This window comes from Schistocerca nitens, chromosome 4 (genome assembly GCF_023898315.1).
Source record: "Schistocerca nitens isolate TAMUIC-IGC-003100 chromosome 4, iqSchNite1.1, whole genome shotgun sequence".
Lineage (NCBI taxonomy): Eukaryota > Metazoa > Arthropoda > Insecta > Orthoptera > Acrididae > Schistocerca > Schistocerca nitens.
Window position 1 is genome coordinate 122,198,447 of NC_064617.1, and position 144,179 is coordinate 122,342,625.

A 144,179-nucleotide genomic window follows, 5' to 3' on the forward strand; every position below is an offset into this window, starting at 1 on the left:
GGTGGACAGTGGTACTCCTAGGCGGGAGTAGGAAGTGAGCAGGATGGAGAGCTTTTTGAGGTGGCATTGTGCATGTTGCTCAAGTTCCTGCAGGTCAAGAGTTTCAATGCGTGTTATGGGTTCCAGGAATTTCAGGTTACATAGTATGAGAGTTTTGTGGATGGAGAGAAGGTACTGCAAGGAGGATTGGGCTTGGTTGATATGGTTTTTGCAGGACTATGTTGGTGAGGGCTAAGGATTGGCAGAATCTGAACAGGTGGAGGTCATTGTGGAAGGAGGGGTGGCAACCAGAGATGGGTAATTTGATGGTAAGGCCATTAGGGGGGATTTCATGAGCCAAGCAACAACGCAGTAACAGTATGTGGGACTGGGATCTGGCTAGGGATAAGGAAACTTTTCTGCATTGACGCAGATGGAAGGAGCAAGGATCCATGGCAGTGCAAAAAATGCGTAACAATATGTAAGAAAGTAGAATTATGTCCAAAAAATTATACAAAATACACCCAAACACGTGTGAAAACCCCTGCTCCCAATCACTTGCCTCATGGCTCATACCCCTGTAATAGACCTAGATGCAAGACCTGTACTATACATCTTCCTACCACCACCTACTCCAGTCCGGTCACTAACATTACCTATCACATCAAAGGCAGGGCTACCTATGAAACCAGTCATGTGATCTACAAGCTAAGCTGCAATCACTGTACTGCATTTTATGTAGGTATGACAACCAACAAGCTGTCTGTCCGCATGAATGGCCACCGACAAACTGTGGCCAAAAAGCAAGTGGACCAAAAAGCAAGTGCCAAACATGACACCCCTCATCTCAATGACTGCTTCACAGCCTGTGCCATACAGATCCTTCCCACCAACATCAGCTTTTCTGATTTGCACAGGTGGGAACTTTCCCTGCAATACATCCTACATTCCCGTAACCCTCCTGGCTTCAACCTTCGTTAGTCACTGTCCTCACCCATCCAGCCCCCTCCCTGTTCCCATTCCAGCACTACACAGCCGTCATTTCACCATTCACCGCCACACCCAGTCTTTTAATTTCTTATTGTTATTTCTCTCGTTTCCGCTACTTACTCCCCCCCCTCCCCCTCCCCCTCCGCGCCTTCTCTTCTACCCTCCGTCCAAACTGCAACACTTCACTGTCCGCCAATCCCACCATACTATCCCTCCCGCTCCCCGCCCCAGCCTCCGCCTTACCCCCACCCAGTCACCACTCCCATTATGCATTGGCGCTGCTGCTCGCAGTGTAGTTTCAACTCTGAGACTGCAGACATGTGTGCAAGTTGCACCTGCGCGCGCGGGTGTGTGTGTGTGTGTGTGTGTGCGTGTGCGTGTGCGTGTGCGCGTGCGTGTGCGCGTGCATGTGCGTGTGCGCGTGCATGTGCGCGTGCGTGTGCGCGTGCGTGTGTGCTGTGAACAAAGGCCTTAATGGCCGAAAGCTATGATTGTGTGAATCTCTTTATTGTGCCTATCGCGATTCAGCATCTCTGCTATATGGTGAGTAACTACTTTCCTTCTCTCATACATTTAAGTCAAATATTTTCCCCTGCTTCCTCTATTTAAACACAACTTATTTCATCTTTATTGACACAGAATTACAGGTATTCATCAGTACTTTTGAGGTTACAGAACACAACTGCATGAAAACAAGACATACACAAAAATGAAATCTTTCAGCGGATAGAGTATCTCTCCAAGTTTTGATTTGTAATATCCGCCTTGGCATAGTTGCAGAGTGCATCAATAAGGATGAGGCAATTCAGAACGTGCAGTCAAATCGTCCACTCCGCATTATTGCATCAGATTAGTTTGTGCTGCCACTTCACCTACCCAGGCACATGAGCAGCGACTTCAACATACAACATCCAAGTACTGATGTTTGCTGTTTCATAGTCTGTGCCTCACATGTAATGTGAGTTGAAAACATTGAGAGATGCTCTATCCACTGATGTGTGGGTATTTTCTAGACATCTTTTAGTTTTCACAGTGTCTTCTGAAACTCTGGAGATATTTATGAATAATTAGTTTTCTATACAAATTGTACTATGTGCCACAACATCCAGTTTTAAAGGATGCTCACCCTTTTTCAGCAGATGAGCAGATACCACTTTTATCTTTATTTATTCATACACAATGAAGTAACTCGGCATCTGTTGGCTGGTTTTGCTCCGTTCAAATGACTGCATTGTCTGTTCCTTTTGCTCTGGCCAGCCTCCAACTTGATCATGACCTCCTACAACAGTACTTGAGATAAACAGAGGAAACACACTAATTGGAAACTTTTCTTCTTTGGTGAACCAAATCTCCTGATCAGCTCTACTTTGTAATGAGCAAGACACGAAAATTTAGTTCATCTTTCCCATCATGTCATCCTTGCTATGGTTGAAGATTTTATTGAACTGAAATATGTTTCTCAACTGCTTATATGTTTAATATGAACTTGGGTTTTGATGGGTGTCAGAAACTAGAAGACTTCCCCATCCTTGAACAATTTTATCTTTCCCCCCGAAATCTTTTCAGCACCGAGATTCGAGATTGCCAACATCCACTTTATTATTATTATTATTATTATTATTATTACTATACTTCATTGGAGGAATAGGTATATCAGCTGCCAGCTCTCTTCATATAGTAGTGGTGCAGTAATTTATCATTTTTGGGTTGATTATTTTTGCTTGGTGCAGGGCTGTGTCTGACATAGTAACGTACAGCACCAACAAATCAAATATATGCCAAAAGAAAAGAAACAATTATTACACTTGAGATGAGTGTAGACAGGTAGGAGAAATTTTATGAACGAGTGCTTGAATCATGAAAACTGATATAAAATGACAGAAAATCCAGGGAAAACTAATGACAGGTACATTAGATAGATGACTATACCTCACTAAGTAAACACAGCGATGTAGTCTTCCAGTTGTCATAGAATGTGGGCTGTAGCACGGTATGTATGGAAGTATGTGGATTAAGTCATCTTAGTGTATTAAAGTAGGAACTACAGAGCAGGCTATGTAGGACACACACACACACACACACACACACACACACACACACACACACACACACACACACGTGCGCAGTCCCAACATACTAATTTTTTCATTCTAAATGTACAATTTAAACAAATAAATCTTTGAGTATTAGTTATTTATTCACAGATAGTAGGATATCTACAACATTTACAAGCAGTCAATAAAACCCACTTCCAAGCGATTCAATAGAATGGGTATATGACTAACAGTCTCATACAAAAACATGAAGCTTTAAGGATGAGAAAAGAAAATACACCAATAATACTGTTCACAGTATCAGCTAGGAAAAAGTCACATCTAAAAAATGTAAAGCAAAATATTAAAAACTATGTCACTAAAAAATTTTACCTTTACCGGGAAAATTCTCTGACTTAATTGTATATAATCTTCACAATAATTTGAAGTGACTTAGGGACTCTGTAACAAGTCACAATTATTCTGCTATCTATATGCATATTACACAAATTTAACAACAGAGCAATTCTAGACTGTTCTTCACTGACGTGTTCCACATTATGAAACGTAACATTTGACTTAATGCAAAACGTATATTGTTAAAGATAAACTAGAATTCAAGATAATGCTGTCAATTTTGAGTGCATCTTTTTGAGCTTCTGTGAACAATACTCAAAAATGTGCTTCCAATTCTTACCCTATTGTAAAGTTTCATACTCTGGATCCTATCTTTCTTGTTTACTGTTGTGTATACTTTCTGTAACTACTCTCAAAATTCTGTTTGATACATTATCCAAGGAATTTATTCAACATGATAATGTGCACAAAATGAAAGAAGAATATTGCCTGAAGCAGTGACAAAATCACACAAAATGCACTGTTCATTAGGAAGTACACCAATTTTTTTTCCTTCTTTATATAGAGCTAGTTTGAACAAATGTGTTTAAGACTTTTCCACCACAAAGAAAGAGAGCATCACGACACACTCGTCACTTGAAATAACTCTGATAATAGAGTGTTTTCAAGTTTCCTTATATTTACACATTATTCATGTTTCTGCAGGAACTTCTCGTGGAAGGCCTTGAATTTGTCCATCATGCTCTTCAGTTTATCAGGCTGTGGCAAAATAGTAGTTCTGAAAAAGAGAAAGCCCTGGTTATCCTTTCAACAATTTCTGAGGAGGGGGGGGGGGGGGGTCGCGCGCGCGCGCGCGCGCGTGCGCGCACACACGCACACACGCACAGAGAGAGAGAGAATGAATTTCATGCAATAAGCTGCAAATTCAGCCAGACAGGTGCAACTGACTTAAATAGTCTGATAGAAATTGTCAAATGCTTAAAGCTGTATTTCATTCATTAAGCACGTTCCGCCGATTCCATCAATGAGAATCTTCAGGGATATGCAACAAGTTAAGGTACACATTATCGAAAGACAAAGACCTCATAGAAACTTAGTTTATTGTAAATACAGTACACACACTATCATTACACCACTTATTGCTATTCTTGATTATGCCATGAATTTAATCGAATAAATTAATAAGAAAGCTGCTATTTTGAAAAAGGTTACTACCACCTCTGTTTTACTGTGTAACTGCTGTTTACCTGCTTTTACTAGCTAATTACTTACTTTATTACAATGGTATTTTCCAATTTTTCTTTCTTACATCTCTCAATACAATGCCTATTTACAGAACATTATTATTTGTCATACAGCTATACTAAAACCATTGTTACTTGGCATGTGACTAATAGGCCATTCAGATAATTTGTAGGAAGAGTGGCTATGGACATATGTTTTTAATTTTCTTTTGGATTGGTTGAGATTCCAAATTTCTTGCTTTATGTTAGACAAGATCTTATTTGTTGTACATTTTAACACCACAACAACAAAAAAATCCCAGGTTTATCCCGGATCTCCCAGTTAAAAATACACTTTCTCCCAGGTGAAAATACACTTTTTCAGCTTTAATTGACAGTATACTTTCCCTCAGAACTGTAAAATTTGTCAATCATTTGATTAATTATGGTTTTATACAGCGGCTTATTATTTCCCGGCACTTTAGAAAACGAAACACAGGGGAAAAAACATGTTTTGGAATGTTCTCTGATGTGCAGCAACATGTACACTGCATATTTTCGTATTATGAAAGTATAAAGTTGCACTTCACTGAACACCACATGTTACTTTCAGAAGCACTGAAATCTACATTGCGGTGCGATTTTGTAAGCCAATCATAGCTCACATCATGTGATCTTGCCAGCCAATAACAGCAGATATTCAGAGCACAGGACAAGTGATGTAGTCAGTCAATAGCAACATCACTGTTAAGTAGCGCAAACACATGAACAGGAAAAGTTAATGGTTTAAATTAATATACATGGAGTTGCTACAAGAAAAGTAAAGCTTTCATACATAATATTTGTCTTAAGATTAATAAGCTAAAAGAGAAGTTGATCTTTCACATATAATGTTTATCTTTTTTTGCGTGTTTTACACTTTTAAGATACATACACAAATGTGCCAGTAAAATGTTTAACACTGACATAAATCTCTGAACTTCTGGGCTTGAAATTCTTCTGAATGGCTTGTAACCAAAGAGATGACTTTTAAATGAGAGTCATACACTCTATGACTTGAGAAATTCATCGTACATTATTGCACATAGTTCATCTTGCGCAAAAAGGAAATTTTACTTCTAAAGTAACACTTTTCAAACCACAATTCGTAATATTTTCCCACAATCTGTTAGGAACAGATTTGTTCCAGCAGTTGCCAGAAAGCGCGAGATAAAAGGCATCACCGCGCTTGCACAGCTACAATGACATAGGAAGCCTGTATGTTCCTATATGTAAAACATTAAACAATCTAAAATTATCTCATAAAAGAAACAAGACATCAGAGGATACAACAAGAGCGTCTGAATTTCTCGAACCATACTGAAATGAATAATTCGCCTTAAAGTGCACATTCGTATATCCAGACTCCCAACGAAGTAGGCCTCGATGTTAAGCTTTTCAGTGAGGTTTAAGGGATATAAATTTTCTTGGAGAACCAGTACTGTATCACCTCATGTTTGTTTCTTTATTATGGCATAATGCCATACATGTTAGAAGACGAAAATGTGCACTTGAAATGCGGCAAACAGTTGAAACTAGCCAACAGTGTGGAATTAAACACTTTGTTTCAAAAAAATTGGCTGCCTCAGCGGAAAAGATAAATAAGAGTCTAATTTCTTTAGCAAAGCGACAAAAGTAACTTCATTGTTTAGCAAGGCAATTAATGCTTGACTGCCATGGAAATAAAATGAAATCTGAAAATAATTATGTGAATGTATTTTAATTCACTTGGTAGCTCCTAACAACAGAAATCACTTTCTTCATTTGACATGAAAGCAGTAAACTAAGAGGAAACAGCAAAATCACTAAATGTAAACACGGATCACGTGGAGACTACACCCCCCCCCCTCCCCACTATAACTCTGACTGCTCTGCACAACAGCTCTGGATCTACGATATTTTCAACCAGGGCAGCATCCCCCCCTTCGCCCACCTCCCTAAAGCGTTAGAGGTAACACACACACACAAAAAAGACTTTTCAAAAATTTGTTCAGTTTGTAGTGCACATCTTTCTCAAGATGTCTGAAGCATAAAACATATAACTTTGAGGAAATGTAAGAAGCATTATTTGGTCTTATGTGTGACAAAGTGCAGTGCCACATCTCTTCACACAGCATTCTTCTACAGCACGTCACTGTATTTCACACTGTGGAACTCAAATGTGTATATTTTGTAATGGATGCCATCAAACTATATTCAGGATAGTGGAAATTAAAATGTCTTGTGGTGCCTCTCCTGCTCCCAGTTGGCCGGTTTGACATCCTGCCCATTTTCTCTCTCTCTCTCTCTCTCTCTCTCTCTCTCTCTCTCTCTCTCTCTCTCTCTCTCTCTCTCTATTTTTGATGGGATTATTTGTAACCAGAAGAACAAGAACTCCAGAAAATTTGGACACACTATTGCCTATTAGCTAATAACTTGCTGTTCTGTGTGACATACAATTAAATATAGGATACATAAAACCAGTATCGACAATAGACAAGCCAAACAGTACACATTTACTCAGTCCTTAGCTCCTAGCATTTTTTTCTGTCCAATCTTGCTACAGTTTCACATGGGCTGCTTCCTTTCTGCGGAAGCAGCCTCAAACGTTTTGCAACATGAAAAACTGAAATGTCGTTGTCTAATACTGAAAAAGCTGTTAATACAAATAGTACCCAAGACTGGTGTGGTTTCTTGATCTGATTATTTTGTCACTGTCTACTAGATAAAAGAAAATAGGCCTTATTGATTGGCATAACTTTGTGCTTTGTGCTATGTGCACAATGACTATATGATAAATTAGAAGGAAGGTCAGCGTTGTCCGTAATTTTTATTATTTATTAACAGCAAAATCGATTTTTGATCACATAATGATGATCTTCAGTGCTTTAGTGTACAAGTTAAAGCTCATAAGCACTGGTGTCTGGTTATTATCAGTAACAGAAGCTATGAAATGATGCAATTGTTTCATAGCTTCTGTTACTGATAATAACTAGACACGAGCTTTAACTTGTACGCTGAAGCACTGAAGATCATCATTATGTGATCAAAAATCAAGTTTGCTGTTAATAAATCTTAAAAATTATGGCCAAAGCTGACCTTCCTTCTAAAATAGGCCTTTCTAATATTGCAGTGATTGTACACACACCAAATAATTCAGACTGTTTTGGTAATAATGGTCATTTTTACAATATGACAGAATATAATTCGCCAAGTACCTATATGAAATGCCTATTTAGCCTACTACAAGCAAAAAGGTTTATGATAGGAAATAGTTTCACATTTCATTCATATGCTCCAGTTTCTCAAGCATCAGATCGAAAAGTAATAGTACGAAATTTTTGAATAAATTTGGAATAGTCATATTCCTCCATAATTTGTGTGATGTCTCCATTTATTCTCCTTCCTCATTCTAAAAAAACAATATTATCATTAATTCTGTAACTATTCCTATCACTGACAAAACTCATTCTCCTGTTAACTCTACTACACCTGACATAATCACCAATTCAGTTATCCTGCGATTATTCTCCGATTAGGCGTTATTACGTGTTTGTACAAAGCGTTTTCCGTGCTACTCCCAGAATAGACTTAAGTGGCTGCTAGCCAGCGACTGTACAACTTGCCCTTTCTAGGTAGCGAACTGGCCAAAAATTTTCTGTAAAATTTCATTTTCTTGGGTACACTGAGAAGATAATATGTAATCTTTCTTGCCTGTTATTCGTTTATTTCCACTCTGTTAGTTTGAGTCTATAGACTTAACTACTAATTATAACAATGCTGATAATGATCAGCATTGTTATAATTAGTAGTGAAGTATACCCAAGTATACCCAATCAATCACAAACAACCAGCAGTTGGCATTCACCTGTTCGGCTTTATTCCGCCCAGCTCCGCTTTGTGAAACAAGGTTTTTTCCTCACTGTTCCACCGGATGTATAACATTATCTTTTGTGGAAGCACGCACGTTTTTGTACGGGGAGTGCTGCCTTGTTTGGGAGTCAACCATTCATTTGTTTTTCTTATTTAACATGAAGACACCATTTCTTGTCACCAGTACTCATACAGGTTAGGACTGGTCAGTGTTGTTCACGACCAATTGATGACTAGCAAGCAGAGATTTACATTTGGCCATCTGTTGATTTTTGTGATTTTGGCTTAGAGCATGTTGTACAAATACACCCAAGTTTTGAAACTTCCCCCACTGCATGCAAATACAGCATGATGGTGAAATGATCGCAGTTCATCACATCTGCCAGTTCTTGAGTACATAAATATGGATCATTGTGGATTAATGCATTTAAATGATCTTCATCAAACCCTGAAGGTTTTCCTGAACACGGAGAGTAACTAATGTCAAAACAATCATCCTTAAAATGATAAAACCATTTCCTTGCTGCACTCTGTCCAATGGCATTACTTCCATACACAGTGCGAATGTTTCAAACTGCCTCTGCTGCCATCATCCCTCTACTGAGCTCAAACACAAGAATAGGTTGGAAGTGTTCTGATTTCTCCACTTGACACTCCATTTTCTAGCCTCCAAGCTCCACTCACTATCTCCAAATGACAATATGCAATCTCAAGTAGGAACAGTGAACAGTAAAAAGTGATAATCTATCAATAAACGCATAGCAACTGAAACACCAACACTTTTTCTCATATTTGCAGGAGCCAAAATTTACACCTTAAGGCTGCATTCTTTGTAACATGTGCACTGACTGAAGAAAATAATTGATCATGTTGGCACTTTAATGGACACAGCAAGACAAATTTGCTGTGATTAATATAGCAGGTAAGCTTTATAAAACAAAATAAATAAATAAAAATAAAAGTTTCCAAAATTTGAACATCCTCAGGCAATAAGTACAGACAAAATGCTTTTCTGCCTCTAGTGGTTGTTATTCAACCAATCATTTAACTGAAATATTAGTGAGGAAACACCTGTAATCCCACCAGACGTACTGATGGCTCAACAGATACAATTACGCACACGTTCAGCAAGGTCACTATGTGCAGCACGAAGCAATACATATGCTGGCACCAGGTCGCATGGTTAAACGAGAATGGCAAATTAAATGACTGCTGTGTACCGTCTGGCCTCACTTGTCTCAGCTCACCAAAATGTAAATACATGCACTCCTGTGGACTTGTTTATGACAACTTGGTGATACATAGCTATTTTATGGCCACTGATTTGGACACACTTATTCCTACTGCCACTTATCAGTTCTCCATTCCAACGGGCACATATGTTTTGTGAGCGAACTGATTGCATGCAATTACGCACACGTTCAGCAAGGTCACTATGTGCAGCACGAAGCAAGAGAGTGGTTTGTATTCGAGTGGACCCCAACACAGGTACCCTGATAGCGTTCTCTAGCTCTAAAATTTTGAGTATTTCAATAAATCTGCTGAGTACTTTAATGGATAAGAGGTATCAATCTCCCGAAGTCTTTGATTCAGTTTAGTTTAAGAAGAGTTAGGATCTGTTATACTGAGTGACTTATTTGTACTTAATTGCTCAATAAAACCTGTATAACTGAAGAGGAGTTGCATTAAAAACCCTGGGTTTCAGAAGTTCACACTCGAAAGAATCGAAGTTTAAATTCATTGCTATTACCCCATCCCAGATTTTGCATTGTTCAGTATGTCATGACTTACACAAGTTTTGATCCAATAGATACAAAGAGCAAGTTTAAAGTTTATGTAAAGTTTTTAGGCCCAAGTTTTCAAGCCGAATTTATCTGTCTGACACATGAAGTACTGTCAGTCAGCTTGTATACATGAATATATAAATGTGTGAATCGCAAGGCTTTCATACTTAGCTATTTTTGTGATACCTTTCACACTGGCAGATGAACACTGTAGTGTCATTATATTTCGCAAAAATTGTGGTAAATGTGAAGGGTAATAATGTAAGTCTTCTGCTTTAGGCAGCTACCAATGACATTGGTCAGTACTATTTCTGCTTCAGTCCACAGATGAATAAACAAAAGGTTGAGAGAGAGAAAGGGGGGGGGAGGGGGTGGAACAGGGGGAGGGGGCAGAACAGGGGGAGCGGTTGGTGTGCCCAAAGAGGTTAAGTTGAGAACGATGTCAGATGTATGGAAGTTTGCAGTTCAGAATCTAGGATCAGGCAAGAGGATCTATATAGCCTGTATGGTCTGGTAGGAGCAGTTTTTTGTGCTGGTTCATTCTCTCAGTCAGTTTACTGGTGTATGAACGTCATAAAAAAACCTATTTGTTCATGACCTACATGTGGTTCTTGAAGTTTCTCTGTTCTTGATATTTTGGGATTTACCAGTGCTAGGGTTGGAACAGGTGGTAATGGAAAGGTGCATGCAGCAAGCTTTATACTGGAAATGATTGCAAAAGTAGGAATCTTGGGGTACCACTCTTCCTCCCCCTTCAACTTCGCTGGCAGAAGAAGGATCTATTGGCTCCGAAAGCTTGCAAATTTCTTTTTACGTGTGTTCTCCTGCTGCCAGGTGGCGAGTAGATATTTTTTATCTATGCAATTATATTAGGTGTCATTTCTGGATTATACAGCGAGATAAGAGCTGACCTGTTTTTGTACTACACTGGAAGTCCTGCACCATTTCTTAACACTATTGTGTTCATACTTCACAAAATGAAACTGCTAGAAAATGAAAAGATTTTATTTATGCGTAACAAAACTATCACCACAACAAAAAACAGCCACTCACCTCAGATATAGTATAAGCTAAATATAATTGCAAATGTGAACATACATACAACAATGACCGGGTCATTTCACAACTGATAATGGTGCTACTCGTTCCTAATAAATAGCATTAATAATAGTGGCTGTTACCAACTTTACTCTTTCATTTTAATTAACTAATACTTTCACAGGAAGTAAATTTCTGGCAAAATACTATCTCTTAATTATCTGTAGCCACTTTCACAAATCTCACTCCAGTTCCAGACCTGTCACTTCCAAGGGCATATGGGAAGTATTGATTTCACATGTACTATTATACTACTTATTTAATAGCTGTTTGCATCAGTAAATCCACTACATTTCTAATGATTTGTAACAGTCAACATACAGAGGTTCACATTTTTTAATCCCAGTGTCCAATGTGTCAGTGCTTCCTAGCATAATGAACACAGAAGAGTACAGGTACCAGACATTTTCAATGTATAAGCCAATATATGAGATTATTAACAACAAACATGACAAAGCAACTTAAGTTTTATGTGTTCTATAAATGGCTTCGAAGACATACACAGCAGTGTGTTCACAAGACAATGATCAAGACAATGAAGTCTCTTCTAAATCGAGTCTTCTTCATAGTTTCTTATTGACTGGCAACAAACACCTTACGTAATTAGTTCCATGAACCACTATTTCCAGCAAATACTCTCATTTCAAAGTGCAGTTTAAAAATATTTAGATTAAATTACAATAGTTTTACATCAATTTTTATCTACCAATTGTCATTAATGAAATGTGATGACAGCATCAAACAATCTCTCTCTATAAAGCCACACCCTATATGTCAGTACCTACTAAGGTCAGCATCTCTCTACCTATATACTTTTATAATGTTACCTTTAGTGTGACTTGACACTGTCTTAGGATGTTGTGAATCATTTGTGATTTGTTTAGAAGGGACCGGAAAATGTAGCGTCTACTTTTGGCAAAATTCGCATCTATTTTTTTCTTTTTGCTTGTAAATGATTGGATGCTCTAATGTAAAAGGTTGTCATGCTACATGAGTGAGGGCAAACAAAGCCCTAGTTCTTGGCAATTGACTGTTAAAGTGCTGATTGGGAACTTTTTGACTTGATTATTTGCTTTTGCAAAAACTTCAATATCTTTTTGTTGTGAAACACCCTTCGTTTTCTTCATTTGGCAGTATTTAAGCTTTCGGGAATGATTGTTCTGATGAAAAGCAGCAGGTTTTTCCCTGCCAGTGAACTGAATGCGTCACTGAATTAAGCTGTTCCTGGACATTACTTGTCTTTTCCCGTCCAATTTGATGATTACAATATCTGCAGAGTATGAATTTTGACCTCTCATGGGCATTCATAGCTGTGTGTTTCTTGCATGACAATGCTACAGATTGAATGACAAGGTACTTAGCATAGAAGTAGAACCAAACATACAATAACTATTTTTACGATAGGAAAAAGATTTCGGCACAGTTAAAAGATTTAGTTTTCCAGTTGCCACAGTGTAGAATGCGGGCACTGCAGGTTGTAGTGGCACATGGTCGTGAGCGTAAACAAACTAGAATTTTGATCACCAGATGGGAGAGGAGTGGTGCAGGCAAACAAGTGCTGCTACCCTTTAGCAGGGCAGCAACGTACAGCAGAACTGACGTGCTGTTACAGGGATTGTCGATCTCTTCTGGTGTTCTAAGACTGATAATTTAAATCCATGATGGGCAAGGATTAGTCAGTCACCTCATTTATTTCAAAATAATAAAAGAAAACAATGAACAACACTCAACACATGACATTCGGGGACAGCTACCGAGCAATCACTAGTTGAGGTTAGCAGAGTATTGTTAACAATATAGTTCAGCCTGACCTCTAGCAGTATTCGATGCAGCCACACATCAAAGCACCTTCCAGCTAATTTGCAATGTTAAAAGTGTTCGCATTATACCATCTTTTGAGCTTTAGCTAACAAAAAAGTACTCTTTTCTTTATTGTAAAATGCTAGGTCCCACACCTGAAAACTACTATATTGCATTATGCAGCGTATATCTCAGAGAGATCATTCAACTGTCCAGAGTTGACATGGTGCCAGATCACTGAGCTAACTGATATATCATTGCATTCATACACTTCATTTTGCAAACAAGTTCTTAAGCAGATTATCTTTCCAAATTGGATTTCACCAGATGATGTACAACTGAACTATAACTGAAAACTGGTTAAATTTTTGATAGTTATATGCAGAAAATTAACTACATTAAGTTATCTCTGATAAAATAGTTCATATGGATACAATTCGTTACAAAATAGCGTCTTAAGTAATTTTGCATTTTGAGGCAGAATTTGCATCATTTCATACTCTTCACAAAATGCAAAATTTACATACATAGATGGAGGCTTAACAGGAACACTGATCTTGCAATACATCATTCAGCTAGACACTAGGGTCTACATTCAAGATATAATATTCCTCTAATACTGTATGTTAATAAGCCTGCATTCATGTGAATAAATTTAAGTGATTGGTTGGATATTATACCAGAAAAATTGTCAGTAATTCACCAAACCATACGACAATATTACATCACATCAAAAAATAATGTTACAAAAATATGAACACATGGAGATGCTGACATTAAGAGGTACTGGCATAGGAGACATGCCTTAGAGAGAAAAAGACCACCAATTAACATTACAATTGTAGTATGAAGATTATGAACTCTTTACAGATATTACAAGAAACAGTAGATCATTTATTACTATGTGGGTATTATCTCTCATCAGAGCTTAATATACATTTTTGCAGCTCTCTTGCAGTGTGATATTGCCCCCAAATGTTAGCTTTTCAAAAGTAATGCACTGCGCAGGTCATTTAACCAGTCTGTGGGGTTCCACAAATTTGTTATTTCTGTATTTTATCCACTCAAATTTTCACCAGCAATGTTTGAGTACAATTCATTGTGGCCTATGTGCCGAGGAAGACTGTCACCTCAGCAGAAGTTGTTCACTGAATCACAAGCCCCTATGCCTCACTTTTTGAGTAGTCAACAAGGAGCGTGGGAGAAAAATCATGTTGGCTGAATAACACAGCTGGCACATTTGTCCAAGAAAGGACACACTGGTTCTGGCCTGTAACTATACATGATGTGTACCATCTCCTGTCTCTCTATATTTATCCAGACATTGTTCCAACTTTAAAAACTACCAACTCGGCTAACCATCTTGACTAATGGGTCTAGCATTCTCACTTGGATGTGCCCAATTCTATTCCTTCAGGATAAGAATAGTTTCAAACTCTTTCGTTTATTTTAATGAGCCCCTTTACATGCCCACATGCCCAATGGCCCTGACCGAGACCTACTGACATAAATTTTAGGCATTTTTGAGGCAATGTTTGGCACGAGCAAGACATCACAAGTTAAGAGTCATGTTGGGAAGATGTCTGAAAATGTTACTACACTTTTGTAGAATATTGTGATTTTGGCTAACTGTGTTCTTGGGCCAACAGGTTCCTGTTGCATGTCACACACCTGAAGTTAACTGGATATGCAAGATCCTATGCAGATTTTGTAGAATCACTGCACGACACCAGCACTTTTGATTGACTAGTGCAGGTGGTTAGCTGAATAAAATTCTGCCAGAAAAGGAGTGATATTTCCTACTGGGGCAAGATGTCCACCTCCGTCAGTGGACAACCAGGAAAGATTTTAAGAGTTTTGCCGAGCACGTTGGCTCAGTTTTGTGCTATCCCTATGTCCTAGTGTCAGACAAGAAGAGGAATGAAGTGCCCCTTGAGAAGGTAGAGGCCAGAGTTGTGAGTGTGTTTATCAAGAAAATAAAAACACAAGTCAGCAGAAATAAAATCTACAAAACCCTCAGCTTTACAAGAGGCTGGAGCAGCTTGCTGTGCAGAGAGAGAGGGCTAAGCATCTTTTCCCATTTTCTTCTCATAGGAATGATCCATATCACGTATTCACTCTGGATACAAATTGTAGGCATTGCAAGCACCACAGACATATGGCCATTAGTAGTTGGGGCTCCTGCTGATCACAATGTAGAGAGATCAGTCACTCCGAGTGTCGACTGTAGTCTTTTTGCTGGACAGGAAAAGTAGAGACTGCAGAAGATTTCTAGGGTATGAAGGTAACAAAAGGGAACACGGGCTAGTGTAGGTGCCTCTCCAAGCTTCCAATAAAACCTGTTAATTCCGGCAGTTATTGAAGGTTAACTGAGGTGGCAACTGGCAAAGGGAGGTTGGTCAAGATTTTAATATACATGGGCACTCATGTGAGCTTTTTAGTTTTACAACTGTCACCCTGGTCACGTAATAAGCAGGCATTATTGAAGCTGTCTTGCTGTCACATTAGTGCATTGGGCAATGGCAATTACTAGCCTTTTGGGAACATGCCAAGTTGATTGAGAGACCAGTGAAGGAAAATAATATTCTGATTTAGAGGTGCTTAGGAAAAAGACGTGATTTTAATATTTTTTTATTTTTTTATTTTTTTTTTTTATTGTAATGACTTCCTTCCTCACTTTCAAGGAATGAGTAGCTTAGAGCAGAAGACCTATTACTCGTGCTGCACAAATCGCTTGTTAGCGCACACCTCTGAAACCATTTTTGATGGAATGGGAAAGTTTTCAGCATAACAGACAAAATCCAAGAGGCTGCAGGAACTATTTTTCTGGTTAATCCATTCAGTGTCACACCGCCTCAAAGTATATGGGAAAAGAATCATCTGCTGACCCAGAAGCATTAAAGGAGAAATGTGTGTTTCAGTACACTTAGATGACATTGGAAAACAGGACATCATAATTCCATGCGAAACAGTTCTGGCCAGTGTACATGACTAGAGTCTCAGGAAATTTCGAGAATTCACGATTGTATGAGCAGACATGGAAAATAGTCTGATGAGGCAAATTTTGCCAAACCGAAAAGTGTACACAATCTTGCCACCTATAAATACACGTATTGCGAGCTCCATCCCCGCTCCTTACACATGATCTTTTGATGACATGCTTTTAAATGATATCTGTTAGCAGACAGGCCGCGCTCTCATAGTGCGCCACTGTCTAGCACATCTCATCTCCTTCAGATCAGCAAACAACAAATAAATTTCACTGCCATGCCTCCACTCTTGTGTTCATCGCTGACTGCACCAGTTTTGAGTTTTGTTTTACATAAATGAGGGTAGTAGAAACGGTTTTACATCCTTCCACGGGGGTGAGGGGGGGGGGGTGGGGCGGGAAGAAGGAGGGGCTCCCCTCATGGATGCCACCAATCTAGTTAGTATCTTTCACGAATGTGGTGAACTTCATACTAAAGTTTTGACCCTAAACTTGTACTTAACAATTAGTATTTAAGACAATCTTAAGCTGGCCAAAAACACCTGTTCAATTTCGCGTTTGCTCCAGGTTGTTTAATTACTTTTATGTGAATCTTTCTATTCTGCCATATTATAGTAGAAAATTTATTCCTTAGATTCTACATGACCATTCCAATTGAATCATAGCGTGAAGTGTACAGCATTTTATCATCAAGCTTTCAGTAATCCATGACAATCTTGATTTGTTTGTGACTTCATAATTCTAATGCCTATAGAATGCATCCAATAACTACATGAAAACCACTAACAGCTGTGGCAGTTTCATAGCTATCATGCTGCTACATGTAATTTTCTATTTTAAAAGAAACTACCAGGTGATCAAAAAGTCAGTGTAAATTTGAAAATTTAATAAACCACTGAATAATGTAGATGGATAGGTAGAAATTGACACAGGTGCTTGGAATGACATGGGGTTTTATTAGGAAAAAAAAAAAATATTGCTAGATGCGTGAAAGATCTCTTGCACGCGACGTTTGGTGATGATCGTGTGCTCAGCCGCCACTTTCATCAAGCTTGGCCTCCCAGGTCCCCAGACCTCAGTCCGTGCGATTATTGGCTTTGGGGTTACCTGAAGTTTCAAGTGTATCATGATCAATCTACATCTCTAGGGATGCTGTAAGACAACATCTGACGCCAATGCCTCACCATAACTCCGGACATGCTTTACAGTGCTGTTCACAACGTTATTCCTCGACTACAGCTATTGTTGAGGAATGATGGTGGACATATTGAGAATTTCCTGAAAAGAACATCATCTTTGCTTTGTCTTACTTTGTTATGCTAATTATTGCTATTCTGGTCAGATGAAGCGCCATCTGTCAGACATTTTTTGAAATTTTTTTATTTGTTATTTTTTTGTTCTAATAAAACCCCATGTCATTCCATGCATGTGTGTCAATTTGTATCTCTCTATCTACATTATTCTATGATTTATTCAGTTTTCAAATTTATACTGACTTTTTGATCACCCGGTACATGCTATCTGCCACATAGCATGTTAAGTTTTGCTTAAGGGGGGTAGGATGTCAAACGGGCCAACTTTGAGGAGGAGAGGCACCACAGGACATTATCATTTCCACTGTTTATCCTTTTACAAAAAATTCACAAGACTTTGTCAGCATGACCAGGAAGGATTCAGGATTCACACTCATAGCAGCAGAAGTTCAAAAACGTAACAAAATAATTTTTTTACATGTAAAATTTCATCATTTTTTCACTTACCATTGGCTGCATTTATTGCTATAGGTACACTTTTCTTCATAAATAAGAGCGATTCTCCAATTAATTTTGCACAGCATGCAAACCGTACTTACAGATGTATGACACTCTAGAATTTATTTAATTTATGAAAAAAATGAATGAGCTGTTACATTTTAAAGTTTATACTTACAAAAAGCTCAAATCTCAAGTTTTACCGCAGTTATAATAGATTTGTAAAATCTTAGTTTCATACACCTTTAAGCATGGTTTCTATGCTGTGCAAAATTCACTGAAGAATCTCTTAGTTATAAAGAAAAGTGTACCTGTAGCAACAAATGCAGCCAATAGTAAGTCAAAAAATGATGAAATTTCACAGTTAAAAAAATTTATTTTGTTATGTTTTTGAAGTTCCACTGCTATGAATGTGAATCCTGAATCCTTCCTGGTCACACTCACATAGTTTTATGAATTTATTTGTGAAAGTATAGACAGTGGAAATTAAAATGTCCTGTGGTGCCTCTCCTGCTCCAAGTCAGCCCATTTGATGTCCTACCACCCTTAAGTCGTTTAATGAGCATCAATTATTTTCAAGGGATAATTTATCCCTAGGTTATCAGTTCTATTTAGTTGCCACAACTTAAAAGTAACAATACTTACATTATGACTAATTTTTACACTCACTCTGGGGCACTTATCTTAGATTTTTATGTTTTACAATCATTGTCCAATTGCTACTGTTTCAGTGCATTTTAATTAGCTTCATAAAAAGGATTTTGAATTTTTATTGGTTGCCACGAAAATCTTATCACCTATGGTTATTTATACTAAGACTAACATGAAGTCACTATAGCCATGATTATGGATTTTACTTGCCTTTTTTTTAATAATCTTGTTCACTGTGTTTAATGTGCACTCTAGTTAGAGTCATTTTTGTTCATTAGAGGCCCAGGAATGAATTGTGATTTTATTTTATTAACAAATGGACTAAATAAGCTGTTTTCAGGAAGCCATGTTTAAATAACTTAACAAGACTCAAACTACTGCTGTAGGTATGTGGCACTGTAGTTAGGATTTTACTGTGCACTATTACTGTTCTCCATTATAATAAACTCATTCTGAACGAAAGGGTTTTTTTTTTGTTTGTTTTTTTGTTTCGCTATCAGTATGTTACTATCTGTTACTTAGCCAAGCTTTTGTCACTCGGCCAAGGTTTTGGATTATTGTGTGGACTGGATACTTTATACTTGGTGTAATAAACAGAAAACTATAACTAGACTGTACCATTTTATTCTGTTCTATGGACCTGGCACAAATTACTCAGTCACAGAAACCTTGTAAGTGCTCATTTTTTCTTACGTTACTACTTCCAACAGTAACATGTGGTATTTGCTGAAAAATAATCTAGATGGCCAATACTTTTCATTAAGGTTTCACTAATTACTTTTCCATATTACATGTTGAGTGTTAGAAGCACCACTGAAAACTAAGATTGTGAATTACAAGCAATATTGGAAATTCACAAGATGTTTAATACATCGGTGGATGTCCCAACAGCCACCAACATTTCAACAAAATTGCACCAAGTAAAGCAAGTGGCTTATCTATAAACTTTACGGTCCACTCGCACATTGCCCATGTGCTGTGTTAGTGTAACGATAATTTTAAACATACATTAGGATGCTGAGCAACTAACTACATTACTGCTTTTGCATCTTTGGTAGTTCACTAAATATACACCTATCTGCTACAGATAAATTACTTTTACAAATGCTAGGAATATTTGTGTCATACCTGAAATGATAAGTTCCTGGTTTTTGCCCAAATCCAGATCCAGGCACAATACAGATTCCTGTATTTTCCAATAACTCAAATGCATAGAACGCATCTGGTGGTAAGTTCTTTTGTTTGGCTGCCTGTATTGCTTTTTCTGGAAGTTTTAACTGAAACAAGTGTTATACAGGTCATGTAACAAAACAGAACTAGTAACACTTCAACTAGTAACGCTTCCCAACAAAAAAACAGCAGTTAACATAATTGTTTATCCCTGAATCATGAAGAAACAGTGTTCAACATTATTAACAAAATCAAATTACATTATTATCATGCTACAATTATATGATCCACAGTAAATTGTTCTGTAGAATTTTATGTTTCTGATATACACGAATGACCATCAAGAAATGGAGTCAGGTACTGCAATAATCAAGCATTTTAACTCTTATGCTACATCAAGACTGAGCAATTTTTGTCTTTCTTCTACACACCTTGTTTACATGGATTATGTGAGAGTAGAAGCAAAAAGTTACAATTTATTCAGATATAAAATTATGCATGGAAGTAAAACTATTTACAAAGCACTGAAGATTTTTTACAAATTATATATTGTCGTCTCTTTAGAACCATTATGTTTGAGGGAACATCATTTCCTTATTCGCTCTATTAAAAAATAACCAACGTAATAACAAAGTACACTGAAGGGGACATGTAAGTTGGTTGACATGCCTCTAATGGTGCAGAAATTAAACTCATAGTTCATTTTTATGAAAATACTCCTGGCTTTTTTCTAGGTATCTACCTACTACAGCATACAATATACACGAACAGATGATAACTAAAACCAATCACAGAAAATATTACTGGGTTGACAGTATATATCTTACAATTTCAATATAAAAGCTATGAAATACTAAGTTGAACACACTGTACAGAACCTGCTATATTAGCGGCAGGTGGGAGACTTTCCGGCTCATGTCCATACCTTGCACCTACCTAAAGTGAATAAAAATAAGATATTTCAGTTACTATACAAGATGAAATTGAGACTTAAGAACTGACTCATCTGGCAGTGAAGGGTGTCAGTGCAGTCAAGAAAGAATTCATCTCTAGGCATGCATGGCAGTGAATGTACACCAAAGTGGTTGGTGTGGGACTGGTAAAGTAGTTCACCTGTTTTCACTTCACACATTTAGAAATCCTGTGCTGATACTGGAGGACTAACTGGGAGTCTGGCATCAGAATTTTCAAGAACCGTGAGAATCTTCAGAGAAAACGAGACTCAGGAACAGCTCTTGGGAGATGTGGTAGAATATCTTTCTTTCACTACGCTGCAAGAAACTATGGTAACTGATTCTGAATCTGAAGCTTTACTGATAAAGCAAACTCTGGTGAGGCACAGTAGCTAAATGCCTCATCAGAGCAGGAGCAAAAGACTGGGGCACAACTGTGAAGAGTATGGAGATCAAAGAGCTACCCGCAGCAGAAGTTACCAGCTTGGGTGCTGGAGAAAGGCAGGGTACACTAGCTGGCATGAGCTTTTTATATGCTGCCAATGTATGGCAAGTGCAGCACATCATATGCGGCTGTCAAAGGAGGTGAACAAATGAAGTTTGCACACAGTTTCCCCTTTCCAGAAGGTCGACAGAGCAGAGAGGTGCTCGAATTTGGTAGAGGATGCCTGTTTTGAAAGCATCTCAATTAGAGCTGAGTGAGGCAAGGCAGCTGTGGGGTGGTGTGGTGTGATGTTGACAACTGTCCGGGTGCATCATCACGACATCAGTGCTGCCAGGAACACACAGAATAGCTGGCGCGAGTCAAAGAACTCACACGCTAAGAGGTGCCAGCACAGGTTTCCATTGCTGCACTAGTACGAGTTCTTTTCCAACTGTTGAGAGGATGGGCACTGCCAGTTCCTGTGTGTGCTGCTGTGAATGCATAAAATATCAACACTGCTTCAACAGAGTGCGCAGCAGCTCATGTCAGGCAGGAGGTGGAAAATGGGCTGCATGGCAGTGGAGAGGGGTCCGAGGCACTGTGACGCATGTCAGTTAGGCAGTCGACTGGCGACTGGTTTGGAGTGGCATCAGTGGGCGGAGCATTGGAAGCAGCTTCAGAGGAAGTCAGCCAGTGGCACATTGGGTACATCACTGATTGGCATCGCACTGGAAGCAGCTTCGGAGGCACTGTCCGTGGCACTGTGACCAGGCTAGTTATAGACGGAGCAAACTACAGCTCAGCGGTGCTGCGCTCACTAGTCAAGGGTAGCTACACGACAGACAGGCTCAAGCAGGCCTAAAAGGACAGTAGTTTAGACCCTATTCGGATAAATGGAGAACGTCTTGTCCCTACATTGTAACACCAGGTATTGTCCCAAGTACGGCGGGTGAAACGGTGATGACTGTTCGAAGCTTGACACAGATGCATGCTGCGAAGTCAAGTGCATTGCTCACAATGATATCGCAGATGAGCGATATCTTGGAGCTGTTGCATGAAGCCTGGGATGACGCCAAACTCTTCTACCGTGCCATTAGCAGCAAGGAGATAGCTGGTACTACAATGGGTACTAGAGCAGCAAGTGTGCCGAAGTATGGAGGTGAACTGGCACCTGTGATCTGAAGTGATGTGGCTGTGATATCTACAGTACCTCTATACTCTGCAAACCATTGTGAGGTGCATGGCAGAGGGTATGTTCAATTGTACCAGTTATTACGATTACCTACTGTTCCATTTACATTTAGAGTGCAGGAAGAATGGTTGGTTGAATGACTCTGCACATGCAGTAATTATTTTAATCTTATTCTCAAAATCCCTATGTGAGCGATACGTAGGACGTTGTATATTCCTGGAGTAATCATTTAAAGCCGGTTTTTGAAACTTCGTTAATAGTCTTCCTCAGGATAGTTTACATCTATATTCAGGAGTCTTCCAGTTCAGTTCCTTCAGTATCTCTGTGACACTATCCCATACATTAAACAAACCTGTGACTATTTGTATTGCCCTTCTCTGTGTATCTTCAATACCCCTGTTAGTCCTATTTGGTATGGGTCCCACACATTTGAGCAATATTCTAGAACTGGTCACACAAGTGATTTGTAAGCAATCTTCTTTGTAGACTCACTGCACTTCTCCAGTATTCTACCAATAAACAAAACTCCAACACCTGCTGTAACCACAACTGAACCTATGTTATCATTCCATTTCATATCCCTACAAAGTGTTACACACCTATGTATTTTGTACGAGTTGGCCAATTCCAACAGTGATTCACCTTAAGTTAATGTTTGTCATTCATCTAATTACACCTCCTTCTACGTGACAATATTATAGTCATAGTGTCGCGAATAGTAGAAGATAGAATTAAAATCATGTAGGCTGTAGGCTGGAAAATTATTGCTACACGTCAAGCGAGGCGGACGTGACCAGACTATCTCATGTGTAATGTGTACTCGACTAACAAGAGCGGAGTATGCAGTATCACGAGGCTCAAGCACAGTTAGTGGCAACCCTTGGACACAGCAAACAGTGGAGAATGGCTAGTTCATCACGTAGGCATCACATGCTGCCGCGTGACTAGCCTACTCAGGGCTCAAAGTTCGGGGGTGCTAGAACCTTCTAGAACAAGTGGTGCCGGGTGCACTACCCCCTATAAAATCGGATAGCCGCTAGATCGAAGGACAGTGATGGAGTGAGGTACTTAGGACGCCGGTCCACGTTAGTCTGCGTCGGGATGCTGCAAGAGTTGCAGGAGAGTATTGAGCACAGCAACAAGTAGGGACTTAGGCTGAATCGACACAGCTGACACTTAGTCTGGTGCGCTCGCCTCTGCTGTATTAGGACTTAGGTTTGGGAAGTTAGGGATGGCAACTGCATAGCCAGATGGACAATCATTGGAGACTGTATATAGAATCTTATTTAAATCACAAGTGCCAGGGGTACTTCCAGTATAATCGTTCTATACATTGAGTGTTCATAAATGAAAGCTTCCCTAAGATCCTATCCGAGTTCCGTACTCTAGCTCACCTTGCAGCCTTCTCTACTATGGAGCAGTGAGGAGTTGGCGGCCCACATTACCGAGACCTCGTACCAAGTAAGTTCTCTGACGCGCACCAACGCAGTCCTTCCACTCCCTCTCAGGACACGTCAGTGGGACACGACAATAGGATACTACATCTTTTTTTTTCGTTCTGTGAAGTGCAAAATTTTACGTTTCTGAACATTTAAAGTAAGTTCCAATCTCTGCACCACAATGAAATCGTATCAAGATCTGACTGAATATCAGCTTCTTTCAGATAGTACTTGATTATAGACAATTGCATCATTTGCAAAAAGCCCGATGTTACTATCAATATTGTCTACAAGGTCATTGATATATATGTGAACATGAACAGCAAGGGTCCCAACACACCTGCCTGGGGTGAACCAGAAGTTACTCCATCTGACGATTGCTCTCCATCCAAGATAACACGTTTCCTTCCTACCAAGAAGTCCTCAATGCAGTCACAAATTTCACTTGATGCCCCCATATGATAGTACTTTTGACAATAAGTGTAGGTGCATTACTGGGTCAAATGCTTTTCAGACCTCAAGAAGTAGTGCATCTACCTGATTGCCTTGATCCGTAGCCTTCAGTGTGTCATGTGAGAAAAGTGCAAGTTGGATTTCACATGATTGATGTTTTCAAACTCCCTGCTGGTTGGCACTGAGGAGGTCGCCTCATTATGTTTGAGCTCATAATATATTCTAAGATTCTAAAACAAATCAATATCAAGGATATTGGATGGCAGTTTTGTGGATCACTTCTGCTACCCTCCTTGTAGATGGGTATGACCTGTGCCTTCCTTCAAGTACTGGGCACAGTTTTTTGTTCGAGGGATCTACGATAGATTATAGCTGGAAGAGAGGCCAACTTGGCCGTAAATTCAGTATAGAATCTGATAGATTCCGTTGAGCCCTGGAGCATTGTTCAATTTTAATGATCTGAGCTATTTCTCAACACCACTGACACTAATACTTACACAAAGTGATCAAAAGTATCCGGACACCTGGCTGAAAATGACGCAATTTCATGGTGCCCTCCATCAGTAATGCTGGAATTCAATATGGTGTTGGCCCACCTTTAGCCTTTATGACAGCTTCCATTCTCGTAGGCGTACTTTCAATCAGGTGCTGGAAGGTTTCTTGGGGAATAGCAGCCCATTCTTTACAGAGTGCTGCACTGAGGAGAGGTATTGATGCCTGTCGGTGAGGCCTGGTACAAAGTCAGGGTATATTATTGTTGTGTAACCACTCCGCCATAGGCCACGCATTATGAAGAGGTGCTCTATTATGTTGAAAGATGCAATTGCCATCTACTATTTATCTAGCCTTTTGATGTACACTTAAATATCTCCCAAAAATCTCACTGTTAGCAGTTTCAAGTTTCAACCAGTTCTCTGCACCTAGTGTTATGTGACCTTCACTGTGTTTCATGGGCGCTTAAACTCTTGACACTTTGTTGCAAATGCTTCGACAGTTTACCATTAGGATTTTAATACTCTCACCTACGGAGGCATTTCTTTTGATCTTACGTTGATACTTCTGGGTTTCCTACAGCTTTTGCTATCTGGATTGGATGGAGAATCACCTAATCTAAAAACCCCTTGTGTGCATCCTACACAGTCAGCTACCAGAGTAGCAGAGTGCAGAGACAGGATCTGATTTAAAATATTTCCTACAAACTCCACTGATGAGGAGGCAGTAAGCAACAAAGATTGTAAAGATTCGTCCCTTAACTGAATATCAAATACCAAATGGCTTTGTAGTCTGTGAGGAGCTTGCAGTCTTAGGCAAACTCAGTTGCACTGTGCACCAGAAAGATCTGACGAAGAGAAAGTGAGCAGCTGCCAGACATTGTGCACTTGTTGCTCGAGGAAGGCTCCGATAGCGGTTTGGTTTGAGTCTGCAACAATTGTGGTGGTGGTGGTGCCGAATGTGCTCTGTTGGCGAAGTCCAATTTAGTGTTTTCAAAGCTCTCTATCATGGCCTGGGTATAAGGGATCTGTTTGTTGCCACTAAGTTCAGCAGTAATAGATTCTCGAGTGGCAGCAGCGTCCTTAAAATGGTCTCGGAAGAACATGACCATGCCGATGAAACACCCAAGTCCTTGAAAGTGGTAGGATGTGGAATATCCTCAACTGCCTGCACCTTCCCAGGGAGTGTGCGTAAATCAGCATCAGAGACTACGTGCCTAAGGAATTCAACCTCCCTTGCCTCAAAAACACATTTTGTGGTGTTGGAGATAACCCCTGCTTTCTGTAGGCAGAAGTAGTCTTCTCAAACATGTTGGCTGTGTTCACGGGGTCTCTGGAGAAGTAGAACATGTCATAAATACAGGCAAAACAACCTTATGCACCTCTGAAGATAACTTCTAAAAATTGCTGCCATATCTGTGCAGCATTGCTAGGACTGAAAGTTATCAGACAGACAAAGGCAGGATTGTGGCTGTTTTATGACATCCTCTGAGGGCGACCAGGATTTGGGTATCAACTTTTGCACAGTCTATCTACTTGAAGGTAGTTGCTTGTTAGATGGCATCAATGTAGGTGCTTAGGAGTGGGACAGGGCAACCGTTAGGAATTGTGCAAGCACTGATCTTACGGTAAGTGTTACACAGACACCAGAACCGTCCTCCTTGGGCACAAGGGGAAGAACTGGGGCCAAATGGCTTTAGAAAAGGCAAATTATGCTAGTGGTGAGCAGCTCATCAACATCATTCTGTGCCATATTGCACTTAGCAGAGGGGTAGAGGGCAGAGGGGCGGGGGAAGGTGGGAGGGGGGGCTGGGATGGTGACAATGTAATACACAGAGTTGTACTGAATGTTCTGAGGAGAGTGGGGATGGGGTTGGAAAGGGGTAATGGATGGTCGTGGAGAAGGGGAAATTTTCATATGGGTCTGAATACAAAAGCTGTTTCATGGTAAAACATGGAGTGGTAGCTGCTGTGGATGGACCTGCCGGAGTCACTGTCAACTAAACGACACAGTGCTATGACACCCAGTAGATGTTGATGGCTGGAAAACAAAAAAAAAAAAATCGGCACCCAGAACGGGGTCGGAGGCATTTGCGGCCGAGAAGGTCCACGGGAGTTCACAATGAAAGCCTAAGTTGAGCAACTGGGTACATATCCCGCAAGTAACAATGGCTGAGTAGTTGTTGTTGTTGATGATGATGATGATGATGATGATGATCAGGAGAGGAGAGGTGGGGTGTGGGTTTATAAGTAGTTTGCGGGGAAATATGGGTAGGTAGGGACTGGTGTTGAAGTTCTGAATGAATAGGCACTGTGAAATGACACAGTTACAGGGTGCAACTACTTTTGGTGGCTGTTGGGGTTTGGGGACCAGAAGCAAGGGGATCTAAGATTTGTAGCGATCTCATCAAACCTCTAGTGATACCAGCAAACTGAAGTAGTTACGCGGCAATCTATCACAAAGGTTGCTAAAACCGTGCCATGTAGGGGGAGGGAGGGGGCAAGAGGGGGCGGAGGTGGGTGGCTTCTCTTGCCTGGGCTGGCAACACAGGAATAGGGTGGTCAGTACCCTGCTGAGAGAGGGGTAAGTGAAGGAGGCAATTCTGGCAGTCATTGTCATCTTGGAACTCAGGTACTTTAGAATCTGATAGAGGTCAGGGGCCTGCGCACTGGATGGAAAGTTGCTAGTGGTGGGACGCAATTACATCAGGTGCAAGCAGGTGGTGAGTAGAGTGGGAGGTGCGGGTTTGTAGTTGTCACATTGGTGGCTCCTGGAATGTATTGCAGCTGCGGGCAGGGAAGATTTTAGAATCTCAAACAATTTATCAGGCAAAAAATTTGCATTGCCTACTGTTAAACCCACATGAAAGGCTAGTGCAGTGTCGGTGGGGAAGTACATGTGGTTTAGCAATTGCCTGCAACAGAGAGGTGTAATGCCACTGCACTGCCCTGAGGGTAAGATATCTCATGCTCACTTAACCTTCAAAGGTGCAAAACTGGACTCCTTTAGCTCCGTGTAGCTGCCAGATGGAGGTGGAGGGGGGAGGGAGGTGACATAACATCCCGGACTTGGGTGGCATTTGTTGGGTCAAGGTGACAACGACCATCCTAAACTTCACTACATCACACATGATAGATCATCATTTGAAAGTGGCCTTGATGGAAGAAAGCGCATGTGTGGCACCCTCAAGTTGAAGGGTGGTGGGGGTGGTGGGGGAGGGGGGGCATATGGGCTGCAGTGTGATATGTGGGGGCAAGGGAAAGTCCTGCATGATTGGCTGTGGCTCTACCGGTGGCCCCATTGGTTAGCTGGGCCCAACGGTTCTGTAGTTCTGAAACTGCCCTACTATTCATGGATATTTGGGCAGAAGAATGACTGAAGACTGCTGGTTGGAGGGCTTATCTGCCTTTGACACAGTAGTAGTGGGGACTTGTGGCAGAGGCACTGTGAGACTAATGAAAAAAATATTCCAGAAAAGAGTGTGGGAAGGACACAAACAGCGCTGAGCACGCAGTGAAATATCCACTGTGTGATGCTGCGGAAAGGAGGTATTCCAGTACGCCGCATGATAAAACAGTGACTGATCCAAGTATGTGGCACCAGAATGTGTAGGGACTGACTGGGACACATTCAGAGCTGGGAGTGGGGGCGGGGGTGTTAAAAGAGGAGATGGCAGGGGAGCAGTGAGTGGGGGAATAAAAAGATGGTGGGGCATGTGAGCAGAGGGTGGCGAGTAGGTGGGGGACAGCCACAAGCAGAATGCATCCTGCCAAACTATCAGAAACTAACTGCAACTGCAGCCAAGTAGAGCATACCAAACGAATGAAGTAAAGACCAGCACATTATGGTAATGATACAGGATGCCTTTTTAGAGGATGTCCTCTGTGAAGGAACACAATTTCCTTCTTTAATCTAACAAGAAAATAAGTAACATAATAACAAAGTACACTGAGCAGGACACTTAAGTTGGTTGGTACGTCTCCACGAGCATAGAAAAACTGGTTGAATTTTACACAAGTAACCACGACTTTTTCTGGGGATCTAGCTACCACAACATAAATGAACAGATACAAACTGAAACAACCACAAAAGATATAGCTGTGCCAACAACCAATATCTTACACTTCCAAAGAAAAAGCTATCAAATATTTAGGTTGAACTCAGTGTATGGGACCTGCTATACCAAGGGGCAGTTGGGAGGCTCACTGGCTACTGTCTGTACCTCATGTTTACCCAAAGAAAACAAAAGCAATAAATCTGAGTTACTACACAAGATGAAGAAGAGACTGAAGAAGAGACTGAAGAAGAGACTGAAGAAGAGACTGAAGAAGAGACTGAAGAAGAGACTGAAGAAGAGACTGAAGAAGAGACTGAAGAAGAGACTGAAGAAGAGACTGAAGAAGAGACTGAAGAAGAGACTGAAGAAGAGACTGAAGAAGAGACTGAAGAAGAGACTGAAGAAGAGACTGAAGAAGAGACTGAAGAAGAGACTGAAGAAGAGACTGAAGAAGAGACTGAAGAAGAGACTGAAGAAGAGACTGAAGAAGAGACTGAAGAAGAGACTGAAGAAGAGACTGAAGAAGAGACTGAAGAAGAGACTGAAGAAGAGACTGAAGAAGAGACTGAAGAAGAGACTGAAGAAGAGACTGAAGAAGAGACTGAAGAAGAGACTGAAGAAGAGACTGAAGAAGAGACTGAAGAAGAGACTGAAGAAGAGACTGAAGAAGAGACTGAAGAAGAGACTGAAGAAGAGACTGAAGAAGAGACTGAAGAAGAGACTGAAGAAGAGACTGAAGAAGAGACTGAAGAAGAGACTGAAGAAGAGACTGAAGAAGAGACTGAAGAAGAGACTGAAGAAGAGACTGAAGAAGAGACTGAAGAAGAGACTGAAGAAGAGACTGAAGAAGAGACTGAAGAAGAGACTGAAGAAGAGACTGAAGAAGAGACTGAAGAAGAGACTGAAGAAGAGACTGAAGAAGAGACTGAAGAAGAGACTGAAGAAGAGACTGAAGAAGAGACTGAAGAAGAGACTGAAGAAGAGACTGAAGAAGAGACTGAAGAAGAGACTGAAGAAGAGACTGAAGAAGAGACTGAAGAAGAGACTGAAGAAGAGACTGAAGAAGAGACTGAAGAAGAGACTGAAGAAGAGACTGAAGAAGAGACTGAAGAAGAGACTGAAGAAGAGACTGAAGAAGAGACTGAAGAAGAGACTGAAGAAGAGACTGAAGAAGAGACTGAAGAAGAGACTGAAGAAGAGACTGAAGAAGAGACTGAAGAAGAGACTGAAGAAGAGACTGAAGAAGAGACTGAAGAAGAGACTGAAGAAGAGACTGAAGAAGAGACTGAAGAAGAGACTGAAGAAGAGACTGAAGAAGAGACTGAAGAAGAGACTGAAGAAGAGACTGAAGAAGAGACTGAAGAAGAGACTGAAGAAGAGACTGAAGAAGAGACTGAAGAAGAGACTGAAGAAGAGACTGAAGAAGAGACTGAAGAAGAGACTGAAGAAGAGACTGAAGAAGAGACTGAAGAAGAGACTGAAGAAGAGACTGAAGAAGAGACTGAAGAAGAGACTGAAGAAGAGACTGAAGAAGAGACTGAAGAAGAGACTGAAGAAGAGACTGAAGAAGAGACTGAAGAAGAGACTGAAGAAGAGACTGAAGAAGAGACTGAAGAAGAGACTGAAGAAGAGACTGAAGAAGAGACTGAAGAAGAGACTGAAGAAGAGACTGAAGAAGAGACTGAAGAAGAGACTGAAGAAGAGACTGAAGAAGAGACTGAAGAAGAGACTGAAGAAGAGACTGAAGAAGAGACTGAAGAAGAGACTGAAGAAGAGACTGAAGAAGAGACTGAAGAAGAGACTGAAGAAGAGACTGAAGAAGAGACTGAAGAAGAGACTGAAGAAGAGACTGAAGAAGAGACTGAAGAAGAGACTGAAGAAGAGACTGAAGAAGAGACTGAAGAAGAGACTGAAGAAGAGACTGAAGAAGAGACTGAAGAAGAGACTGAAGAAGAGACTGAAGAAGAGACTGAAGAAGAGACTGAAGAAGAGACTGAAGAAGAGACTGAAGAAGAGACTGAAGAAGAGACTGAAGAAGAGACTGAAGAAGAGACTGAAGAAGAGACTGAAGAAGAGACTGAAGAAGAGACTGAAGAAGAGACTGAAGAAGAGACTGAAGAAGAGACTGAAGAAGAGACTGAAGAAGAGACTGAAGAAGAGACTGAAGAAGAGACTGAAGAAGAGACTGAAGAAGAGACTGAAGAAGAGACTGAAGAAGAGACTGAAGAAGAGACTGAAGAAGAGACTGAAGAAGAGACTGAAGAAGAGACTGAAGAAGAGACTGAAGAAGAGACTGAAGAAGAGACTGAAGAAGAGACTGAAGAAGAGACTGAAGAAGAGACTGAAGAAGAGACTGAAGAAGAGACTGAAGAAGAGACTGAAGAAGAGACTGAAGAAGAGACTGAAGAAGAGACTGAAGAAGAGACTGAAGAAGAGACTGAAGAAGAGACTGAAGAAGAGACTGAAGAAGAGACTGAAGAAGAGACTGAAGAAGAGACTGAAGAAGAGACTGAAGAAGAGACTGAAGAAGAGACTGAAGAAGAGACTGAAGAAGAGACTGAAGAAGAGACTGAAGAAGAGACTGAAGAAGAGACTGAAGAAGAGACTGAAGAAGAGACTGAAGAAGAGACTGAAGAAGAGACTGAAGAAGAGACTGAAGAAGAGACTGAAGAAGAGACTGAAGAAGAGACTGAAGAAGAGACTGAAGAAGAGACTGAAGAAGAGACTGAAGAAGAGACTGAAGAAGAGACTGAAGAAGAGACTGAAGAAGAGACTGAAGAAGAGACTGAAGAAGAGACTGAAGAAGAGACTGAAGAAGAGACTGAAGAAGAGACTGAAGAAGAGACTGAAGAAGAGACTGAAGAAGAGACTTGTCTGGCAGTGAAGGGAGCCAGCACAGTTTGGGAGGAGCTGCTCTTTGGGCACACTTGGCAGTAAAGGGGTGCTGTGTGTGAGACAGGTGGGAAATGTAGTAGAATATCTATTGCTCATCAAGCTGCCAGAAACTAAGACAACTGACTGTAATATGAAGCTTCACTTTTAAACTCTGGTGAGGCCAGTAGCTCAATATAAAAATCAGCTGGTACTGAGCGAGTTGAGCTTTTGAGGGGGCAGCCCAGAGATGTTGCCTTGTTTGGGCAGGAGCAAAGACTGGAGCATGACAGTTAAGAGTGTGTGGCTTCTGGAAAGTGTGTATGACAATGTGCTAGCTGTGGCAGAAATTACCTGCATCATTGCTGGAGAAAAGTCATAGTACACTAGCTGATGAGAGCTTCTCTGGCCACTGATGTTTGGCAAGGGCAGTGCGGCGTCTGCTGCTGTCAGTGAGAGCGAACAAAGGAATTTGTTGTGTGTTGTTTGACAACAGCATGTTGATACAACCATTTGCTAATGAAATTTTCAGTTAGTGTGCTGTATGACAACCCATGTACACTACGATTTTAGTCATTTGATGCATAGTGCTATCATTTGATGCATAGCGTTACATCTGTCACTTGCTGTTTTGGTTAATCTCTTTGTCCTCCTGCCTACTGCCTGTCTCCTACGACTTAGCTATGCATGTGTCAAGTACTTAAAAACAACAGAAGCAGCTAGCACTGTCCTCTCTGACGACACATTATTTGTATGATAATGTTTGGCACCATCTCATACAAAAAATGAACTTGGCAATAGTTTTGCACAGATATGATAAATCATGATTTAACACTAACCAGCTTCTTTCTTTACACCATTTTGAACAAGCACAGATGCAGTTATTTTTCAACAGATCACAGAGTGACGGAACAGGCAAGGGAGTTGGAAAACGAAGGGGGAAGGGAGTAATCAACATAACAAGCCTTATATGATCACATAATTATTAATAGATATATAAATTTAAAGTGCACCAAAGTTGTACCTGTGGGAATGCATACATGGCACCCTGTACTGTGTTGCAAGACATCCCTTTTACACTGTTGAATGTTTCCTCAACCATTTTGGCTCTCACAGCAAGTGATTCTAAGATACATTTCTTTTCTGCTGCATACTGCTCGTATGACGAGTCTCCTGGCTGAGGCGGTTTCACTATGCAGTCTATCACAGTCTGCACATAAATTAAATACATATACAAAGCATCTTTATGTAGTTACTACAGGTACACAATAATTCAACATGACATCAAATTACTCATAAAATACGACCAATGCTTAACTAAAACAATACAGTTTACCACAATGAGTCACAAATAATGTAATTGGTGATTGTCAGTATTCAGTATAAAAACTACCAGTACAATTGCATATGTCCTCTGGAGCTAGATAAGCTCTGAACTGGGTAAATAATCGCTGCTCGTTACAAGGAACGGAAGTGAAACATCCACACTCTATAAAGAGTTGTTTACTGTAATATGTACAGAATTTTATAAACATTTATATAAATCACCAACTACTTTACTGAAATCCATGTTTCATGATCAGCCAGGAAGCCAAATCTTGTTGGCTCTTTCTCCCCATACAAGGCAGTTACCTTTTAGCTTGGTTCTGAGTCACCTGCCTCTCATCCCCTCCCAAGCAATAAGCACCTACCTTCCACACAGTGTGATCTATGGGGTTCCAGATGCTACGATAACTATTGCCAATTTTTTTTTGTGTTTCTACTGTCTGCACCAGGAGGCAGACCACCTGAAGGTAACTAATAATTTTATCTTCCTTTCTCATTAAATGATCCAAGCTCTTTCTTTATAATTTTTTTCATTTATATTCATTTCTGTACTTTTAGGTTCCTTTCCTCACAAATGTTTTAAGCTCATGCTATTCCAACTTTAGTCCGTACAGACACACTTCAAGTCATTTCTATGGCAAGTAACACGATTTCTTAGGAGATTTACAACAATAACAAATTCCATCAATTCTTCATGAAAAGAAACCAGAAGAAAAATATCTGAAAAGCAACGGCAGAGTAAAAGACCGTTATGCAACCAATAATCCAGTGACACTGCCATTCGTCATTTTGGTCTTCAGTCCAAAAACTGGTTTGATGAATTTCTCCATTAGCCTATCTCGTGCATACCTCTTCATCTCTGAATAGCTACTGTAACCCATATCTATTAGAACCCACTTATTGTCTTCATCTCTTGGTCTCCCTCTACAATCCCTCCCTCCACTCCACTCACCTCCATTACTGAAATGGTGACTCCTCTATCTTTCAGAATGTGTCAATCAACAGATCTCTTGTTTTAGTCAAGTTATGCCACAAATTTTGTTTCTTGCCAATTCTATTCATACCTTCTCATTAGTTAGCCAATCTAACCATCCAGTCTTCAGCATTCTTCCATAACACCACATTTTAAAAGCTTCTATTCCGTTCTTGTCTAAACTGCTTATCATCCATGTTTCACTTCTGCTTTATTTGGAATTCGTATTCTATTATTCTTGGAGTCTTAGTATCTTTCATGTATCTCATGTACCTTACAGACAAGATAGGTTTGTCACTGGATTTCCCAAGGGTATCAGTAGTTTTGAGGGAATGTCGTCTACTCCAGGGGCATTTTTTTTCTTTTTCTTTTTTTTTTGACAAGTCTTAATGCTCCGTTACATTCTTCTCACAATACCATATCTCCCATTTCATCATCATCTACTTCCTCTGCTTTTTCTATAATATTGTCTTCAAGATCATTTCCGTTTTATAGCTCGCAATATATTCCTTCATGTTTCAACTCTCTTCTTTTCTTAGTACTGGTTTTCCATTTGTGCTCTTGATACACGTGCAGCTCTCTTTGATTTTCCCCTAATTGTACAGGCTTCTATAGCCCTGGATTTATCTTCTAGGCATTCCTGCTTAGCCATATTTAACTTTTAGTGAATTCCAGACTTTGGATGTTTGTATTCCCTTCCCCTTACCTGCTTCATTTCCTGCATTTTTATATTTTATCCTTTCAACAGTTAAATTCTTTATCTCCTGTGGTACTGAAGGATTTTTACTAGGCCTTTTTACCCACTTGTAATTAAAAATGTATGAAGTATTTTGAGACACCTGCTATTTTCTTATTTCAAATTCAAATAAAGCCAACATTTTGATGTTTCATGATAGGATACTTCAATCAACTGCTTAATAATAAATATAAATCCAATATCAACAAAGCCACTACTATATAGTGACAAGTACTATCAAAATGTATCAGTTGAAGAATTCACAGATTTATAGTCAAAGATTTTACCTGTCCAAGGACAGTAGGACATAATCCAGCACTAATGCTTTTTAAATACATTGCTTTCACTTCTGGGTCAAGGTTAATCAGTTCACAGTAACCTCCTCTAAGACCACACTCCCCCATGTACCCTGTAATCAGCAAAACACAGCATAATAATAGAAATACCATTAAACAATAAACTTACACTTAGATATTGGTTGACTTCACACCAGAATTACTAAAGCTTCAGTAATAGAATTAGCAGAGCTACCAAAATTACACAAAACCTGTGTTACCTTTTGATGCAGACATGAAAGAAGCCAGCTCCATTTCACAATAAGGTGGTCCCATTTGCATCATAACCTTCTTAAATGAATGAAATTTGCTCCCCTTTGCATATACGTTGTCCTGGTACACCTACACAAACAATTCCAATTGAAACTGTAGAACAACATAATCTGCTTTTTATATAGACATCCATGATGATGAATGAAATTTACTGTCAATGTTTTGATTAATCATTATTACCATTATCCAAATACAAATAAAAGTTACTTATAGTTTATTTCATTTTTACCATTTAATGATTTCACCAACTGAGAAAGAGAAGCTTACTGTATTCTCAATTTGTTTTCTATCAAGGTTAAAACCATATTGCCAGTAAATTTCTGTGATCTTCCACTCACAATAAAATTCCTGAGAATGACCCTAACTGATCCACAATTTTATATTCTGAGCTTACGTATAAATTATTTCAGAGTAGTGTATCCTATAACAATATAAATTTTCTCACAAATAAAAATACTTTGATCCAATTAATATTTGTTAATATGAACTGATGTGAAATAAAAGCCTCATTAACACACAGTACACAACATAGCTTTTCCCTTCCACATAACTGACAGTAATTTTAAGTAATAGTATGGACTAGTGACTTTACATCATTGTGATACTTGAAAATAGAAACGTGTAAAACTTACCTCATCAGCAAAAACAAATAATCCCTCCTGGTGTGCAAACTTGATTATTTCTTCAATATTTTCTCTTGAAAGAACCTGGCCTGTAACAAATAAGTAACAAGGAAATAAATATTTTGTACAGAGTTCCCCTAGGCTAGTGATGTGGGCAGGATAAATGCCCAAGTGGGCATGACATTTATAAATGGACATTTGCCTTGGAATTTGCACAAAGCAGTTTTAAATGCCTAAAATCTGCACATTTATAAAAGAAATAACTTCTTGAAGTACTTAATCCTGGAATATATAATTTAGCAATTAAAATAATGGATGGGATAATATTTCCAACAGTAAAAATCAGTAAACATTTGCACAGAAACCTATGTATATCACTATTGCCTTAATAAATAAGAATGAAAGGAAAGAAGAGAGATTTTGTTAAAGACAAAAGAAAAAAAAAATTAACCTGCTGTACTAAGGAAAGGCGCATAATGCTAACAGCTGCTTATCATTTATAATGTCCTTTTTCTATTTATCAATTCTAGTCTTCACTCTCCGATGCACATAAGTGTCAGAGTGAAGAATACAACTTACAAATAGAAAAAGAATATTATAAATGATTAACATTTTAAAGACTGATGAGCAGTGCTTTTGCAACACTACTTCATTAGTGGATGGGTAACCAAGTTGAAAAAGCTGCTTGAGAATTAGACGTGAGTTATCAGGCAAAATAAATTGGACTGTACACATAACTGTTTATATCTTTAATGAGATCAATTCTTGGGGTAGCACTTAATTAAAAAAGAAGAGAAACACTCAAATCTGAAAGGATTTTTTTGAAGTTTAGTTTATATTAAGCAGCTGGCCTGTAGGAAGTATTTTAATGCATACCATAAAACTGAAGGAAAAACAAAAATAAAAAAAAAATAAAAAAATTGTTTTCTTGATCTTCCTAAGTTGAAGGAGAACCATGGAGCTCTGGCCCTGAGGCAGATTCTCCTGAATCTGATTCCTCGTTGACTACCGGGTTCCTATCCATTTTGTCTTTGCTTGGACTGTTCAGTACGGGTTTTCCTTGGCGTCAACAGGATTACGTCGTCTTTCTGAGGATGCGGACCCACTCCTTCCCACACACTGTGTGGACCAAATTCCTTGTTTGTCCCTATAATCAGTCAAATAGTCTCTAACCTGAATAACATTTAGTCTAGCGTTCTTCACTGTGTCAAAGTGTATTGCATCAGCATCTTGGTAGGCTTCAGGTTACTACCTTGCACTGCTGGATCAAGATGATCAGCTCCAAGATGGATAGAAGACACAATGAATTTTTTCCTAGCTTGAAATTTAGATGAGCCAGACTTTTCTTCTGCAGATTGCAGTGGAGAGGACGGTAGTGTCTCAATGAGAACTTCGACCGATTTACTGAACTTTGTGGCTATTTTGTGAACTAGAGACTTAATTCTACAGCTGTAATCAAATGAATGATTGGGTTCACGAGATCTATCGTTTTCTCAACTCTCATCTTTTTTATTTCAGGCTGAAGTTATGACTGTAGCTGTTTGTTTAGAACTAAGGTTTGTAAGACAACTGTCTTTGATTGCAAACTTCCAAGACAAAAAAATATGGCTTCCCAATCTTGTCTTTTCTAGAAATTTCAGTGAAATCTAATCTTTGATTGATTTATTTATTTTTCCAGCTGATATTTCATCAAACACTGCTTGTAAAATGTGGCTGTGTTTTTCTGTTTTGACAACCTCTACTGAATTTACATGAAAGTTTTGATTATCTGGCAGCCTAATCTGACAACAACAAGTTTAGTAGGTGAGCTAGGCATTAAAGTAGAACAATGGGAGGGAACTTATCCTTTACCACATTCAATGCAGTGTTTTGGGTGTAAATTCTTTGTTATTAAATCTTTTATGTTAGTGTTCTCATTTCATCTTCACAGCAATGCAATGATAAAAAAAGTAGTTCATGAAAGGAGCAAATCAGAAAACTATGGTCTTTATCACATCTGACAAAGCTCCCCCCCCCCTCCCCACCATGGAAAATGGGATAAAATTTAAGAATACATCATAAGGAAACACATGCCAGCTGTTTAATCCATTCAGTAATAATTTTGCTATCAACAATCTTTCTTCAATAATATTCAGAGATATGACATGGGTTATAAAGAGTGTTACATTACAAATCCACAACGTGAGGACAATATTCTTTTATACTGGCTTCTCCGGTTGATAGATGCTCAGAGAGAGAGAGAGAGAGAGAGAGAGAGAGAGAGAGAGAGAGAGAGAGAGAGGGGGGGGGGGGTTATGAATTTTGGGCATTTGCTGAGCCATTTATCCTGGGCATTTGTGCACTTACAAATGCCCAGGCATTTTAGACCACTACCCGAACTATCAATAATATTGTGCAGTATTACTAAATGTCTGTGGATGTGACTGAAGAATAGGCAATATATTGACCAATATACTGAAATTAGATTTTTGTTAAAAAAACTGGTTTGACTGTATAGTCTCTGGCTAATATATGATCTTTGTCACCTCAGTCCGAATGTCAAACTGTTTATATTGTACTATTCACTGTGTTGCATAAACTGAATTGTGGAATAACTTGAATCTGCAGTATGTACATTCTTTTTAGACTTATGGGAAATCTATAGGGGTTTATCAGCCTTATAGCATATAAAACTGTACGAGTGTTATAACCATCATCAGAAGAAAATCAAGCAATACAATCAGATGTCGAAATACATATGGAAATGCATTGGAAACAGAGAAGCTACAATTCGTAAAGAAGTTAAATACAATGCAGAGTAACTATAGAAACTGCAACGAGAATGGAACTGGACACTATGATTCACTGGAGCCAAAGCTTTGGTACTTTTAATACCAGGAGCCTTTTGCAACGCAAGAAATTCCTTCCGATTTGTATGTAACCACAATGTCACCACTAAATACATATGCAGAACTTTCCTTGTTGCAGCAACAGCATCTCACAAATAAGATTTAGTTTTCTTAATTATAGGTGTAACTACTTGCAACAGTACATCTAATGAGCTAGTGTCCACTCTCAAAGTTTCAATAATCACTTAGATCATTTATCCTCACTAGCTCACTTATCCTCACTTTCACATGTCGGTCTTCTGTTCTTCTTATACCATCCCTTCACCCATTTATATTTCCTCTTCATTCCACAACAGCAAAGCCAGCCCAAATGCAACAACAGCTGGTGTCTACATCCCCATGTTTGCACCTCCAAGATTTGGTATTAAGTTTATGCAATATCACTTCGCTCTCTGGAGACAGCTGGCAACATACTCCACAATAATATCGCTTACTATTACTGACAGTCTAACAGTCAAGAATAACAATCACTGATCATAAACAAATCTGAACCCTACTCACGAATGCAAACCGATGTAGAAATGCCATCCAACTTTTAAAAACTTTTTATTTTGTGATTAACAATGAAATTTTACTAGTACCTTTGTGCCAAATCAAACCACCTCTACTAGGACCTTGCTTAGTACGGCGGTGCAGGTTCCCCACATCACCCTCTACGCTCCTCAGAGTATGGGACACCACCACCACCACCACCACCACGCCAAATGAAAATGTAAAAATCTCCCATTTCAAACAAGAGATTTTTAAGCAGATTTTGTAATAAAAAATGTTAATGCAAGTATCATGACATACTTAGCACTAAGATACTAATATGCATCAGTTAGCTATATAAACTATATTTAAAAACTTACATGCTGTGGATCTTATAAAGCCTAGGATCTACTTACCAAAAGTTATCAGTGATCAGGGGCAGTTGCGGCAACAACGATTACAAAAATTTACATCTGCAGTATGAGAATATGATAAAGAGGAACTCATGATATTTACATTTGGGCACAAGCTTTTAGAAGAACTGTGGCTCAGCAGTAAAAGAATCTTTTACCATGCACTGCATAAGTACAACAGTTCATGATGGATGGGTCACTACATGGTATACAGCCACTGTAAAGAAATTCCTACAGAAACAGATACTACTGCATTATAGTTGTAAAATGAAGTATAAGGCTATAGATAGGAATATGTTAAATGAGACATCTTTGGCTCTCATGAGGGCAAAGCATGAAGCCTTCAGTGAATCATCATAAGATCTTTCACAAAAACAAAGAAATTCTGGCCCTAGGGAAAGGCTGTCTGAGCAATGCCACCTAGGAACAAGGCCTCATATCATGAGTCTAAGGAGCCTGTGACGTCATGGGTAGGGGTCTGAGAACCTAGGTACCGACACACGTGATTCGAAGCGTTTTCATATTGTACTTTGTGATGATCGTGAGTGGTTATTTGATCTATACTCGGTTACAATGCCCCGAAGGTGTTGTATGCCGAATTGCAGGGGCAATTACGATAATGGACCTAAAGTCAGTGTATTTTATTTTCCATCTGACGAGAATTTAAGACGAAAATGGTTATCAGCTGTTCACAGACAAGACTGGACTCCGAGTAAGCACTCTTATCAGTGTGTTTGTTTGGTTAGTGTGTTTGTTTGGTTAGTGTGTTTGTTTGGTTAGTGTGTTTGTTTGGTTAGTGTGTTTGTTTGGTTAGTGTGTTTGTTTGGTTAGTGTGTTTGTTTGGTTAGTGTGTTTGTTTGGTTAGTGTGTTTGTTTGGTTAGTGTGTTTGTTTGGTTAGTGTGTTTGTTTGGTTAGTGTGTTTGTTTGGTTAGTGTGTTTGTTTGGTTAGTGTGTTTGTTTGGTTAGTGTGTTTGTTTGGTTAGTGTGTTTGTTTGGTTAGTGTGTTTGTTTGGTTAGTGTGTTTGTTTGGTTAGTGTGTTTGTTTGGTTAGTGTGTTTGTTTGGTTAGTGTGTTTGTTTGGTTAGTGTGTTTGTTTGGTTAGTGTGTTTGTTTGGTTAGTGTGTTTGTTTGGTTAGTGTGTTTGTTTGGTTAGTGTGTTTGTTTGGTTAGTGTGTTTGTTTGGTTAGTGTGTTTGTTTGGTTAGTGTGTTTGTTTGGTTAGTGTGTTTGTTTGGTTAGTGTGTTTGTTTGGTTAGTGTGTTTGTTTGGTTAGTGTGTTTGTTTGGTTAGTGTGTTTGTTTGGTTAGTGTGTTTGTTTGGTTAGTGTGTTTGTTTGGTTAGTGTGTTTGTTTGGTTAGTGTGTTTGTTTGGTTAGTGTGTTTGTTTGGTTAGTGTGTTTGTTTGGTTAGTGTGTTTGTTTGGTTAGTGTGTTTGTTTGGTTAGTGTGTTTGTTTGGTTAGTGTGTTTGTTTGGTTAGTGTGTTTGTTTGGTTAGTGTGTTTGTTTGGTTAGTGTGTTTGTTTGGTTAGTGTGTTTGTTTGGTTAGTGTGTTTGTTTGGTTAGTGTGTTTGTTTGGTTAGTGTGTTTGTTTGGTTAGTGTGTTTGTTTGGTTAGTGTGTTTGTTTGGTTAGTGTGTTTGTTTGGTTAGTGTGTTTGTTTGGTTAGTGTGTTTGTTTGGTTAGTGTGTTTGTTTGGTTAGTGTGTTTGTTTGGTTAGTGTGTTTGTTTGGTTAGTGTGTTTGTTTGGTTAGTGTGTTTGTTTGGTTAGTGTGTTTGTTTGGTTAGTGTGTTTGTTTGGTTAGTGTGTTTGTTTGGTTAGTGTGTTTGTTTGGTTAGTGTGTTTGTTTGGTTAGTGTGTTTGTTTGGTTAGTGTGTTTGTTTGGTTAGTGTGTTTGTTTGGTTAGTGTGTTTGTTTGGTTAGTGTGTTTGTTTGGTTAGTGTGTTTGTTTGGTTAGTGTGTTTGTTTGGTTAGTGTGTTTGTTTGGTTAGTGTGTTTGTTTGGTTAGTGTGTTTGTTTGGTTAGTGTGTTTGTTTGGTTAGTGTGTTTGTTTGGTTAGTGTGTTTGTTTGGTTAGTGTGTTTGTTTGGTTAGTGTGTTTGTTTGGTTAGTGTGTTTGTTTGGTTAGTGTGTTTGTTTGGTTAGTGTGTTTGTTTGGTTAGTGTGTTTGTTTGGTTAGTGTGTTTGTTTGGTTAGTGTGTTTGTTTGGTTAGTGTGTTTGTTTGGTTAGTGTGTTTGTTTGGTTAGTGTGTTTGTTTGGTTAGTGTGTTTGTTTGGTTAGTGTGTTTGTTTGGTTAGTGTGTTTGTTTGGTTAGTGTGTTTGTTTGGTTAGTGTGTTTGTTTGGTTAGTGTGTTTGTTTGGTTAGTGTGTTTGTTTGGTTAGTGTGTTTGTTTGGTTAGTGTGTTTGTTTGGTTAGTGTGTTTGTTTGGTTAGTGTGTTTGTTTGGTTAGTGTGTTTGTTTGGTTAGTGTGTTTGTTTGGTTAGTGTGTTTGTTTGGTTAGTGTGTTTGTTTGGTTAGTGTGTTTGTTTGGTTAGTGTGTTTGTTTGGTTAGTGTGTTTGTTTGGTTAGTGTGTTTGTTTGGTTAGTGTGTTTGTTTGGTTAGTGTGTTTGTTTGGTTAGTGTGTTTGTTTGGTTAGTGTGTTTGTTTGGTTAGTGTGTTTGTTTGGTTAGTGTGTTTGTTTGGTTAGTGTGTTTGTTTGGTTAGTGTGTTTGTTTGGTTAGTGTGTTTGTTTGGTTAGTGTGTTTGTTTGGTTAGTGTGTTTGTTTGGTTAGTGTGTTTGTTTGGTTAGTGTGTTTGTTTGGTTAGTGTGTTTGTTTGGTTAGTGTGTTTGTTTGGTTAGTGTGTTTGTTTGGTTAGTGTGTTTGTTTGGTTAGTGTGTTTGTTTGGTTAGTGTGTTTGTTTGGTTAGTGTGTTTGTTTGGTTAGTGTGTTGTAGTTACTTGAAATGTAGTCCAGCTGAACAAAATACAGTAAACAGAAGAATGTATTTATAATCTCATACCTCATTAATTTTCGTTATATGTTTTAAAGAGAACTGTATGATTGTTTTAGATATGTGAACTGCATTTCAACAAGGACGATATTTTAAGCAGTACCAGCATGCATGACCCGATAACTGGTACAGCACCATTGGATTGTAAGGAGAGTTACGAAACACGCTCCTAGTAAAGTACAGTGGCATAAGAACTATCTTTATTTCACTTGTATGCTGTGAGATCGGTTTCATACTTCGTTATTAATTTTTCAGATGCTATCCCATCGAAGTTGCCTGGATGCCCATCTTACTTGTCGAGTCATCAAACTGCAATATGAGAGGACCCAGAAATTCGTGGGGGGGGGGGGATTTAGAAAATCGTGCTCTTCAAATTGCTATCCAAGAAAGTGTGGACACACATGCGAAAATGATTGATGCGATATCGTTCGATAGTTTAGAACAACTGAAAAAGTTGAGTGAATGTGGACAGCATAGTGACTGGGTAGTGATAAACAAATCTGACATTGTGAGCCTAGTGTTACTAAAGCATAATCCTTACCCAACAATTTTTTGCCATGTAGTTATAAGCAGTGGTTTATTACTCAGTGTCTTCAATAATGATACTGAAGTGAAATGTACTGGAAACATGAAATTTCCCATGAAAGTAAACAACATACAGGTGGTAAGTGATGTTCTTAAGGACATTTATCTTCTGTATAATAGTTCTGAGGCTCCTGTAGATAACGTTTTGTCTTTAATTGACCAGTTATTGCAAAATTTATTAGAAAAGTTGCCAGGAAATGAAACTAAAATTACATTTGTGAAGGAACAGATTTCATTTTTGAAGTGCAGAAGTTCAACTCAATTTAGGTATGATACTAACTCTATGATAATGTGGTCATTAGTACATTCTATTAGCCCAAATGGTTACAAATTTTTGAGGAACACTGATAGTTTTTCTATGACTAGTCCTAACACCCTTTCAAGGCTTTGTAGTAAACTCTCAACAAATCCTGTCATTGAGCAACAGGGTGATCAATTTAACTCTCAACAAATCCTGTCATTGAGCAACAGGGTGATCAATTTATGAGCTACATCACAAATGAAGTAGGTACTTTATCCTCAGATGATACAACTGTGCTCCTGTTGATGGATGAAATTCATCTGAAGTCTCAGCTTGATTACAAAGCTGGAAATGTTGTGGGATGTGCCTTTAACACTGACAAATTTTTGTGTGCAACCAGTGCCTATGTTTTAAATGGTTCAGAGCATGGAATCACCTTACAAGGATGTGGTATCTATTCTGCCAGTTCATACTATTCAGGGTGATGTTCTGTTCTCTTACATTAAAGCAGTCATTCTTAAGTTAGAAGCAGTTGAATTTGAGGTGGTTGGTATAGTAGCAGACAATAATGCAATTAATAAGAAAGCAGTGTCTTAAGTTTTCTACTCCTCCAGATGTGAAAATAAAGTACGATCACCCTGTACAGTCTTCCCCAAATCGCCCATTGTATTATTTTGTGGACATTGTCCACATTTTGAAGTGTATCCGCAATAACTTGTTTAACCAAAAGGAGCAGATCTTGTGTTTTCCTGACTTCAGTGACAGTTTGAAGGGAGTTTTGTCATCTGCTGGAGCACTGAAAGCATTGCACTTGATAGAAAAAGATGAACTACTGTAATATGGCAGTTCCTTAACTTTGAAGTCTCTATTTCCTAACTCAATTGAGCGAAAAAATGTCAAGTTAGTGTTGCGTATTTTCAATGATACGACAGTTGTTGCTTTGGACACATTTGGTTCAAAGAAAGCAATTAGCAACTGGGAAAGTACTGCAACATTCATAAAAATAATAAATCGTTGGTGGGATATTGCAAATGTAGAAACATTACTCAAGGGACAGAGGTTAAGAAATACTTTCCAAGAACCTGTGACTAGTAATTCCCATCACATACAAGAATTCTTACGGTGCTTCATCTCATGGTTATGTTCTTGGGAAGATTGTAGTGATGAAAGAAAACTTACTTGAGAGACACATAGCACTTTGAAACACACAACTGCTGCTTTTATCGACTTCAGTGACTACTGGCTTTCTGAGAAAAACATCATATTTGCTGTTAGGAAAAGTACAGACAGACAGTTTAGAAGATAGGTTCGGCAAATATCGCCAGCTATGTGGGGGAAATTATCATGTTTCTCTAAGACAAGTTTTTGAAACTGAACAAAACCTAAGGGCACAATCTAAGTTTTCCCTTGTGCTTCGATCAAAAGTAGTTGGGGATGTTGTTATTAAGACCACTGATATTTTTTTCTACTCTTTCTGAAATTCAGGGATTAAAAGAAACATCAATACCAGAATTTTTAAATGTAGCAGTAGATGAAAATGATGATGATGGAATAGATGAGAATACTTGGCCACCATTGCATTACATAGCATGTTACTGCTCACACCAAGCTATCAAAAAAACATTGTGAGTATTGTAAGGTATTCTTTACTACAGATGAAATGAAGCAGGGTGATGATTTGATTATGGTAAAAGACAGAGGAGGGTTGACATATCCTGCAGATGATGTAGTAGTGTGTGTGACATATGTCTATTTAACTCTACAGAAAATTCTGAAAGACCAGGAAATTTTATTTTTAGAACAGGCAAATTACAGAAATGTACTTGTGAAGGTAGCATCCCACAACATTCCCAGCAATCTTTTTTATGGGTTTCACTGTAAAAATACACACACACTTGATTCAGTCATGAATTGCATACTGTTTTGCTGTGCAAATATTTTGCTGAACAATTTCACCAAGAGGAGAAATGATTAAACTACTGTTAAAAAAGTAACAGTGTACAAAAGATTGAAAAAATGTTAAATTACACTCCTGGAAATGGAAAAAAGAACACATTGACACCGGTGTGTCAGACCCACCATACTTGCTCCGGACACTGCGAGAGGGCTGTACAAGCAATGATCACACACACAGCACAGCGGACACACCAGGAACCGCGGTGTTGGCCGTTGAATGGCGCTAGCTGCGCAGCATTTGTGCACCGCCGCCGTCAGTGTCAGCCAGTTTGCCGTGGCATACGGAGCTCCATCGCAGTCTTTAACACTGGTAGCATGCCGCGACAGCGTGGACGTGAACCGTATGTGCAGTTGACGGACTTTGAGCGAGGGCGTATAGTGGGCATGCGGGAAGCCGGGTGGACGTACCGCCGAATTGCTCAACACGTGGGGCGTGAGGTCTCCACAGTACATCGATGTTGTCGCCAGTGGTCGGCGGAAGGTGCACGTGCCCGTCGACCTGGGACCGGACCGCAGCGACGCACGGATGCACGCCAAGACCGTAGGATCCTACGCAGTGCCGTAGGGGACCGCACCGCCACTTCCCAGCAAATTAGGGACACTGTTGCTCCTGGGGTATCGGCGAGGACCATTCGCAACCGTCTCCATGAAGCTGGGCTACGGTCCCGCACACCGTTAGGCCGTCTTCCGCTCACGCCCCAACATCGTGCAGCCCGCCTCCAGTGGTGTCGCGACAGGCGTGAATGGAGGGACGAATGGAGACGTGTCGTCTTCAGCGATGAGAGTCGCTTCTGCCTTGGTGCCAATGATGGTTGTATGCGTGTTTGGCGCCGTACAGGTGAGCGCCACAATCAGGACTGCATACGACCGAGGCACACAGGGCCAACACCCGGCATCATGGTGTGGGGAGCGATCTCCTACACTGGCCGTACACCACTGGTGATCGTCGAGGGGACACTGAATAGTGCACGGTACATCCAAACCGTCATCGAACCCATCGTTCTACCATTCCTAGACCGGCAAGGGAACTTGCTGTTCCAACAGGACAATGCACGTCCGCATGTATCCCGTGCCACACAACGTGCTCTAGAAGGTGTAAGTCAACTACCCTGGCCAGCAAGATCTCCGGATCTGTCCCCCATTGAGCATGTTTGGGACTGGATGAAGCGTCGTCTCACGCGGTCTGCACGTCCAGCACGAACGCTGGTCCAACTGAGGCGCCAGGTGGAAATGGCATGGCAAGCCGTTCCACAGGACTACTCGTCTCCATGGGAGAATAGCAGCCTGCATTGCTGCGAAAGGTGGATATACACTGTACTAGTTCCGAATTTGTGCATGCTCTGTTGCCTGTGTCTATGTGCCTGTGGTTCTGTCAGTGTGATCATGTGATGTATCTGACCCCAGGAATGTGTCAATAAAGTTTCCCCTTCCTGGGACAATGAATTCACAGTGTTCTTATTTCAATTTCCAGGAGTGTATACTGTGGTTGTATATTTTCACTGTTTGAGGCTTGGGAAGATGATATGAAATAAATGTTTATTTCTATTTTCTGTTTTTATTTCATGCACAGTATCCCATACATCTTGTTGGTAAACATTATGTATTGGACTCCTCCTGCTCTCTTAGATATGGTGCAGCCATAAACCTGAGGCTTTGCTACAGATTAATTTGTTACCACAAATTCTCTGTGAAACCCCAATCTCATAGAATTAGGGGAATAGTCTTTTCTGTTCATGAGTAAATATATAATTAATGCTGCTCCTGCTCTATGGTTGGCAAGTTTGTGTATATACTTTTCTCGAGTCAGTAAATTAATAATTCTCAAAGGGAGAACAATTCATTGCCAGTATTAGCATGTTAGTCTGCCATCATCATAAGTAAAAATTAATCTGCAGATCAGGTCCAGACTGTCAATACAACCAATATGCAATTTTATTTGATAACGTTTTTGGAGTTTGGAATAACAGTGCTTTTTTTCCTCTGGGACAACATCAAATAGTGAATAATAAAAGAATTTTGTCATTTAGCTATTGCAGCAATAGACAGTCAAATTACAAATGTTTAAAAAGTATACAGCATTTATACAAAAATTACTTTACACAAATTAAAAAACAATATGTTACAACAGATTTTCCATAAAGTAAAATATTCAAGCTAAAACAATTTGGGTAGTACATCTTAAATTGAAATCGTCAAGGAAATTAATATTTATACTCCTACATTTAAGTGAATAGGAAGGATTTACCGATAACCAACTGTACTACTTGTGCATGAATAAAGCTTCTACCCATTCTAGAGGCAGTTTGTTAAACAGCTTCATACTCACTACATTGCTGTTCTATGATTTAGATAATCTGCAGTAAGGTATGTGAAGATGCCTACATTACTGAAGATTGGGATACCACTCATCTGCTTTCACAAATGACCCTACAGATGACATTTTAAATTTTTACAACACTGTAATACCCATTGCCAATTATCAATGTATCAAATGACAAGTATTTTAATTAAAAGATGGGGCTCAGTATGTGGATAGGTGAATATAAATGGATCAGATTGTACAGTAAAAAGTAATAACAGGTTCTTAAGATATGTCATTACATGAAGCTGATGGGTGGTGTCCCATTCTTCAGTTAAACCCCAATTCCATGAGAGTAAATCCTGCCTAAGCTGGTATTCTGGTAAGTTAGTCTTTGTATACAGTAGAACAGTGTAAATGTGCAAGTTAAAACAGTTAATATTTACAAGCTGATAAACAATGGCTTACAGTCGGTGAGTTTTTCAGAGTTTGTAATAATTCTAATGTGTGGCTCCCATGTCAATTTATAATACCTAATAACTTAACACTACCTAGTCTTCTACTGGCAAATCTCAAACTAAGTAGTATGTTCAGTGAAGTTTGCACTAGTTTCTGTACGGTAATTTTTTCTTAAGTATTAAACTGTAGACGACTGCCAAATGAGGTATCTGTCACACGAAAATAAAATTTGACATAGATACAAGTCTCAGAGTACCTACTTCGATTCATTGTCAGTCTTTCCAATTACAGTACCTCATTTTCAATTAAATTATGCAAGGCGACTTACATGGTGAAAATAGTGCTGTCAGAGTTATGGAATTAGAAATTCGCATTTTCAAAATGCGAGTGACTGAAATTACAAAAAAATTTTTTCTCCTTCGGAGCTACAGTTTACGAGATTTGAACAATTTAATTCTGAAATGAGAAGTTTTAATGTTTGTTTACATATTTACTTACAAAAATAATGCATAATTTAGCAGGAAAGTGTTGAATGTCTTTATATACGTGACACTGCTGATTATAGAAATTCGCAGTTGCAAAACGCGTGAGTGACGGGAATTACGAAAAAGTATTTTCACCTTTGGAGCTATAGTTTACGAAATTTGAACAATTTAATTCTCCAGTGAGTAAGATTGGCGTTTGTTTACCGATTTATGTATAAAACACTACAAGTAGTCCACCAGGAAAGTGTTTAATGTTTTCATATAGGTGGCACAGAGCCTAACAAGCCGCTCTGTATTTCAGACCCCTAGTCATGACGCCATGAGTCACGCTGTGAGGCCTTGTTCCTAGGTGGTGTTGGTCTGAGGCACCAATGTTAACATGCAGCCATTCAGTTGTGGGCAGCATAGGAACTAACTCTTGGTAGTAAATAAAGCAACAGCAGGGACACTGACCTCTGTTTTTAAACATTTCTTTGCTAAGAAGGAGACCTAACCACTCTTCCAGTTTCCTTCTCACACTACTCAAAAATATCAGAGATATAGGTGTTCGTGTCAGCAGCATTGAGAAACAGCTAAAGAAAAAAAAAAAAAAAAAAAAAAAAAACACTAAAATTAAAAATAGCTCCTAACCCAATGGGATTTGTCACATTCTATACAGAATTTACTGTTGAGTTGGCTAATTTTAACCAGAATATAAAGCAGATTCCTTGAACACAAAAGTCAAGCCCAATGATAGAAGTGATCTACAAAACTACTGTCAAATCTCACTGACACCCACGTGTTGTAAAATTCTAGAATATATTCTGAACTCAAAGTAATGAACTTTCACAAACATCATGACCTCCTACAAGCCAACAAACATGGAGTCTGAAAACTTGATCAGGTGAAAACAAACTCTTACTTTTCTCACACTACATACTGAAAGTTATGGATCAAAGGCGCTCTGTTTCTGAAAATCATTTGACTCACTACAACATCTGTACTTATTATTGAAAGTATGATTGTGTAGGATATCAAGCAAACTTTATGGCTGGGATGAGGATTTATTGGTAATGAAAATGCAGAATGTTATCCTGACTAGAGTGTCAGCGACAAAAGTAGAAGTAAATTCAGATGTATTTTACGCATGTGTGTTGCGACCACTGCTGTTAATGTTCCATGTTAATAATCTGCCATACAACAATAATACTATATGGTTATGGCACAGAAAAGTAAGGGAAAGTAACGAAAATTTTTTGTTGAAAAATCATCTGCATTTCCACACGTCATGCAGAGTTAAGACAAGAGTCTGAAGTAGAAGTGAACCATTAATGCCACAAGTGTGTCAGAACTGGACACGCATTTGAGTACCATTGCCAGCTGCCAAGTTCCAAGTACACATTCGGGAGGGGGGGGGGGGGGGGAGGGCGGAGAGAGAGAGAGAGAGAGAGAGAGAGAGAGAGAGAGAGAGAGAGAGAGAGAGATTGATTTTTTTTGTTCATTTGGGACTACAGCATAGTAAAAGCCCATAATGACATTGTTATGAAGAAGGCCCAGAATAACTGCAATGTAGTTACATTGCAGCTATTCTGGACCTTCAAATAAGAGAAAGACATTTTTGTTAGCACATAAGACATGATGCAAGAAACGGTATCTCCTATGCAAGAGCACACAGTGGAAACCAGATGCAGCAATTAACAGCCTGCAACCGATTGTGCAAAACAAATATCACTGACAAAGAATAAGCAGGATAAATTGGGTCATTACGAACCGAACCTAACATCATACCCACCACACCCATCCCTTATAAATGTTCCACCTTTCCAGTTCTCACTGAGAGCTGATCACTGGGATCGATAGCATTCACAGTACTAGCACACTATTTCATGATTAGAACAGTGTAGTGAATCTATGTCCAAGATTTGTTCCACCACCTCCCATTAACCAGCTCAGGGTGTTGTCAAGATGCTGACCCACACTTTGTAAACTTCACATTGCTCACTGCCTGCCATGTTCTGCCTTCTGCACCACTATGATGCTAAGTGCTGGTCACACTAACTTCAACGTAGATGTCAGAAGTGAGGGCCTCTTGTGGCTCCTGTTTCCATCCATCACCTGTGCACCTCTGGGTGTTGAGACCTACCAGAGCAGTACAGAGGATATCAACCAACCACATGACTACAGACACTGCGTAAATTAGTGATGGGTCATTGACGATCACTATAGACTTCAGAGTGGAGTAGAGTACAGTCTGACAACTCTGTGTAAAACAAAATACATGCACTGTCCCAACAGCCACAGCTTGCCAGACACCATCTGTGTGACACAGACTACCAATGCAGCTGCCTCAGTGTGCAGAAGCTGAACTGGCCTAATGTCTCAGCACAAAGCCAGAAGCAGCTGAATGAGCTCAGCTGAGGCTGGTGAGGAAAGCACCGAGATATAAACGTACGAATAAAATGACTGACTCTAACAATGTTTTAATAGCATCGAGGATGCTTCACAGATTCTCCTCAGTCATCCTGGCAAAACAGGAGAGTTGTGTGCTTGCCCTCCTGCACTTTTGTCGGATGATGCAACCATCTACACTTAAGTACTATTTGAACATAGCTGCACAAATATCTTATCAGATGTTGATGTGTGTTCATACTAGTGCACAGATTAATAAAACTTGTTTTGTATGTTCAGTAATTTAAAATTTTCCACTTTATAATACACAGACAAGTAGTAGCTTAGGACTACAATATTAATGTTTCAGAACTGGGGTAAGTCCACACACACACACACACACACACACACACACACACACACACACACACATACTTGAGTTTCACAAAGGATATGAAATAGAATGATCACATAGGCTCAGTTGTAGGTGAGAAATATAGACTTCAGTTCATTGGCAGGATACTGAGTAAATGCTGCTAGTCTACATTTACATCCCACATTCGAATATTGGGGGTTGGGTTGTTTGGGGGAAGAGACCAAACAGCGAGGTCATTGGTCTCATCAGATTAGGGAAGGAAGTTGGTCGTGACCTTTCAAAGGAACCATCCTGGCATTTGCCTGAAACAATTTAGGGAAATCACGGAAAACCTAAATCAGGATGGCTGGATGCAGGATTGAACCATCATCCTCCCGAATGAGAGTCCAGTCATTCGAATACTGATCAAGTGTTTGGCAGACATACCAAACAGCAGTAACAGGTGATATTTAACATGTATAAAAAAGAACAACACGAATGATCAGATGCTAGTTTGACTCTCAGGAGTGCAGCACAGACATGTTAAAAAACCTGAACTGGCAGACATTTATGATCAGGCACTGATTGTCCCACAAAAGCCTACTTACAAAGTTTCAAGAACCTGCACTAAGTGAATAATTTAAAGATATTCCTCCTACATATCAATCCCACATGGTCTGTGAAGAAGGAATTAGACTAATTACAGCACACACATTGGAATGAGAAGAAACTACCATGTGGCACCATTCAACAGTGCCATCTGCAATGCACTTCAGATGATTGCAGAGCCTTGATTAAGTATTATTTGCACACTTCTTGTAAAGATAGTGAGGTGATAGCTGATGGGCGGAGGGTCAACAGCTTTCCTTTGTTACCAACCATTAGAGTCTTTGTTAGCAGATAGAACAGAGTTTATTCGGTTGTCTGCTATTATGCAAAAGTGACGATAGTGCCACAGCATTGCATGTAGGGCTGAGGATAGTAGTAAAACTTTTGGCAGTTTTTGACTCTTTCCAGTTCTGCTGATCTCATGCCACCATGAAGAGTGTTGTTCCTTGTGTGTATGCTCCACATTTGTTTCTTTCCATTCATAATAACACTAAACTCCAAGAGTGAGTTACACTTAAAAGCATGAGAAGTCTTATTTAATTCCTTTGCAACTACGGCCTGGGTATGAAATACCTCCACAGAAGAACACTAAGAATCTAACTTTATTGTCACAGTTCTGTGGGTTGAAATAAAACATCTCTTTAAAACCAGCTTATTCACTAATTGAAAATAATAAACTGGAAATTCACTAATTGAAAATAATAAATCGGAAATGAAATTGTTCTGGTAATTATTGCATTTGACATTTACAACACATCTCTGTTGACTCTTAAGGAATCATTGGTAGAGTCATGTACAATTAGTTTTCATCAACTGTGAAATTACTTTAGTTGACCAAGCATTTAGCACATCAGTAAGGAAAGATTAAACTTGATCATAGTTAACATTTCTGACCTACTGTTTATCAGTTACATTTATTTTCCCCACTCTATTAGGAAGCTTCTTTATTGGCTCTAAATGAGTACACATTTACATCTAACACTACTCACTCATTACAATAATACACTCTTGTGTTACAAACAATTCTAGCAATGGAACTTTATGGCTTAAAGTGTGTGACTATCTACAGAGTGTGAGTGTGTGCAATATTTTACTACATGTGAACATGCCTTTATACTAATGAAAATCATCAGGAAAACACGAGTACACTGGCAAAATCTGAGTATGAATTAAGGAGACAGTTATGGAGAGCAAAGAGCTGCCGTTGCAGATCTGCTAATACTTGGAGAAACACTAAATCAAAAAATGAAGGAAGCAATACACTTATGGCAGTGGCTGTGAAGACTTATTAATTTGTTGTGAAAATATGCAATATCTAGCACTGAACGTAAAACAGACAAAGGGAAGGGATGGCACTCTGAGATAATATGCAACACTGACTTTAAAATGGAAGGTGTCTCCGTTAGCACTTCATCACACTGAATTTAAATTAAGATACTGTAGTGAGACATCAAAGTCAGGTGGACAGTGTCTTGCTGAAATAAAAGACCTACAGAACCCACTGATATGGCACAACTGCTCAAACAGAAACTCACTGAAAAATCTGAAAGTCAGAGCAATACCAACACAAAGAATTCAGTATCCAGCATACCACAGAACTGGTGGGAACACAAAAAACACAGACAGTTACTGAACTTGTTCAATAGATGCTATGCTTCCAGCTGACAGAACAACACTAATAAAAGCCCCATGCTTTGATGTAGGATCTTTTTTTTTCTTTTTTTTTTAAAAAAAAAAAGAAAAAAAAAACACATTTCTTCAGAATGAAGATGAAATTTGCTAAATCAAATCTGGGAATAGACGAGAATCACACTTCTGAGACACTACAAGTATTTAACAGTGTTATGTCCAGATTTGGGTCGCGCGTGTGCATACGTACACGCATGCAATGGGAGGATAACGAAGATGACAGGGGAAAAATATCATCCAGCAGTAAAAAAGAGCTGTAAGGCTCAACTAATTAGGAAAGTACACTACACACAGGATGACAGTTAACAACTTACTTGATGAAAGAATTTTTTTCCTTCTCATGTAAATGGAAGGAGGAAGGAAGATAAAGTTAAACATCCCTTTGACGTCTAGGTCATTGGAGGCGGAACACAAGCTCTGATTTTGTCGAGGATGGGGAAGGGAATTAGCCATGCCCTTTGAAATGAACCATCCTGCCATTTGCCTGGAGTAATTTAGGGAAATTGCAGAAAGTCTAGATCTGAATGGTTGGACGTGGGTTTGTCATCCTCCCAAAAGGAAATCCAGTGTGCTAGTCAGTGTGCCATCTTTCTAGGTTCATGTAAATGGAGCAAAATGTAAGCAGGATGTCTTGAATGATGCCTATCATCCTACCAACATAACTGTTCAAAAATAAACATACATAGCATACATTAGTGTTTAAATTAGTTAAATAAAATTTTACCAATACAGAACAGATAGATTATTACTTAGTACATGGAGGAGGCAATGAGCTGCAGATAGCCACAATGAGAAAGAACACTAGAAATATTTTCAGCTTCAGAAATAGAACTTTCGCACATTCAAACAACAAGAACAGCAGCAACAGGCACATACATGGGCTCTGTCACTGGGCACTAGGGTCTTAGTTCTCATGACAGTGCGAAGTGCGAGAACTGTAGTTGTTTGAATGTATGAAGAGTTCTGCTTCTGAAGAATGACAGTCTGAAAGCTGAAAATATTTCTAATGTTCTCTTTCATTTCGGTTGTCTGCAACTCAACCCCTCCTCTATGTGGTGATAGCAATATATACTTTTCATGTTGTTGTTACTCTGTCCTGGACTTTCCATTGTTTAAAATAAAATTTTGTTAGGTATACAGAAGTAAAAGACACTATGAAAAAGAATTGAGTACATATTGCATGCTAGGGCATCGCAGTTCATCTCTGCTACATACCCTCACAACTTTAAGCTATACTTGATTTTAGATGAAATCCTAATTGGTCTGAACACACAGATACACTCTACAAGAAGGCATCAGCAAGTCTCCGCACCTAGCAAAAGTAAGTAAAATTCTGGCTTCCGAAGAAAACCAAAACTTGTATAGTCACTGACATATTAGCTGACTACAGTAATGTTACAGGAAAACATCTTTCTCAGGAAGTGCATGGTGCTTGCAGCTGGCGATGACTGTCTACACACTGAATATAGGGTACATGTTTCCATTCACATTGTCAGCTGTACCGTCTGATCAAGAAACAGTCACTGATGTTGTAACAAAGCATGTGGATTCCTTCCAGCTGTTATGTTCCTCCCCCCTCCCTCCCAAAAAAGAAAATATTCATTTACTCAAGTTATAGCTTCAATATAGTCATTTGTGTAACAAGTGCACAGTACCTAAAGATCTCAAATGCTGACCCATAGCTTAACCAACATAACTTTATTATCTATTACATTCCTTTGGCTATGAGGAGTAAAATGATCTAGCTAGTTTGCCTGAAAACTGTGTTAATTATAAATATTAGTAATTTCACATTTCATTATCATTGTTCGTATGTACACCATGCGTCACAAGGTGTTCAAACATAGTGAGAAAAGACTACACAGAAGGAGATTACAAATAATATTAACACATAAGGTCACTATTTTCGAACTCTGGAGTTTGGTACTTATTCAAGTTGCTTGCTGATGAGTGTTCATTTGTTGTCACATAACATTGGGAACAGTTCACACACTACACTAAAATGAGCTTTTCTGCACTTTATTTTGCAAGCCACAATATGAACAACCCTGTCAAAACAGCTGAACTGAACATTTATTTACACTCATTTACAAAATTTGCAGGTTGCAGAGGACAGAAGAAGATGAATAGCTTTCTTCAGAAATTCTGAAGGGAAACATTCATTTATCATGGACCACTGCTTCTTGTTTTCAAAACAGAAAGAGATCCCAGAGTTTCTAACAGCTTATGAATTTGAGGGGAAGCACTCTGAAGTGCAGAAATGAGATTCTCAAATACAGAAATGACAGCACACAGGAAAGCACAGTGCAACTTGTTTAAGCCCGAAGAGAGAAACAAACAGGTTTAAATAGTGTCATCGTTCTTCAACACAGGAGTGTCAGATTTTGAGGCAGATAGCAATCTCTTGGCGGCAACCACTTCTGAGGATTCGATAGCCTTCCTCTTTCCATGGTCTTTAGAACCACCGAGCTCAGCTTTTGGGAGTGTAAACGATGTTAAGCTACTTGATGCACACTGAGCACTAACACGCACCTCATCTTTAAAGAACCCAACTAATGGATCCCACTGTTCCAACAGTCTCTGTGGGCACTACCGTACAGATGGTCATTTTGTGCAAACATGTTCTACTATCTTCTTGTCGTGAAGCTCTTGGAATTTCTTAAGGCGTTCCTTCCTCTTGCAACTCTTTTCTAAATAATAGAAAATGTTGACTAAAATTTCATCAATCTTAACAGGCAAATTGCTTGCACCTACCTCAGCAGCCAAGTTAATCAAATGACATGAGCAACCCAGCACAAAGACATATGACTGTGATTCCCTTAAAACAGCAGCAATCCCATTTTCTTTCCAATCATGACTGGAGCATTGTCTGAACAGAATGCTGAACAATTTTCAGTTGGTATTTTGTAATACTTTAACTGTGAAATTAAGACATTCCCAATATTATTTCCCGTTGAATCAACCCGACTAATGGTTCAAATGGCTCTGAGCGCTATGGGACTTAACTGCTGTGGTCATCAGTCCCCTAGAACTTAGAACTACTTAAACCTAACTAACCTAAGGACATCACACACATCCATGCCCGAGGCAGGATTCGAACCTGCAACCGTAGCGGTCGCGCGGTTCCAGACTGTAGCGCCTAGAACCACTCTGCCACTCCGGCCGGCGCGACGACTAAGGGATAAAGCTTAGCATTACTGTCATTGCTCCCATCTCTAGCCAAAGTAAACGGTCCACATTGCATGCAACTAATGAGTTTTTTCCTTCAATCTGTAGCCATTCCTTTCTAAATATGTCAAGTCTTTATATGGCCACAACCATATCTTATTGCAATTTTTGAACCAGAGAAAATTTTCTTAAAAAGGGCACCAGCATGGTCAGCAGCAGCAACAGCTGCTAATCAATTAAAAATGAAGTGAACAAACATTCTGATCTTATTACATCAAGGTCAACTCCACGAGTAATAAAAAACTAATCAATTTTCCTACTGCTACCCTTCATTTTCTTATTGGAGGCATGTTTAACAGATTTAATATGATTTATTGCTTCAGTTCTTCCTCCGTAAGCAATGTTTATATCACACAAAGACATGGAACAGAATGCGAATGTTTCACCTTTCCGCGATCATATAATACATGGAAATTCGGCAGAATATGCATCCCTGAAAAACTGATGATATCGTTCCTTAGTTGGACCCATCATGAAAACACTAAATTGCACAAAAATTCGTCACAAAGTTGCACGAATACTAAAACATACAGCAAGCATAAACAAAAAGCTTTCCTGCTAACATGCAGTCGAAGCACAAAGAGTATGCAGCAATAATCAACGAGATACGATTATCGATAGAATATTCGATTGGCTTTTGCCGGCAGTGTTTCAAACACACAGAGTTAATGACAAAAGTGCAGCAATATTCTGTAAGAAGGGATTATCATTAATATTATCGGTTGACTTTCAGCCGAATTTTAAACACTCGCATCTCAGAATAGCAGCTATTATCAAAAGTCAGAACTGAAATGCGATAAGAATGCAGAGGGTGTGAACAAGCCCGGGAGTTGAAAATCCGGAAAAAAACAATGTCCATCCAGAAAGCCAGAAGCCTATCCCAAAATCCAGAAATCTTCTGGGAAAACTAGAAAGCTTAGCAAGTATGGGACAGTGTAACAAGTGAGTGATACAGTGACTTAATTTATATGCCACATGCTAATAACTGTGCTTAGCCCCCGGATGCATGGTGTCCGAAACAGACTTGTATGTACACTGATCAGCCAGAACATTATGACAACTGACCTACTATTATATAAACCTGTCCATACGATAGCAGTGTCACATGGCAAGGAATGACAGCTAGTCAGATACATGCACAGAGCATGTAGTATCAGTTTGGTTTTGTTTTGCCTTAGGGTGCAAAAAACAACTGGGGTTCTAAGCGCTCAACATAGTATCAGTGAGCATGCTGTCTGTGTGCAGAATGGAGAAGGTGCACAATATATCTGTGTTTGACTGAGGGCAGATCTGATGGTCCGCAGGCTCGGAATGAGTATTTCAGTAAACTGCACAATTTGTAAGGTATTAGAGGAGCGTTGTGCTGAGTGTCTTTAACACATGGCAAAATCAAGGTGAAACCACATCCAGATGTCATTGGGTTGGGCACCTATCCCTCACTATACATGTCTAATGTCATAGGCTGGGCAAACTGGTAGAAGACGACAGGCGACAAACTGTGGTGGAACTAACATCAAACTTTAATACTGGGCAGAGTACAAGTGTGTCTGAACACACAGTGCACCAAACACTCCTAACTATTGGCCTCTGCACACTAACCATTGGTGCTGCAGTCTGATGAATCACGATATGTTGTTCATCAAGCCGATGGAAGGGCATGAATCCATTGCCTTACAGGAGAATAGCTCCTTGGCACCTGTACTGCTGGACAGAGACAAACTGGCGGCGGCTCCATTATGCTCTAGGGACCATTCACATGGGCATCGATGGGTCCAGTGAAGCTATTGCAAGGTCTCATGATGGCCAAGGAGTATACTAATGGTTGTGGGTCAGGTATACCTCTACACGATGATTAAGTTTCCCAACGGCAGTGGCATTTTTTCAACAAGATAATGTGCCATATCACAAGGCCAGGAGTCTGAGTTGTTTGAGGAACACAGCTGAAGTAACAACTGATGTGCTGGCCCCCTCAACTCCCCAGATCTGAACCCAATCAAACACATCTGGGATGTGATTAAATGTGGCAACAGAGCTCACTGCCACCCTCCTCCCCCCCCCCCCTCTCGGAATTTACAGGAATTAGGTGACTTGGGTGTGCTGATGTGGTGCCAACTCCATCCATCGACCTACCAAGACTTTATTGCTTCCACGCTAAGATGTGTCACCGCTGTTATCCATGTCAACTATTACGTAGTTGGTCATAACGTTCTGGCTGATCAGTGTATATGCAGAGCCTGCATGGCCATGTCCTTATTTCAAATTTTTCTCTTTTTGTATACATATTTTTGAACTAATTTATTTATTTCAAATTTAGTCATATATTGAATTATTCCTGTGTTATATTGAAAGAAAATGATGGGCTCAAATAACATTATTATTTTTTTGAGAACTCTCAGAGTTCACATATGCAAATATTGACACTGTCCAGTCACTTTAATGTGACGACCTGCATAAGTAATATTTTTGCAGAGCAAACTGCAGTAAGACGGGCAGGAAGAGAGTCAGAGAGGTTCTAGAATGTACCAACAGGGATGTGGAGACGTGTGAAATCCAGTGTCTCGGCCAGCTGCACTAGGTTTCTTGGTTGAGGATCGACGGCATGTACCAGTCTGATCGAGGTGGTCCTACAGATTCTCAATTGGTTTTAACACCAATGAGTTTGATGGCCATGACAGTACAGTAAACTCATCCTGGTGCTCTTTGAACCCTGAATGTAGACTATGAGCTAAGACGTAGCATTATCCTGCAAGTAAGTGCCATAGTGCCGAGGGAAAACAAACTGCACGTACATACCAGCTCTGCTGCAAACCACTGCATAGTGTTTTACACTGGCATGACAATCAACCAGATGTCAACTAGAATGAACAGCTACCACCACACTGTTGCAAAAACAAGGTGGTCCACCCAATGGCACAACATGCAGCAGCGCACAACATCTGGAGTTGTCTCCTATATTCCTAAGTAATTCGTAAACAGCGTGTAAGGTTTGACATGATATCCAACAGGGAGATGCATGCTTGTGTTGATTGAATATGCCTTCCAGAATGAGGTCACACAGGGAATGCCACAAAAATATTCCCTGGGACATAATGCTGCCTCTATGGTTCAACAGGATAGTTATGTGTAAAATATGACTAAGCAAGTGGAGGCCACTTAACCTCCCCTACTCAATTCAGGAACCGTAGCAAGCCTCTGGAAGATTGGGACCCAACCCCTATGCGGAAACACAGTCAACACAGACAGGAGGGGGAGAAGTGGTCCTCTGAAGAATAGGAGGTTGGGCTATGGGCTAATAATCCATACCTGAAAAAAATTCTTATTGCAAAAGCTCAAGGAAATACAGCCACATGGACACTGAGGCAAAGACATGACAAGGTAACAAGGAATATGAGTAATGGATCATGGAATGTACAGACATTATATAGAATTGGAGCCCTTGGAAGCCTGATTGGAATAGTGAAAATGTACAAACAACGTGGCCTTTCAAGAGAAGACAAACTGGACAGGTATCATTCAGAAACAACAATGTACTATTTACTGCAGGAGTGAACACATTTGGGGTGGGATTTATAGTTAATCAAAGCACTGCATACCCAGTGATAGGATTTAAAACAATAAGTCCAAGGATATGTTGTAAGTGAATAAAGAGGAAGTTCTTTAATGCCAGTCTCCTAAATGCACATGCCCCTACCAAGGGGAAGACAGTAGAAGAGGAGACCTTCTACGAGGAACTGGAGCAAGGTTTCTGACAATGTCCAAAAAATGATATAAAAATGATAGGTGATATGGATGCTTCCCTACCATTGCTAAATACAGCCTTCATAAAGAGAGTAATGACACTTAACTCTGCACGAAATTTTGCAGCATTACTTAACATGACAGTTTCTAGCATGTGGTTCCAGCATAAGAATATCCTTATAATTACCTGGGTGTCACCACACACCAATACTACAAACCAAATTGATCATAGTCCAGGCATGGCTCTAATGTGCTGGACAGCTGTAATTTCAGAGGTGCTAATACGGACTCTGGTCATTATCTCCTCATAGTAAAAATTCGAGATAGAATTTTGAATGCAACTAAAGTTAAAAGGGAAAGACTAAGTATATCATCTCAGATCTTAGGGACCCAAGTGAGACTGAACACTTAGCTATCAATTTGGAAAATTGACTGACAGAAATCCTTCAAAACTATACTCTTAACATAAATTACCAGTGGAATAATGTCAGAAATGAAATACATGTTGCTGCAGAGGAAGTGATTAGTATGATTAAGAGTATGAGAAGGCAACAAGAACAAAGAATGAAGCAAAAGCACAAGTTCGAGTCTCAGTCTGGCACACAGTTTTAATCTGCCAGGAAGTTCCATACCAGTGCACACTCCGCTGCAGAGTGAAAATCTCATTCTGGAAGAATGATGCAAATAAAAAATGCAGGCCAGAAGAACAAGAATGCTAGTAGATGAATATGGGAAAAAAGCATGCAGAAGAGCAGATTCTGAAAGCAAACAGGTGAAGCTTTTTCAAAAGGCAGTTGCAGGACACCAATCCCTGAATAATACCAATGAAAGCAGGAAATTCTACAGAAAGGTCAATCAATAACTTTAGAAACAAATTTCAAGCAAAAACAAAACAATGAAGAAGAAAAAATAGTGAACTAATAGTGTGACAGAAAGAAGTGTTACATTGTCTTAGTACTTTAAGGAATTACTATATTCTAAGAATGCTGAAGCATGGGAACTAAATGAAAAACCAAAAACCAAAATAAGAGGAAAATGGGATGCCTTCAAAGCAAGAGATTTGTTTAGCACTAAAGGAACAAGCCAACAGTAAGACATCTGGCAATGACAACCTGCCAGCTGAGCATATTACATATGGTGGAGAGCATCTAGTTAGATGCATGCACACCCTGCTCTCAGATACATGGATACAAAGAGTCATCCCAGATGACTGGAATAATGATGTAATGTGTGCTATTCATAAGAAAGGGGACATAGTGGACTTCCTGGAATGTGCAAACTATAGGGAAATTACACTATTGAACACCACATACCAAACATTCTCCTCTGCTTTGTGTCTGTGTAAAACCCTTTACAGGAAAGGCAACTTGGGGAGATCACGCAGGCTTTACACCTGGCAAATCAACTATTGATCAAATATCCACCCTGAGACACGTATTGGAAAAACAAGGTAATAGAGTAAAGAAAGTAGCATATGACACCATAAAAAGAAATAAGGTTACTGAAGCCACAAATGGACTGGGCATACCGCAACATTTAATACATCTCATATGTTCGACTATGGGCAAAATAGAATGTGAACTACAGATACAAGGAAATTTAACACCAAGATTTGAAACAAACTGGACTGAGGCAAGAGGATGCACTCCCATGTATGCTTCTTAGCATAGTCCTAGAGAAGGTAACAAGGACAGCTCAAGTCAACACAACAGGCACACTATACAGTAGAATGGTGCAGGTACTGGCCTATGCAGATGGTGTGGATATTATTGCAAGAACAGAACTAGCTGCTAAAGAGACATATAGGGCACTGGTGACAGTAGCAACAGAAATCTGACTGGAAGTGAATATCAATTAAACCAAATACATGTGAATAATGTCACCAGAAACTGACCAGGTGCAAATAGAATCTATTAGTGAATTTGTCTATCTGGGAAAACTGGGAATATCACAGAATGATATCAGTATGAAAATTAGTAGCACACCCACCTAGCAAATAAATGCTATTGTGGGCTGGAACTGTATAAAATTTTAATACATCCAGTATTAACATATGGCTCAGAAAGATGGACAGTGACAACAGTGAGAAAAACTAATTGGATGTTTTCAACAATAGATGTTAATCAATATCTATGAGGTGACTTATGAAGATGGAGGGTGGTGTACACAATATAATTTTGAACTTTACAGATTATATGAAGATCTTGAAATTATGAAGTTCATTAAAATAAATGACCCAAAATGGGACAGTCATGTTTTTTTGCACGGTGCCAAACCCAGTGGGATGAAGCAGCAGGGGGAAAACCAACATGCAAGAATGTTTATAAATTATTGGTGTGGGACGAATGGAATCAGGTTATAGAGCATGTCTAGGCCGAGCAACAGCAACAGCAACAGCAACAGCAACAGCAACAGCAACAGCAACAGCAACAGCAACAAAAGCAACAGCAACAGCAACAAAAGCAACAGCAACAGCAACAAAAGCAACAGCAACAGCAACAAAAGCAACAGCAACAGCAACAAAAACAACAGCAACAGCAACAAAAACAACAGCAACAGCAACAAAAACAACAGCAACAGCAACAAAAACAACAGCAACAGCAACAGCAACAAAAACAACAGCAACAGCAACAAAAACAACAGCAACAGCAACAAAAACAACAGCAACAGCAACAAAAACAACAGCAACGATCCCTCCTTCAGCCTGTTGCAAGGTATCTGCTTTCAGATGTTTCATGTTATACAGGCCAATGGCCACCTTTCACATGGAGCATAAAATGTGATTAATCTGAAAAGTCAATGGACATTTAATTGTGTTATTGGCATGCAAATTCCACCTTTGTCACCGTTGTATAGCAGTCGTATGGGTGTCTGAACCAGGCACCAGCTGCGGAGGTCCATAAACAGCAACATTAACTGAATGGTTGTCGAGGCAACGCTGTTGATTGCTGCTTGGTTCATGTGAGATGTCAGCTGCTCAACAGCTGCATATCTATTCCCCCATACACATGTATGCAGCTGTTATTCACCCCTGTCATCTATGGCCCATGGTGTACCACAGCTGCCTTGGTGCCAGTTTTGGATAGCACCATTTTCCCATGCACAGTATATCACAGCATCATACAAAAAGTTTACGAATTTATTCGTTTCGGAAATCGTTCTACCCTTGGCCCAAAAGCCAATGATGATGCCCTTCCGGATATCAGATAAATCACTTCATTTCTGTATTATGACAATGACTGCACTGTTTTCCGCATCCCCCTTCAACAACACACTTTATATACCCTCCACTGCTAGTGCTGTCACCTACTGTGTGTGGGGGTCATTGTATGCTGATGTCTAATATTGGTGATACCTTAATGCGGTGGGACAGTGTACAATAATGCACTTATAAGTTGCTATTCTACATGCTACAAGAGTTACGAAGTTCCGTTCCTTTAATTACAACATCCTCATTTTTCACAATAATAGGAATCTTAAGCCATATTCCAACATACAATAATTATAAAATTTTCACAAAATCTTGCCTCAGGAGCCAGACTCGTCATGCGTGCAAGAGTTGCATTGGCATCAGTGTGCGTGTAGATTGTCTATTTTCCATGAAGGCCTTGTTAGCCGAAATCTCACTTTCTGACAGTTTTTTTGTGCCTATGCACAACTCAGCATCTCCCCTATAAGGTGAGTAGCAACTCTCCTTTTATAATATTGTTACATTCGATCCAGGATTTTAAATGGTTTGCTTTTCTTATGTTTGTTATATTGACAATATTTGCACCTTTGAACCCTTTCCCCTTCCCTGATTCAGTAACTGGTTCATCACTGATACAGCATTTTGCACAAGACATCTGTGGGAGACTAGGGATCTCAATTTGAAGCTCCATTAGTGATCTTACTATTTTCTCTACTGAATCACTTAGGACCAAACTCTTTCTATTGGTTCTTCCACTATGGTATATATATGTTGGACAGAAAATAAAATTTCACTGTTCATTGCTACAACGTTCATTATCTTCATCTAGAATGCAAATGGCCATCTCCTTGTTTGCCTCTTTGCAGGTATAATATCAAACCATCTGGTCTATTTTACCTACTCCAGCCTGTGTGGAGTTATAGAACGTCATTATACCTGGCTCTTTTTTGAGCAAGTTTGATCAATGTCTGTCATGATGCATTGTGCTAATGAGAACTACTGAGTTTGTCTCTTTTTGGAAACATAACTCACCATTGTGATTTCACCTATAAAGGCAAATAATGAGGAATTCATTGCTCCTGAAATGGATGATTTCACTTCATTGGGGATTTCTGGTTTATTTTGTTTTATTGTCCCCAACACTGTAATTTGCTTCTGAAGCATGTCTTCTCCCAGCTGTATACTAGTAACAAAGTTGTCAACAGTAATATTTCTGGATGATCCTATGCTTTTAGCAAGATCTTTCACCACATTAAATCCACAATTTTTTTTAACGGTTTCATGTAGCTAGCTTCTCACATACACAATTCCATCTGCAGCATCACATAACTAAAGTATCTTTCTGCCATAGTTTGTGGGTTTGGTGTATCCTGGAGAAAGTCGCACTTTCACAGAATGGAATAGCTGTTCAGCAACTGTGAACAAATCATTAGGAATCCTGTTTCAACATTTGTCGAGAACAAGTTCCCATTTATAGTGAATAGATGTAAGTTTGCTATCTAAAGATTGATCTTCACAGATGCACCTATCATCAAATTGTATTCTTCTCCTCATGTCCTCAAATCTATTTACTCAGATTATGGCTTTATATGTAGGATTTGCCTTTCCATTCAAAAATTATCCTCTTAAAGGGATATCCAAACTCTTCTCAACCCCAGCACACTGCAAAAGTCAAGAAAACCCTCCATTTTAACACGTGAAATGTTTCTCCATGTTTTACCATGAGGAATCACCACTTTTTGCCTTTTATATTTGTGCTGCTTATGACTTCATCTAGTATTTCCTTGGACATGAAATAAGTCACAGACATCCTTAAGGTTACAGGTTTTCAATACACAAACTAGACCAGTTGCCTTCTCATGATAATGCGAACAAGTGTGCAAGAACTAGCAGGAGGATCTAAAATTAAATGGTTCCATTACGAATAATGTATGTCACGGCATCTCCGAGTATTTGATGTGGAACTTCAATTTCAGCCTCCAATGAACTAATATTATTTGAAGTACTGTGCTCTTCCAGAACGTTCACATCAGTATGTATGAAGTTTAATTCTTCACTACGTCTATCTGTAAAAATACTTACTTCTTCACATGAATCGGCTACTTCAAGCCACTGAGTGACAACACTTTCAAAATTAGCTGCAGATGTACATACTGACTTTTTCCAGATGAATCCATAATTTAAAAAAATTAAAAAAAAATAATACACTCCTGGAAATTGAAATAAGAACACCGTGAATTCATTGTCCCAGGAAGGGGAAACTTAATTGACACATTCCTGGGGTCAGATACATCACATGATCACACTGACAGAACCACAGGCACATAGACATAGGCAACAAAGCATGCACAATGTCGGCACTAGTACAGTGTATATCCACCTTTTGCAGCAATGCAGGCTGCTATTCTCCCATGGAGACGATCGTAGAGATGCTGGATGTAGTCCTGTGGAACGGCTTGCCATGCCATTTCCACCTGGCGCCTCTGTTGGACCAGCGTTCGTGCTGGACGTGCAGACCGCGTGAGACGACGCTTCATCCAGTCCCAAACATGCTCAATGGGGGACAGATCTGGAGATCTTGCTGGCCAGGGTAGTTGACTTACACCTTCTAGAGCACATTGGGTGGCACGGGATACATGCGGACGTGCATTGTCCTGTTGGAACAGCAAGTTCCCTTGCTGGTCTAGGAATGGTAGAACGACGGTTTGGATGTACCGTGCACTATTCAGTGTCCCCTCGACGATCACCAGTGGTGTATGGCCAGTGTAGGAGATCGCTCCCCACACCATGATGCCGGGTGTTGGCCCTGTGTGCCTCGGTCGTATGCAGTCCTGATTGTGGCGCTCACCTGCACGGCGCCAAACACGCATACGACCATCATTGGCACCAAGGCAGAAGCGACTCTCATCGCTGAAGACAACACGTCTCCATTCGTCCCTCCATTCACGCCTGTCGCGACACCACTGGAGGCGGGCTGCACGATGTTGGGGCGTGAGCGGAAGACGGCCTAACGGTGTGCGGGACCGTAGCCCAGCTTCATGGAGACGGTTGCGAATGGTCCTCGCCGATACCCAGGAGCAACAGTGTCCCTAATTTGCTGGGAAGTGGCGGTGCGGTCCCCTACGGCACTGCGTAGGATCCTACGGTCTTGGCGTGCATCCGTGCGTCGCTGCGGTCCGGTCCCAGGTCGACGGGCACATGCACCTTCCGCCGACCACTGGCGACAACATCGATGTACTGTGGAGACCTCACGCCCCACGTGTTGAGCAATTCGGCGGTACATCCACCCGGCCTCCCGCATGCCCACTATACGCCCTCGCTCAAAGTCCGTCAACTGCACATACGGTTCACGTCCACACTGTCGCGGCATGCTACCAGTGTTAAAGACTGCGATGGAGCTCCGTATGCCACGGCAAACTGGCTGACACTGACGGCGGCGGTGCACAAATGCTGCGCAGCTAGCGCCATTCGACGGCCAACACCGCGGTTCCTGGTGTGTCCGCTGTGCCGTGCGTGTGATCATTGCTTGTACAGCTCTCTCGCAGTGTCCGGAGCATGTATGGTGGGTCTGACACACCGGTGTCAATGTGTTCTTTTTTCCATTTCCAGGAGTGTAATATTGCATGTCACTGCCAACAAATGATGCAAAACTAACAACTCATGAGGGTAACAATACTGGCATTGGGGCAACATACAAACTAAACTAACTGTGACAGTAACAATAGCAACAAAGAACAATGATACTGTGCGACAATACAGCATGCGGCTGCAAAACGCTGGAAGATATACTGACCTCTCAAGTACAAGTGACTCATTTTTTCTCTTATAAATAGCATTACCGCTGTTGCTAACATCACTGCCTCTACCGTAATTATTGTTGAATTAATTGCTGCTTGTAAACAAGTGTAGAAGTCGATATGGAATGGAGAACATGTTCAATTGTAAAGGGGGGGGGGGGGCGCGCTCTGAGGCCCTGCATATGCGTTAACAGTATTTTGCAAATATTTTGAACTGTACAAAAAAAACTGAAAAAATTTAGCCCAGACTCAACAAGAGGGATGTCACAGGGTAAGCAGGAGGTTGTTGGAAAGGAGTTTGAAATCAAGTCAAGAATTACAGGATATTTTAAAAAGTAAGATCTTAAGGGCCTCCAACGCCCTGTGTATACATTATACGGTTAATTATATACATGTTAGGTTACTGTACTCTAACAATATTTCAGAATATCAGTGCAGTATGTGGCTGTCAGTTTATCTGTGCCACAATTACAGTAAACGAGACTAACTGGCAATGAACAGTAGTTCACGCAGTGCCTAAATGTACTGACGTGTGTGAACTGCAAATTTGGTGTAGATTAGATTGACAATAGCCTTCTTTCCACAACCACTTAACAGCCAGTTACCAAAGGCAATCTGAACGTTTACTCCACATTAGGCTACTGCAGAACAACACTGTGGTTGTACACTGCCTGTCGATTGGTATTTGGCATTTTCAATATCTGATCTGTGGACACAATGTCATGCCTCTGACCTTTTAAATCCCTGAAATTTCTGTAGTTGTGAACAGGCTAAACATTTAACCAGTGCGTAATTACACATATTTATATCTAAAAACAAAGATGATGTGACTTACCAAATGAAAGTGCTGGCAGGTCGACAGACACACAAACAAACACAAACATACACACAAAATTCAAGCTTTCGCAACAAACTGTTGCTTGAATTTTGTGTGTGTGTTTGTGTGTGTGTCGACCTGCCAGCACTTTCATTTGGTAAGTCACATCATCTTTGTTTTTAGATATATTTTTCCTACGTGGAATGTTTCCCTCTATTATAACCATATCATTACACATATTTAATTATCTATAGTGGTCAAATGTTTGTAATCCAAAACAAGTTAATAAAATCTAACAATAGTGTTTTTCTTTCTGTGAAATACACTGTCTCGCCAGATCATGTTTGTATCAAATAAGAATTAGATAAGGACTGAAAACTGAGACCTCAAAAGAAGTTTTGCCATAGTATCAGAACTATCGGATGTCTGACCAAATTTTAAATGAAATGAAACTGACATGTTACAGAAACACTACAGTGATGCATGATGGAAAGAACAATACATGTAAGAATTCCAGTTACAGCTCAACAAAACATTACAATGCAAACATACAAACTTCTAGCATGTTTTAAAAATCCAATTACTACCTGTACCATCATTCTGTGTGTTACACTGATCCAAAATCCAGTCTGTTCTCCATGCTACTGTCCAACAATATACCATCCTCAGTACAACTGAATATTATAAAAATGGCTGCAGAGACGAGTCATGGGTTTAGCTTAAAAGGTACGTGTGCAATATGAATATTTGGAATTAATTTAATGAAAATGTCAAGGCACTTCAAGTTAAACATGTGATAGTGTTTCCTGATATCTATAATTTGTAAATTTATGAAAACTGGCTTGCAAAATTTCTAAAAGTATCATTTTCGAATGGTCTTACCAGTTGGATTTCCAGGATTGATAATCACAATGGCACGAGGGTTACACACTTTTTTAGCCTCAGCTATGGACCGTTTCAGTTCAGTTACATCTAAGCCCCAGCCCTTGTCTTCATCAAGGTAATATGGTACCTGAAATATTTACATTTACTCGCACAACTAACCTGGATATCGGTCATAAAAAGTACTTGACATTCAGAGAATGTGAAAGAAAAGTCAATTATACTAACCTGCGCCATGTTAAATTCTGAAAGAGTAGCAGAGTACAATGGATACTGAGGAATTGGAATCATGACACCAGGTCTCTTCCCATTTACTTCTGCTATCAATAACTTCATCACTGACTGAAACATTATTCAAAACACGTAAGTAAATTGCTGCTGCCTTTAGCTATTGTCAACTAAGGGAAAATTATTTGTAAAACAAGGTATGCCAATTTATGACTACTGTGTTCAACAATAACACTGAACTCCACTTATAATTTGTTACAATTCAAACAATTTAACAAAAAAAGATAAACTGTTCAGTCACCTTTATGCCTTCAGAGGCACCAGCTGACAAAATAACATCCTCCCAACAGCTTGGAATACAATCTCTCCTCTCTATGTATTCAGCTACATGTCTCCTGATAATTTCAATTCCCGGAGAATCAGAATATGACCCTTTAAACATAGAATAGTTGAGAAAGAGCAGAAATCTGCAATGGATAAAATGCCATGGGCTACAGCAGCCAATCCAATTTATTCAGTCTTGAAGTAATACTAACCAACACTGCCACCTCTGCAACCAGCCAGAATTTCTTTTGCTCGGCACTTCACATCACTGGGATACTTAGGATCATCAAATAATACTGGATAAGAGACCAGAGAAAGCACCTGAAATAAATAATTCACTGAAAGGACAACATTATATATGTACACACACACACACACACACACACACACACACACACACACACACACCATATGTTCTGTATTACTGCACATGGTGATTCATTTTAAAATTTTCTTATGATTAACTCACAGCTACAAAACTCACCTGCCTAATAAATGTAATAGGCACCTGTCCCATGGCATGGCAGTCACCAATGTTAGCTTTAATAACTTCAGTAAATGGTTTCTTGACACCCTAGAGACACAGAAGCAAACAGAGGATACAATACGAACACAGAAGTTTCTTAAAATTTGAAAATTCTTAATTGCAAAGCACCCCACAGTCTTTATACAGTAGTTGTGCTTTCAAGCAGACAGACAAAATTATGAACATTCTACAATTTTGAGCATGAAAAATAAAACAAATGAAATAGTCACATAAGGTGGTGGTTAATAAGAATATTGCACAGTAGAACATCCATAAAATTGTTTTCAAAAGCTTTTTAACACAATCAGTAGTTTTATTGTGTCCTCCTGTAAAGGAGTTTCATCCCATACAGATGATGAGACAGTATCAACCTATGGAACAAGTGCAAGTTGCTGATATTCCTGTATTTCAAGAGGAGGGCAGTATGAGAAATATGCGAGAGAAGTTACAATGAAAATTTTGTTTTGGAATGTATTCAAGCATTCTCTTCCAGCACAAGTTGGTTTGAGGCTGTTTATTTATTACCCTCACTTGGGCTATCTGAGTTGTCCAATCTAAAGTTATGCCTACGATCTTTGGAATCGAGAAAGCTACAGATATTTGCTGATTGAGTGCACAGTCCATATTTGTAATCTTTTAATGTTAAATTGCTACTCACCGTATAGAGAAGACAATGAGTTGCACACAGGCACAACAGAAAGATTGCTAAACATTTAAGCTTTCACCTCAGCAATGTCATGTGGCTTCTATTGTGAAAACCTCATCATGACAGATTATCCGTCATCTTTCACCATAACGCACTATCCACCAAACAACAACGTGATTAGCCAACTGCTGGAAACACACCACCATCCAGCCAAACAAGCCAGTGCTGTGGTCCGTTTGATTATTCAGTTTATCTTAGACTGCATAACTTCCCGTGAGAAGTATAGTTATGTCATTTGGTGTCCAATCCAAATTAAAGCAACAAACTATTATTCCCCCTTCCTGCATCTAATTCGTTATATAATCAGGCAAACTGGTTGGCATTCTGGTCAATGGACAACCACGCCAAAGATGACACCAGGAAACCTATGAAATGGGATAGTGTTTGCCGAGTAGTCCCACGTCCACAATCTACGTGTACACAATGACAGACAGTACAGTGTGACACAGAGAAGACTGTCTACCACACTCTCTGCAGTGGAGGGCCATGGGAGGAATGGAAGCAGGACACTCACAAACTGATGCGGGCTTGTGGCTTAATGTGAATCGTTCTATTGTTTTTTGGTGTGGCAACAGTTTGTAAAGACTGGAACTATATCCCAAAGACCAGGCTGGGCTGATCACGTGTAACATCAGAAAGACAGAACAGTTATTTGGCTGTAAGGGCATGATGGTACCGCCGTAATACTGCACAGCAACTGGCATCTGACCTCGCTGCATCCACGGGACATGCTGTACCAAGGCAAATGGAGTACAGAAGGCTTCGGCGGAGTGGCCTTTATTGTTGGAGACCTGCCGTGTGTGTACCTCTGATGTGTTTTCAAAAAAGGTAATGTCTGGAGTGGAGTTGTCAACATGCTACCTGGACGGTCAAACAGTGGGCCAATGTTTTCTCACAGACGAGTTCTGATTTGGTCTGGACAGTGATTCTCAATGTATTCGCATCTGTATGGAATGTGGAACACGATTCTAGGACCCAACCGTTGTGGAAAGAGAGTGATATCGAGGATGAAACTTAATGGTGTGGGCATGGATTATGTTGACCACTAACACCTCTTCATGAAATTGTGCAGTTAAACAGGCAAGGTTTAACTGCTGTCAGGTATCATGACATGATCTTGGGACCTTATGTGCAGTTGTTGCGAGGTGCTGAGGTCCCATACTTTGTACTGCTGGACGATAATGCTTGACTTCATTGAGAACGCGTGGTTGATGTTTTCTTTGAAATGGATGATGTACCACACATAGTGTGGCTTGCTCACTCTCCCAGTCTGAATCTTATAGAGCACATCTAGGATGCACTAGGGACATGGGTTGCATCACGTCAGCATCCACCAACCTCTCTCTAATACTTAGCAGCTCTGCAAGAAGAATGGATGTTATTGTCTCAGCATATGATTGATGACATGATTCAGAGCAGGCTCCAGCATTCATTAGGCCTGTATTTCTGCCCGAGGTTGTCACTCCATACTGAATGCATTCACCAGTTGTCAGAATGTGTATGTAAGTCCTTTATGTGGGAAAAAATGAGAACATTTTTGTCTACTGTTACACATGTTGCAGTTATTTACATTCTGCATTCTTTATATTGTTTGCACTTTACTATCACCTGATTATACTGTTTTGTGGTAAAACATCAGCAATCTTGCAAAATTTCGGTTTGTCGCTTTAATTTTGGACACCAGTGTACATCACCACAACATCCACAAGGCACATATCAACAAACGACTGACTAAAATCAGATGGTGAATGCCTTGAATTCCACACAGAAGAACCAAGAGAGAATACAATGTCACATCACCGTTGGGGATTTGCAAGCAATGTCATCAGTGATGATGGCTGGAGGAATATTTTGTTAACAAATTAACCAGCAAATACACAAGAATTTTAATGCTTGTGGGTAGCAGATTGTATTTGAGAAATGCTGATGGGCATTGCTGCCATCTGTGCAAATACAGAGAGCCATATAACAACACCTCTAAGTGCCAACTGCTGGTTTATCTAGGTTAATTTTCGGCCATCAGATGCAACACACACATTCAGTTGTGTGTAACAGTCTGTAAGTAGAAATCAACATCACCTTCAACAGAAAATATCTTCTGGTAGCCCAGGAAATTTAGTGCTATCTGTTACATCATATAATCGCATAACAATTATATATTACACATTTCTGGAGACATACAGCAACTATTTGTTCAAATCTTCTAGTAGTTTTGTCAGCAGCTACTTTCTTCCTTACTTTCTGCATTTTTTAACAATATGGCATCAGATTTCTGTATTGTATGAATGTTACAGTATGTACACTTACTTTTTGAGTTGTAAAGCCCAGTACACTGTTCCAGATGGCGAGTGTTCATAGAGGATAGTAACATTAGAATTGCTCTATATACGTGTGATACGATTGCTCCAGTAAACTGTGAACATTAACAATCTCATGGATAGGATGGATGGTAATAAGGTTGTTTGTTGGTGACTTCATTGTCAACGGGAAAGTGTCATTGTGAAGCGACCACAGGATAACAGATTATTTATGGAATTGCTAACAGGACAATAATGACAGCTCACTTTAGAGGTGAGTGATTCTTTATTAAAGTGGATGGGTGGCAGAAACATTCCTGTAATGTTAATAGCAAGATGCTCGTCTCAGTCACATTAATGAAATATCTACATGTAACAATGCAAAATGATATGAAATGGAATTAGAAGCTATGGTCAGCTGTAGCAAAGAGAAATGACCAACTACAGTTCATTAGGAGACTTCTGAGAACGTGTAGCACGCCTGCAAAAGCGACTGATTACAGAAAACACGTGACATTCTCGGTTACTACTCGAGTGTGTGATACCCACCAAATTAGATTAAACAATGATCCCAAAGCAATTCAGAAGCGTGATTTTTTAAATTCAATTCATATGCATATAAATGCTTCATGAGCCAGACAGTAATTCCTAGGTAGCATAAGGCAACAATTTCAAAAAACTTGGTATTAAGTAAGTTTAGAGAACAAATTTTTCAGGGAGACCACCCAACCAGCGGTAATGCTCAACTGTTTCTCACAGGTACAGACAAAATAAGGGAGACTAGGGCTCATACCAAGGGATACAAGCAGTCAATTATCTCCTCTCTATTCATCAGCAGAAAAAGAAAGGGAAGGCTAGCAATGGTACAATTAAAATGGAGTTACTCACTGATGTAATTAACCATGCAGCACATACCCCAGGTAGTTCAAGTGGACATGCAGTGTCACAAGATTTGCCAATCCCTGGCCAATCGTACATTAATTTTTGCAGTCTATTTCACAGAGGTACCAGTAAAAGGTTCAGATGGTGCAGCAATTTTTGTGTGTGTGTGTGTGTGTGTGTGTGTGTGTGTGTGTGTGTGTGTGTGTGTGTGGTGGGGTTTTAGGGCACAAAACATCTAAGGTCATAAGCACCCAGCATAGGACCATAGAATGCTGGGACCACAAGGGTAAAAAAACCGTTGCGAGGTCCAATACAAAAAGGAAGAAAAAACAAACCTAAAACATCAAGATGTTACGGAAGAGTATCTAAAATACGCTGACAAGACACCAGAGTCACCAGGTAGAAATCAAATCTGTTGTGCCATTACTGCTATTTAAAAAACTTAAAACATGAGCCACAGCTCGCATATCATCTGCTAAAATGTCCTGCAAAGCGGGCAGCAGCCTGATCCTGAGACATAAGTGGCTAAAATAGGGGCAGAGGATCAGAAATGTTTGACTGTTAATTGCTGGCTACAGAAAGGACAGCTGGGTGCAGGGTCACCTCTCAACAAGTGGCGGTGACTAAAGTGGCAGTGCCCTATTCGCAACCGAGCTAACATGACTTCCTCACGGCAAGACGGCTGGGAAAAAGTCTACCAGGCTGTTGGGAGAGGTTTGACATCTCTGAGTTTGTTCCCATGAAGGGAGCACCAATGGTTATGCCAAAGTGAAGTGATATGCCAACAGAGAAAAGTACAAACATCTTACGAGGTAACAGAGTAAGAGGCGGGCCAACCGAGATGGACTCTGGCCTTGGCTGCAGCATCAGCAGCGTCATTCCCAGGCACATCGACATGGCCAGGAACCCACATGAACATCACTTGGGCTCCCCCATCCAGCAACAAATGGAGCCAGTCCTGGAGCCATCTAACAATTGGGTGGAGTGGATCGGGATCATTTAGACTCTAAAGGGCACTGAGGGAGTCAGAGCAGATCACACAGTGAGTGAGCTGGTGCCTCCGGACGTAGTGAACAGCCCGATAGAGGGCAAAAAGCTCTGCTGTACAAATTGTGCACTGGTCGAGAAGCCAGTATTGAAACTTATCAGCCCCGACGACAAAAGCACAGCCAACACCTTGGGTGGACATGGAACCATCAGTGTACAAAAATATGTGATCGGCAAGTTGTGAGCGAAGTTCGAGAAATTTGCAGCGATAGGTCGGCCTGGGAGTCGAATCCTTCGGGAATGAGCTGATGTCAAAATGAACACAAACCTGTGTCTGAAGCCAAGGTGGTGAAGGGCTCTCCCCCATTTGGAAAGTGGCAGGAAGTGTGAGCTGCAGCTGCTGAAGCAGGTGACGAAAGCGGACACCAGGAGGCCACAGAGAAGAAAAGTACATCTCGTACTGGCGGTCACGAATTTCATCAAAAAAAGGGTCAAAGGTTGGGTGGCCTGGCATGAAAGAAAGCCGACATGCACACCTACTGAGTAGGATATCGTGCCAGTATGACGGTGGTAGTTCACCAGCTTCTGCGTAGAAACTCTCAACTGGGCTAGTACAGAAGGCACCAGAGGCGAGACAGATCACCAACGGTGTAAGATAGACTGCCATGCAGAGGAGTAGACAACGCATCCATAATCCAACTTGAAGTGGACAAGAAATCGATAGAGCAGAGGACAGTCCGGTCAGCTCCCCAGGGACCGAGTGCAGCATGCAGCCAGGTAGGACACCTGGGGAGACCAACTGAGTTTCCTATCAAACGTAAGCCCTAAGAACTTCGTTGCATCCACAAACGGGAGAGCATTTTGGCCCAGTCGCAAGGACAGTGGAAGAAACGCCTCGTACCGCCAGAAGTTGACGCAAATGGATTTGGTAGCAGAAAAGTGAAAACCATTTGTGACACTCCACGAATAGAGATGGTCCAGACAACACTGAAGACAGCATTGCAAGAGACGAGTCCACTGGGAGCTGCAATAAATAACGAAGTCGTCAATGAAATGAGAGCCAGAAATGCCAGCTGGAAGGCAGTCCATAATGGGGTTGATGGCTATGACGAACAGGACGACACTCAGTACGGAGCCCTGAGGCATCCCATTCTCCTGTGGAAAGGTGTGGGATAAGGAGGAACCCACACATACCCGGAAAACTCAGTCTGTGAAAAATTTCTAGATGAAAGTGGGAAGATGACCACGAAGGATCCATGTACACATAGTACGTAGAATGCCTGTCTGCCAACAGGTATCATAGGCTTTCTCCAAATCAAAGGAAACGGGCACTGTTTGTCGCTTCTGCAGGAAATTATCCATGATGAATGTCAACAGGGTGACAAGATGATCAACCACTGAGTGGTGCTTTCGGAACCCACACTTAGCATTAGTGAGAAGATGGTGTGACTCAAGCCACCACACAAATTGACCATTGATCATGCGTTCCATCACCTTACAAATGCTGCTGGTAAGGTAAATTGGATGATAGCCGGAAGGAAGAGATTTATCTTTACCAGGCTTAGGTAGGGGAACAATAATAGCTTCACGCCAAAGTGTGGGAAATACACAGTCAGTCCACATACGGTTGTAGGTATCGAGGAAAAAGCATTTTCCCACAGGAGGAAGATTCTGCAGCATGAGGACGTGGATTGTGTCGGGCCCAGGAGCAGAAGACCTGGATGAGGAGAGAGCACGTTCGAGCTCCCTCATAGTAAAAGGAGTATTGTAGCATTCTCAATTCAAAGAGAGAAAAGGGATTGCACAAGCCTCCTCCACCTGTTTCCCAGGAAGAAGGGTTGTGGGTGGAGCTTGAAACCTCCGTAAAGTACTGGCCCAAAGCATTGGAAACACCGACAGGGTTGACTACGGCTTTTCCTGCCACAGTCAGACCAGGGATTGGGGAGTGGGCGGTAGTCACAGAAAGCTGGCGCAGGCCACCCCAAATTGGTCTTGCGGACGCAACTTGGTTTCTTGGAAACAGACCACAAGTAGACATTGTGATCGCAGGAGCAGCTGGAGGTCCGCCCTGTTAAGACTGAAGGCAACGGATATTCCACTGTAAAAGGGCCATAAAATTTAGAAACACGGGAGAATGAAGAAGAAACTCACCTCAACAGCCGCTTAGGGCGAGCTGTCGAGAGAGGACGGCCACTGGAATCCACAGGTGGAGTATCTTCATCCATCAACTCAGTGGGATCAACGGAGCTTCCCGGTGTTTGTCAGTTGAGAAGGACCAGTGAGTCTGAGAGGGGGAAGACTGTTTGCCTTTGGATGATTGTTTTGGCTTTTGGCGATTGGCAGAAGAGCCAGACAGCTGCGAACTCTATGTACGCAAGAAATCTTCCTGGGAATAATCCTTTTTGAATTGATGGTTCGCTGGCTGCATTGCAACTGTCTTCGCTGGTGAGGGCGAAGAACGGGTTATCAGAATCTACTGCCCGGGTAGCGGGAGACGGAGTGTCAGCTTGAAGGCGAGGAGACTTTACCACCATCGAACTGAACTAACTCACGAGTTTGTGTAGCCATGTTTTTCGTGGGACAGGGAGAGGCTAACACAGTGCTGTAGCTTGCAGACAAAGGGACATTCGGTTTATGGCTGGGCAAAAGGAAAAGATACCTTCTCTTTCATCTGTATCTCCTGAACAGCCCACTCATCTTGATAGACGGGACAAGAATGAGAAGAAGCAGCATGTTCTCCATGACAATTAATGCAGCAGGGGGAAGGAGGTGGACAGGCGACCTCGTGTGCATCCCTGCTACAAGTGACACATTTGGCCGCGTTTTTACATGACATGCTGGTATGATTGAACTGGTGGCATTTATAACACCTCAACTGATTGGGAATGTAAGGGCGCACAGAGATGACTTCATAGCCTGCCTTTATCTTGGTGTGAAGTGTTAACCGATCGAAAGTCAGGAATAATGTGCGAGTGGGCACCAAATCGGCAGCTTCCTTCTTCACAGCAGTAACACCCTGATCCAATACATAATTAGTTATTTCATCCTCCGTCAAGCTATCAAACAGCTGGGTGTAGACAACATTGCAGGACGAGTTAAGTGTCCTGTGAGCCTACACTTTAATAGGATATTCGTGGAGGGTTTGGGCCTTGAGTAGGTTCTGGGTCCGGAGAGCGCTATAAATTTCAGAAAGAAGCGTTCCATTGCGGAGACGAGACATTGACTTCACAGGGCCGGCGATGCCATCTACGCCTTTTTCAATAACAAAGGGTTTTACAGAAGCAAAAGCCTGGTTTTGTCTAAACGCGAGACTACAATACATTGAGGCGCAACAGGCAGGAGCATCATTCCACTAATGGGAAACACTCTCAGAAAGAAGGAAAATCAGTCATTGGGAAGAAGTCCCCCGTGATTGCCAACGTCTCCGATGGTGCGCTCCTTCCAGAAGGGGTCCTCCAAAGGGGAGGCCCCTGCCTCAGGTGATTGTCCACACCTTAGGTCACACATTCCGAATGACAGACGGAGGGACCAATCGGCAAAGGAGGAAAATAACAGCTCAGACAATCACCCGTCCCTGGGCCTGGGTTGTATCAGGGGGTACGTGCAGGCCCTACATGCCAAGCCATGTTAAATGCCTGAGTGGCTGTCAGGCACACACAGGGAGGAGAAGAAAAGATAAGAAGGAAAGGAAGCAAGAAAGGATAGTCTCAAACGCCACAGCAGAGGAAAAAGAGAGCAGAACAAGGAAAGAGGCGAAAGGGCAGCGCAGGGGACGGAGCGGCACGACGAAGAGGGCAGCGCACTGGACGGGGCGGCACGGGGGATAAGAGCAGCGCACTGGACGGGGCGGCACGGGGGAAAAGAGCAGCGCACTGGACGGGGCGGCACGGGGGAAAAGAGCAGCGCACTGGACGGGGCGGCACGGGGGATAAGAGCAGCGCACTGGACGGGGCGGCACGGGGGATAAGAGCAGCGCACTGGACGGGGCGGCACGGGGGATAAGAGCAGCGCACTGGACGGGGCGGCACGGGGGATAAGAGCAGCGCACTGGACGGGGCGGCACGGGGGATAAGAGCAGCGCACTGGACGGGGCGGCACGGGGGATAAGAGCAGCGCACTGGACGGGGCGGCACGGGGGATAAGAGCAGCGCACTGGACGGGGCGGCACGGGGGATAAGAGCAGCGCACTGGACGGGGCGGCACGGGGGATAAGAGCAGCGCACTGGACGGGGCGGCACGGGGGATAAGAGCAGCGCACTGGACGGGGCGGCACGGGGGATAAGAGCAGCGCACTGGACGGGGCGGCACGGGGGATAAGAGCAGCGCACTGGACGGGGCGGCACGGGGGATAAGAGCAGCGCACTGGACGGGGCGGCACGGGGGATAAGAGCAGCGCACTGGACGGGGCGGCACGGGGGATAAGAGCAGCGCACTGGACGGGGCGGCACGGGGGATAAGAGCAGCGCACTGGACGGGGCGGCACGGGGGATAAGAGCAGCGCACTGGACGGGGCGGCACGGGGGATAAGAGCAGCGCACTGGACGGGGCGGCACGGGGGATAAGAGCAGCGCACTGGACGGGGCGGCACGGGGGATAAGAGCAGCGCACTGGACGGGGCGGCACGGGGGATAAGAGCAGCGCACTGGACGGGGCGGCACGGGGGATAAGAGCAGCGCACTGGACGGGGCGGCACGGGGGATAAGAGCAGCGCACTGGACGGGGCGGCACGGGGGATAAGAGCAGCGCACTGGACGGGGCGGCACGGGGGATAAGAGCAGCGCACTGGACGGGGCGGCACGGGGGATAAGAGCAGCGCACTGGACGGGGCGGCACGGGGGATAAGAGCAGCGCACTGGACGGGGCGGCACGGGGGATAAGAGCAGCGCACTGGACGGGGCGGCACGGGGGATAAGAGCAGCGCACTGGACGGGGCGGCACGGGGGATAAGAGCAGCGCACTGGACGGGGCGGCACGGGGGATAAGAGCAGCGCACTGGACGGGGCGGCACGGGGGATAAGAGCAGCGCACTGGACGGGGCGGCACGGGGGATAAGAGCAGCGCACTGGACGGGGCGGCACGGGGGATAAGAGCAGCGCACTGGACGGGGCGGCACGGGGGATAAGAGCAGTGCACTGGACGGGGCGGCACGGGGGATAAGAGCAGCGCACTGGACGGGGCGGCACGGGGGATAAGAGCAGCGCACTGGACGGGGCGGCACGGGGGATAAGAGCAGCGCACTGGACGGGGCGGCACGGGGGATAAGAGCAGCGCACTGGACGGGGCGGCACGGGGGATAAGAGCAGCGCACTGGACGGGGCGGCACGGGGGATAAGAGCAGCGCACTGGACGGGGCGGCACGGGGGATAAGAGCAGCGCACTGGACGGGGCGGCACGGGGGATAAGAGCAGCGCACTGGACGGGGCGGCACGGGGGATAAGAGCAGCGCACTGGACGGGGCGGCACGGGGGATAAGAGCAGCGCACTGGACGGGGCGGCACGGGGGATAAGAGCAGCGCACTGGACGGGGCGGCACGGGGGATAAGAGCAGCGCACTGGACGGGGCGGCACGGGGGATAAGAGCAGCGCACTGGACGGGGCGGCACGGGGGATAAGAGCAGCGCACTGGACGGGGCGGCACGGGGGATAAGAGCAGCGCAGGGAACGAGCGACACGGGGGATAAGAGCAGCGCAGGGAACGAGCGACACGGGGGATAAGAGCAGCGCAGGGAACGAGCGACACGGGGGATAAGAGCAGCGCAGGGAACGAGCGACACGGGGGATAAGAGCAGCGCAGGGAACGAGCGACACGGGGGATAAGAGCAGCGCAGGGAACGAGCGACACGGGGGATAAGAGCAGCGCAGGGAACGAGCGACACGGGGGATAAGAGCAGCGCAGGGAACGAGCGACACGGGGGATAAGAGCAGTGCAGGGAACGAGCGACACGGGATAAGAGCAGTGCAGGGAATGAGCAATACAGGGAAAGGACAGTATAAGGAAAGAGCAGTACAACAGAAAGAGACCTACAAGTAAACCAACGCAAATGGACTTCAAGAGGCCATGAAGGCAGGAGACATGTCCCCAAAAGGGGGGGAAAAGGACAGAAGAAGAGACAAGCAGCACTGAAAGGGAAGCAGTGCTGTGAAGGGCTGGGGCCCCGTGGTCACCAAGCATTTACTCACCAAAGAGCGGTGAGCTCGTTGGTGTGTGTGAGTGTGTGTGTGTGAACATGTTATTCCTACGTTCGCTCGTTTCTTAACTATGGGATTCTTTTCTGGGGACCAAAGGCACAAAATAAGGATACTGAAAAGAGGCACAAGAATGACAGCTAAAAATAGACAGGGTTCACGTAAGGTCCTGTTTAATATTCTGGGTATCCTTCCTGTGCGAAGTGAGTACATCTGTCAAACTGTTGTGCGTGCCATGAAAAACTATTAGTTAAGTCAGCACGACTTTCGTTTCAAGGATCAGGCTACTACCTGTTCCCAAGTTGCAAACAAAAGCATTTCCATCTTTTCTGAAGTCTTCCAATATCTCTCTTCCTATCCAGCCAATACTACCGTCTAAATCTTTGTCATATAACTTTGTTAATAATTATTTCTTCCACTTGATTCCCACTTGTATTTATTACAATGTGTGTAGTTTTGTAAAGACTTTTCATTATCTCTATTAAGAGATAAGAATATCAACATTCAGACAATCTTGCAGGGCTATCACAGCTCACATGCTCAAAACCCTGCTCAAGGTTGAAGAAGGTCATACGGGTCTCTATATATTAAATTCTCTTTGTTTTTCTATAACATTCCCAGTAAAAAAACACACAGTGCATGAACAACCTGAGGTGAATCCATTTTGTTGTTCACAAATTACAGCTTCAGTAATATTTGTCAAGTGGTTATTTATTCAGTTATTTATTATCATTGAGTAGAGTTTTGTGTTCCATGCTTAGAGAAGGCAGCCATTAGTCGTCAGTATTTTACTGATAGTTGTACAGCTAATTATAGAACAGAAGCCAGTCTGGATTAACATTTACCAAGGGGAAAAAATAAAACAAACAAACTGAAGTGCACAATAATTTGTCCAAGGAGAGGAAAAAGATTACTAAAATATATCTACACTCCTGGAAATTGAAATAAGAACACCGTGAATTCATTGTCCCAGGAAGGGGAAACTTTATTGACACATTCCTGGGGTCAGATACATCACATGATCACACTGACAGAACCACAGGCACATAGACACAGGCAACAGAGCATGCACAATGTCGGCACTAGTACAGTGTATATCCACCTTTCGCAGCAATGCAGGCTGCTATTCTCCCATGGAGACGATCGTAGAGATGCTGGATGTAGTCCTGTGGAACGGCTTGCCATGCCATTTCCACCTGGCGCCTCAGTTGGACCAGCGTTCTTGCTGGACGTGCAGACCGCGTGAGACGACGCTTCATCCAGTCCCAAACATGCTCAATGGGGGACAGATCCGGAGATCTTGCTGGCCAGGGTAGTTGACTTACACCTTCTAGAGCACGTTGGGTGGCACGGGATACATGTGGACGTGCATTGTCCTGTTGGAACAGCAAGTTCCCTTGCCGGTCTAGGAATGGTAGAACGATGGGTTCGATGACGGTTTGGATGTACCGTGCACTATTCAGTGTCCCCTCGACGATCACCAGTGGTGTACGGCCAGTGTAGGAGATCGCTCCCCACACCATGATGCCGGGTGTTGGCCCTGTGTGCCTCGGTCGTATGCAGTCCTGATTGTGGCGCTCACCTGCACGGCGCCAAACACGCATACGACCATCATTGGCACCAAGGCAGAAGCGACTCTCATCGCTGAAGATGACACGTCTCCATTCGTCCCTCCATTCACGCCTGTCGCGACACCACTGGAGGCGGGCTGCACGATGTTGGGGCGTGAGCGGAAGACGGCCTAACGGTGTGCAGGACCGTAGCGCAGCTTCATGGAGACGGTTGCGAATGGTCCTCGCCGATACCCCAGGAGCAACAGTGTCCCTAATTTGCTGGGAAGTGGCGGTGCGGTCCCCTACGGCACTGCGTAGGATCCTACGGTCTTGGCGTGCATCCGTGCGTCGTCGCTGCGGTCCGGTCCCCTGGTCGACGGGCACGTGCACCTTCCGCCGACCACTGGCGACAACATCGATGTACTGTGGAGACCTCACGCCCCACGTGTTGAGCAATTCGGCGGTACGTCCACCCGGCCTCCCGCATGCCCACTATACGCCCTCGCTCAAAGTCCGTCAACTGCACATACGGTTCACGTCCACGCTGTCGCGGCATGCTACCAGTGTTAAAGACTGCGATGGAGCTCCGTATGCCACGGCAAACTGGCTGACACTGACGGCGGCGGTGCACAAATGCTGCGCAGCTAGTGCCATTCGACGGCCAACACCGCGTTTCCTGGTGTGTCCGCTGTGCCGTGCGTGTGATCATTGCTTGTACAGCCCTCTCGCAGTGTCCGGAGCAAGTATGGTGGGTCTGACACACCGGTGTCAATGTGTTCTTTTTTCCATTTCCAGGAGTGTATTTAAAATGCAGTTCAAACATATTTCATAAGTAATGTGTACTACAAAATTAAAGCTTATTTAATAACAAAGGTGCAGCAACAACAATTTGTCACATTACAATGTGTGAGCACAATTTAATGCTTTTGCAAGCACTGTGTAAAGGGAGGACAAGGAGACATGTTCACACAGTCACCAGTGGGGAGCCTTTCATTTTTGTCGTATTATATAACAAATCCTGTGTCACAGTGAAATGTAACTTGGAGGAATGAATAAATAAATCACCAACAAATCCCATGTAAGATAATCTACACAAAGCAAACGAAACCTACATTCCCTAGGAGAAGCTGTCACTGTAAAAGACATTAGATAAGTCAGACCATATGCCAAAGTTTTTCTTAGTATGAGGGTACTGAACTGTTTCTTGTTGGGAAAATTAGTTCACTGACAAACACAAATAGCTAACAATTTTGTTCAAGATGCAGACAAAAAAATCTAAGTCCTAAAAAAATGAAGTGTATAATACCTTAAAGCATAAATAGATAATGACGAACAAATGATTGAAAACATCAATTGGTGCAGATTTGTAGCTACCTTTCTGAGAGTCAACGATTCCAGCACGAGCACTGGGTGTCAGATTATGAATGTAAACCATTCCAAAGCTGGTCTGCGAATGACGGGGCAGAATCCCCCAAGGAAACGTGCTGGGCCCAACACTGTTCTTAAAAAATATTTATGATTTTGCCCGCAGAATCAAACACGATGGAATGGTTCTGTCTGTCGCTGACAATAGCAATCTAGTCAATTACAGATCACCAAATATAATGAGGGATAAAGCTGAAGAAAAACTTTTCGATGTTTGCAGGTGGATTGAAAAGAACAAAATTAAGTCTTCCCAGTGGGGGGAGGGGGGGGGGAGAAGAAGAAGAAGAAGAAGAAGAAGAAGAAGAAGAAGAGTATTAGTTTTCATATAGGCAGGCAGTCACTCAGTAACAACATTCTGCAAGATAAAGATGAAATTGCAGAATGTTTATCTAGAATGAAACTTTCAGGGATAAATGGTGATTTACAGATGAGGACTAAGCACCTTACTGTCTTTGATAGTGAATAGTTTTACCATGCTATGCACTTAAAATAATGACTTCAGTGTGTAGCAGCTCATGGAGTAGAACAACATAGTTTGTTTATGTCCGTCCATAATTACTTATGGCACAACTGTCTAGGGAACAAGTAAATATAATATACAAACAATCTTTAAAGGAAAAAAGGTGTATACTGATTATAACATGTAGTGGCGGGAGAACTGCCTGCTCTGATTGATCGAGTCTATGGTAATACTGACAGTTTTTCCATGAATATATTTTACTAGTACTGGTTTACATACAGAAAGACATTGATGACTACCCAACAGAGAGATCTCTACACGGACATGGAACCAAACTGATCCAGCCACCACTTACCATACATCTCAATGGAAAAAAGTGCTGTATAAAATTACAGAACAAAGTTCCACAAGGGATGAGAGACTATTTTTAAAATACATGCCTTCAGGCATATCCTAAAAACTTATCCATCAGAAAAGCTTTTTGATACTATCATGTATTACCTGAAACAAAATATAAATTACACTGATAACAATGCTAACAAAATAAGGAAACATGCTGCACAAGTAAAACCAACAATGTATATTGCTATGTATCTAACTTTCTACATTACATGCATTTGGCTTGACAACATTCATACAGTTCATGTTATCGATGAATGAATGGATAAATACACAAAAAATAAATATACAAACCTAAATAAAAGTAAATAAATGCCACAGTATAAATCAAGATTTCGATGACTAACACTACTATCAAAGCTGCAGACGAACGAGACACATGAATGATGTCTTTGCAGGATAAGACAACAATTTTAACAGAGACAACTAGAACTTCTAATTTTTACTTAAAATCTCCTGTTGTCAAAGACAATAATGTCCTGGAGAAATGGAAACTTTTGAATCATTCACAGTTAAGGATAGATTGTTATTTACCTTATAGCACAAATATTGAGCTGGAGATAGGCACAACAGAAAGACTGTCAAACAGGTAAGCTTTCAGCCAAAATGGCTTTTTTGCCAAGTGCTTACTTATTTTACAGTCTTTTTGTTGTATCTATCTGCAACTCAACATCTCCACTATATGATGAGTAGCAATCTACCCCTTTCATGAATTTGGATAAAAGTTATGTAGTGGATCCCTCTCACATTTTTTATCATAAATTAACAATATATGTACATAGTATGCTCAAAAATACTCGAGAGATTTGTCCATCATCTAACATACTTTTTCTGAATTCACTTTACAATTTGTTTTTTATGATTTAAAAGTCCATTAAATGTGCTAACATTTACATATGATGATGATGTAAATATCAGGTCAATGGGCTATATAACCCATATCATAACTATATTTTTACATATTGGATTCCCCCTTCCCCCATTCCTGTCCCCTCCCAAAATTTTGGTTGTGGTGCCAGACTTATCTGTAGCATGGCCTGAGGTCTAGGTTAGCTTGGAATGTGACAATCTGGTTTTGGTAACAAACTGATTGATAGCAGAGCCTAATGCTTACATCTGTGCCACACTGACAAATGCAGGGGGGGGGGGGCAATAAGTAATGTTTACTGGTCAATTCATTACCAGAAACTATATTTGGTACTCACATTCATTCATTCATTCATTCATTCATTCATTCATTGGCTTTATCAACTCCAATTATGACTATTCAACCTAACCTAGACCACGGGCTATGCTATAAATCTGTCACCAGAACCAAGATTTCATAGGTCCAATATCACACTGTAGCTGGTACACTTAGGTTCATAGTGATGTTTTGGTGTAGCAGAGCATCCTGATCAGGGCAGAGTCTGCATTATCAGTCCTCTTACTAAGAGCTCTAGTCATGCATTGGTGACCAGCCTTAGCTATGACTCAAATGTTGCAGGCTATAGAAAACAGAAATCTTGACTTAACCATTTCAAGCATAACAACCTTAAGTTATTTTTATGTAAAATAGTGCAAACTCTAATTGTGCTACATCCTGAGTAGCTATGTTTGTCAGTAGTGGTGTTTAATTCCCCACCTGGCCTTCTCAATCTAAGCTTTGATTAGTGCCACTGACCATTTCAAGCAAATTCTGGAACGTTTCTTTGAATCGGCAACTGACAATCCCCTTCCTCATTCTTTAAGGTGATGAAGTAGGATTGTAGTTCAATATCTCCACCTTGCCATTTTTTTATTACTTTGCTATTTAATCATAAGAATGCCAAAACGACCCTGTAAACAAGATTATGGCCAATATCACACCCTGTAATACACCTAAGGTGTATATTGTACATAACGAAGAGGCTGATTCATTGTGTACTCTCCTAGTATTTCTTAGGCCTAAATGATGCTTTCTTTTCGTTAGAGAAGATGAAAACTTTACCAGCATCATCATAATCAAAGTCATCTCAGCAGCTCTAAGAAAATACTGAACTGCCAAACTGAATGCTTTTGTCAAATCACTGAAAAAGTCAGTTGATGTTTTGGCATTTAAATTTTGCACAATTTGATTTGTGAACTGAAAAATAGCATTCTGAGAGTCACTTTTGAAATCCATATTGAGACTTACTATTAAGTACCTTATTTCAGGGTAGGTATATTACTGTTCTTGCAGGCACAATCTTTGTTATTGCCCTCAAGGATGAAATCAGTTGTGAGACTTTGAAATAATTAATATCTGCCTTATCTCTCTTGAAAAGGGACCCCACAATACCATATTTTAGCTTGCCTGGAGATAGATACCATCATGATGAATCACATATGTGATAAAGATTTTAGTAATTTCAGTTATAAACACCTATATGTCAGTTTTCGTTTTTGAGAGATTTACTACATTAAGACTGTCTTGGGAAGAGCACCGAGAACACACAGTTGTGATCTGCAGATATGTGCTCACTGCTTCTTTTATGTAGCATATTGGTTTATCCCTGTAATTGTCTCTATTCATTTCTTAGCTATTGCCAGGGTTGATAAATACATCTGTTCATTGCTGAATTCCAATTTATTATTATTTTGCCATTCTTTTTAAAAAGTAAATGGCACATTCCATAAGTAATATTCTGGTTCTTAATTAACTGTTCCATATAGAGTTTTAATTTTATTATATGAACTGTGAATTATATTTTTTAAAACCACTTTCCTTAAAGTAGATTGCAATTTTTAAGAAACCCTGGCATTAACATAACAGTTCATTATTAGTTCGGCAACTATGATAAATGCAAGGTGTGGCACTCAGTAACTCTTCCTTCCAGAATAAATGCAGTGCACAACAAAATATTCTGAAGTGATTAGCAAGGAGGCATTGGACACAGACCAACATCAGTTCAATAAATGGCTACACAGATTTTTTTTTTTTTTAACTGCACAGATCAATTCTAAACATTGATTCTCTCTGTGTCTCATGAAAACAGTGGCACAGATTGCTACACCTCGCAGTAATTTATGTTCATATATAGGCCATCTCTCTATGATTATTTCTTAAAACATATCAATGAATTTGTGTATGGAAAAATTGTGTAACACAGAATAAATGATATTGGCAGTCACTGACATATGACATACTATGGTTACTTTTCATTTCTAAAGGCTTCATATCTCCTTAAAGTGAAGGTATGCAATATTGTTCCCTGGAGCGAGGAGAGGATAGGAGCGAGGGGGGATTACAGTCAGATATAGATGAGCTCTGTACATTAAAAATTACTTTTAACTTAAACTGTGTAGTATAAAAAATATGCGCTAAGATGTTTCAGTACAGCAGAGCTGAATTAAAAGCAAAAAATCTTAAATTTCAATCTAATTGTTACGAAATGTTAGCAGCCTACAGCTACTTCATAACACGGACGAAATGTGTGTACGCGGTTTCCTTCTTTAATGTTAGTTTCAAAACAAAAATTTACATCAACTACAGCACAAGAAATCCCGCAACATAAGGCCCTCAGCTTGTCACAATCTATCAACAAAAGTATATTTTACGCAACCCCCAAAAAAACTCCACTATAAATCTATGCGATTTTTTCCTTCTCTTCATCACATTTGTATTAACGTGGTGGTGACGTTTAACGTGCCTTATTCCATCTGTGTACATAAACAATCCTCGATGGTGTCCCTATCATTTCAAGATACTCCCTGATTACAGAAAACTACGACTTTCAAGTTACAATAGAAACTTCGTATCTCATATGATAAGTATCTACGCAAAATTTCCTCTCATAACTTTATAAACATGGAGTAACATTTTCGGCACGCCCACATCAGTGTGAGCAATGATTTACATAATTCCTATGCAACTTCCTTCCCGTTTATATATCATTTACGACGCACTGAAGTTAAGTTAGCCTATACTACAAATCCGTGACGATTACAGAGAATAACAGAACACAGGCAGCAAACATGTATACTCCAAGCAGCTAAATGTGAGCTGTCAACTTACCTTTTCCAGTTCCTTTTCGATTTCCGATGCACGAATAACAAGTGGCCCTCTAACAGCATATTGCATTTCTTTTATGCATGGATTTAATGTTTCTAGCGTCACACATCGTTTAGATTTCGCGCACTTGTTGGAATCGTCGCCGCCCAAGCTGTTGACTGTCGCCATGGTGCGAGGAAAATGAGGTGAAATTGCTCCGGTATCTCTAAATAGTACGACCGGTCTGTTTGCACATTCATTTAGTGGGATAACGTTGCGCGCGATAAGGTACCGCACAGAAAGCAACAGATTGCTTCCAGCCATGGTTGTGCTTATAATGTTAACGCAATGTCACTAATTTCAATCTCCAAGGTTAAGAATTATAACTATATGTGGCAGAAAGGAAGCCGTGCCTAACCTCAACAGATGTATAGCGCGTATAGGGGATCACGTCACTCAACAGATAAATCAGTCTGAAATATTGGGAAATTTACTGATTACTGTTGGATCACTTAAATACAAAATACAGATAAGCAAGCACTGCAATCTATCTTCAATCACCATTAATGCGCGGGTATATTTTTTCGAGATGTCACTTCACCCATATTACAGGTAATTGATCTTACACCCGTAAAAACAGTGCGAGAACCAAATTCCCAAATTTATGGCTGAGGACACATCCGGACATGTCAAAGTCCGCACTTGATAACCTTTCTGGCAATGTGCCATCTCCTGTCCTGCACAATACTATACTACGTACGAACACCACTGAAATAAAATCACAGAATAAACTTAAGACTTCCGCGTGTGGTATGAAGCAGAACAAGTCGGTAATTCAGAAGTCGGCAGTTCAGAAATTTCGGAAATGGATGAAATGTATGAGAAAATTTTGTAATGTGTCTTTACAGTTTGTACTATATCCTAAAGGAGTTTAGCCATATTTCACAAGGGTACGAGAAAGTGCATTTCCTGGTGCAATATGTTTTTATTCTGTTAATATGCAAGTTGCTGTTTGTAGCCGTAAGTACGTTAGAGTACACGAGACGAGTTTACGCTTCGATAGGGAGTGGGGACACAGGTTACTTTTTAAACCTATCATTATTTACTATTTAGAATAAGAGCGCATGCTGTACGATTATGAAGCTCGCAGGCCTATTTCTTTAGATTCAAAGAATGCGCCAACTTTTGGCCTACGACATCGGTATTACTTTTCAGTAAACCAGTAATACAACATTTCATTAATGTACGAATGTTTCTGCTGTGTTTGAGTAAATAAAATTATTTAGCTCCTATGAAGAAACATAATAGCACAACTCCAGCTTTTTTTCTGTTTTCACAGATGGGAACAAAAGAGTTACGTTGAATAAATGCTGTATGCCTGTAGCTATTTTTGTATTTTCCATACAATTAAGGTCAGCGATAATTGATTTGATGTGCCTAGTCCACTAGGGAGGTCATAGAATTCGAATATTTCGTCCTATGAATTATAAGCGTGTAGTGTGAAGGAGACGGTCGTAGGATCTGGATACTTTGTCGTGTGAATTATAAGCGTGTATGAAAAATATTCCGACATAACGGGCTACAGAGATGCACAGTCACAATGATACTTCTCTACAGACTCGAGTCAGCCAGTTGTCGAGGATATAATTTTCACTACGACACGGACTACGCCAATCATTCCTTAAGGTTGTATGATAGAGCCACTGCTTTCTTCATCCCACATTGATCCGTTAAGAGCTGAACACCGGTGTAATTTTAAGTTTTTCACAGTCAGTGCTGTTATTTCTAACAAAAGTTATGCAATTTGTTCTTAGTCAGATTTATCATGGCAGAAATTTAGCTGCTCACGCTGCTTGTTGGCTCTACGCAGAGCTGGCGTTAGGATTTTCGGGCGCCCGGTAAGCTTTCTTGGGCTCCTCCACAAAATTTTCATTTTAAACTTTTTTTTTGATAAAATAGCAAAATTTTATGCAACAAATTTTGAACAACGCCGTTTTTAAGAAAAAATTTTAATGCTCGCAATTTGTATTAATTTGACAGGTGATAAAATTATACTGTCTTTTTAGCTTTTTTAGAAGCGACTCTCATAATCTCAGTGTAACCTAAACAGCGAACTAACTCTTGACTACTGCGATCATATTAATCCAACAAGCCGTTCTTACCTCACTGTAGCTGTCAGACCTTTCTTAACTTCTGTGAAAAGACATTATTTAAATGCACTTACGAAGAGCATTAAGGAGGCACAGGGGAACAAGTATCTCAGACCCAAAATTAATTGCACGAATCTATTTTAAGTGCAAAACTTCTTTCAAATCCTGCTTATTAACGTCTATACTGTGCAAAGACGCCATGTTTTATACACGTTCTGTTAACGTAACATCGTCTAGGCTTGTGTAGTTCCATAAGAAATGCGCCCATAATGTTGTTTACTGCAACATCCATTATAGTTAAAAGTCTCCTACAACTGTATATAGAATTCATTTGGTTTCAAACTATCTCTGGTCGCAGGTTTCAAAGCGTTTTTTTGCTTTCTGTTTCTCTGTGCCAAAGCTCAGTGTATTCAATCAGGTGATATTCCAATATTTTCTACCTCCTTTCAACTTTCTGTCTTTATAATATCCCAAATATTTTCCACTTACAGAAATCTTCCATCAGCCTGCTAAAATTGGCACTTTCAACATCTAATGTTGCTTTCCTTGCTTAAAGCAAAACGTTTTGTATATTTATTGCAGCTAATACTTTGAACCACACTGAAGACATCAAGACACATTGAAATGATTTAAAATACTTCTGAATGCCCTTTAGTTCAGTATGTGCCTCCACAGTCAAAGTTAAAATCAAGTTGAACTAAACTTTGTAATCATGGCAAATACGTAGCAAAAGTACACATGACATCACTCCACACCGACAGTTTCGTTTCCTATGGACCCTGAAGGGACGATCCGTCATTTTTTTTAAATACTCACCATTGGTGACTAGAATAAAAGAAATTATATTTCCAAAAAAAACTGCTACATTCATGCAGCTCTTCGCAGCATGAATGTCACAAAGATGCAATGAATAAGCAGCGCAAGAAGAAAAATTGCCAACCGTTTGTCTTCCAGTAGCTTCTTCTACTTCCAAACTGCTGAAGTGCCTTTTTTCACTCCATGGAAAGATATCGAAATCTAACAGTTTCCAATTCCTTATCAGTCTAACAGCTAAAACGTGCTTCTGACTCCCCCAACACTGTTGGTTTAGCGAATGGCACAAAGAGTAGCATGTCTGTCCTCAGTGTAACTCTTACTGTCGTTTCTCTCTTGACTGATGTCCCATCTTTGAACTGGCGATGCTACAGATACTTCTAAAAAGTGTCTTTCTTGCACATTAACATCTGCAAAATTCTGGAAAATGGCACTGTTTCCAGTGATCTATGTTGTGAATATATCACAGGATATGGAAACTGTCAGCTTTACAAATTTTTATGGTGTTATGTAAATAGTGCTAATCAGTTACATATTAAAGCATCGGCAGCCAATGTTCTATTACAGAAGAAGAATTTTTACATATTACAGATAAAATAAATGTCACAGAGAACAAATTATAGAAAAATAAATAAATTTATGGTAATAAATAGATGGATCAGAAATAAGGATCTGGGAACATATCTGAGAGTTACATGTACATGGGTACTATTCATTGTGGTTCAGGAACTCCTCTATAGCTTAAAATGACCCTTGCACCAAGAACTTTTTTTGACAACAGGTCATCATCTGCTAAACACTTAATTTGTGAAGGGAGATCACTAAAAACTTTGATTAGCATGCTCATTGTGGATAACAATGTACGTTGTTTCTGAGAATCTTGATCCTGCTCATTGTTCAAAATGGTTCAAATGGCTCTGAGCACTATGGGACTCAACTGCTGAGGTTATTAGTCCCCTAGAACTTAGAACTAGTTAAAACTAACTAACCTAAGGACATCACAAACATCCATGCCCGAGGCAGGATTCGAACCTGCGACCGTAGCGGTCTTGCGGTTCCAGACTGCAGCGCCTTTAACCGCACGGCCACTTCGGCCGGCTTGCTCATTGTTAGTTACAGACACCTCAGTATCATCTTCACATCCTTCTGACTCCCCCAACACTGTTGGTTTAGCGAGTGATACAAAAAGAGTTGAATATCTGTCCTTTTTTTAACAGAATTGTCTTTTCTAGCCTTACACTTTCGTTTTTGTTAACCCGATGAAGCACAGTAACACTTTTTTCGACTTGTGTCATTCGTTTCCATTATAATAAACTCTTAAAAACTATGTGCTGCTGCAACAGACAAACATAAATTTCTACAAAACCACAAAATAACTAACTTCTGACCACTACTCATGAGGGCTCAGTTTACTGGTGGTCTTCTCAAGCGAACAAAAGTAAAAATGTAAACCATTTTAAAAAGACCAAAACCTGAACATCTTTGCCTCCAATGTCATCCTAATTCTCTAAAAGGCAAAAATCAATGTGAAATGATGAAAAAAAGAAAGTATCAAATGTAAAGGATGTACATGTTAATTAATTAAACTTCTTATGTATTTAGCCGGCCGAAGTGGCCGTGCGGTTGAAGGCGCTGCAGTCTGGAACCGCAAGACCGCTACGGTCGCAGGTTCGAATCCTGCCTTGGGCATGGATGATTGTGATGTCCTTAGGTTAGTTAGGTTTAACTAGTTCTAAGTTCCAGGGGACTAATAACCTCAGCAGTTGAGTCCCATAGTGCTCAGAGCCATCTTCTTATGTATTTAATGCTATTATCTGTAGGGAAAATTAAAAGCTACCCAACACAAAAATCGCTCTAAGAGATGTAATTCCTTAAACAATGGAAATGCTTTGAATACCATATTACTATCATATGAAACTAGTCAAAAAGAGCTTTAAACTTGTCAAAACGGGCACATAGCTCATTCACTATGCAAAACCAGAACTTGATGAGGGTATGAAGATCAAAATTCGTACATGCATAATTGAACATATGTAACATACATGTTCGATATAGCTAAATGTAAACTTATTTGATAGTTAAATGATGGTTGTTACTTTGATTAAAAAGTTCTTATACTACCATAAAAATTTGGATGAATTAACTGAAATTAAAGTAAGTTCATAATATTAAAACTCTAGCATGTATGTAATAATAACAATATTTTTTGCTCTACAGTGTCTAATGAATTGGTTCTGCCTTACATGGAAACTGTAATATTTTGCATGAATTTAATCGATAGTTACATATGTATATGTTGTTTTAAAAAATTTCACAGGTTTATTGAGGGCCTTTTACACTCAGATCTTATGATGAACATCTTAGGTGCAGATTTTAAAACTTACTATTCATTTCCAGTTAGTTATGAAGTCTTGAATTGTTAGTAAGCTTCTGTATGACCTCAAATCTCTTTAATTCTACCTTCATGATCTTTTTGTGAGATGTATGTAGGAGCAACTAACACATTACCTGGCTCTTCTAGGAATATGTGCTCTAAGAATTTTAACAGTAAACCATAAGGTGATGCACAATGGTCTCTTCTCATGTTTGCCACTGGACTTAGATTAGTGAATCCATGACACTTCACCACTTATTAACCTTGTGACAAACCATACCAATCTTCATCCAGTGTTATCTACTTCTATATTAATCCAGTCCAGCAATGGTCCCAGACTGATGAAAAATTCTAAGCTAGCTTTCTACTCTTGCGTTACGTATTTACCTAAAATTATATTTGTGGATTTCATTGTAAAAGTCCTGATATTATAATAGTTCTCTTGACACTTTGGTTTAAATGTCTTGTTGATGTAGAGACCACACAGACAAATTCACGTGAATAAGTAGAAAACAGTGTCATAATCAAATCAAATATTTAAATGTCGTAGGTCATAGATCTGCACCAGTGAACGTGATGATTATTGACTTTATCTGTTGTATTAGCCAAATTCGTAAATTAGGACAGATGTACAAAATATTTTAAGTATTAATGCATAGTATTTTCTTGTATTTATGCCAGAAATCCTTAATACCAATTCTTACACCTTATTCCAATTTGACAAAATAGTAGAGGTACAGTAGACTAAATAACTACATTCTGCAAGTTTTACTGAGACATAACTTACATTGATTGTCAGTGAGAACAGGAACATTGACGCAATGATAGAGTACCAAGATAGTGTTTATTTCACTACATGTGAATGTCTTACATGATGGGGCAAAGAAAATTATTCTTTTGTATTACAATTCCAACATTAGTATGCCACCTTTATTTTGCTTTACAAGCACCTTGCAGTTTCCAGATATAATGTAATAAGATATATACTATATTATAAACCATATCCAAATGTGATAATGACCATGAGGATGATACTAAGTTCTGTTGAGTAATAAACTAATGACATACTTTGTTGTAGAATTCTGTAGCCACTCAACAGACCACATTCTCTTCTTCTAATTTTATTTTTCTTAATTGCCCTTGTTGTGTACTGTCAGGCAACCAACAAAAGGTCATTAGTATTATATACAAATAGTTCTAAAATCAAAGCAATTGTTGTGGTCCTCAGTTCAGAGACTGGTTTGATACTGCTCCCCATTCTACTCTATCCTGTGCAAGCTTCTTCATTTCCCAGTATCTACTGCAACCTACATCCTTATGCATCTGTTTAGTGTATTCATCTCTTGGTATACCTCTACGATTTTTACCCTCCATGCTGCCCTCCAATACTAAATTGGTGATACCTTGATGCCTCAGAATACGCCCTACCAGCCAACCCCTTCTTCTAGTCAAGTTGTGCCACATATTTCTCTTCCCTCCAATTCTGTTCAATACCTCCTCATTAGTTATGTGATCAACCCATCTAATCTTCAGCATTCTTCTGTAGCACCACATTTCGAAAGCTTCTATTCTCTTCTTGTCTAAACTATTTATCGTTCATGTTTCACTTCCATACATGGCTACACTCCATACAAATACATTCAGAAACGACTTCCTGACACTTAAATGACACTTGATGAGATAAATGTGACTTTTTTCCATTTATGTATTTCCAAACACTTAGTCGTGCAAGTGAATTCGATTCTCATTAATGGAGACCTTTCGTTTCTCATTCTTTGCTGTACAAAGCTGTGTGATTCTGTTTTGGGTGACTTTTATTGGAGATGGTGGAAATTGGTACAGGCGCTTAATGCGCACTATGTACTCATTTCAAATGATTCTACCATTTTGCTAACTTCGCTATCCATGTTTAAATTACTGTCTTTCTGTGTATGTAGGTGACAGGTGTCGTCTGGTATTCTTTTTCTCAAGGGTCTAATATTTCCAGTGATTTTATGTGCATCTTGACTGGCCTTGGATCCAATAGCTCATCGTTGACGAGATCAATGTTTGCATCTGGAACTGCTGTTTTCTTGTGTGAGAATGATGCTTTTTTTAGAACCAGCTTTGGAATGTTTGCTTTGTATTTCTCAATCTTACTGCTGCGTTTTCTCACGCAATTATCTGCATCTGCCAACCCAAGCACGACTCATGACTCTCTCAAATAGCATCACTTCAGTCAGTATGTCACCTTCAACATTCCAAACTTCACACAAGTTCTCCTGCATACCCTGTGGGGCTAATAGTACTGGAAGGAACGATATTGCTGAGAAACGGATTAGCCACAGCCTGGTAAATTGTTTCCAGAATCAGCTTTCAGTCTGCAATGGACTGTGCACTGATATGAAACTTCCTGGCAGATTAAAACGGTGCGACTAAGCTGTTTCTCTGCAATATTGTCTCTTCCTGGTGGGCTAATCCTGCAAGGGGCGTAGGAGAACTTCTGTAAAGTTTGGAAAGTAGGAGAAAGTTAATCTGTATCACGTAGTTTTAATGTACCAGAAAGTTTTGAACCACCGCACCTACCGCTGCAGAGTTCGGAAGAATTTTATTTGTCTTCCATAATCATATTGGTCAGTCTACTATTGAAGAGCTATATGATACAAGTCGAAACTTCCTGTAAAATGTTAATTGCCTCAATACTAATTTCTTACACTGTGCTTGTTGCAGTTTTGTCCCTTACGTCGGTATTACACTATCAAATTTCATTGTCAAATATCTTTGTCAAAAATCTTTGTCAAAGATATTTGATGGTGTATTAGGAACTTTGTCAAATGTCGTCCAATATTTGATCAAATCTAGGGCCTCGTTGTAGATTTGATCAAAGAAATCGCTTGTCTTCTGTTGACTGCAATGCGACATGTTACCACATGGAGTGCTAGCATCGCTGCAGCGTTCTGTCATCTGTTGTGTTTTTATAAACATTGCCGGTAAATACAATTGGTGTGTGCCGACAATTACAAAATTAATAGAGATATATGAAGCTGATGAGGCGCTTTACAAAGTTAGGCACCCTGAATACAAAAATAGATTAAGAAGATTGGAGACCTGACCTGACCTAACCTAACCTAACCTAACATAACCCTCTCCTGTAGCAAGGAATCGAAGTGTTACATTGAGCCTGTCTTCTGAAGATGTAGGAGTTCTTAAGTGAATATTGTGCTTTGTATTACGAGGATACACTTCACTGAGCACATACAGAAATGTATGCTCATTCATTCTTAAGTAATTGATGTACGACTTGACGTCTTCCAATGTAAGCTCATGTAACAAGTTTTGTTGAATGCTTTTATCGTATCGTCGTAAAACCCACGGCTTCACCCATGTTAGATTAGTTTTTCGTTCCACAGATCCGTGCTGAAGAGATCCTTGTGGATGTGGAACATTTTTTTAAGCTGAAATAACAATACTAGTAGTATGAATAAATACAATACATCATTTGTTTCTATTAAACATTTCGTCAATGGAGTAGGAGTTGGCCACTAGTAAGTCTTTCAGGCTCCTTTTAAACTGGTCCTTATTTGTAACAAAATTTTTTATGTTTGCTGGCAAACTATTGAAGATGAGTGTTCCTGAGTAGTGGACCGCTTTTTGAACTGAAGTAAGTGCTTTTAAGTCCTTGTGCAGATAATTTTTGTTCCTGGTATTGTATGTATGAACTGAGTTGTTTGTTGGAAAATGAGATATATTATTTAGGACAAATTTCATTAAGGAGTAAATATACTGAGAGGCAGTAGTTAGTATACCCAGTTCTTTGAAGAGGTTTCTGCAGGACGTCCATGAATTTACTCCACAAATAATACATATTACACGCTTTTGGACTCTGAAAACTTTTGTTTGACTTGAAGAGTTACCCCAAAATATTATACCATATGACATTATGGAATGAAAGCAGGCAAAGTATGCAAGGTTTTTCATTTTGATGTTGCCTATGTCTGCTAACACTCGAATTGCAAATACAGGTTTGTTAAGGCGTTTCTGTAGTTCTGTGGTGTGCTCCTCCCAACTGAATTTATTATCAAGTTGTAATCCCAGGAATTTAAGACTGTCAACCTCGTATGTATGGTTCCTTTTTTTTTCCACCACTTCTTTTCCGCATGTGCACACAATGCAACTGCGGTACGTGCAATTGCTGCGGTTAATAAGTTGTTGTCAGCCATCTTGAACTTTGACGAAAAATTTGATGACAGTGTAATACCCTTCCTAGCGCTACGTCAAAGATCTTTGTCAAATATATTTGACGGAATATTTGATCACATATTTGATCAAATCTTTGACAAAGAAATTTGATAGTGTAATACCGGCCTTCCATAGGCTTAGCATTTCAGCTTTCAATGTGCTCTGTGTTAATGACATGTGACGCCTTACTTAGCTTGCATTTGCCACGAATTGCCCAGTGTAAAACCCCAAGCGACTGGAGAAGAGTGCAGGTGATTCTGCATATAAGAAAGGCAAAAGAACAGACGCGTGTAACAACTGACCAATATTCTTCACATCATTTTGCTGCAGAATTCTTGAACACTTTCTGAGTTCGAATATCATAAATTTCCCTGAGACAGAAAAGTCTCTTTCCACAAATTAGCAGGCATCTCTCATGCGAAACTCAGCTTGTCCTTCTTTCACATGAAATCCTGCGAACTATGGATAGAGGACAAAAGGCGGTGTTCATAGAATCCTGGGAAGCGTTTCACACTTCACTCCACTGCAGACTGTTGACGAACGTCCGAGCATACGGATTAGGTTCCCAGATATGTGAGCGGCTTGAATGCTTTTTAAGTAAGAGAACCCAGTACGCTGTCTTCGACGGCGAGTGTTCATCAGAGTAAAGGGTATCGTCAGGAGTGCTCCACGGAAGCGTGAGACGACCGCTTTTTTTCTCTGTCTACATAAACAACCCGACGGGCAGGGTGAGAAACAATCAGCGGCCGTCCACTGGTGACGCTGTGACGTACGGAAGGTGACGTCATTGGGTAACTGCCGGGAGATACAAGACGGCTTAGACAAAATTTCTAGTTGGTGTGATGAATAGTAGCTTGCTCTAAATGTAGAAAAAAATGTAAAATATTGCGGATGAGTAGGAAAAACCACCCGTGACGCTGAAATACAGCATTAATAGCTTGCTGCTTGATACAGCCACGCCGATTAAATAGGTGGTTGCAGTGTTGCAGAGCGATATGAAATAGAGTGAGCACTCAGGCTGGTGATGGAGAAAGCGAATGGCCGACTTCGTTTTATTGGGAGAATTTTGGGAAAGCGCAGCTAATCTTTAAAAGAGACAGCATTTAGAATGCCGCTGCGACCCATTCTTCAGTGCTGGTCGAGTGTTTGGGATAGACATGAGGTTGGACGAAAGGAAGACATCAAAGCAATTCAGAGGCGTGCAGCTAGATTAGTTACCAGTAGGTTCGATCAACACGAAAGTATTAAGGAGATTCTTCGTGAACTCAAATCGGACGAAATTATTTTCGTGGAGACACTATTGATGATATTTAGAGAACCGGCATTTGAGGCCGAGTGCAGAACTATTCTACCGTCGCCAACGTACAATTCACATAGGGACCAGGAGGATAAGATGAGAGAAATTAGGGGTCGTACGAATTCTTATAGTCATTTTTCCCTCTCTGTATTTGCGAGTGGAACGGGAAAGGAAATGACTAGTGGTGGTACACCGTGCACCATTCAGTGACTTGCGAAGTGTGTATGGCATCTGCCAACTGTGCCCTGCACCAAACTAAATCTAGTGCGAGTAAGAGCGAGAGTGGGAAAGATAGGAAGACAAGTGATACTGTACTTTGTCTTTATAACTGTATCAGACGTTCTTCTTGCTGTAATGTACATCATTGCTTTCTATAACATTGCCCTTTAAAAAATGGAAAGGGAAAAATATCATTGTTACTGTGCGCCAGAATCTTGGAGAAATGTCTGATCTATCTATCTGTGTTTTACCTGTCTTCTTCTATCTTTCTTTTTCTATTATATCTTCTTCCTCTGTACATATACAAATTGAAGTAACTGTTGCGGTTCTATCTTTATGTTGCAGCTAGTTCCAGTAACTGCTGTAGGGATTGTGATACGGTTTTCTTTAATACACTCCTGGAAATGGAAAAAAGAACACATTGACACCGGTGTGTCAGACCCACCATACTTGCTCCGGACACTGCGAGAGGGCTGTACAAGCAATGATCACACGCACGGCACAGCGGACACACCAGGAACCGCGGTGTTGGCCGTCGAATGGCGCTAGTTGCGCAGCGTTTGTGCACCGCCGCCGTCAGTGTCAGCCAGTTTGCCGTGGCATACGGAGCTCCATCGCAGTCTTTAACACTGGTAGCATGCCGCGACAGCGTGGACGTGAACCGTATGTGCAGTTGACGGACTTTGAGCGAGGGCGTATAGTGGGCATGCGGGAGGCCGGGTGGACGTACCGCCGAATTGCTCAACACGTGGGGCGTGAGGTCTCCACAGTACATCGATGTTGTCGCCAGTGGTCGGCGGAAGGTGCACGTGCCCGTCGACCTGGGACCGGACCGCAGCGACGCACGGATGCACGCCAAGACCGTAGGATCCTACGCAGTGCCGTAGGGGACCGCACCGCCACTTCCCAGCAAATTAGGGACACTGTTGCTCCTGGGGTATCGGCGAGGACCATTCGCAACCGTCTCCATGAAGCTGGGCTACGGTCCCGCACACCGTTAGGCCGTCTTCTGCTCACGCCCCAACATCGTGCAGCCCGCCTCCAGTGGTGTCGCGACAGGCGTGAATGGAGGGACGAATGGAGACGTGTCGTCTTCAGCGATGAGAGTCGCTTCTGCCTTGGTGCCAATGATGGTCGTATACGTGTTTGGCGCCGTGCAGGTGAGCGCCACAATCAGGACTGCATACGACCGAGGCACACAGGGCCAACACCCGGCATCATGGTGTGGGGAGCGATCTCCTACACTGGCCGTACACCACTGGTGATCGTCGAGGGGACACTGAATAGTGCACGGTACATCCAAACCGTCATCGAACCCATCGTTCTACCATTCCTAGACTGGCAAGGGAACTTGCTGTTCCAACAGGACAATGCACGTCCGCATGTATCCCGTGCCACCCAACGTGCTCTAGAAGGTGTAAGTCAACTACCCTGGCCATCAAGATCTCCGGATCTGTCCCCCATTGAGCATGTTTGGGACTGGATGAAGCGTCGTCTCACGCGGTCTGCACGTCCAGCACAAACGCTGGTCCAACTGAGGCGCCAGGTGGAAATGGCATGGCAAGCCGATCCACAGGACTACATCCAGCATCTCTACGATCGTCTCCATGGGAGAATAGCAGCCTGCATTGCTGCGAAAGGTGGATATACACTGTACTAGTGCCGACATTGTGCATGCTCTGTTGCCTGTGTCTATGTGCCTGTGGTTCTGTCAGTGTGATCATGTGATGTATCTGACCCCAGGAATATGTCAATAAAGTTTCCCCTTCCTGGGACAATGAATTCACGGTGTTCTTATTTCAATTTCCAGGAGTGTAGATAGGACGCACGTGAACTTTCTGCTTGCTTTGATGTACCGGTAATAGGCAGTACGTGTTCAGTGTGTCGTTCTAAGTGTGGATTTTTTAAATTTCTTATTATTGTGTAGTGTTTGTACCCTACGGTCCTTACACTCAACTACATAACGTTCAGTATATCTAGCGCAACATATCAGTAATGGGCAAAACATTTGCCATGGAGCCAATAAAAGCCTGATAACGTGACAAAATATAAACGAGTGTAGAACTTGCATACAGGTTTTGCGTTACAAGGACTAGGTCATTAGTGACTGTAAATTACGGAAGATTTACAAATAGCTTTATACATAACTACTGGAGAACATACGTTGTGAAATAAAAGAGCACAACGTAATTTACAGTGTACAATATTACAATTATAACGTTGTAGTTTACAATATTATAAAATATTATTTACAATGATGTATGACCTGCATGCACATAAATACGCGAGAACAATGTTTAGGACATTACATGTCGGATGTCAGCCTCAGTTGGATTACAGACACGGAAACAGCAACAGATTAGAACGTTTATATTTGTGCTGGCCATTGAGATCATGCGTGGATAACTCACGAATTACTGTGTTGGTTGAGGACAGAAGTTTGGCGTAAAATCTTTCCGATATTGATCGGATCTCCTTTGGAACAGTTTTTAATTTGTAAGTCATTGCGAATCGGGGTATTCCTAACGAACCACGGAACACTAAATATGATACGCAATGCCCTGTGTTGAACAAACTGAAGTTAGTGGAGATGTGTAGATGCGGTATGTTCCCGTATGGGGCAGGTACACAACATGACTGCTCGTGTTACTTGTTTATAAAGTAGCAGACTGTTTTTCCTGTTTAGAGAAGACCTTCTATTTATTAAAGGATACAAGGCATCTAATTCACCGACTGCTCTGTTCGCAACGTCGATTATATGATAATATGTTTCTTAACGGCGAGACGTTTATCCTGGTGAACTCCAAGATTTTGCGGAGCCAGTCCAAGCAATACCCTCATTGAATAGCAGCAGCGGGTATGTCAATCCTGTATTTTTCTTGTATAAAACATGGCTTGACTTTTGCCCACTTTTATCTGGACCCACCGTGGCGTAGACAATTTTTCAAGCAGTAGTAGCGTCCGCTGTAGTTTGTCATGAAGGTTCGGTACGTTGTTGTCAGTGTAATAAGAGGTGTGTTCAAAAAGAAACCGAACTTTTTCTGTATCAGCTTTGTTGCTTATTGTACAACATTTTAAGCACTGTCCTCTTCAAAATAGTCCCTTCCACTAGTAGTACACCGTTCCCACCGTTTTTTACCGTTTTGGAACGTCTCCTGGAACACATTTTGTGGGATGGCGTACAGGTTTCTCGTCGCATTGTCCATGAATCTCCTCTATGATTTGGAAACGACGCCCTTTCAACATGTTTTTCAGTTTGGGAAACAGGAAGAAGTCTGTTGGGGTGTTCTGCGAGATAGCTGCAGACAAGGAGTGACGCGTGAGCTGGCGCACTGTCACAATGCAACATCCAACTTTGGTTTTCCCACAATTCAGGCCTCTTCCTGCGCACGACATCCCTCATGAGCATTAGGATTCCCTCGTAGACTTCCTTGTTTACCATGTTACCACGTCGCACATTCATTATCGATAATGCCTTTGTAGTCAAAAAACACAACCAACATCACCTTGACCTTTGACCGACTCGTGCATGCTTTTTTGAACGAGGTGACGACTGCATCTTCGTTTCAGCATCATAGCCGTGCAACTACGTTTCATCCCCTGTCATTATGCTCTAAAGTAAGTTTTCATTGTCATTAACAGCGGCAAGCATTTCGTCGCACATTTCAACACGGTCTGTTACTGATCTTCAGACAACAGACGCGGTACGAATTTGGCACTGACACGGTGCGTCTCAAGTTTTTCACTCAAAGTTTGATGGCATGATTCTACACTGATGCCCACCTCCTCAACAACTTCCCGAACAGTTGAACGACGATTTGCGCGAATCACAGCACGAACGCTATCCACATAAGCAACATCTGTTGATGTGGAAGGACGACCAGACTTGAAATCGTCACAGAACGACATTCTGCCCTGTTGAAAACGTTTAAACCACTCGTAGCGCTGCGTGCGACTCTTACAGTCCTCCCTGTATGCTTGGCTAAGCATTTGAAATATCTCTGTGAAAGTTTTGCCGAGTTTGTAGCACAATTTCACACATGCTCGTTGTTCTTCAGGCTCCTTCATTGCACTAATCCGACGAGCAGGCTGTACACGTGCTTTCTTCAGTGGCTGTGGTTCGCTTGCTAACTGTCCGAGCGATACGAGGCAAATGGCAGCTAGTTGTTTAGACCTGCCGCTAGCTGCGCTCTGTTGCCCCGCCTGCTGGTTGGCGCGCTATTTCAAAATTAAGTTTCCTTTGGAACCCACCTCGTACGCCGCCGTATCATCAGCGAAGGAAGCAATGTTGACCAGTCGCGTGTCTGATATGTCAGCTAAATATGTATTAAACAGTGTCAGTCCGAATAGGGAACATTGTCGCACGCCGGCGCTTACAGGGTAGACATCAGAGGAAGTGTCACACTAAAAGTACGGTTCGTAAGGTAGGAACTAATTAATCCGACGACGTACCTTGGGGATTGGAATTTTATTAGCTTATGCAGTAAACCATTCATTATGGCATACCCTATCGAAGACTTGACCAGTGTCCATGTATGTAACTGCCGTGGAGAGAGCATCAGCAGAACCACCTCTAGTGGCATCGACTAGCCTCAGCAACTGTAGTGGAGCTGAATGTTTTCGTCGAAATCCGAAGTGCGTATTTGGGAGAATTGATCTATCGTTGCACGCTTTGTGAAGTCGAAGAAGTATGACCCTCTCAGCTATTTTCGAAATTGATGATAAGAGACTAACTGACCTGTAATTTTTGGGGTACCTATGGCCTTTGGCTAGTTTGGGTATAGCAATGACCTTGGCATGCTTCCACTGACTGGAAAAATGCCTTAGTTTTAACATCATGTTGCTTACCCATCGATACCAGGGGATTTACGTGACCATAGGTGAGACAGAACTTTGTCAATTTTCCACTAATTAGTGAAATCGTAACAGCAACAGTGTTGTAAGGCAGGGTGCAGAATATGTAGTAAAGGATGATAAAGTTTCTTTTGACAAATCCTGCGACTTTTCTCTTGGTGAAGTAGCCACAGTAGATCCGTAATATGGTGGTGGAATAATGGTCGGCTTACGAAGGGTTTTCCGAGTAACGTTCCAGACAGAATTTCAACCTGGGTTTATCAGTTTAAGTGTAATGTGCCATGCGCCATTTTCACGTTACTTTATTTTTTCGCCGAGTTCGCTACTTAGCGGATTTAATTCATTTCTTACTGCTGGATTATGCGCCAGTTTCCAGGGTTTTCGTATGTAGTTCTTAGTTTTCTCTAACCGAAGAAACTTAGAAGGAAATTCGGAGGTGTAATTTCTGCGACGCAAGGGGGGCAAGGGCACGGGTTAGCCGCCGTGGTCAGAAGATAGGTTGGTTCAAATGGCTCTCAGCACTATGGGACTTAACTTCTGAGGTCATCAGTCCCCTAGACCTTAGAACTACTTAAACCTAACTAACCTAAGGACATCACACACATCCATGCCCGAGACAGGATTCGAACCTGCGACCGTAGCTGTCGCGCGGTTCCAGACTGCGCCTAGAACCGCTCGGCCACCGCGGCCGGCCAGAAGGCAGGTGAATTATACAACCTGCAGTTCCAGTTGTTCAACAGTTTATATAGGAGGGACATCATTCATTGTTTCACGTAGTTGCTTGTATAGTTCCCAGTTAATGTTCCTCTGCGGATGAATTATCTCCCTGCCTGACGACGAACTTCCGACGGACACTAATAACAGGTTATGATTACAATTTAGTGTGTAAAGAGTATCAACAGTTATAAAGGGCGGCACATTTTTGTACACAATGACGTCCAAAAAATCTGGTGAGAACTCAGTTTTTGACCGAGCGGTTCTAGACGCTTCCGTCGGGAACTGCGCCGCTGCTATGGTCGCAGGTTCGAATCCTGCCTCAGGCATGGGTGTGTGTGATGTCCTTAGGTTCGTTAAGTTTAAGTAGTCTAGGGGACTGATGACCTCAGATGTTAAGTCCCATAGTGCGTAGAACCATTTGAATTCAGTTTTTGTGGGATAATTAGTTGGTTCATTTGGTGAAAGAATCGCGAAACTGGAGGTATTATAATAGGTAAACAATATATTTCCGTTGCTGGTGGTCCTTAAATGTCGCATGGGATGTTTAGAATTTAGACCAACCGCTACTATTACAGGTTTAGTAACCGCCGTCCAAACTATTGGGAGCAGCAGGTAGAAGTTTTCTTTGGGATGGCTGGTACACGGATGCTATTGTTACGTCACCATGAACGTTCGTATTTTCACAGCTGTTGCTTCTAAGTTAACTGTTTGTGGCAAAAGAATTTCCCAGTGCTGTACGTTTTGTCGGATGACTACGGCAGTGCCTACTCCTCGTCGGAGCTCTCTGTCAGTGCGATAGCATTTAAATCGTGGTATCTTAAAAGTTTACGAAGGTCGCAAGTGAGTTTCATTGTCAAGGGGATGCCACAATGCTGGGATCACGCATTTACTTCAAATTGCACGCCTTTAGTAGGCCATTAAAACATAATGTGTGAGTAGTAAGTTGCACTACTCTGGCAGTTCAGAGAAAATGCAAGAGAAGTTTTACGCGTCTATTATGTAACTGATGTTATCTGTGCTAAGTAAGATACGTGCCGTAAGAAGTCGTTGTGGTTGAGCATGTAGAGGCCGCGCGTCCCAAGTCGGTCTTAGGCGAGGCAGTGGCACGAGTCCTGATGACAGTTACTTATTATTCCATATTTTTTTCATCACTGGTCACATTATTTAATTTATACGATATTTGAGAGGTAATACAGCGAAAAAAAGCACGTCCATTTTCATGAAGCTGTAGTGAATTTCATATGTTGTTTCACTATTTACTATTTGTAATTAAATTTTCGAGGACGAGGGGTAGGCTTGGAATGCCCAAGACAGATCTCCATAAATAATGATGCGAATGACGTTGATCACAATCAGTAATACAGTAAGTCACAATGTTCCAGACCACAAGAGTAGTGTACAATTACTCGTCGGATGTTACAAACTATGTAGGAAAGCTAATCCATCGGCAATAGAGAGTTTTTTAAACGTAGTTAAGAAACAAGAGTGGCAGGATGTTTATAGTGCTGATAACTTAGATGACAAATATAATGCTTTCCTTAGCACATTTCTCATGCTCTTTGAAAGTTGCTTTCCGTTAGAACGTCCTAAACGGGGTACTTTCAATAAAAGGCAGCCTCGCTGGCTGACTAGTGGGATATTTTGTAGAACAAAGCGGGAATAGTGAGGTGCTTAATAAAGTTCTTAGGAAGGCAAAGATTATGTGGTATGCAAATAGAATAGCTAATTCAGAGGATAAAATTAAAACCACGTGGTCAGTAGTGGAGGAAGTGACTTAAATATATGTACAGTATTTAAAAATTAAATTAAATAAAAACTAGGTTTCTACAGGGAATCATATAACTCTCTTGGAAAATGCCTTTACAAGACTGATATCTGAAACAATCTTCTATGATACTTACAAGGGGGAGATTGAGTCAGTAATTAAATCACTGAAGACTAAGGGCTCTCATGGATATGATAGAGTGCCTAGCACAATATTACAGTACTATGCTGCACATGTTAGCCTTGTACATAGCCATATTTGTAGTTTTCCTTTAGGAATGGTCAGTTTCCTGAACGATTAAAGTAGTCAGATTAAAGCTGTTTTATAAAAAGGGAGAAAGTGATAATGTAGACAATTTTAGACCTGTTTCAATGCCATCAGTGATTGCTAAAGTTATTGAAAAGGCTGTGTATATAAGGATAATTGATCATTTTATATCACATAATTTGCTATCAAATGTACAGTTCGGCTCTAGAAGTCGTTTAACAACTGAAAATGCTATATTCTCTTTTCTCTGTGAGGTACCTGATGAATTAAACAATAGGTTTCGAACGCTAGGCATATTTTTTTGATTTAACTAAGGCGTTTGATTGTGTTGATCACGAAATATAGCTCCATAAGTTGAGCCTTTATGAAATATGGGGAGTAGCTCACAGTTGGTTCACCTCACTTTAACAACAGACAGCAAAAGGTCATTATTCACAGTGTTGAGAATGACTGTGATGTGGAGTCTGAGTGGGGTATAGTCAAATGGGGGGTGCCTCAGGGATCATTGTTGGGGCCACTCCTGTTCCTTTTTTATATAAATGATATGCCCTCTAGTATAATGGGCAATTCTAAAATATTTCTGTTTGCTGATGACACTAGTTTGGTAGTAAAGGATTTTGTGTGCAATAATAGCTCTGTTTCAAATAGTCCAGTTCATGACATAAGTTCACTGCGTTTTGAAAATAAACTAACGCTAAATCACTATAAAACCCAGTTTTACAGCTAACACATAATTCAGCAAAACCAGACGTTTTAATTTCGCAGAATGGGCATATGATTAGTGAAACTGAACAGTTCAAATTTCTAGGTGTTCTGATAGATAGTAAACTGTCGTGGAAAGCTCACGTTCAGGATCTTGTTCAAAGACTTAATGCTGCTATTTTTACTATTCGGGCGGTATCTGAAGTAAGTGATCGTTCGACACGAAAAACAGTCTACTTTACTCATTTTAATTCGCTTATGTCGTATGGTATTATACACTCCTGGAAATGGAAAAAAGAACACATTGACACCGGTGTGTCAGACCCACCATACTTGCTCCGGACACTGCGAGAGGGCTGTACAAGCAATGATCACACGCACGGCACAGCGGACACACCAGGAACCGCGGTGTTGGCCGTCGAATGGCGCTAGTTGCGCAGCGTTTGTGCACCGCCGCCGTCAGTGTCAGCCAGTTTGCCGTGGCATACGGAGCTCCATCGCAGTCTTTAACACTGGTAGCATGCCGCGACAGCGTGGACGTGAACCGTATGTGCAGTTGACGGACTTTGAGCGAGGGCGTATAGTGGGCATGCGGGAGGCCGGGTGGACGTACCGCCGAATTGCTCAACACGTGGGGCGTGAGGTCTCCACAGTACATCGATGTTGTCGCCAGTGGTCGGCGGAAGGTGCACGTGCCCGTCGACCTGGGACCGGACCGCAGCGACGCACGGATGCACGCCAAGACCGTAGGATCCTACGCAGTGCCGTAGGGGACCGCACCGCCACTTCCCAGCAAATTAGGGACACTGTTGCTCCTGGGGTATCGGCGAGGACCATTCGCAACCGTCTCCACGAAGCTGGGCTACGGTCCCGCACACCGTTAGGCCGTCTTCCGCTCACGCCCCAACATCGTGCAGCCCGCCTCCAGTGGTGTCGCGACAGGCGTGAATGGAGGGACGAATGGAGACGTGTCGTCTTCAGCGATGAGAGTCGCTTCTGCCTTGGTGCCAATGATGGTCGTATGCGTGTTTGGCGCCGTGCAGGTGAGCGCCACAATCAGGACTGCATACGACCGAGGCGCACACACACAGGGCCAACACCCGGCATCATGGTGTGGGGAGCGATCTCCTACACTGGCCGTACACCACTGGTGATCGTCGAGGGGACACTGAATAGTGCACGGTACATCCAAACCGTCATCGAACCCAATGTTCTACCATTCCTAGACCGGCAAGGGAACTTGCTGTTCCAACAGGACAATGCACGTCCGCATGTATCCCGTGCCACCCAACGTGCTCTAGAAGGTGTAAGTCAACTACCCTGGCCAGCAAGATCTCCGGATCTGTCCCCCATTGAGCATGTTTGGGACTGGATGAAGCGTCGTCTCACGCGGTCTGCACGTCCAGCACGAACGCTGGTCCAACTGAGGCGCCAGGTGGAAATGGCATGGCAAGCCGTTCCACAGGACTACATCCAGCATCTCTACGATCGTCTCCATGGGAGAATAGCAGCCTGCATTGCTGCGAAAGGTGGATATACACTATACTAGTGCCGACATTGTGCATGCTCTGTTGCCTGTGTCTATGTGCCTGTGGTTCTGTCAGTGTGATCATGTGATGTATCTGACCCCAGGAATGTGTCAATAAAGTTTCCCCTTCCTGGGACAATGAATTCACGGTGTTCTTATTTCAATTTCGAGGAGTGTATTTTGGGGCAATTGTTCCCATTCGAAACGGGTATTTTCGGCTCAGAAAAAGGCTGTTCGGGTAATGAGTAGTGTAAGTTCGTGAATCTCTTGTCGACCCCTGTTCACTAGTCTGGGTATTTTGACATTGCCCTCTCAATATACATATTCTTTACTGTAGTTTCTTGTTAACAATATGTTTATTCCCAAGAATTAGCAGCTTTCACTCAGTTAATACTCGGCAGAAATCCAGTCAGCATTTGGATCGCACTTCCTTAACTCTCGTGCAGAAAGATGTGCAGTATACTGCTGCATCTGTTTTGAATAAGCTACCACAAGAATTCAAAAATCTTAGCAGTCATCCACGCGCTTTCAAATCGAAACCGAAGAGTTTCCTCATGGGTCACTCCTTCTATTCTGTTGAGGACTTACTTGAAAAATTAAGCTGATTCTTATGTTATATTGTTGATTGCGTTTCCTTAAACTTATGGCTTGAGTTTTGGGTCCTTAAACATTTAATTTTATCTGTTATTACTTTTACGTTGTAATTTCGTCTACTGACACGTTCCATGATCTTGGAGATTTTCTCCTCAATTTGGTCCTACGGAACTAGACGTGGAAATAAATAAATGTGCTGGCGATATCACGCGGCCGGCCGCTGTGACTGAGCGGTTCTAGACGCTTCAGTCCGGAACTGAGCTGCTGCTGCGGTCGCGGGTTCGAATCCTGCCTCGGGCATGGATGTGTCTGATGTCCTTAGGTTAGTTAGGTTTAAGTAGTTCTAAGTGTAGGGGATTGATGAACTCAGACGTTAAGTTCCATTTTGACATCACGCGTTGCGGCATGCTGTTTTTTGTCATGCAGACATGGAAAACATAAATTGAAACCTCATGGAAGCCTCGCGGTTTTTCCAGTATATTACCTCTCAAATGTCATATAAATTAAATAATATGACCAGAGGAGAAAAAATAATTAATAATTAGTGTTGAATGGGAGTCGAACTGTCTCCTCAGATACGTTCGTTTTCAAAACTCGAATGCTAATCATTTTTTATTTATTTTTTATTTTACGTATGTTTTGTGGCTATCGATTTTTTTGCCTTTTATAGTCGCTAAGTACAACACAGAAACTAAAGGTGCCATTCAACACATCCAAACGTTAAAACGACTCCCAACGCCGTCTAGATTTAAAGAGTTTACTAAAAAAATAAAAGAGGACGGGAGCCGGCAACGGCCCTGTTGGCATATATCCAGATCGGCTTCTCGCTAACTTTAAAGCGATATATCGTCCCTTGAATACATCAGGCATGAACTTTAGTTCGTGAACGTTGAGCCATCTTCTTATTTCACTTCTCACACACTGAATACCCCAGCTATCCGGAGGATCCGTGAATAACGAAGCCAAGTAATTGGAAAAACATGTTCTATATTTCACGTGTCGCCGCAAGATCACATGCTGCTCTTGCCGTATGTACCAGACGTCTATGACGTTCTTGTCATCGGTGTGATGCAGAAATACGTCTCCATCCCCTTTATCCAGTTTACGGCATTTGTCCCGGTGGTGGGAAAGTATACTTTGTCCGGGAACAGTAGATCGTCAGCGTTGATTGACGTGCGCGCCGTACGCATTTTCCTCGTTAGAAGCCAACAGTCGATTGCCGTGCAACAAACCAAACGGTGCTCGTCGGAGTCGACGACCGCGCAGTGGGGACATATCGGCGTATCGACCAGGTGAATAGAGTGCAGTCGTTGACGGTTGGGGAACTTGCCGTTCACCACTACATACCACAATGCGGGGAGATGAACCGCTCTTCATATCCTCTGCCACTGCATCGCCGGGTACTTCTGTTCGATCGCATTATGAGATTGTTGCTGAAGAAAGCGTCGATATATGTCTTCCATTGTGGGCAGCCTAGTCTCCTGCAAACCGTCTTGAACGTAACTGTAATCGACGAAGAAGTCCCGAAGATATGCGAGCGGTGCCGTGATGTGGCCAACATGGACTGGTGGACAGAGTGAATGGGGAGCCACTTCGTTGATCACAGCGCCCATTACAGGGGTGGGGGGAGGTGGGGGGTTGGACGTAAAACGGGCCGACTTGGAGCAGGAGAGTCCCACGGGACATTTTAATTTCCACTGTCTATACTTTTACAAATAAATTCATAAAACTTTGTCAGCATGACCAGGTAGGATTCAGTATTCACACTCATAGCAGTGGAAATTGAAAAACATAAGAGAATAATTTTTTTTCATGTTAAATTTCATCATTTTTCACTTACTATTGGCTGCATATGTTGGTATAGGTACACTTTTCTGCTACGTAAGAGAGGTTCTTCCATGAATTTTGCACAGCATACAAGCCATACTTACAGGTATATGAAACTCTAGAATTTTCCAAATCTATTAAAAACTGTGGTAAAAACTGAGATAATTAACAATAAAATCTGAGTTTTTTCTAAACATGAAGTTTAAAATGTAACAGCTCATTCATTTTTTCATAAATTAAGTAAACTCTAGAGTTGCAGACACCTGTAAGTATGGTTTGTATGCTGTGCAAAATTCATCGAAGAATGTCTCTTATTTATGGAGAAGTTCCCTTTCTCGGACTTGCCAGAGTAGTGCACCTTACAGCTTTCACATTATGTGATTTTAATGGCCTACTAAAGGTGTACAAAGTTTGAAGTAAATCTGTGATCCAAAGTCATGACCTCCCCTTGTGAGTAAGATTCCATCAGGTAAGATTTCACTAATGAAAAGTTTTAGTTCATGGAACTTTGTTTCTTATGCCTACTGCATTCCAGAAAATGACTTTAAGGTTTTCCAGTGCTACATTGTTCGCCATTTGAGGATTGTATATCAGTAGATGCAATAAGATTTTTGATACCGGTACTGACGTATTTTGTGGTGTTCTCATTGCTAGTCTTCTACAGAGCCAATTTAACAGGTCTTTTACTCTGGAATGCGCTAACTTTTGCAAAAAACTTATTAGATTAGGTATGACATTTTTATGATCAGTGAGAGGAGGCACTGAAGTACGTAATAACATTTTATTGAGTCAACTCTGGATTCTTGGTGAAACATTGTAAATTAACTAAACAAACACCGTTTTCTGCCTTGTTTCACAATTTTATTATTAATGTTACTGCATAACCTAGATTTCGGGTTATAAGCCCATTTTCAAGTACATAACTGATTCCCAAAGATGATAATGCACAGATAAACATGATGACAAGGCAAAGATAATCATCTCAACTTCTTATGGTATCGGTCCATAGCTTAATTTAAAATTACGTCTATAACCATTTTTTAACAAATTACATACGTAGTTACACAATGCAGCAATTACACTAACATGACAGGACGAAAATTATGCATCAGCCAAGAACTTTTTAACTACAATGGACTGGGGCCCAAAGTTTTGCTTCTATTCTGGGGTTGTGATCTCATCTAAAAGGGGTGAGTAATTGTTCAAAATGTTCAAATGTGTCTGAAATCTTATGGGACTTAACTGCTAAGGTCATCAGTCCCTAAGCTTACACACTACTCAACCTAAATTATCCTAAGGACAAACACACACATCCATGCCCGAGGGAGGAATCGAACCTCCGCCGTGACCAGCCGCACAGTCTATGACTGCAGCGCCTTCAGACCGCTCGGCTAATCCCGCGCGGCGATGAGTAATTGAATTGAGTTTGGTTGTTGTGGGGATGAACACATATGTCTTTTAATTTCTAATTGATTGAGTTTAGCCCCCTTTTCCTTTGTTTGTAAGACTTGTACAACTATTATGTATTTGTGGTTATTGTTCAGGCAATTTTGCGCAAAGGCTGAATCAGTCTTCTTCAGTCTCCAATGTGCTTTAACAAGGCAAAAAAACAGTGTTTATTTAGTTAAGTTACGTAATAACAGTTCCGGAGAAAGCGAGTTTGGCCGCAGAAAAGTGCAGCTTAGCTGATCGTTGCGGGAGAGTGGCTTTCGTTATGTCGGCGTATGGTATGCACGCTGCCTGGAGAAAGAGGTGTAACGGGACTGGGTGTGTCTTGTCTGGCACTGGCCGCTGTTTGTTACAGCAGGGCCGGCAACTGCTACGCGAATGATATTATCTGGCAGTGGTGGCACGAGCGCAGTTGCTGGTAAACAACGCTGTATTAGGCGGGATGGCTTCCGCCACGGTTAATGCCAGACACTGGAGTGTCTCTGAGTTTTTTACTGTCTGATGGTAGGCGATTTTGAGCGCACTTTACACAATGCGCTACCGCTTTGCTGTGTACTGGTGAATGTTTACATCTTTGACGCCCGTGTCAAAGGTTGGGACCACGTGATCTGTACTCTTCCACAGTTATCCCTGAAATACGACATAACTTTTGCAGGAAGTATACACTACTGCCCATTAAAATTGCTACACCACGAAGATGACGCGCTACAGACGCGAAATTTAACCGACAGGAAGAAGATGCTGTGATATGCAAATGATTAGCTTTTCAGAGCATTCAAACAAGGTTGGCGCCGGTGGCGACACCTACAACGTGCTGACATGAGGAAAGTTTCCAACCGATTTCTCATACACAAACAGCAGTTGACTGGCGTTGCATGGTGATACGCTGTTGTGATGCCTCGTGTAAGGAGGAGAAATGCGTACCATTACGTTTCCGACTTTGGTAAAGATCGGATTGTAGCCTATCGCGATTGCGGTTTATCGTATCGCGACATTGCTGCTCGCGTTGGTCGAGATCCAATCACTGTTAGCAGAATATGGAATCGGTGGCTCCAGGAGGATAATACGGAACGCCGTGCTGGATCCCAACGGCTTCGTATCACTAGCAGTCGAGATGACAAGCATCTTATCCGCATGGCTGTAACGGATCGTGCAGCCACGTCTGAGTCAACAGATAGTGACGTTTGCAAGACAATAAACATCTGTATGAACAGTTGGACGACGTTTGCAAGACAATAAACATCTGTATGAACAGTTGGACGACGTTTGCAGCAGCATGGACTATCAGCTCGGAGACCATGGCTGCGGTTATCCTTGACGCTGCATCACAGACAGGAGTGCCTGCGATGGTGTACTCAACGACGAACCTGGGTGCACGAATGGCAAAACGTCATTTTTTCGGATGAACCCAGGTTCTGTTTACAGCATCATGATGGTCGCATCCGCGTTTGGCGACATCGCGGTGAACGCACATTGGAAGCGTGTATTCGTCATCGCCATACTGGCGTATCACCCGGCGTGATGGTATGGGGTGCCATTGGTTACACGTCTCGGTCACCTCTAGGTCGCATTGACGGCACTTTGAACAGTGGACGTTACATTTCAGATGTGTTACGACCCGTGGCACTACCCTTCATTCGATCCTTGCGAAACCCTACATTTCAGCAGGATAATGCACGACCGCATGTTTCAGGTCCTGCACGGGCCTTTCTGGATACAGAAAATGTTTGACTGCTGCCCTGGCCAGCACATTCTCTAGATCTCTCACCAACTGAAAACGTCTGCTCAATGGTGGCCGAGCAACTGGCTCGTCACGCCAAGCACTACTCTTGATGAACTGTGGTATCGTGTTGGAGCTGCATGGGCAGCTGTACCTGTACACGCCATCCAAGCTCTGTTTGACTCAATGCCCAGGCGTATCAAGACCGTTATCACGGCTAGAGGTGGTCGTTCTGGTGGTTGTTCAGTTAATTCAACAGCAATCTTCTCCTGATTGGTAGTCCTCTAATGACTACTTTTAGTGGTTTGTTAGTCTGATCGATTTCATACGAGGGAAATTCGATGTGGTTCTCTTCCAAGAAACTAATACGCGTACTGTAAATGTCAGGGGTCTCAATCGGAATAGTAATAGCATCACTTCGTGGTGTTAGCCAAGCCAGGTTGATCCTCTCTAGATATTTGGTTACATCTTTCCAATTTTTGTCTCATATATGAAGACGGGAGAGATTTTGATTTTTGTGGGTGGTTGCGGACGGTTTTTACTAACAGACTTTCACTGGCTCAAGAATTTGTAATAACTTGAAAGCGATTTTGAACTGCCAGGCTACACTGGGCTCCTAGATGCCATTGTTGTTGCACACCTGTCGAATGGACAGCTGGTGTCTGCAGTGGTCACTGCACCAGCTGGATTTAGTGGGGAGCTGACGGCTGACAGCGCATCTGCACGTCCTCAGTGCTCGACGGATGTTCGCATTAAGGTAGCAGAGGTGAACACGCTGCTGTCGACAGTGGACGCCGTTCGGTTCTTCAACAAGTAAAGCTGCTGTGCAGTCGGTGGTACGTTCTCGTGATGACGTCCTGAGAACACTCGTAGGCCTTAATGCTGTTGGTATTGGGATCCGTGGTCGTGGACTGCATTACGATGAGGAATAACTTCTGGAAAGTACTCTGGATTATTTACAATGTAACTATCATCGATACATTTCAAAGTTTTCATACGCTTTGTTAGCGGAACACACGGGCCGTCGCGTGATGGTGTGAACGCCATGCAACCATGTGACAAAACGCGGCAATAGTTCGCAGCACAAAATCTTACACTGATAATACAAGTAATTTACTGAACACACTTCCATGAAGGCTCTGGCGACTGGTAAACAATCTTCCACTGAACAACGTACAAAAGATAGCTGCCAGGTTCGTAAACGTGGACGTGTATTAATGTGTTCAAATTGTTTTGAGACTTTGAAATTGTACAGTAGACTGTTAAACGAATCTCTACTGACGAAAAACAGATATGTAACTTTATATGGTAGCTGTACTCCGTCTGTAGGAATGTATAATAGTGCACCTACCGAGAAATATACATAAGTTGGTGCTTTGATGAGCTTCTTAAAGAAAGAAATAGACATGGAAACGATCGTCTTGATACCTTATTTTTAAGGATGGAAAGGGTTCAGAAATTCGTTGCAGACGACTACAGAAGTTTCCGAGAGACTTCTACAGATGGTTATGGGATGCATTTCGAAAAAAAACAACTTCAGATTGTTAACTTCTGCTTCCCTCAGATTATCAATTGTAATTCGCGTTCATAAGCTGACCTTGGGGAAGATCAGCTTGGATTCCGTAGAAATATTGGAACAAGTGAGGCAATACTGACCCTACGACCTATCTTAGAAGATAGATTAAGGAAAGGCAGACCTACGTTTCTAGCATTTGTAGACTTAGAGAAAAATTTTGAGCCAGCCGCGATGGTCAAGCGGTTCTAGGTGCTTCAGTCGCGAACAGCGCGACTGCTACGGTCGCAGGTTCGATTCCTGCCTCGGGCATGGATGTGAGTGATGTCTTTAGGTTAGTTAGATTTAAGTAGTTCTAAGTTCTAGGGGACTGATGACCTGAGATGTTAAGTCCCATAGTGCTCAGAACAATTTGAACCATTTTTAGAGAGATTTTGACAATGTTGACTGGAATACTCTCTTTCAAATTCTGAAGGTGGCAGGGGTAAAATACAGGGAGCGAAAGGCTATTTACAATTTGTACAGAAACTAGAAGAGTCGAGGTGCATGAAAGGGAAGCAGTGGTTGGGAAGGGAGTGAGACAGGGTTGTAGCCTATCCCCACTATTATTCAATCTGTATATTGAGCAAGCAGTAAAGGAAACAAAAGAAAAATATGGAGTAGCAATTAAAATCCCTGGAGAAGAAATAAAAACTTTGAGGTTCGCCGATGACATTGTAATTCTGTCAGAGACAGCAAAGGACCTGGAAGAGCAGTTGAATGGAATGTACAATGTCTTGAAAGGAGAATATAAGATGAATATCAACAACAGCAAAACGAGGATAATGGAATGTAGTCGAGTTAACTCGGGTGACGCTAAGGGAATTAGATTAGGAAATGAGACGGTTAAAGTAGTAAATGAGTTTTGCTATTTGGGGAGCAAAATAACTAATGATGGTCGAGGTAGAGAGGATATAAAATGTAGATTGGCAATGGCAAGGAAAGCGTTTTTGAAGAAGAGAAATTTGTTAACATCGAGTATAGATTTAAGTGTCAGGAAGTCATTCCTGAAAGTATTTGTATGGAGTGTAGCCATGTATGGAAGTGAAACATGGACGATAAATATTTTGGACAAGAAGAGGATAGAAGCTTTTGAAATGTGGTGCTATAGAAGAATGCTGAAGATTAGATGGGTAGATCACATAACTAATGAGAAGGTATTGAATAGAATGGGGGAAAAGAGAAATTTGTGGCACAACTTGACTAGAAGAAGGGATCGGTTGGTAGGGCATATTCTGAGGCATCAAGGGACACCAATTTAGTACTGGAGGACAGCGTGGAGGGTAAAAATCGTAGAGGAAGACCAAGAGACGAATACACTAAGCAGATTCAGAAGGATGTAGGTTGCAGTAGGGATCCAGCACGGCGTTCCGTATTACCCTCCTGAACCCACCGATTCCATGTTCTGCTAGCAGTCACTGGATCTCGACCAACGCGAGCAGCAATGTCGCGATACGATAAACCGCAATCGCGATAGGCGACAATCCGACTTTTATCAAAGTCGGAAACGTGGTGGTACGCGTTTCTCCACGTTACACGAGGCATCACAACAACGTTTCACCAGGCAACGCCGGTCAACTGCTGTTTGTGTATGAGAAATGGGTTGGAAACTTTCCTCATGTCAGCACGTTGTAGGTGTCGCCACCGGCGCCAACCTTGTGTGAATGCTCTGAAAAGCTAATCATTTGCATATCACAGCATCTTCTTCCTGTCGGTTAAATTTGGCGTCTGTAGCACGTCATCTTCGTGGTGTAGCAGTTTTAATGGCCAGTAGTGTATGTAACAGGTTGCCATACGTCCGACTGTGGCCACTTTCGCGAGGAGAAGGAGGGAACCAGACACCCTGGGGCGAGCCCACAAGGAGTTGTTCTGCAGGCACACAGCAGGAAGCCGGACGGACGCCCTCGCCTCGCTCAAGGAAGGACACATTGAGAAGGGCCCGTCTGACAACGAGAAGCGTGCCGCGAACTGATAGACACCTGCAACCATTAGGATGGTACGCCAAGAATGTACGCGTGAAAGCATGTGAGTTCTTCTGGCCCGGAGGCAGTCATTTTACCTGTTTTAGAAAGCAGAAATGTGCTGACGTTTCCTGCACCCTACGGGCGCAGCGAGGAGCGTACACAATGCGCGGGGAATTGGCGCAGGGAGGCGTGTGAAAGAATTTAGCGTTCTTAAGAAGATGTTTTTCTCGACTGTGAGTAAATTCCTTATAAATCACAGACGCCGGCAGATTCTGAGACGAAACCCAAACATTAGTCTTCCCCGGCCTCGCGCAGAGAGATGGTTATAAAGAAGTGTTGTGTAGCTGCGCTGCCAACAGCCTCAGAATGGAGGAAAACATGGTAAGAATGTCAAATCGTGAGATGCCGATTCCCGAGGCATACGCCAGCCCACGCCATATAGGACATTTCCACCCTGCGCGGGGAGGCGTGGCTATGAAACAGCGATCTGTCATGGGCCTGCACTGAAAATTTTGTCCGCCAATGACAACACCGAAAGAAACAATATTTCGAAGAGGATTTGAGCTGAGAGAGGGAGGAGAAGCGGGGGAAGTGGAAGTCGTGGAGACACCGCGGAAGCGAGAGGACATGGGCGCTCTTCCGCCCCTCGCCAACATCCGCCTTCCGATATTGTGATATCGCAGCTTCGGCCATGCAATCGACAACGGGCAGACAGCGCAGAGATAGTAGTTGGCACCCGCCGCAAAGCCGCGATTGTTGATGAGGGGAGCCGACTCGCGCCACGCAGCTAGAAGGCGACGCGTCTCACCGACGCAGCGCTTGCTGCCGATAGCAGAACACAACGAACGATGACGAATAATAGTGAGACGAGTCGTCCCCTCCTCCTTTCCCTTGAAACTAAGTCGTGTCCACGCCCAGTCGAATCGGCCTTGAGATGTATAATTTTGTTTTGGTTTGTGTTCAAACGTTCAAATGTCTGTGAATTCCTAAGGGACGAAGCTGCTTAGGTCATCGGTCTCAAGACTTACACGTTACTTTAAGTAACTTATGCTAAGAACAACGCACACACACCCATGCCCCAGGGAGGACTCGAACCTCCGGCGGGAGGGTTGGTTTGTGTAAACTCCGCGAAAATAACTACATTCCTTTCATGTTTTGATCATATAAGCAATCTTTTACGTTCACACATGAACCCCTTAATTACAAACCATTTCTGTTTGATTTCATTTCACTGCTGACACCGAGTAATTGTTGGCTCCTTATGTGGAGCAATCTCATTAGTCATCTACTCATCATTTCATGCCCGACAGCAGAGAGAAGAATTCTCAGTTCACTACAAGGTAACATTCATAACTCCGGAGAAGCTTCCTGGCGTGCCCTGCTTAAGTTCAAAAAATGGTTCAAATGGCTCTGAGCACTATGGGACTCAACTGCTGTGGTCATCAGTCCCCTAGACTTAGGACTACTGAAACCTAACTAACCTAAGGACATCACACGCATCCATGCCAGAGGCAGGATTCGAACCTGCGACCGTATCAGCAGCGCGGGTCCGGTCTGAAGCTCCTAGAACCGCTCGGCCACAGAGGCCGGCACTGCTTAAGTAGTCTGTTACACGGGGTGTCCCACGAGGAACGGTAGATACTGAGAGATATGGTGGGACGGTCATTTGGACCAAAAAATGTCGGGTAAACATGGGGTCTGAAATGCATACCTTAAGAGCCATGAGCACTTTTTCATCTTCGGTACTGTGAAGCACATCTATTCTACTCCAAGGTCTCTTCTTTCCATATATTGAGAGGTAGTAGCATGCATCAAAACAAGAAAGGAGTGTCCAGTAAATATGGGCTCTAAACTCCATACCTTAAGAGCTATGAGCACTTGCTCATCTTTGCTACAGTGAAACACATCCCTACTACTGAAGAAGTGCTCATATGGTTCAAATGGCTCTGAGCACTATGGGACTTAACTGCTGTGGTCATCAGTCCCATAGAACTTTTAACTACTTAAACCTAACTAACCTAAGGACATCACACACATGCATACCCGAGGAAGGATTCGAACCTGCGACCGTAGCGGTCGCGCGGTTCCAGACTGTAGTGCCTAGAACCGCTCGGCCACTCCGGCAGGCCAAGTGCTCAGACGTCTTAAGGTATGGATTTTAGAGCCCATGTTTACTTGACATTTTTTACTTGTAATGATCGCTCCAGTCATATCCCTGAAAACTGACCATTCTTCCAGGAACATCTACATCCATACTCCGCAAGCCACCTGACAGTGTGTGGCGGAGGGTACCTTGAGTACCTCTATCGGTTCTATTCCAGTCTCGCATTGTCCGTGGGAAGAAAGATTGTCGGTATGCCTCTGTGTGGGCTCTAATCTCTCTGATTTTATCCTCATGGTCTCTTCGCGAGATATACATAGCAGGGAGCAATATACTGCTTGACTCCTAGGTGAAGGTATGTTCTCGAAACTTCAACAAAAGCCCGTACCGAGCTACTGAGCGTCTCTCTTGCAGAGTCTTTCGCGATTACTAAATGATCCTGTAACGAAGCGCGCTGCACTCCGTTGGATCTTCTCTATCTCCTCTATCAACCCTATCTGCTACGGATCCCACACCGGTGAGCAGTATTCAAGCAGTGGGCGAACAAGAGTACTGTAACCTACTTCCTTTGTTTTCGGACTGCATTTACTTAGGATTCTTCCAATGAATCTCAATCTGGCATCTGCTTTACCGACGATTAATTTCATACGGTCATTCCATTTTAAATCTCTCCTATTGCCTACTCCCAGATAATTTATGGAATTAACTGCTTACAGTTGCCGATCTGCTATTTTGTTGCTAAACGATAAACGATGTTTCTTTCTATGTATTCGCAGCACATTACACTTGTCTACATTGAGATTCAATTGCCATTCCCTGCACCATGCGTCAATTCGTTGCAGATCCTCATGCATTTCAGTACAATTTTCCATTCTTACGACCTCTGTACACTGTACACTGTATGAAGGTGACGACGGTCGTTTTCCTAACGTTGTTTTCTGATTTTTATTAGTAATTCCACGCAGCAGCAGCCCTTAAACAGAACTAGCACTACACCAGACAAGTCGTCTGGTCATAGATACTTAATGCTCCCAGTGCAAAGCTGCAGCGGGTTGCTAGTCAAATACGCTGACGGAAAAAAATCGGTACACCAAAAAAATAATTATTGTAGAGCAATGAAATTTCTGCAATACATTTTTCTAGGTAACATATTTAAATGGGTGACATTGCAAGATCACAGGTTAACGTAGGCGCGAGATAAGCCACTGCTAATGTGAATGCTGAAGATTAGATGGGTAGATAACATAACTAATGAGGAGGTATTGAATAGAATTGGGGAGAAGAGAAATTTGTGGCACAACTTGACTAGAAGAAGGGATCGGTTGGTAGGACATGTTCTGAGGCATCAGGGGATCACCAATTTAGTATTGGAGGGCAGTGTGGAGGGTAAAAATCGTAGAGGGAGACCAAGAGATGAATACACTAAACAGATTCAGAAGGATGTAGGTTGCAGTAGGTACTGGGAGATGAAGAAGCTTGCACAGGATAGAATAGCATGGAGAGCTGCATCAAACCAATCTCTGGACTGAAGACCACAACAACAACAATGTGAATAGTTGGTACATTAATAAAAATCGATATAACCGCCAGAATGTTGAACGCAAGCATGCAAAAGTGCCTGCATTGCGTTGTACAAGTGCCGGATGTCAGTTTGTGAGATGGAGTTCCATGCCTGTCGCAGTTGGTCGGCCGACACAGGACCAGTTAATTCTGATTGTTGACGACACTGGAGCTGTCGTCCAATGATGTCCCACATGCGCTCGATTGGAGACAGCTATGGTGATCGAAAAGGCCGAGGCGACATGTCGACACTCCATAGAGCATGTTGGGTTACAACAGCGGTATGTGGGCAAGTGTTATCGTGTTGGAAAACGTCTCCTGGAATGCTGTTCAAGAATGGCAGCCCAACAGGCCGAACCAACAGACTGACATACAAATTTGCAGTCAGCGTGCGTGGTATAACCACGAGAGTGCTCCTGCTGTCATACGGGGTCTCAGTCAGATCATAGCTCCGGGTGTGTCTAGCATGCATAGAGGGTAGTTGCAAGCCCTCAACTGTCCTCCTTCTAACCTAGATACACCCATCACTGGCACCGAGGTAGAACCAGGTTTCAACAAAAAACACAACAGATCTCCACCCTGTGTTCCACTGAAGTCGCAAACGGCAGTGGCGCGGGGGCGGTGAAATGCCCACTACAGAGTGTCTGGCTCTGAGATGTCTACATCTACATTTATAGCCCGCAAGCCACCCAACGGTGTGTGGTGGAGGGCACTTTACGTGCCACTGTTATTACCTCCCTTTCCTGTTCCACTCGCGTAGGGTTCGCGGGAGAACGACTGCCGGAAAGCCTCCGTGCGCGCTCTAATCTCTCTAATTTTACATTTATGTTCTCGTCGGGAGGTATAAGTAGGGGGAAGCAATATACTCGATACCTCATCCAGAAACGCACCATCTCGAAACCTGGACAGCAAGCTAAACCGTGATGCAGAGCGCCTCTCTTGCAGAGTCTGCCTCCTGAGTTTGCTAAACATCTCCGTAACGCTATCACGCTTACCAAATAACCCTGTGACGAAACGCGCCGCTCTTCTTTGGATCTTCTCTATCTCCTGTGTCAACCCAACCTGGTACGGATCCCACACTGATGAGCAATACTCAAGTATAGGTCGAACGAGTATTTTGTAAACCACCTCCTTGTTGATGGATTACGTTTTCTAAGGACTCTCCCAATGCATCTCAACCTGGCACCCGCCTTACCAGCCGCGTGGGATTAGCCGAGCGGTCTGAAGGCGCTGCAGTCATGGACAGTGCGGCTGGTCCCGGCGGAGGTTCGAGTGCTCCCTCGGGCATGGGTGTGTGTGTTTGTCCTTATTACAATTTAGCTAAAGTAGTGTGTAAGTTTAGAGACTGATGACCTTAGCAGTTAAGTCCCATAAGATTTCACACAAATTTGAACATTTTTTTGAACCCGCTTTACCAACAATTAATTTTATATGATCATTCCATTTCAAATCGTTCCGTACGCATACTCCCAGATATTTTACGGAAGTAGCTGCTACCAGTGTTTGTTCCTCTATCATATAATCATACAATAAAGGATCCTTCTTTCTATGTATTCGCAATATATTACATTTGTCTATGTTAAGGGTCAGTTGCCACTCCCTGCATCAAATGCCTATCTGCTGCAGATCTTCCTGCATTTCGCTGCAATTTCCTAATGCTGCAACTTCTCTGTATACTACAGCATCATCCGCGAAAAGCCGCATGCAGCTTCCGACGCTGTCTACTAGGTCATTTATATACACTGTGAAAAGCAATGGTCCCATAACACTCCCCTGTGGCACGCCAGAGGTTACTTTAACGTCTGTAGACGTCTCTCCAATGAGATACAACATGCTGTGTTCTGTTTGCTAAAATCTCTTCAATCCAGCCACACAGCTGGTCTGATATTCCGTAGGCTCTTACTTTGTTTATCAGGCGACAGTGCGGAACTGTATCGAACGCCTTCCGGAAATCAAGGAAAACGGCATCTACCTGGGAGCCTGTATCTAATATTTTCTGGGTCTCATGAACAAATAAAGCGAGTTGGGTCTCACACGAATGCTTTTTCCGGAATTCACGTTGATTCCTACAGAGTAGATTCTGGGTTTCCAGAAATGACATGATACTCGAGCAAAAAACATGTTCTAAAATTCTACAACAGATCGATGTCAGAGATATAGGCCTATAGTTTTGCGCATCTGTTCGACGACCCTTCTTGAAAACTGGAACTACCTGTGCTCTTTTCCAATCATTTGGAACCTTCCGTTCCTCTAGAGACTTGCGGTACACGGCTGTTAGAAGGGGGCAAGTTCTTTCGCGTACTCTGTGTAGAATCGAATTGATATCCCGTCAGGCCCAGTGGACTTTCCTCTGTTGGGTGATTTCAGTTGCTTTTCTATTCCTTGGACACTTGTCTCGATTTCAGCCATTTTTTCGTTCGTGCGAGGATTTAGAGAAGGAACTGCAGTGCGATCTTTCTCTGTGAAACAGTTTTGGAAAAAGGTGTTTAGTATTTCAGCTTTACTAGTGTCATCCTCTGTTTCAATGCCATTATCATCCCAGAGTGTCTGGATATGCTATTTCGATCCACTTACTGATTTAAAGTAAGACCAGAACTTCCTAGGATTTTCTGTCAAGTCGGTACATAGAATTTTACTTTCCTTCAGGTAAAAGTTTTGCAACAGTTCGTTGTGTCACTGTGGTGCCACCTGCTGTTCAAATTGCTGCTGCAGATGCAGTACGATACGGCAGAGCCATACGCCAAACGAGATTGTCTTCCTCTCGGTAATATAACGTGACTATTCGGAGTCCGACCTCCTTGCGACCGTACATTCTCTTGACAACCACCGCCAGCAATAATATACAATGACTACATTCGTGCCAAGTCTTTCTACAATGTTCCAGAACGAACAACCAGCTTCTCGTAGCCTTATTACACGAAGACGTTCAAACTTAATGTCGTGTTGATAATGGCGTCTTTTTCACCTTAACGGCATTCTAGACTAACATCAACTCACCACGTTCAATCTCAAAGCCAGCTAACACCTAGGACCGTTACAGCGAGTATTTAAAACAAACCTGACTTACATCCTCCTGCGACTAGAGGGAATTGGTATAGACATCTCCTTCCAGGTGTAGAAACACTCCTACCGACTTTCGTTTATGTTACACAATTCCTTCTTGGTGCTGCGATTTTGTCTCCCCATCAGTGTATTATGAGTATGCCTAAAATTTCAGTGCTTTTTCACTGTCTTCTTAACCTTTGAAGTATGTGCAGTAATATTAATTGATTAAATAGCTGAAGTATATAGAGAGATGTAAAGGCAGCGAAAACCTTAACAAATATTATTAACTGCATAACTCCACATGTTCATAGCTCTTTCATGATAATCATGTGTATTTCTAAATAAGTTAGGAGAATATATTTGTTAACAATTAAAACATTCGTTCATCATTATATGGAAAAATTATGAGATCGCGGAAGAGAAGAAAAAAAAGACCATAGTAGTACAATGTACTATTATCTTTCAGGTTGACGATTATTGAACTATATGAAAATAAACGTAAATTAATTACAAACAGCGCCGTCCACACACTTTATTCAACACGTACACATCACTACAGATATTCGGATTTAGATTATGATATGTTTGTAATGCCTGCCATCATTGGCCATGATGTGGCGCAGACGAAGACCGAAATTCTGCATGAACCGCTGAAATGTCAGAACATCGATGCTATCGATGACATCTTGAATGGCTGTTTTCAGCTCAGCAATGGTTTTTGGGTTATTTCTGTACACCTTATCTTTAATATAGCCTCACAAAAAGGAATCACATGAGTTCAGGTCCGGATAATATGGCGACCAATCGAGGCCCATGCCAGTGGACTCTGGATATCCCAGAGCCGGAATGCGGTCCCCAGAGTGCTCCTCCAGGTCATCAAACACTCTCCTGCTTCGACAGGGTCGAGCTGAGTCTTGCACGAACCATATCTCGTAGAAATCAGGGTCATTTTGGATAATGGGGATGAAATCATCTTCCAAAACCTTCACGTACCGTTTGGTAGTCATCGTGCCATCACGGAATACCGCACCAGTTATTCTGTGACTGGACGTTTCACACCACACAGTCACCCATTAAGGGTGAAGAGATTTCTCCATTAAGGGTGAAGAGATTTATCGATCACGAAATACGGATTCTCAGTTCTCCAAATGCGCCAGCTTTATTTATTGACGAACCCATCCAAATGAAAGTGGGCTTCGTCGCTAAACTAAACCGTATACTGCATACTAATTCCCCCCTGCCCCCTGGCCAACCGTGCAGTTTGAACGCCCTCGCCCTAATACAAACCGTTCAGAAGTTATGAGGGCTTTATTTCACACAGTTTAATAATTTTCACACTGCAAAAATGACAGTTCCACTAATGAAAAATGTGGGCACTAGGTGTAAGAGAGGAAAAAGAAGACATCTCAAACTGCCTGTCAGCAATACTTGCAGATAACCTTAACAGCAAAACAGGATCACAGCTGACAGTCAATAGGGGGAGAGTCACGGGAAAACAACACTCTCTAATTTCCTCACAATGTGTTGTCATTAATTAACTATAGTTATGTCCATCACTTTTGTACCACATCACCTCCAGCTAGCTAATGGCTCAGGGCTCTGATTTGAGGTCTTCCTCTTTATCGAACAAGCCTACACTCACTCACCCGTACTACTCGCCGAGAAAAACATTGAAATAAGTCGAATTCCACGCCCGAAACTGGAAACGCCGGATTCTCTCAGTCTTCTGTACCGAGCTAAATAACTTGGTTAATCACAAAGGATTACATATTTTTGACTTCAGAGTTAGTATGTAAGTTAGTTCATGTTCCGAGGATCATTTTGCACTACAAATCATAATAACGTGAAAAGAGTCATTTTACATTCACAATGCAAATTAATTTGTAAAAATGGTTACATGCTGAACATTTATAAGGCGGTGTTTTTACTGTGTGTCAGACATTTACATTTTTTACATCTGTGGCTAAGTGATCAAAGACTTTTGTTGCAGCATTGTGCACCCATTTTTGGGTTAAAGACAACCTTCTGTTGTATTGCATGTAACTGGGGACCTAGAAACAGCGGAAACGCTTCGTCCTTGCTATAGCCCTCAGTGGTACACAACCCCACAACAGGCTACAGCAGTCCACTCACCCCACCGCCGCCCCACACCGAACCCAGGTTTATTGTGCGGTTCGGCCGCCAGTGAACCGCCCCCCCCTCCCCCCAGGAACATCTCACACCAGACGAGTGGAACCACAATGTTTGCGTGGTAGAGTAGTTATGGTGTACGCATATGTGGAGAAAGTGTTTGCGCAGCAAACGCCAACATAGTGTAACCAAGGTGGAACAAGGGGAACCAGCCTGCATTCGCCGAGACAGATGGAAAACCGCCTTAAAAACCAACCACAGACTGGCCGCCAGTCCGGACCTCGACACTAATCCGCCAGGCGGATTCGTGCCGGGGACTGGCACGTCTTCCCGCCCGGAAAGCAGTGCGTTAGATTGAATGGCTAACAAGACGGGCAAAGGCAACCTTGTGGAATAATGAATGCCACAGCAAAGTTTAAACAACACGCAAAGTGCACTGCTGTCATCAGAGATCGCAGGGGAGGGGTAGGGGGGGGGGGTGTTGCTGTTGGCAAGTGATAAATCAAGGCTGACTGGCCGAATATGGACATAAAAGGAAGTATCTCTAGCATGTCTACTTAAATTACTACTGTAATTGAGAAAGTTACTCTCCATCTCTTCTGTTAATGTAATTAACTTACTTTTATATTTTACTTTTAAGAATGTCAGATGGACCATCTTTTGAAGCTGTAGAAATTTTGGATGCCAATTCTAGTGTTTCATCTTCATCCATATGAGATGCACGTGCAGTGTTAGAATGAGAGTCAGATGAATCTGATGATATTAATGCTTATTTATATGAGGAATAAAATATAACTATATCTGATACACAACTAAAATGAAATATATACCCTTGAAATTCAGAAAAGATATAACAACAGTAAATCCATTCTTAAGAAGAACTACATCTTGACCGGATGTGTTTTGTTTTGCATTAACATGGCCTAAATGTATTTTTAGTTCCCATATTCATAAAGTTATTGGAAACACAGCTTATGATACATAGTCTGAAGACAATAGGTTTCAGTGGTGTTCTGATTGGAAATTACAAAAATTTAAAACATATGATCATTTTCTCTAATATGTGGATATAGTATCTAACATATATTGGCAGAAATAGTCACTACCAAATCAGTGTAAGATTTCCATTGCAGAAAGTATTGTGATTAATTTTATGCATCATGTATGCAGTATTCACAAATTACAAATATTTGTAATTTACATAAGAATACTATTTATAAACCACAATTATTATCAGCACTATATCCTGAATGTTGCATAAATGAAATTGTTAAAAACAAGGATAATGATGCATTGAAAACACTGACTAATGTGCATGTATATGTGGATACCAAATCTTATTCCTATTCAACATATTCCCTAAGTCAAGATTATTATGCTTTTCAAACAATAGAAATCAGATGTAGAGATGTTAATAATATGTTTGAAACAAAATTGCAGATGAGTTCAATTCTTCTTTGCAATAAATGTTTTAATCAACATTTGGAGAAATAATACATACATAATTTGTTAATAAATACATTTATCATGATGAGACACATATATGAACTAAAGTAAAATTTTAAAATATTTCAGGTTACTGAAAGATGGGGAATGAAGACACATATTACTTTAGACCAAGTGAAAATGAAATTAACAAACTATTTGGATTGAAAGCCATGTCCAACAGTAGAACTGATACTACTGTTTCATCTTCAGACTATTCTGAAAGTGAGGACATTACTGATCAAGAATCTTCTAAAATCCTGGTAGAGATTTAGAAATTATTGAAAACAAAGAAGAATACAGTAATGTTATTTCATCACCTAAGAAAAGGAGTATGAAAATAAAAACTAAAATTCTGTTATTATGAACATCATTACTTCTTTTGAACTGTAGTGGATTATTTACAGTCAACTTCATGAGGAAATAAGTATAGTGTGAAGTAGTAGTTACTCCTTAAAATGATGTTGACAACATGATCGTGGGTGAGCACTACATATTATCCTTCCAGAGCGTTTTTGAGCAATGACATTGTACCATATTACGTTATAGAAAGAAAATAAGCAAAATATGTCAACTCAGTATTTGTCTCTCTCCAAGATTTGAAATGATTCTAAGTGCAAATGTGGCTGAGCTTAGTTGTTTGAAGAGTTTCAAAGTGTGATCATTCCATTATAAAGTCTCATCGGTAGGGACACAATGACTTTTAAAATTTCCACCCTATTTATTATTTTGTCACCACATTATACACTCATCATTGGTGTAGTACCCCTAGGTGTGCAGAACTGAATACGCTGTGTCTTTTTCAAATTAAAGATGAGACCATTCACAGAAAATTATTCAATGATACTTTTAAGAACTTTCTTTACTATTTCTCCCATTTCTGTATGTATGCCTGGATTGATTACAATACTAGTGCCATCCGCAAAATGAACTAATTCTTCTTGTCATATGTTAGACAGAAGATCGTTTACATATATAAGGAGACCCATACATGACTTCTCCCTAGACTGAATTATGTCCATAGGCTATATTGGACAAATTACTAAGTACAGCTTTCTACATTTTTTGGTTAGATATGACATTATTCATGTAGATATGACATATATAGATATGACATTATCCATTGGTACGGTATAACATCAATCCCACGAAAATTCAATTAATCTAGGAGAATACTGTGATTCACACAGACAAATGCCTTAGATAGGTTGTAGAAAATGGGCGCTATTTTATTATTTAATACTTGCAAAATTTTGTGAGTGAACATGTAAATGACATTCTCAGTAGAAAAGCCCCTCTGAAAGCCAGATTGTAATTTTCTGAGGATATTATTGTTGCTCCGCTGATACACTATTCTGGTATACACTACCTGCTCAAAAATTTAGGAAAATGTTGTCAGCAGTGAAACAGATTGGCAGTTATTGACATCGCTCTTATCACCCTTCTTAAGAGGGATTTAACAATGGCATATTTCAGTCTCTTTGGAAAAATGCTTTGACTTACTGATGCCTTACATACTTCAGATAAGACCAGGATTATTACATGGGAACACCATCAAAACCAGATAAGCTTTTCTGCACATATGCACAATGAAAACACCACCTCCACTCGAGAGGGTACAGAACTTTGTGCCACATTGTTACACATTTTCGATTATCGCTAGCTGTTTGCGAACATTGGCAACGAGCAATGGCCCCTGTTGTCAGGCGAAGCCATGGAGGGTGGCCAGAGTGGCGGGGAGAAGAATTTAGTGCGAGGCACCGAATGGGAAGGTTCCCTGGGGGAGTAGTGAACTGACTGCTGGAGGCTGTTAGTGTGGGTGCTAGTCAGAGTGCAATTGTACTGTATGCAAAGAGAGATGGCGTAGTGATGAGACTGTTTGTGGTGGTACCTGCTGGATACCGTTTGCTTTCATCAATGCTGGCGTTCGTTGCTGAGTGCTGTGCTGTGAACGTTTGACACCAAGTTACTCAACATTTGAGTGTAGTCGAATAATCAGGAGGGAATAGGTGGTGAATAGCTGCACTCTGCTGAGTTACATTTTGGAATGCTAGCAGTACATTCTGTTTTTCGCATGTAACTTCCTTTGCAGACTGGTTTTCCGGTGTGTCCACTCTTCTTAGATCTTGCACTTGGATTTTTTTTTAATCTTTTGTTTTCAGTATTTTGGTGTTATTTGTAAAAGACCTTTAGATTGGTGCTTAGAGGTGCCTCTGCAGGCTGATTAAATATGAAATTGTGTGAAAGAAATTGTTATTAGTATGGATGCCATCAGTGTATGGCACAGTGACCAACTATAAGGTATTTTATGCGTTAAGATGGGATACCTGTGCATCGTCTGATGCTCGCATCTCCATTTTAAAATTGTGATCAGGAATACTTCTTGATAACTTCCTTGATGAGATTGATTACATAGCTGAACTGCACTATGCTTAACTTGAAATATGCCCAAAATTTTTGGTCTTTTTTTAACATCTGCCAATTGATGAGTTGCTCAAAACAACCTTCCTGTCCCTTGTTCAGAAAAGAGGTTGTACTTCAGCATTTCCTTCACATAGTTGAATTTCTTCATCTTCAAATTTTTCTATCACTAAATAAAACAAGAAAACACGCTTACTCATCCTTTCGGTACAGACACAGGAGACCAAACAACACACTGATCTATTCAAATATTGTAAGTATAATATATCTAAAAGGATGGTAGGATTTGGGATTGTAAGCTTACAGCTTGACCAAAGTCTAATATAAAATGTTTTTCGAATAAGCACAGACTCCATTGTGTATAAAATTTCAATGGCTGGTCAGGAAGCTGTAGAACGACGATCAAGTGTAAGAAATGAAGGTGCCTATTTTATGCTTTTTGGAGTAAATTTTCCATTATTACTTGTAGTTCCACAAAATTATTTCAGTTTTCATTGTTAGAAATTATAAAGTTTTTAAACCGATATGTGTTAAGCAGTCATTCTGCACTTATTTACCAAACTCCCACTCCCATTATCATTCCTACATAACAACTTCCATACCACAGCTCCACCATATCATGAGCCCCTTAAACATTACACGATATTACTTCGTCCTTAGGGAGTCCAGCCAGTCAGAATGAGGAGCAGAATGTAGACTTTCTCATTGTCCATTTCCTATTTTTGCCTACAATGCTTCTGTAAGGTGCTGCCTTATGGAAAGATTTTGAGAACTTTTTCTACAACAGATGTTGAAGACACCAGCCATAATGGAGAAATTACTCACCCTTAAAATCAGCTTAATAATAGCAAACTAGCTGATCAGACTACAATAATGAACTAAGCTAGTACACACAGGCAGCAAGTAAATGATATTTTATGCAGCCATCCCACCCCCACCCCCCCATTTTCAGTGGGGGGTTAAATTGTTCTCCAAGAATAATCAAAAATGCAACCACATCAACATCTCTGTCAGTGGTTGTTTGAAGATGAAAACTTAGCATACATTTCTAAATTATATAATTATATTCAAATAATACAATGTAATCAATGAGTTTATGAAAAAAATACAAAACTGACAAGACCAATCAAAAATAAAATTTACAATGATTCATAGAAACTATAATCTCTAAAAACAAAATAAAGGTAAACTCAAATCATAGTATTGTAGCTGCCGTTACTATACATTTGCTTCGATGCTGACACATATAACTAACGAATTTTTTTAAAAGAGCAAGTTTTTAGAAATCCAACATCTAAATAAAACTAATGGAAAAAGCAGCCCAGTTTAAGATTGAAAAGTCAATAACAAATAAAAGTAATTTGTGGTGATCTTTAAATCCTGAAATACTGATGCCTCTAAACACAATTACATGAGTAAAGGAACATATGTAAATGTATGTGAGAAATCAACCTAATCAAAATTATTTAGAATCTGATTCAACACAAGATAAGTAATCATTTCAGTAGTGAAATAGAGTAAACAACAAATCCCTAGACCACAAAACTGAGTCCTTCTGTATTCCCAAATCAGTGAAATCAGTAATTGAAATACATATTGAAATCTTATGCCTAATTTAAACAACCTTATAATAATATTTCCTTATTCAATCAAGTCACAACACAAGTATGAAGAAAATGAGTGTGTCAGTGCGATAAACGAAATTAAAATTATGCTTATTAGTGAATATTATTCACCAAGATCTTCACTAGCATGAAAACATAGACACCACTAGGGCATAGAAATAACACACGCAGTGTATGATTCACAACAGTTTTCAGTGACAATAAAAATCTCATGTTTTCATTTACCTAGCGGATATTTACATACACTTATCATTGACACTGGTTAGATATTACTTCGACCAGTGACGCACATTTCGGAATTCTGTCTTCCTGCAGTTTCGTCTGCACTTCGCAGCTACTTTCATCCCTGAACTCCACCTCACATATCGCCTACGTCGATGCAGTGGAAAATTTTGAACAAGTCACTCTGGTGTTGGCGACTGCGACTGTTGTCATTCGATCTCATTAGCCCTACACAGTTGCCTATTTACGAGGTTCATTTAATTTTTCTCTGCCTCCTACTTTCCCAAAAGTATCTTGATTACATTTCATTCATTTCTTGTTCCTGTAGGTTTTATATGGAGAAACATGCTTATAAACACCTCACGCGCTTGGTAATTGAAATACAGGGTGTCCGAAAAGCCTTTCCCTGATTATATAAATTGATAACTCAGGCTAGAAGTAAGATACAAATATGAAACTGGAGTCTAATTGTTTACAAACTATCAAAGTTTTTTTCACATATCAGTAAACTTCCACATGAGCACCCTTTTCAGCACGTAGCACATCTAGGCGATATTCAGTTTCCATCCACACATTAGCCAACATCACTGGAGGGATCGATTCAACGACTGTGGTTATCCGTTGCCGCAGGGTTTCAAGATCTGGTACATGTGTTCGGTAGACCTCGTCCTTGACATAACCCCATAAAAAGGTCTAATGGGGTTATGTTAGGAGAGCGTGGAGGCCATCACGACCAATCCATCGTCCAGGAAAGTTCATATCGAGATAGGCACGGACGTCCAAACCCCAATGAGGCGGTGCACCGTCTTGCTGAAACAAGACATCAGGGTGATACTGAAGCAGCTGAGCAACAGTATACAGTTGCAACACGTCCAGATACACTGCAGATATGATGGTAGCCTCAGCGAAGAAGAATGGCCCGATAATTCGATCGTGCAATAGCGCGCACCAAACATTCACCTTTGGACTGCCTCTGGTGCACTCCATGACCTCGCCAGGGGGCTGTGAACCCCAAATTCGCGCATTATGGCGATTCACTACTCCACTGACATAAAAGGTCGCTTCGTCAGAAAAGGCAATTCGTCTGAGATAATCATCACCGTCCTCAATACGTGATAGCATTTCGATCGCAAAGTCATATCGACGTGTACTGTCATTGGGCAACAAGGCCTGAACGATTTGCACTTTGTATGCACGAAACAATAAACGTTTGTTCAAAATGTCATGGAGAGAGATTTTTGGCATCTGCAATTCACGTGAGGCCCTGCGCACCGATTTCTTCGGACTTCGCAGGAAAGACTGCCTTACAGCTTCCACCCTGTCTGCTGAGGTTCTTGGTCGACCAGACCTCGGAAGGTCAGCAACCGATCCTGTGTTCTGGAACTTCTCATACCAGGCTTTAATGCTCTTGACATCAGGTGGCTTCCTTCCAAATGTCTGGAAGTGTCTCTGCACTGTGGTTTGTGATCGTGTTTCATGGTACCACAGGACACACTGTGCCTTCTCCTGATTGGTTAACAAGGCTTCTTGGGTACTGCACCTCATCCACTACATACGTACTGCGAACCTAAAACAGAAAAAAACTTTGATAGTTGTAAACAATTCGACACAAGTTTCATATTTGTGTCTTACTTCTAGCCTGAGTTATCAATTTATGTAAACAGGGAAAGTCTTTTCGGACAAATGGTTCAAATGGCTCTGAGCACTATGGGACTTAACTGCTGTGGTCATCAGTCCCCTAGAAATTAGAACTACTTAAACCTAACTAACGTAAGGACAGCACACACATCCATGCCCGAGGCAGACTGTAGCGCCTAGAACCGCTCGGCCACTCTGGCCGGATCTTTTCGGACACCCTGTACAGCTTTTCCACTACACATCTCTGATTCACTTACTGATTCAGGTGAATATCTGTTTCCTCTTGTTTTCCAACGTTTACTGTGTGTTCAGAAGCAACTAGACACCACTATGTAATGTGAAATTGACCACTAGATGTCCCGAGAGGCGGACCCGGAAGTATAAAAGCAAGTGGAGGGAACTGTGTTGTCAGCAGCAAAGCAGTAAGAGAAGAACAGGTTGGCCAGGATAGCTTAGTAGCTTCGAAAGTGGATTCGTCGTTGGATGTCACTTGAGTAACAAATCCACCACGAAGATTTCAATCCTTCTACAGTCGCCCAAGCCGACTGTGATTGTGAAACACGAAAGAACGACGACAGATAAATCAGGACCAGACAGACCTTACGTAGTGTCAGATAGGGGCCATCGTGTACTGCGAAGGGTGCTTCAAACAAATCGCACGAAATCAGTGGAAGGAATCACTCGTGGGTTCCAAATTGCTTCCAGCAGTCCAGCTAGCACAGTGGCTGTGTGGAGAGATTTAAAGAGGATACAATGGTCTAACAACTCCTCATGAGCCACAAATTTCTGTGGTCAATGTTAAGCGACACTTGAGATGGTGTAAAGAGTGATGGCACTGGACAGGGGGTGATTGGAAACGCCTGATTTGGGGTGATGAATCACGCTGTGACCTGTGCTAATCCGATGGAAGAATTGCAGTTCGGTGGAAGCCTCGAGAACTTTACCGACCTTCTCTCGGTGAACACATTATGAAAAATGTGTGTGTATTGGTAAGATTGTGCTAAATGATATCCTCAGATTCTGGACCCTACTTATACATCAGTAACTACATTACTGGCCATTAAAATTGCTACACCACGAAGATGACGTGCTACAGGCGCTAAATTTAACCGACAGCAAGAAGAAGCTGTGATATGCAAATGATTAGCTTTTCAGAGCATTCACACAAGGTTGGCGCCGGTGGCGACACCTACAACGTGCTTACATGAGGAAAGTATCCAACCGATTTCTCATACACAAACAGCAGTTGACCGGCGTTACCTGGTGAAACGTTGTTGTGATGCCTCGTGTAAGGAGGAGAAATGCTTACCATCAAGTTTCCGACTTTGATAAAGGTCGGATTGTAGCCTATCGCGATTGCGGTTTATCGTATCGCGACATTGCTGCTCGCGTTGGTCGAGATCCAATGACTGTTAGCAGAATATGGAATCGGTGGGTTCAGCAGGGTAATACGGAACGCCGTACTGGATCCCAACGGCCTCGTACCACTATGACATGCATCTTATCTGCATGCTTGTAACGGATCGTGTGGCCACGTCTCAATCCCTGAGTCAACAAATGGGGACGTTTGCAAAACAACAACCATCTGCACGAACAGTTCGACGACGTTTGCAGCAGCATGGACTATCAGTTCGGAGACCATGGCTGCGGTTACCCATGACGCTGCATCACAGACAGGAGCGCCTGCGATGGTGTACTCAATGACGAACCTGGGTGCACGAATGGCAATACGTCATTTTTTCGGATGAATCCAGGTTCTGTTTACAGCATCATGATGGTCGCATCCGTGTTTGACGACATCGCGGTGAACGCACATCGGAAGCGTGTATTCGTCACCGCCATACTGGCGTATCACCCGGTGTGATGGTATGGGGTGCCATTGGTTACACGTCTTGGTCACCTCTTGTTCGCATTGACGGCACTTCGAACAGTGGACGTTACATTTCAGATGTGTTACGACCCGTGGCTCTACCCTTCATTCGATCCCTGAGAAAACCTACATTTCAGCAGGATAATGCACGACCGCATGTTTCAGGTCCTGTACGGGCCTTTCTGGATACAGAAAATGTTCGACTGCTGCCCTGGCCAGCACATTCTCCACATCTCTCATCAATTGAAAACGTCTGGTCAATGGTCGCCGAGCAACTGGCTCGCCACGCCAGTCACTACTCTGGATGAACTGTGGTACCATGTTGACGCTGCATGGACAGCTGTACCTGTACACGCCATCCAAGCTCTGTTTGACTCAATGGCCAGGCATCCCAAGGCCGTTATTACGGCCAGAGGTGGTTGTTCTGGGTACTGATTTCTCAGGATCTATGCGTTCAAATTGCGTGAAAATGTAATCACATGTCAGTTCTAGTATAATATATTTGTCCAATGAATACCCGTTTATCATCTGCATTTCTTCTTAGTGTATCAATTTTAATGGCCAGTAGTGTATATAAAGACGATGTACTTAACAACGATTAACCTTTTTTTTTTGCTTTTTTTGTGGTATGTGTAGTATGTGTTACGGATAATGCACTGATATTACTGGGGTTAATGCTGATGTTTTACAACTTCTCATACAGTGCATTATCGAGAATCCGCCTTAATACTCCTATATTTTTCCATTTTACATAGTGTAAGTCGTTGATGGTGTCATTCAGCGCCGGCCGCGGTGGTCTCGCGGTTCTAGGCGCTCAGTCCGGAACCGCGCGACTGCTACGATCGCAGGTTCGAATCCTGCCTGTGTGTGATGTCCTTAGGTTAGTTAGGTTTAAGTAGTTCTAAGTTCTAGGGGACTGATGACCACAGATGTTAAGATGTTAGTGCTCAGAGCCATTTGAACAATTTTTTTTTTTTTGACAAACTGCCTATTGGCTTCTGTCTCGGGTTCTTCGGCCGACGTTCATCTAATGATTTTTCTGACGTTTTTTTTTTTTGTCATTCAGCACATCGTCTGGTAGCTGATTAGTACATTATGCTTCAAAAACCAAAATGGCTTCAAAATTTCCTTCTTCCATTCCAGTTCTTTTATTTTCTTTTCATGAATGTTTAATCGGCTTTCTATCATATCTCCTGTTTTACCTTCGCCAAAAGTTGACAGAAATTGAAACACATGGAATCTCTCAGCTTATTAAAAAATATCTGCTACCACACGAATTCCAGCAGTCCACAGTACTAACGAGGAAAACGGCAGAGAAAACACAAAACCGATTACTTGCATTCGCATTGCTTAAACTGAATCACGCTAAGCTGCAGTATATATCTTTTCTTCTATGTGTGCCTGACGATCGATGCTTCCAGCTGGTAAGTATGTAATGGACGATGCTTCCTACCAGATATGCTGCAATGGTCGATGCCTTCAGCATACCTCACGTGAGACATTCAACAGCTTCATGTAAGGTATGTAAGTAAACTAATGCATACATTCACCATTTTACAAATAAACTACGAGGGCTATTCAGAAAGTAGGGAACGTTTTGGCATTAAAAAAAACTAAGTACAAGAAATACATTTTATTATGTACATCTGAAACAACGACTGACATACTACTTTTCCACATAGACACAAACACGTTGAGGCACTTATCATAGCGCTGGACCGTCGTAAAATTCTGCCGCCTGAGACTTCAGCCAGTGAGTCACGCCCGCCTGGAGTTCCGCGTCGTCATCTAAGCGCTACGTTGCAAGCCAGTTCTTCACCTTGGGAAACAAGTGGAAGTCGCTTGGTGCATAATCGGGGCTGTAGGGCGGATGAGGGAAATTTTCCGATTTGAATGAATTAAGGAGTTCTTTAGTGCGGTTTACCGTGTGAGGTTGGGCATTGTCGTGCAAAAACAAAATTTTGGACGTCAGCTTTCCCCGGCGTTTATTTTGAAGTGGTCTTCTAAGCCTGTGCAAAGTTTGACACTACCGGGCAGAATTTATGGTTGTTCCACGTTCGAGAAAATCTTGCCTATCCCAAAACACTGTCACCATCAATTTCCTTGCTGAATGGTTTGCAAATTTTCTTGGTTTTTGGCGGGGACCTTGTGTGCCCCCGTGCACTGTAGTTTTGTCTCGCAATTGACGTGTTTCACCCAAGTCTCGTCACCGGTTACGATTCGATCCAGTAATGAATCACCATGCTCGTATAAAACCAGAACTTTAGACATGTTGTAATAAACAACACGCAACGCATCAGCCCAGTAATACATATCTCAACTGTGAACTGTAAACGAACCATGTATAGTATTTGACAACAATCACTTCATTCAGAAGTGTAAATATTTTGTACCAAATGTTTTCTCTAAACGTTAATATGCCACAACAGTTTTACAGAAAGGAAATGAAGTAACCCACTGAAGATAGCACAAAAAGTTCTGACACATGTCTGGGTAAAACAAAACTCCAAATGTGTCTTGCGTAAGGCGGAATTCCTCATCCAATTTTCGTAGCAAGCACGGAGATAAGAATTGCAACACCACAAGATGATTCGTGTGTTAAATGTTCAGAAATATAGAGTTATCACACCAAAAACACGAATAAACCTAGAAAGATTCCAGGCGTTGGGCAGAGGCTATCTGTCTTGCGTTCAGCGTGGTGGGAACGACACTACGAGACCGTTGCCAAGAGCACTGTTACGTCACTCGGAGTCGGCTTGTCCGGAGTTTACGAGAGGCTGTGGCGAACAGCTGTGTCGGTAACCGCATACGCGATGACGTAAGCCGAAGGGCAGCGATATCGGCGCTTGGTACAGCGGAGCAAAAGCAGCCAAGACTGAGGATGGGAACCCAACGTCTTTACAATGAAATGAACACCCTTAGCTGCTTACAGGCGTTGACATACGTCAACGGGGACAGATGAAAATGTGTGCCCCGACCGGGACTCGAACCCGGGATCTCCTGCTTACATGGCAGACGCTGCATCCATCTGAGCCAGCGAGGACACAGAGGATATTGCGACTGCAGGGATTTATCTCCGGCACGCCTCCCGCGAAACCCACCATCTCAACGTATTGTCCCGCACTACATTCGTAGTGCCCCCGCCCATTATACTCATTACTTGTTGCAATCCTTGTTCACTAAAGCACGAGCAGCCCTTAGCGGCTCGCCATCTTACTTACAACTATTCATGACGTCGCCTTTCCGGCTTAGATCTTTTTTAATATGTGACTTGTAAGTACTGCATCTTTTTCCAGTCAGTACAAACTTTAATTTTATTAATGTATTATATACCGAATATGTTTTAGAACAGTTAGTCCAATTCTGAAGACGACGCTCAAAGTAGCGTCGAAACCTGGTCAATTTTGACTTAATATTTGTGACCGAGGGCTCATTTGTTCTAATATGTTAAATAATGCTCAAGTCTGAGGAGTTTGGTGGCGAGCGGTAGTGTTTAAACTCAGATGAGTGTTCCTGGAGCCACTCTGCAGCAATTCTCAACCTGTGGGGTGTCGCATTGTTCTGCTGGAATTGCCCAAGTCAGTCGGAATGCACAATGGACATGAATAGATGCAGGTGTTCAGACAGGATGCTTACGTACCTGTCAATTGTCAGAGTCGTATCTAGACATATCAGGGGTCCCGTATCACTCCAACAGCTCACCCTCCACAGCATTAAAGAGTTTCCACCAGCTTGAACAGTCCCCTGCCGACATGCAGGGTCCATGGATTCACGAGCTGGTCTCCATAAGCGTACACGTCCATCCGCACGATACAATTTGAAACGAGACTCGTCCGACCAGGCAACATGTTTCCAGTCATCAGCAGTCCAATGTCGGAGCTGACGGGCTCAGGTGAGGCGTAAAGCTTTGTGTCGTGCAGTCATCAAGGGTAAACGAGTGGGCCTTCGGCTCCGAAGCGCATATCCATGATGTTTTGCTGAATGGTTCGCACGCTAACAGTTGTTGATGGCCCAACATTGAAATCGGGAGCAGTTTGCGTTAGTGTTGCACTTCTGTGACGCTGAACAATCCTCTTCAGTCGTCGTTGGTCCCGTTCTTACAGAATCTTTTTCCGGCCGCAACGATGTCGGAGATTTGATGTTTTACCAGATTCCTGATATTCACGGTACACACGTGAAATCGTCGTACGGGAAAATCCCCTACCTGGGAGATGCTGTGTCCAGCGCTCGTGCGCCGACTATAACACCACGTTCAAACTCACTTAAATCTTGATAACCTGCCGTTGTAGCAGCAGCAACCTATCTAACATCTGTGCCAGACACTTGTTGTCTTATATAGGCGTTGCCGACCGCAGCGCCGTATTCTGTCTGTTTACATGCCTCTGTATTTGAATACGCATGCATATACCAGTTTCTTTGGCGCTTCAGTGTATTATGAACCCCTGGTCATTAGAAACGACGGGACATGCTTCTTCATAGCGTATCTGATCACCACTGGTGGCAATGCGTGATCTCCAGCGTAGTCCTACAATGGCCACAAGGTTGGTAAGAGGTTCCTGTGGTAGGGCATTCCATTCTTCCACCAGCGTAGTTGGCAACACTGGATGCTTATCGGTGCATCTGAAGTGCTGCCATACGTCTCTCCGATGCATCCCCAACCTGCTCGATTGCTTTAAGCCCCCTCCATATGCGCTGTTCCTGTATAAAAGAAGAGTAAAAGAACGGACCCATAAAATTACAGACCAATATCCTTAACAGCGGTTCAAAATGGCTCTGAGCACTATGGGACTTAACATCTGTGTCATCAGTCCCCTAGAACTTAGAACTACTTAAACCTAACCAACCTAAGGACATCACACACATCCATGCCCGAGGCAAGATTCGAACCTGCGACCGTAGCAGTCGCGCGGTTCCGGACCGAGCGCCTAGAACCGCTCGGCCACAACGGCCGGCCTTAACAGCGGTTTGCTGGAAGATCCTTGAACATATTTTCAGTTCGAGAATAATAAATTTCCTTGAGAGGTAAAACCTTCTGTCCATAAATCAGCAGGGTTTTAGAATGCTCGTGCAAAACATACACTACTGGCCATTAAAATTGCTACCTAGAAGAAATGCAGATGATAAACGGGTATTCACTGGACAAATATATTATACTAGAACTGACATTTGATTACATTTTCACGCAATTTGGGTGCAGAGATCCTGAGGAATCAGTATCCAGAACAACCACCTCTGGCCGTAATGACGGCCTTGATACGCCTCGGCATTGAGTCAAATAGAGCTTGGATGGCGTGTACAGGTACAGCTGCCCATGCAGCTTCAACACGATACCACAGTTCATCAACAGTATTGACTGGCGTATTGTGGCGAGCCAGTTGCTCGGCCACCATTGACCAGACGTTTTCAATTGGTGAGATATCTGGAGAATGTGCTGGCCAGGGCAGCAATCGCACATTTTCTGTATCCAGAAAGGCCCATACAGGACCTGCGACATGCGGTCGTGCATTATCCTGCTGAAATGTAGGGTTTCGCAGGGATCGAATGAGGGGTAGAGCCACGGGTCGTAACACATCATGTAACGTCCACTGTTCAAAGTGCCGTCAATGCGAACAAGTGGTGACAGAGACGTGTAACCAATGGCACCCCATACCATCACGTAGGGTGATACGACAGTATGGCGATGACGAATACACGTTCACCGCGATGTCGCCAAACACGGATGCGACCATTATGATGCTGTAAACAGAACCGGGATTCATCCGGAAAAAGAGCATGGATGTGTGTGATGTCCTTAGGTTAGTTAGGTTCTAGGGGATCGATGACCTCGGATGTTAAGTCCCATAGTGCTCAGAGCCATTTGAACAATTTTTTTTTCATCAGAAATATTGACGTTTTGCCATTCGTGCACCCAGGTTCGTCGTTGAGTACACCATCGCAGGCGCTCCCGTCTGTGATGCAGCGTCAAGGGTATCTAGCGTTAAAAGGTTTTTGCTTTTCACATTTAACCAAATATAACATCGATGATGATAATTTACGGCAATGTTTCCCGACAAGATAAAGAATGCAACCTTTAACACTAGATTGTGTACTCACGGCAGTTCTCCTTGGCCGTTTTTTGGTACGACTTGGAAAGAGAGAAAAATTAATGAATAATCGCCGTTGCGTCGGTTCTCGATTGTGTTCAGGAGACGTACAGATTGATTGCGCGAGAATAGTTTCTCAAATGACCTCTTGACCCGGATTGCTTTCACGCAATCAGACTCTTCAATGAAATTACCTAAGGGACCTATTTGAATAATAAAAAAAATTGGAAATGAATGCAAAACAGTGAAATATTGTAAAAAAAGTTGTCAGATCGGAAATTGAACACATTAATGGTCTCCCAAATACAATCGAGACACCGCGATAAAGAGCGAACCTGTAACAAAGTTCATTTAAACATTATTTGTGGCTAATTTAAAGAAAAGAATAAGCATAGATTTTCTGTACAGTGAAGCATCAATATATTCTCAAAGAACAAAGGCGTTAAACTATAAACATTAACAAATTTACAATGAATACAAAACTTACATTTTTCTGTTTTTCTCATACATGGAGCAGTCCAACAATCGCTGCTTTTGTATGTGTGATATTTTGTAAGAATTAAATGTCCTGGCGTGCGCGTAAGTATTTTTTATCGTCACAAGGTTTACAAAAGCGTTTTTTTTTCTTGGTGATAACGTGGTTTTTCACACTAAATGAAATGTAACTTGTAGCGGTGCTACACAACACGTCTTAACAAGTCGGC

The 144,179-nt window shown here is 41.5% G+C and overlaps 1 protein-coding gene across 1 annotated transcript; it reads right to left on the bottom strand.

The window, feature by feature from the left end:
* Positions 1-3,145: 3,145 nt before the first annotated feature.
* Positions 3,146-90,047, bottom strand: LOC126251607 (alanine aminotransferase 1-like). The gene is made up of 12 exons (XM_049952143.1): positions 89,310-90,047; positions 70,358-70,447; positions 70,086-70,194; positions 69,851-69,981; positions 69,550-69,663; positions 69,322-69,451; positions 35,873-35,952; positions 35,189-35,309; positions 34,920-35,041; positions 32,622-32,807; positions 19,675-19,823; positions 3,146-4,137 (listed from the first exon to the last, which is right to left on the bottom strand). Exons 1-12 carry the CDS (start codon positions 89,607-89,609, stop codon positions 4,047-4,049), a joined length of 1,623 nt encoding a protein of 540 aa, XP_049808100.1. The 5' UTR covers positions 89,610-90,047; the 3' UTR covers positions 3,146-4,046.
* Between the last annotated feature and the right edge of the window lie 54,132 nt (positions 90,048-144,179).

Bases quoted from the DNA above. Each gene is read 5' to 3' on its own strand.
- LOC126251607 (XM_049952143.1), bottom strand. From the start codon at position 89,609: ATGGCTGGAAGCAATCTGTTGCTTTCTGTGCGGTACCTTATCGCGCGC. The intron at 69,982-70,085 runs GTTAGTATTACT...CTATGTTTAAAG, and splicing joins TTGCAGAGGTGGCAGTGTTG to GGTCATATTCTGATTCTCCG. The intron at 35,953-69,321 runs GTAAGACCATTC...TATTTGTTACAG, and splicing joins CAATCCTGGAAATCCAACTG to GCCAGGTTCTTTCAAGAGAA.